The sequence below is a fragment of the Musca autumnalis genome, unplaced genomic scaffold (genome assembly GCF_047663935.1).
Source record: "Musca autumnalis isolate F117 unplaced genomic scaffold, ASM4766393v1 scaffold_4, whole genome shotgun sequence".
Lineage (NCBI taxonomy): Eukaryota > Metazoa > Arthropoda > Insecta > Diptera > Muscidae > Musca > Musca autumnalis.
The window spans coordinates 180,994,717-181,138,895 of NW_027411977.1; the positions used below are offsets into that span (position 1 = coordinate 180,994,717).

The 144,179-nt window shown below is 35.2% G+C and overlaps 2 protein-coding genes across 3 annotated transcripts; both read left to right on the forward strand.

Moving 5' to 3' along the window:
* Window positions 1-16,245: 16,245 nt before the first annotated feature.
* On the forward strand, window positions 16,246-100,899 carry LOC141400711 (uncharacterized). Of its 2 annotated transcripts, none has more exons than XM_073980155.1 (5): window positions 16,246-18,394; window positions 76,721-77,462; window positions 90,063-90,173; window positions 90,249-90,319; window positions 100,746-100,899. In XM_073980155.1, the coding sequence occupies exons 1-5, from the start codon at window positions 18,316-18,318 to the stop codon at window positions 100,766-100,768; spliced, it is 1,026 nt and encodes a 341-aa protein (XP_073836256.1). In that variant the 5' UTR covers window positions 16,246-18,315; the 3' UTR covers window positions 100,769-100,899. The 2 variants fall into 2 exon arrangements, with proteins under 2 accessions (XP_073836256.1, XP_073836257.1); XM_073980156.1 differs by having other exon boundaries at window positions 100,749-100,899.
* Window positions 100,900-136,286: 35,387 nt separating this feature from the next.
* On the forward strand, window positions 136,287-139,668 carry LOC141400879 (aminopeptidase N-like). Its single transcript, XM_073980498.1, has 2 exons — window positions 136,287-136,445; window positions 136,722-139,668. The coding sequence occupies exons 1-2, from the start codon at window positions 136,435-136,437 to the stop codon at window positions 139,555-139,557; spliced, it is 2,847 nt and encodes a 948-aa protein (XP_073836599.1). The 5' UTR covers window positions 136,287-136,434; the 3' UTR covers window positions 139,558-139,668.
* Window positions 139,669-144,179: the final 4,511 nt, after the last annotated feature.

Below are 144,179 nucleotides of genomic sequence, written 5' to 3' on the forward strand. Positions count from 1 at the left end.
AAATGGAATAATTAGGGTCCTTTTACAATTTTATGTGGAACAACTTTTCGACAATGGTTAGACTCCTACTGCCTCCCACTATTGCTTAAATAACTGTGAACAGTTTGTGAAAGTTTTATACGCCTAAAGAAGACTAAATACCAAATTTCAGCCATATCGGTGTGATAATGAGGCTAAAACGTTCAAAATATCGAAAATCGGGAGATATTGTATTATGGGGGCTATATCAACACGTGGACCTATATAAACATTTATGGTAGAAATGTTTCTTAGCCTCTGGAAACACAAAATACAAAGTTACAACCGATTCTTTGGTCAAATGGGTCTAATACATTCAAAATATTTTAAAATGACGCGTACTTTATATGCGGCCTTATATGGGGGCTATACCAAAACGTGGAACTATATAACCCAACTTTGGTAGGAATATTTTTTGGACTCTGGAAACACAAAGTACCAAATTACAACCAATTCGGTGGTAAAATGGGCCAAATATCTTAAAAATTCCTTAAAACGACGACGCGTCACGCGTCATTTTGTATGGGGGCTATACGAAAGCGTGGACCTACATAGCCCGCTTTCAATACCAAAAGTCCTACGTAAATATAACATATTGTCCCAAAATTTCATCAACCTACGTCAATCCGTTCGGACGCTAGAGTGATTTCCACAGACGGACAGACGGACAGACGGACGGACATGGTTATATCGATGTAGAATTGCACGCTGATCAAGAATATATATAATTTGTGGGGTCTACAATGATTATTTCGAGTAGTTACAAACGTAGTGACAAACTTAATATACCCCCATCCTATGGTGGAGGGTATAAAAAATCATACATTAGAAACTTCAACTCTGAAGTGTATTCTTAAACTTCTCCTTTGAGCATTAAGCTCTACATGGCATTGTAAAACCACTAATTGGAAATTAACATAAAAAAATCGTTAGCATAAAAGCTGAGGGTATAAAAATAGGAAGAAATCGTTGAAGGAAACGAGTTTTTTGTGTTAATTTGCTATTAGTGGCTTTATAACACAATATAGAATTAATGCTCAAAGAAGAAGTTAAAGAATACGCCTTATTTATCTAACAGAGTCACGGCAATCTGCGCCCAAAGTCGAAATATTTGTGCGTACATTTTTCTAAAAAATCTGTTTTTTTGATTCAAAATTTGCAAATGCCATTCGATTTCAGTGGAAACCCGCGTAAATTTGGTTTTTTTTACGTTCTGAATCTAACAAGTCATTGCGCGTCGAAATCCATCCACTAGATATGATACCCCTCAAATTTTGAAAAAATGCAAAAAATGTTTTTGAAAATATCGCGTATTTAGACGCATTTTGGATGTGTTATTCCTACTAAGATAAATAGAGCGAACGCCTATTTAAAATACAAAACAGATATTTAAAAACGTTCGCTAATCCGGAGATATAATAGCTTTTTTCTAAAAACTGAGTGCGATGCTACATCCACGGTTCTTGATGGATCGCACTGAAATGGCATAAAATGATGAATTTTTTAATGGTGATCATTGAAATCGGATGCACATAAAATGCAAATGTACTTCGTGGAAATTATGGGCATTTTACTGTTTTTTTGCACCCTAACATGCAACTGATGCTACATCGTGGTCGCTAAATGGAACTTCACAAAATGTATATCAAATAAAAGGGATTGATTCGCCGTCTTGGAAAATCGGAAGCGCATCATGTAATTTCCACTACTACGCGTTTCCATGCGTTTCAAATGTTGTAATATTTACTTTAACTTTACATCTTTGTGTTTATTTCAGCTTGAGTCCATATTTTGTTGTAATTCAATTGTTTGAATAACAACAAAATATTTTAAAGTGGATATGAAATTGATTAGTTGCGGGCGAAGGGTAGGGAATACTATAGTTTCAGTTGTCACCAAACAACTTCATCAGTTCCCTTTTTCGCCGACTCTGTATCGATAAACAGGTCAATAAGGCCATCTAGCAAATTAAATAAAATGAGAAATTTGCTATATGGCCCTAAAGCTGTTTACCCTACAATTTGAGTCGAACTAAAGAATTTCATATCCACCCAGAACGTCCTTGTTGACCAATGCGTAATGCAAAAACAACTTTCTTGTTGTTTTTACCCCCGCTTATTGAAGCAACACTCCTATGTTCGTATTCTTTGCGAAGCAAAGACGACATAAAAACAGTGGTGGATATGAAATTCTTTAGTTCGACTCAAATTGTAGGGTAAACAGCTTTAGGGCCATACAGCAAATTTCTCATTTTATTTAATTTGCTAGATGGCTTTATTGACCTGTTTATCGATACAGAGTCGGCGAAAAAGGGAACTGATGAAGTTGTTTGGTGACAACTGAAACTATAGTATTCCCTACCCTTCGCCCGCAACTAATCAATTTCATATCCACTTTAAAATATTTTGTTGTTATTCAAACAATTGAATTACAACAAAATATGGACTCAAGCTGAAATAAACACAAAGATGTAAAATTCTGCAGTCCAACAATAAAAAACGCCAACTACTTTAACTTTATTTTAATTTTATATCCCAATTGGAAGTCCTTCTGATTTAATATAATAATCTAAAAATGTTTGCTAATAAGAAAACTATAAGCCAACATTTAGTTGCAATGGAATATCTTCACTGTTGGGTTCAATCTTGACGAAGAACTCAAACTTTTTTCCTATAAAACCATAGAAAATTAACAGCCTGTTTCTGTATGTCGAAAGAAGAATGTGTGCGGATGAAACACGCCCGATTTTTCGATTTTTCTCGAATCCGTTGAGACTTTTCATATGCATTGTTCATCATCGCAAAGAGTAACAATATTGTAAACATTAATAGGATATAGCAGCTTTTTATATTAAGTCGCGATTTTTTTAGAATTGTTTCTAATTATTAAAATTAAAACGCGTATATATTTTGCGCGCAACGATCAAAGTTAGTTACAAAAACAGACTTGGAATGAAGATTTTTTTCTTAATCTATGTACCAAAATCAAAGTATCAAAACCTTTTTTAATTTTCTTGAAATGGAAAAGACAATTTTAGAAAATTTTCGTGATATATTTTTGATCAGCATAAAATTCTCGATATAGTCGATATTAAATCAAGATACAGCTCGTAATATTTAAGATAGAGCTTTATAATATATATAAATTTATAATTTGGTACAGAAGTTACCATTACTTTAAGGATATTTGGCATTGAAAATTGGTCCATGTTTCATATAGACCCCATAGAATCGTACCTCCCGATTTTCGGTATTTTAAAGATTTTAGTCTTCTATGAAGCTGCAAAACTTTCTTCCAAAAATATGTTAGTGGAGGACTTTGTTTTGTTATAGCTTCCATGGAACGGTATTTTCAAGATTTTTCTACCGCAGTATCTGAAATTTGGTAATGTAGTATTCAATATGTATAAAAAATTCTTGCGGAGAATTGTAGGTGTACGTTTTAATACTCGTATAACCCATCCGATTTTCTGCATTTTGAAGCTTTGTCATTCCATTTGCAATACCACTAAATATTCGATAACCCATAAAGTATTTATATTCTTGACATGGGTTCGACCGTGGTGTAATGGTATGCACACCCGCCTTGCAAGCGGAAGGTCGTGGGTTCGATTCAGCGGCATTTTCATTCAAAGAGAAGTGAACATTTTGCAACTTTTTTGGTGTACCGGAACGCATTTTGAGGAAAATGTATTAAATGTGTAAAAGCTTTTTAGTTCTGGAACGAAGCTAATATCTACGTGAAATAAATAAATTGATTGGTATTGAAAATGTGTAGACAAAATGGCTCCACTTATAACGGAACCATCGTATTTTATTTATTTAAGTTTTAATGTATTTTAATCGTATTTTCTAACTTAAGTGGCTGTAATTTCACATTTAAGGTTCCTCGTGGTCACAAAATTCCACGAGAAATGTTTGACATAGGTCACTATTTTTTGTATAGCTAACACTAACAGTACATTCCGATTTTTTCAGGATTTTAGCTAATTCTTCACACAACAATAGCTGTTATTTTATATTGAAGGATCTACATTTTGGTATAATCCCCATATTACAGTACCACACGATTTTAGATATTTTGAGGACTTCAGCAATATTTTCCGACCAAAAAGCATAAAATGTGATATTTAAAGTTTGGCATTGCAGGTTCTTAAGGCCAGAACAGAATCAATCGTCGCTTGCTTTGCTTGCTTCCCAAATGTCAAATTATAAAGAAATGCCAGAGCCTCCAAAAGGAGAACGCAGGCGGATTTGCAAAGAGGCTCTGGCATTCCTTTATAATTTGACATTTGGGCAAGCAAGCGACGATTGATTCTGTTCTGGCCTTTAGATTGGAAGATATAACGATACTGCTAGATGTGAATTTTTTTAAAGGATTTTATACTGACGTATCTGGAACTTGGTATTTCGGATTCTCATCCCCATATAAGGTTGTACACACATCCATATCCATAAGTTTATATTGGTGTGTAATGTTTAAAAACCCTAATATATTATGGAGTTTTATATAAATATGTAGATGTAACAATAAAATAGCACCATGTTCTAGGAAAAGTATTGACGCACTCTTATTTGCATTTATAAGATTAGCTATTAACCTACACTATGCAACACGAAAATTATTAACCACATTCTGACACCGCAGCGTGATAGAAGACCAAAGAATAGAAGACACCTGTCTGGCCGTTTTTTTTTCTATCTCATCAACTTTCGCGATTATAGGCCTCCAAAGGTTCGAGGCTTTGATATCAAAAGGGGTTATTTTGTCAGGACCATATCTTACAAATCTTTAGGAAATTTGAATTCATCTCAGGGGACATCTCAAAAAGAATAAAAACTGTGAACTCATAATTTGAACAATAATTTGAAGCAAACAACAAACGACAAAAATGAACTTTATATCTCAATACTCGTACATCTTTTTAGAACATACGAACTCTGTATTAACGGTTCTTAAAGATAGCAAAGTAAATGGGATTTTTATCGTGTTTTATCTGGTTCTGGATATAAACCGTTAAATTTTCAATACAACAATCAACTACCATAATGTGACAAAAATATTTGTAAACAACTTTTTGGAATATACGAACTGTCAGTGAAAGATTCTTAAACGTAAAAATAGCAAAACACTTTAGAAAATATTCGATTTTTATTTTTTTTTTCTCCGAGTCTGATCCATAAATACCAAACCCTTCTAGAGAGTAGTTTACTGAGATCTTAGGTAGATTTATGTAGTTTACTCTTTTCTTAAATTTTGGACGGTTTGGTATCTATGGACCAGAATCGAAGAAAAATGTATAAAAAATCGAATATTCTCTAAAGTGTTTTGCAATGTTGACCTTTAAGAACCTTTCACTGACAGTTTGTATGTTCCAGAAAGTTGTTTATTAATATGTTTGCTACATTATTGTAGATGACTGTTGCCTTGATGATTGAACGGTTTAGTAGAGCAAACTAGATAAAGGTCACATTGGTGTTGCTATTTTGACCTTTATGATTCGTTTCTACAGAGTTCGTATTCTCTAGAAAGTTGTTTATTGAGATCTGTCGTATATTTTAGTAGTTGGTTGTTTGCTTCAATTTTGATCGGTTTGATATCTGTAGACCACAATCCGAGAAAACATTTTAAAAGAAATTTGACCTTGCCGATTTTGACCCTGAAGATGACGTTTGATGGATTTTATGTGTTCACAATTTTGGTTGTTTAAAACAAGGGCTACAACATTGCCTCTGATAGTACATACAATTTCTCAACGGTTTGGAAGATATGATTCTGACAAAATTATACCTTTTGACATCAAAGCCTCAAACCTTTGGAGCCCTATAACCGCGAAAGTTGATGAGATAGGGAAACACGGCGAGACACGTGTCTTCTCTTTTTTGGTCTTCTATCACACTGCAGTATCAGAGTATGGTTAATAAAACATAACTCAAAAAATTACACACAGTGCTATTATTATTGTTTAGTCTATCAACTATTATCCTGACCACACATGTGCTATGTGATAGCAGTGCGATTCTCTAACTAATTTTTGAGTTACCGACAAAAATCGCTAAAATTAAATTGCTTATAATTTCGGTAGATAACGATGTTAAAGAATTAAATGAATTTGTTTTTTTTTTGTGTACGCGATTGACGATTGAAATTTGAAACTCCAAGTTAAAAAGATTATTACACAAAAACTAAAAGAAGCACTTCGACCATATTTTGCACACAGCTAGCCAGGTATCACTGCTAAATTTCTGTGCACGAAATGAAAGAAAGTGTTTTAGTGCTTCGTAATCTCAAAAAAACATTTGTTGTTGAATTATGCCAAACTCTTAGTAAATGAGCTGCAACTTATTGAGTTTAAGAGATATCAACATGAAAATTTGACACAATATAAAATAGAAGTCGTAGAAAAAATAAAAATTGCTAACTCAGAAAATTCATTTTTTGAGTTATGCCACTCTTTGAGTAAATGAGCGATATGTATGAACACCAAGACCAAGATTTGCGTCGTTTCACTTCGCGTTGTTTTAGAAGTTGCGTCGTTGCTTGGTTAATACCAATTTTCACTATGCGTCGTTAAATTTTCGATGTTGCGTTGTTTTAAGTGTCTAATTGGTTTATAGTATGGAAGGTATGTTAAGTTTGTTTTTTCCATCCGTCCGTCCGCCTGTCCGTTTTTATACCCTCAGTATTTATGCTAAGGAGAGTATATACACTTTCATACGGGCAAAATGTGCCTCATCGCAATAATGCTTTTAGACCCCAAGTATGTTTGGACGAAATCCGTTTCAGACAATTTGGAGTTGATTTAACCATGTCCGTCCGTCTGTCTGTTCGTCTGACTGATTGGCTGGAGCGTACCATAACTCACGAACGAATCGACCGGATTCGGTCCAAAATTTGGCTTTCGTAATATTTTGTCCAAACTTAGTTTAAGTTCGAAGACCGGTCCCCAAATACTGCTACTTCCTTCAATATTTGAAAATGTCACTAAAATGGTATGCACGATAGCCCTTGAACGGGGTAACCAATTTGGTCCAAACTTTGGACCACCTAATATTTTGTCCAAATTTAGTTTAACTTCCAAAATCGGACCTCTCCTTAGGGAACCTCTCCCACAAAGGTTCAACCTTTGTGTCTAAGTGAAGTTTAGGGTCCGTTCGAAGATCCTTTGGAAATGTATACCGATGCTGTCCGTTGTGGTCCTTTTTACAGCGATTTTATATTTTCCGTGGACAAATCCAAGTTTCCTGGCATACTGGTCCAAAAGTTATACGATGACCCACAGAAATGACTAGTGGGCGCGATATCTATCGTAAAGATATGACTCTCAAAATAAGATCCACTTCCATAATGGACTATGTCGGTCCATTCCTTCAAGTACCTCCTCCGCAACACTTTTGAACAAACTTTACGATTATCCATAGAAAATCCTAATACGCTTTGCGTTGTATCACATTGAGTTGTGTTTTCTTGGAACGAATCAACGACGCAAAGCTAGGCTTGGTGTATATTAATTTTAAATCAAGGATTTTATGCTAATTCAATCGACGGAGATCAGATATTCAAGAATTATTCGTCATTATTTCAACAAATTTCGGTACACATGTTTCCTTTCCATACAGAACCCGAAATGCCTATTAACTTTCGGTTGGAAAATGTGGCTGAAACCTTCAAAATACGTGAAATATTCAGGTGCCCCATGGCTATACAAAGTTAAGTTAAGGTTCTCAAAAAAAATGATAATCATCCAATAAGAACCGCGAAAAAAAGTGAATTAAATTACACTGTGAATTAAATTATCTTGTGCAAACAATTTGAGCTTAGATTTTTTTGAAAGTACAGACCTAAACGACAAAAGCCCTAGTTGGGTTTTGTTGTGTCAGATCCAGCTTGGATTTTATGGCCCCATCTAAAAATGGTTAAATATTGACTTTTTAAAAAAATTCTGGGCTATATCTCTGAAGCCTATATGAATCTTCATCTGACCTCTGAATCAAATTTGTATATCAAGAATAAAATATTTGGAGAAATAATGAACTCGAAAAACTACATTTATTACCTCAAATTTTATAAAATATCGTAAATTTCCGTAATTTGTATAGATTTTGCGCCATCTCTCCAAAACCGTTAATTTTTTCTTAATGTTTTCTTTTGGAAGAATATTCGCTGAAATGTAATACACAACAAATGACGCAAAATACCGCTGAAACAACATGAAGTAAGTTTCAGAATGTTCTGAAGAATTGCTGAGAACGAATTGGCCGTAGCCTGTGCGTAAGCAAGAATGTTTGAACGTTTGTGGGAGATGTGGGCCGATATACTTTACCTTCGAATTATCAGTTAGTTTGGAAAAAACTCTTACGATGTGCATGGTTTAAATTAAATCGGGTACTCCCTTCGAGAGGTATCATGAGCCTTAGCCACTATGGTGGTAGGATTTTACAGGTGTGGGGAATTACCTTAGGTACTATGAACTTGCGCCCGAAAAAGAACTATCTACTCTAAAATATACGAAATGGTCCGATAATTGGTCTTAAATTATGGACCGATATGCCTCATCTTCGAACTTGGCCAAATCGGTCAAACCATTTGAGAATTATCGTGCTTTTTAGCCAGACAAGCCGACCGAAAAGGCTAAATGGACCCAGAATTGTTGAAACATAATTGGGGTCTAAAATTATTATTTCGGCCTCCAAAATACCAGAAATTGAAAAATGTTGTTGTGCATTATCAACAATTTTTAGTAATGAAATTCAATTCAACTAAGATCCCGACATAGCGGAGTATAGCCAATTTTCGGATATATGTATCATTTTAGTTTCAGTTTTAATACCTCCACCATAGTATGGAGGGAATATTACGTTTGTTTTCCCCTTTGTAACGCATTGAATTAACCGTTTGCGACCCTGTAAAGCATATACATTAGAGCGAAAATGTTTCAACTCCAAAGGTCCAAAGTTGCATTTTCACGAAAATTCTCTAAAGGCCGGCTTTATGGTCCAATCGATCCCTGTGGTTAAAAACTTCGAATTCAGGTATGTTCAAGTTTTTAGCTGACTGGGGTTCCCAGTGTCAAAAAAACTTTTCCTCTTAAAGTTTCTTTCGTAACAGAAAAAACTAATTTTTCCAAATTAGTTCATAATATTTCATGGTAGGAGGTTCAAAAAGTTCGGTCCGACGGAACTTAACGATTTTTTACTTTTTAATTTGTTTTTAACAAAATTCAACAACATAAATTTGGTTATTTGAGTGATGACAAAAATCTTCATAATGGTGCTATTATTTTTTTGCAATTGTACAATGTTTGGTTTTTGTTTTTATTCCATCATAATAAATGTAGGAAAATTGTAAGTGTTTAATACAATCACAATTTTGTATGTGTATACATATGTATGTATGTACATGAAAATATATGCATTTAATTAATTAATAAACGGTTTTTGTTTTCCACTACGTTAACTGTTCCAGTTGAAATATCTGCAAATGTTATTTTGGGACAAAAAACATCGACAACAAAAAAAATTTCAACTATTAATATAACATATTAGGTTTCTAATAGAACTTCATTTTAAAAATAATAATAATTACCAAAAACTCATTATGCAGTTATTGAAAATGTTATTCAAATAAACAAACTGACAAAGGCCTCGTTTATCCCATATGTTTATGTCAGAAAAAAAATATAACTTAAACGAATGTTTATGTAAAATGCTTTATATTAAATGTATATTATGCAAACAAATTTATGTGTTAAAACGAATAAATAATAATATGTATTTAGGAAATTAAAACACAACAAATTCTGCAAATTACAGCTCATTTGATGCATTTGAATTGATTAAAAAAAGCAATATTCAAGTACAGTAAGCATCCAAATAGGAAAATCTCAAGAAATACACACAGTTTATTTTGAAATTTTATTTTCATAGGGAAAAGAACTGCCATAATTTAAAAGGAAGATGTCTTTGGCAGAACTGTTGGAAATTTTAACCCATATAGACAATTTTCTGAGCATCTAGTTTATTATGCCCTTGAAAAGGTTTGGTCCATATTATTACGTTTTTTTTTTTTCTCTAAAATAATGGGACTTCGGTAGACTCCTAATTTTTCAATGTATCTCTAAAGGCCTAACAGCTCAACTCGAAAGAGAATTAATTAAATATTAAAATAATTTTTGTTTTTGGAAATTTCAAGTGAAAACTTATATTTTGTTGGTGATGATCATGAAATATTTAGCGGGTGAAATGGACCAAAAACATAATTTTTATCCGATTTTGTAGCTGCTCTGTAGGTCGCAATAAAAGTCCGATCTTCTCGAAATTTTATATAAGTTAAGAGTATATGGCAAAGAAAAAGCTTGCAATTTAATATGGTTATCAGCTAATATTTTTAATATACAGCTTATATTTTTATTCCTCGAGGACACATTTCGCACACGTGAGTTATATTTGGAAGACGATGTCTCGGCTTTTCCATTGATGCCAATTATCGGGTATGTTCTGAGACACACTTCACCTCTCACTTCACGCCTCAAGCATTTTGTTCACCCCATTTACGCTTATTTTTTGAGTATTATATGGATGGACTAGGGTGTACTATTCTTTTTAAATACCCTAATGAATCTTAGCCCCAACAAATTCGCAAAAGATAGGAGTAAATGGGGTAAACCAAATGCTTGAAGCGTGAAGTGAGAGGTGAAGTGTGTCTCAGAACATACCCGTATGTTGATGTACGAGGTCAGATAAAAGACCGGCAGCCTAATATATACAGTTATTTGTTTGAAGTGTCGTCATAAAGACGCTAAAGGGCGCAGTTATAGCTCAATAGTCACGAAATTTTGCACGATGTAAGAGTTTAGGTCGAAGAAGATGCCTAAAATTTTGGACAATGATCTGATATTATGAAGCGCGTGAAATGGACCATTACTTTTGTATGAAAGATAACAAAATTTTATTTTTGGTCCATATTTTAATTCTTGAAGGGCATATACCGCCAAAGTAGCCCTGATGCAAATTGCGATAATGTGTCTGCTAGATAACGGACCTACTCCTTAATAGATAGTGGGTTTTGTGTATAGAACTACTGTTTCCTCCCATGCTACAAATTGTCTCTATCATGACAGAGAAATTCCCAGTTCTGGCATTATTGCAAATTACGTGGAGCCTCAGCGTATTAATTGTCCAATTTGATTTTTATACATATGTATATTGCAGCATGATGTCGCTTAGCCACTTTTTGCAAAATGTACTCGGAGTCGCTACCGTTAAAGTTTTTTTTGAAAAATTAAATTTGGTGAAGGCGAAGGCGCCGGCCAGGCAACATAAAATTTTTAATGGTTGTAAAATACTCTCCTGAACAGCTTTTTTACAAGTGGAGTCTCAGGACACCCCGTTCGAACGCGGTGATAAATTGTAGGTCTCATGCTATTGAGCCAATATGAATCGGGGTGCGCTCAATAATATGAGGAATTGTTTGTGGATAAATTATTTTATCATTACACTATGCAACACTGAAAAATGCAAACAACTTCTAGTATGAATTTTTTGAAAGTACATATTGAGGCTACAAAAACCCTAGTAGGGTTTTGATCTGTCAGATCCAGTTCGGGTTTTATGGCCTCATATAAACCGGGCTAAAAATACAGTTTTTTGCATTTATCGGGCCTTTATATCAGAAACGATTAGAAACTTGGACTTGCTTGCTGTCTTTGGCAATATTGTAGCCCTAGAACTTATCTTTTGAACAGACCACATAAGAAAAACTCCATCTAGGGCATCAAAATCGATAAAATATAGAAAATTTTACATAATTTCTGAAATTCTGGTCAGTATCAGTTAAATTATTGGGAGTTGAACAAAGTAACCTTTCGCAAAAACCTTCCAAATAAAGTTCTCAGCAATTATTCAGAATATTCTGAAGCTCTAAAAAGCTTACTTGATATTGTTTCAGTGGCATTTTGCATCATATCTTTTACAAAACGTATTTCAAACACAGTTCACACCAACAGTTTATTCTCGCATTTCTGATTTCACCACATTATTGACATATTTATTAAATCGACGTTGAAAAATATACTGAAAACAACGTGATAGAGGTATTTTACAACAATGTCATGTTCTGAAGAGTTGTGTATTACATTCTAGCAAATATTTTTCCAAAAGAAAACATTAAGAAAAAATTAACGGTTTTGGAGATATGGTGCGAAATGTATACAAATTATGGAAATTTTCGATATTTTATAAAACTTGAGGCAATAAATGTTATTTTTCGAGTTCATTATTTCTAAAAATATTTTACTCTTGCCCTTATCCACAAATTTGCTTCAGAGGTCAGATGAAGGTTTAAATAGGTTTCAGAGGTATAGCCCAGCATTTCTTTAAAACGTCAATATTTAACCATGTTAAGATGGGGCCATAAAATCCAAGATGGATCTGATATAACAAAATACTACTAGGGGTTTTGTAGTTTGGGTCTGTACTTTCAAAAAATCCTAAGCTCAAATTGTTTGCACAAGATTACCTTTCAAATGTTGCACAGTGTTATTTATTCTTGATGTAAGAAAGTTTATTTGTTAAATAAACGAATTTGATGTGCTAGTAGCTAATTGCAGGGGTAGTGGTGTAGGGTATCACATGGTCGGCCCCGTCCGACTATAGCATTTGCTTATTTTTCTTTTTTTTTTTTTTTTTGAATACTCTTTTTGAGAGAAACTTCCAAAAAAACTGAATTACGTCTTTATGCCATGTAATTTCATTCTCAAATAATAAAGGGTTTTGGAATTTTGTAATGAATATGGTAAAAACCAAAAATGTTTTACAATCTATGAATCCGAGTTTCACCCTTTCAGAATTCGCGAACTGTTAACAACTGACGGCACACTTTGGCCGCTGAGTGTAACATCGAAATATGCATAGTAGGATTATGATTATTTGACCTTTTTTCTCCAAAATGATTTCCTGTAGTGACAATGAATGAACTTTTGTCTATTAATGACTAAAATAACGTTTATTCCATTTAAATATTGAAGAAGGTCACGCACAAACCACTTTGAAAAAATTTAATTTTTTTAGATTTTATTTGAAATTTTGCCTATTTGGGCGAAGATCATTTTTAATGATTTTTATTAATTTTCTCGTTTAGAGTTAAGCTTGATGATCGGAAATTTTTTGCAAGTGAAAAAAGAAAGCCATGGATTCGAACCCACACAGTTACCAAATTACGTTACCTGGTTTCGCTGTTGGTTAAGCAGCTCTTCAGACGTATCGACTGTCGAATGGCTTCTCTGTCCTAGAACTTTTCGTTTTCCAATGCAAATGTGTTTTTTTTACTTTGTTAAAAAATTATATCTTTGAAAAAAGGCGTTTACGATATTTTAATGATTCTCAGAATTAAAGAAAATTAGTGAGAAACAAATATTGCCAGTTTGGTTATCTCGTGTGACTCTAAAGTTTATTTTCAGTTATATATCTGCTTAAATTGACTTCAAAAAATTGGCCATAATTCTGATAAATTCAAATCATTTAAATCATTTTGTGTGTGAACTTTTTTCACCGAATCACCTTATAATTAAGATTTTATGTAATCCAAAATCGGATGCGTATCAAATGATTTTAACTAATCCGTAAATGACAGGCTTTTTAATTGTCATATTTTATGACTGATTGTAATTTCAATATTACTCTTATTTTCCTATCAGTAAGCAACTATTGGCTATATCACACCATATGCTTTTTCACATGTATGTTTTCACTTTGGGTATACTAACATACAGACCAGGGGCTCAATTCTGTTTCTATGATAATGTGAAATGAAAATTTCATAAAGGAGAAAACTGTCAAATGAAAAAAATTATAAAGAAAATATTTTTCATTTCAAATTTTCATAGAACGAGAATCCAACCCCTGCCTTATAAAATTTTTCATTTGACATTTATTTCCTTTATAAAACTTTTCATTTCAAATTTTCATAGAAAAAGAATTGAGCCCCAGCTGATGTCATACATGTGACAGCAAACATATTTTTTGATGAAGTTTTAGTAGAGTACATTACTTATAGTATTGGATTTTTGCGAAATAGTTGGAGAACTCCCTGATGTCGTTCCTTGGTAATGGCATCAGTTGAGAACGGCTGGACCGATTTGGATAATGTTTTTTTGTGAAATATTCGCCATAACCCGACTTGGGTTTTCAATTTTAATCTTTTCTACAAATACTACTGAACTTATTTTCCTGAAATTGTCATGGAGTGTACAGGGATGACACCCGGTCAAAATAGGCTCCAAATTTAGTTTCGGAGGGAGCGGGGTACTTCCCCTATATCCAATTTTTAAATAATGCTATATTTAAAATAATTACGAATGTATCAGTTTGGAAATTAATTTGCGAGTCAGTTGTGATTGTGCTTACCGCGCCTACTTTTTTCAATTTTCATTTCAATTTTGAATTTTCAATTTAAAGTTTTTTTTTCGCAAAAACTACTGAAGCGATTTTCTGAAATTGTCAGGAAAAACAGGCTACATATTTTGTTAAATTCGAGGTACCTCCCCTAAGCGATATTTTCAAAACACGCTATATTTGTTATATGTATATTTATATTTTATGAATTCGGAGGAGGTTACCTTCCCCACGCATTTCTTTTAAACGCTATATGTATAAGCAAAACTTAAGATTATATCGGTTTCAGCATAAATTTTGGGAGGCAATAGGGTTGTGTGTATCCTAGCTACATATTTGGAGACAAAATGCCGGACCACGTCCACTTTTTAATAGGTTATTACTTGAAAACTGATGACCATGCCCAGTCTTTTCATTTCAGTACATTATTTTTCCAAAATGACTGAACCTAAAATATTCAGAAAATGTTCTGGACATTCCTGAACAAAATGTTCAAATGCTATGTGGTCCAAAAATGCTATATATTTGTAGACGAATTTCGCGGGTCTGTTTTTTTTATAATTGCTATATTTGCTGAACTTATGAGTGCATCGGCTTGCAAATTAATATTCGAGACAACAGTGGTTGCGCCCCTGATCAAGAAAAACGATATACATATTTGCAAATTCCCTTAAATGGTGAGGTTCTACGGTCCATCAGCCGTGCCAAACTAAAACATATACATAGGTAAGTCTCAATAATCGGGAGAATTCGACTTAACCATTTTTTTTTACTTTTATAGTTAAATCGTTTTAGATTAAAGACAGGGGACATGGACGTTAATAAATCCTAAACAGCATCAGTGGGCGAAAAAATCCGACGAAGTCCGCAAGAGAAAAGAAATGTTACAGACAAAATTTAAAATCTACTCGGATTGACATTGGACCAAAGAAGTGAGGTAGAAAATACCTATTTTTGAATTGTCAAGAATAAAGTCCATACAAAATTGGCATTAAAACTCATTACGATGGGCCAGCAACGCGGACCGGGGTCTGCTAGTAATAAATATAAAGTGATTTCCATCAGTTAAGATATTCTACTCCTCCAAGGTTTAAGCCTTGACGTGAATAAAAGCTTAGTACTTTGATAAACGAATGGAAACTAATTGTTCCAATTTACGTCAATACAGTTGGTGGTGGAAGTCATAAAAGATCCGACCGAACTTAACGCCGTTCTTACATGTTTTGGTTTGCGGGAACAACTCCATTATGAGTTGTTGCACTTTTGCCGAAAACAAAGGCAATAGTTGAGCAAATTGTTTAGGAAATGAATAGTGTCCAACTGCAGTTTATCTTAATGGGGTAATTTAATATTACATACATATACATACATATATGTACATACATACATACGTATGTAGTTATTTATCTAGAAAAGAGAGGCCAACTTAAACAGCTGATATAGATTCACTCAAGAGCAGTAGCTTTAATAGTAACAATAAATATTCCTCTGATTAAAGGAAAAACAGCTGATTATTTTATTGGGGTAGCTGAAGAAATGGTAAATCTCACAGATGTTGGAAACATCTGTTTTTCGTTACTTTAGCTCAGAGACCCCCCAAATCCAACAGTAGCTTATAAACAAACAACAACTGATTTTGAGTGGATACTCAGTGTAATGTGAGTGCGAGAGAAAAAAAATGACAGTAAAATTTTCTGCTGGCAAAAACATGCGCTCGCACTATTTTACATGTGATGCCATGCGCTGAGCTGCACACTCTGTAACTGACTACACTCCATTAATGTGCTGAAACCTCAATAAGGAAATGTATAAAAACCCAGCATAGCAACCGGCCGGAATAGTAGCTTTGTAGCACTGCTGGCAAACGCGAGGTGAGCAAACTAAGGGCGAACGTTCACACACGACCAACAATAAAATTAGGGCTCAACTTTTTCGCCTTGACGAAATTAATCCCAAAGAAAAAATTTTTCGTTGCGTATCAATGAAAAAAAGCGAAAAAGGAATATTAGGAAACTTATAAAATTTCGTATCAAAAACCAAATTTTGTTTTGTGTAATTACCGTTATATGTAGAGTGTTTGACGACGCGTTTGACATTTTGTGTAAAGGAAGAGATTCGTTTAGTTTATTGCAATATTTTGTATGTTTTATTTATGTTTATTGTTCGCTGTCATGTCTGTGTTACACATGTTATGCCTTCGAAGAATTTATGAATAAATTGATGAAAGACCCAAGAACTGAAAATTCCCTAATTTAACATTGATTAAATGTACAAATCTGCAATAATGTTGTTTTTGTGTGTTTGAGAAATTTTGCTGCAAAAACTCAATCAAAAAAAAAAAAAAAAAAATTAACATTTGCGACAAACATTCTTCGCTCTTTGCTCCGCTTTCCTTTGAAAATTAACCAGTGAACAAATAAAAGAGGCTGTACTGCAACATTAGTTAAATTGACTGCAGTCCGTCATAGGCTGCCAGCCCCTAGCAACAAAGTAAAAAAGAATTAAATTTCCCATCATTCAAACACACACACGCCAGGCCCCAATCTACAATATTTTCTGCCATAAACGCGAATAAAACAAAAGCCCAAAGAAGTTCTGTGAAAAAAAATTCAACATTACCATAGCAGACAAGCAAGCTTTCCTCTATATTTGTGTGTGTGTGCGCTGTACGAACGTGCGTTTTTCTTGGACTGATTACTAGCAACTTTTATTTTGAAGACTCTTGGGAAAGAAAAACCTCCAACTGTGTTGCTAGCAAAGAAGGCAAGAAATTGCATTTTCACGCGTTTGTGCCTGCAGTTAAAACACGAACGAACAAAACTACTATCATCAACTGTGGAAAAATAAAAAAAAACTGAAATAGTTTCCTGCACTCTTTGTTTTCTCCATCTACTTTCTTTGTATTGGCACAAAGAATAATTGTCAAATAAAACTTACAACGAAATCTGAACAGAAGAAGAATATCAAAGTACAAAGAGGCCTATAATAACAGAATAACTATTGGGGCCCCCATATCTCCAACACTCGTTCGCTCAATCTCATGAGTAAATGAGAAGTGTGAGTGATATCTTATCAATTCGCAGAGTATATGAGCAACTCCATCATAACACAACTGGGTTTTTATTATTGGCGTCTATTCCCAGAACTTCAAACACAAATGTAAAAAATTAAAACATTTCAAAAATATAATATTGGAAAGTCAAAAGAAAATACGCCGCTCCTCTAGGATCCCCAACGGCAAGAAGAAGCTGAAAAATATATGTAATTGTGATAAAATCCCTGAGCAAAATCATTTCTTTTAATTATTAATTACAAGTTTATCTTGTAATCGCATAACACTAACCAACCAACACACACAAACGAATCGAGTATAACTCAAGGTTTCATTTTAACTCCCTCCCTTTTTGCTGTTCGCGTATAATTTAACAATCAACCGCCAATCAGTCAGTCAGCATCGCAACATCATCAGCATCATAATTGGACGTGGTTATTGCAACTGGCCCCCAAATCAATAAACGCCGCCAACACGTTACCGCCAAGTCCCTCAACAGAAACTGCTGTAGAAGCAACCGCAATAGATGATCAATGTTTTTATAGCACAAGCCCCCCCAACAGTGACGCTGCTTTCATTACAAATTCCCGCCGCCACCGTCGTCGACGGCATCATTCCATCCATCACTATCACTATTCATCAGCGACACCGGCATCTTTGTCGCCACAACAGTCTCCACCACGATCATCGTCACCGCCGCCACCACATTTAGCGTCGTCCATCGACAACGGTAACAACAACGACGAGACTGCAACAGAAGCAGCTTGTGCCGCCGCTTCCCATCTATCCACATCAGCTCCACCATCATCGCGTAACGTCCTGATCGGTCTGGATAACTTGTTTTCATCACTTCTTATGAAAATGGAAGTACTTTCAGTACAAAATCATCTACAAAAGCAATTTGGCGTAATCGGTTCAACGAAAGTTAAGAAAGGTGAGTGTAAGATTTATGTACATATGTATGTATTTAATATATATGTACATATTTAAAATGTACATATTATTTATACGTAAATACATATCATCGGTGCCATGCTTAAGTGTTCCATACGGCATTTTTTACTTTTTGAGATATAGGTGGTTTCTAGGGGTTTTCGTATGCTCATTCTGAATATTGCTTGTTCTAGTTTCCGAGATATCCACTATTCGACGCCAAAGCTTAAGTTTTTCTCAGGTGAGGAATTATTATTTTAATAATTACAAGTTTCAAAACACATTTCAATACAGACATTTTGAATTTATTGAACCAAAGAGGGGAACATTTTTGGTCACTTTGTTCCAAGTGATTTACAAAATTTTACATTTGTGTCACAAGACAAAAATTCTATTTAAAAAAAAAAACAAGTAAGAAAAACGTTAAGTTCGTTTTTAAAAAAAATTCTCTATAACTTTTATTTTCCAGTAGATATACTTCTATATTTTTTCAAATATGTTCTATATGCTATTATTAATTATTCAAGTAAAAATTATGAATATTTTGTTCAGTAAGCTTCACGCGGTTATGAAGCAAGCAAACATTAAAATGTGATTATCTCAAAACGGGAAAATGGCATATGGAACACTTAAGCATGACACCGACGACATGTTTGTACCTATTTATTCATGTTAAATCGTACCCCTGGAAATGAAGTACATAGTTATTAGTGATGAAAATGAAATACATAGTTATTAGTGATACTCAGAAGATCTTAAAATAAACATTTTTGTGAAGCAGTGAAATGTCATTGAAATCGGAAATTTTGAGAATTCGTTGAAAATTTATTTTGTGCCAAAATACAATACAATCCCAATAATTTGTAATGGCTCGCCATTATTGCGCATTATCGAGGTTCTCACTGTTTTCAAGGAATACCACTGTTGTGCAATGATGACCTAACATGCCCAAGTCGAACACTGAAGGTCCATAGTTCGAATATCAAACCAGAAAACAATACATTTTTAAGCACACAGTGATTCAAAATTCGATTTTACTGGTCCAAATCCCTATATGTTTTCGTCGCAGATTTCAAAAATATTGCTTAGACTTGATAGTAAACATATTAACACCAGTGTAGCCGTAGCGTGGACAAACAAATAGGCAAACATTTTGTTATTCCCTCCAACATAAGATGGAGAGTATAATAAATTTTGGAGTATAATAACTTTGGAATCCATTTTCCTGGCCAAAACCCCCAATTTTTTGTCGTCACCGATTGTAAATTTCTATATGGGATTCGATAGTAAACATATTGGAACTAAGGAAACAAAAAAATTAAAAATATTGGAAGGCGCGGCACGGTGCTCTCGAATCAAATTTAAATGGAAGGTGCTTACACCTGGGAAGTTTCTGAAACTACAATGTTCATAAATAAGAAAAATCAAAAAACAAAAAAAATCGCCAGAGCGCTTTTTAAATAAATCGCGATTCATGTTGACATTTTTAGGGGTTGTTTAGGTTTTCACGATTTTGTTTAGAAACCGCAAGTCGTAGCTATGAAAATTCTCTACAAGATTTACCTTAACGGTATTTTCGTAGGTTTTACCATTTTTGAGATATTGAAGTTCAAATTGGGACAATGCACTGACTGTATCGCCCCCTTATGTCATGAAGGGTGCGCCTTAACTAACTTTTAATGAAAACCGCTTACAAAGGGAAGTTTTTGTGAATTCTGAAACAATAATGTTCATAGATGAGAAAAATCCAAAAACAAGAAAAAATCTCTGTAGGGATTTTTAAATAAATCGCGGTCAAAATTCACATTTTTAGGTGTTTTTTAGGTTTTCACGATTTTGCTTGGAAACCGCAAGTCCAATCGAAATGGAGCTAAAAAAAATCTAGTAGCTGTGAACATTTTCAACAGGATTGACGTTTTTGATTTGTTCTCAGGCTATACCATTTTTGAGATACAGAAGCTCAGTTTACATTTTTAGGTTTTTTTGTTAGTGTTTCGCGATTTTGCTTGAATACGGCAAGTCTTATCGGCATGGGACCTGAGAAAATATATAGCTGTGACAATTTTCTACAGGACTGGCTTATGTAATTTTTCCTAAGTTGTACCATTTTTTTAGAAATATAAGTTTAAGTTGGGAAATTGCAGTCATGACATTGTTTTATAAGGAGACGATACAGAATTGAATTGAATTTGAATTGTCCCAATTTCAACTTCTATATCTTAAAAGTTGTAAATCCTACGAAAATACTATTAAAATCAATATTGTAGAGAATTTTGATATCTACAACATTTTCTTTATTCCTATTTTAATATGACTTGAGGGTTTCAAGCAAAATCGCAAAAAACTAAACAACCCCTAAAAATGTCAACTTAAATTGCGATTTATTTAAAAAGCGCTCCGGCGCACAGTGTCCCCACCGTGGCCAAAAATGGTAAAAACTACATACTTCGTTGAACAAATTTATTGATGGGGAGTGATAGAAAACATATTAATGGGGAAGAATCTGAATTTTGGTACTGATACGTGAAGTAGCTTTTGCTATATGAGGATTTAAATCCGACAATTTTAGTTAATACGTATTTTTGGGTTTTTTTTTTTTCTAAAATTAATAAATTATATTATGCGTTAATATTTAAAATTTAAAAGTAGCAGTCGCAGCAAAAATGGTTCCTAAGTTCTCTTGGGATGTAATAAACTTGGCTACACTTTTGTTTGCATGTAAATATTAATCATATGGTGTTTACATTTACCCAAACATGTATTACTAAGTTTATTAATTTTCTGAAGCAAATTTTAAATTGAGTGGAGTGGGAAAAAAATTGTATAAAAGTGTATATCGATATTTTCTGCTGTATGAGTAGTAAAAAGTGAGTACTTCAACTATATAGAGGTCCCAGCTGCAGAGGTTTGCAGACGAATGTGTCATTTCTCTTTTTCAGCGACCACCTCACTGAGAGAATACCCCCTTTTTTAACAAATCGTTTTGCGGTGTTGGCTATAGCGCGAAAACGAATGAACCGATCATCATATATTTTTGTGGACTTATTAAGTACCTAATAATATTGCTTTAAAACGAGAGAATTTTAGAAATATAAATTTTTAAAAAAATTGTGAACAGCGAAAATCATAATTCGATTTTTTGCAAAAAAATTGACAGCATTTTGACCACTAATCGGTCAAAAAAAAATTTTAAAGGAAATTTCTCATATATAAAGACAAGAGTTTGATATAATCAATATGCTCACAAACAATTTGTAGACTAAACACCAAATTTCAATCATATCGGGTGGATATTGAGGCCACAACACTCAAAATACCGAAAATGAGGAGGCACGGTTCTAAGGGAGCTATAGGAAGACGAGGACCTATACCGACATATTTCTGTTGGAAGGTTATAAGTCCCCCAACGGAGACTTAATACCAATTTTCAGCCATTTCGGTGTGATAATCATGCTAAAACCTCCAAAATACCGAAAATCGGGAGGTACCGTCCTATGGGGGCTATATGAAGGCGTGGACCTATGCTGACAAATTTCACGGTGAAGGTATAATGCCCCTTACGAAGACTAAATACCAAATTTCAGCAATTTCGGTGTAATAATGAGGCTAAAATCTTCAAAATACCGATAATCGGGAGTTACCGTTGTATGGGGGCTATATCAAAACGTGGACCTAACCCTACAATTCTCAGTTGGAATGTTTGGTACCTCTGCCGAAGACTAACCACAAAATTTGAATACTTTCGGTTGGTCATTGTGCCTAAAACATTCAAATTACCGAAAATTGGGAGGTACAGTTCTATGGGGGCTATATCAAATCGTAAACCGACCAACCCAATTTTTTGTCTTAAAGATTGCAGGTCAATAATAGGTACGTGTACCAAAATTGATGCACCTACGACAACTCCTTCTATTTTTGGCCACAGTTATTATGAACTCGCGACATTGTGCGGCGTTTTTTTGTTTTTTGATTTTTCTCATGAACATTGTAGTTTCAGAATCCAGGTGTAAGCACCTTCCATTTAAATTTGATTCAAGAGCACCGTGGTGGGCGTGGCGTGCTCATAAAAACGACAATTGTTTTCCCAATAGCTATTTCTCAGAAACTATAACAGGCATTGTGTTCATTGTTTTTTGTTAGGTAGGTAGAATTGTTGCCTTTAATAAAGTACCGTATCGTTTACACGACGTGAGCTTTTTTATTTATCCACTTGTACAAAATTTTAGTGAAATTACATTTTAGTGGAGTAGAACTTTTACGGAACAAATGGACCAAGGTTTGGTATTCAGTGAATACTATTCACAGGAAGATGCTCGAGAGTATCCTCTTACCCGTCAATCTACGTCCGTTTAACATTTTTTAAAATTTATTTAATTTAAATTTGTTGTAAAAATTAATTTCAGTTGTTAATTAATAATTACTGTTTTTTACCCAGATCGACAGTTTTTAAGTTTAAGAATTTTAAGAAATCCCAAGATGTAGTTTTTTCTTAATCTTTTGAACAAATTTTAATTTTTTATGAAAAAAAAAATTATTTTTTTATTTTTTTTTTTTTTTTGGTTTTTTATACCTCCCCCACAAAAGCTCAACATTTTTGTTAATGTGCAGTTTTGGATCTGTTCGAAGATCGTTTGGAAACTTACATTAAACTAGTCCTTGTGGTCCTGTTTGCATGCTTCCTGACGTAGTGGTCCAAAAGCTCTAAGTTATACGGTGAGCAATATTTAGCGCGATATCTATTGATTCGATATTATCAATGGATGAATGTTTTAATTCACACAGCAAAGCCGACTTATAGTTTTTTACTTGTTTTACGGGTGCCACCGTGGTGCAATGGTATGCACACCCGCCTTGCACACATAAGGACGTTGGTTCGATTCCCAGGCCAGGGCACCATCAAAACACTTTTCAACGGTGGCAAAATACCCCTCTGTAATGTTGGTGACATTTCCTGAGTATTTCAGCCATGTAAAACTTCTCTACAAAAGTGGTGTCTTAGACACGCCTTTCGGACTCGGCGATAAACTGTAGGTCCCATATCATTGAGCTAATATGAATCGGGGTGCACTCATTGATATGAGAGAAGTCTCCCTTGTTCCTTATGGGATGTTTGTAAAACAATTATTATTATTATATATTGAGCTTTTGGACCACTACTTCAGGAAGCATGCAAACAGGACTAGTTTAATATAAGTTTCCAAACGATCTTCGAACAGATCGAAAACTGTACATTAACAAAAATGTTGAGCTTTTGTGGGGGAGGTATCCTAACGTGAAGACCGATATGTACCCTTTTCGAAGTTTAACTACATTTGGACAAAATATTAGGAGATCCAAAGTTTGGACCAATCAGTTTAAGAGATTCGCACGAACCATTTTATAAAATAATAATTTTGGAATTTTTGTTGTGGAGGAGGTGCCAAAAGGTGCAGAAATATTACGATATCCAAATAGAACTATGCTTTTTAGCTTCTTTTCGACTGCCGGTATGTGGTTAAGTATGTACTTAAAAACATATTTAAGGAAGTAGTTCCTTCCTATGACATCCCCATGTAAAAATAATGACTTTTACGGTATATTTGTAAGTAGTTACTACTGCCAACTTTTACTGAATAAAGTCATTACTTAGTAATGACTTTTTTTGCTGGGTAGGCATATGTCCGTATTTACTAACTTGATAAAATTTATTAAATTTAGTGTTTTTCGACGTTTTTTGACAAATAAGGATTGTTTGTGTGATTGATGATTAGGATCCTTTAAACATATTCTACAACTTTTTATACGAAAATGTTAATTAAGTTTACTAAGAAATATAAATAATTGTATGGGTCTGGTCAGACTCATGTGTTACGAATGTGACAAATAATATGGGTGTCCAATGAAGGGTTAGCCCATTTCGTCCCGAAGCATTTTTTTATTTATTTTTTAAGAAAAAAAAAAATACTTTTTAGGGTAAATATGTCCCACTGATGTCAAAAATCTACTCGATTTTTCGTTTTTCCGGAAAATGGTGTTCGAAATGTCGAACACTGGCGCTTTACCATATACATATATGTAGAAGTAAATAATTTTGATTTATTTTATAGATTTATTTTTATCATTTTTGAATGAAAAACAAGCAAGAACGGCGTTAAATTCGGCGGTTATACCCTCCACCACTTGTTGTATTGAAGTAAACCCTCCACCACAAGTTGTATTGAAGTAAAATTTAATAATTAGTTTCCTTTCGTGTATGAAGAAGACTTAATACTAAATTTCTGCAATTTCGGTAAAACAATGTGGGGCACCGTTCTATGGGGGCTATTTCAAAACGTCGATCTATACCTACAAATTTCTGACGGAAAGTTTTTAGACTCAAAGAAGACTAAATACCAAATTTCCTATACTTCGGTAAGAGAATGTGGCTAAAACTTAAAAACTACCGAAAATCAAGAAGTACGCTTCTATGGGGATATAGGAAGATGTGGACCTGAGTACCCCCAACGAAGTCAATACCAAATTTCAGCCATTTCGGTGGAATATTACGGCCACAACGTTAAAAATACCGAAAATCGGGAGGTACCGTTCTATGGGGGCTATATGAAGGCATGGACCGATACCAACGAAGTTCTGGGGGAAGGTTTTATACCCCTAAAGAAGACTACGTACCAAATTTCAGACATTTTGGTAGGATAATGAAGCTAAAACATTAAATATATCGAAAATCGGTAGGTACCGTTCTATGGGGGCTATATCAAAACGTGGACCGATATATCCCATTCTGCAAGTAATAAAAACTTCTGTGCCAAATATTGACTCTCTATCTTTTAAATTGCGTGCTGTATCTTGATTTCAACAGACAGACGGACATGGTTGAATCGACATAGAATTTTATGCTGATCAATAATATATATACTTTATTGGGTCCCTGACAAATATTTTAATGTGTTACAAACGGATTGACAAATTTAATTATACCCTCTATATGGTGGAGGGTATAAAAAAGTGTTTTAATTCATCCTGGCTGAGGGTGTATCTCTGTCGGCAAAGCCGTCTGACACTTTTTAACTTATGATTATTTCATTATTTGTATTATGTGTTGTATTCGGATATGTGGCGTACCTCATATAAATTCTTATATTTCCTAAAAATTATCCTCCCAAAACAATGAAGGGCATTCGTTTGATATTCCAACTGCCTTAAATCACACAATTTAATTTAAATGTTTCGTTTATTATAATTTTTTTGCAATTTTGAATAAATTCTTTTGAATAAATACGCAACAATATATAGTAAATACATATGTATGAATGTATGTATGTATGTATGTATATACGCATAATTTGATCCATAAAATGTTATATCAGATTGCCAATCAAAACATGTTTACATGCCCTGGGCTATGTATGTACGTACTTAAAATATCAGTCTGTCTGTTTGTCTTTTTGCAAAAATGATAAAAAGGTCAATGTATGTTTTTCTTTAACTGAAGTCTTTGCTTTTCACTCCAATTGCATAGAAAATTTGTATTTAAAATTCTGACTTGAGATTTGCATATTTTTTGCTGTTTTTGTTATGGTTCTTGTTGTCGTCATCGTCTTCATTGTCAACGACGTCTTCACCACAACCACCCCTAATGTATTCCTAATTGATGCTCTGTTTTATTGTAGTTTATGTTATTGTTGTTGTGCAAATCTTCAACTCAATTCATTTTCTTTCATTTCGGTTTTTTCTTGTTCTTCAAAAGGTCATAAATTTACATGTCATCTGAATTCAAATGAACAACATTTGAAGATTTCTAAGTTTTCTGTTCTATTTTGTAGAAGAGGAATGTTTGTTTCTGTGAATATGTGAGAGTTATTTGTTAAGTTTTTTTATTATGAACAAATTCTACTTGATTTAAAAAGGTCAGGAAGCTCAAATTCATCGTTACACACTTGAGTCGCAAATGAAAAACAAACACTAAACCGACAGGGACTTGTTAAACCAAATAGCACCCAGCAGCAGACAGCCAGCCAGCAGCGATAGACCTGCTACCAATTTATTCACAATTGCTTGGTCATTGGTTGGGAAATTTGGTTAGTCTTTAGAGGTGATGGTGTTAAAGAAAACAAGAAGGAAAGGCCTTAAGTTCGACGGGCCGAATTTGTTATACCCTCCACCACGAGTTGTATTGAAGTAAAATAGAACAATAGAACTTCCGATATTTCGGTACGATAATGTGGCTAAACCCCTCATAATTATGAAATCGGAAGATACCGTTCTAGGGGGGCTATATCGAAACGTGGACCTATACCGACGAATTTCAGTCAGAAAGGTTTTTACCTCAAACGTAGATTAAATATCAAATTTCAGCCATTTCGGTGGCTGATTTTTGGTATTTTGAATCGGGATGTACCATTCTATAAGGGCAATATGAAGGCGTGGACCTATATTTAAAAATATCAGGTGGAAAGTTTTGTACCCCCAACGAAAACTAAATACCAAATTCCAACCATTTCGGTGGATTATTGAGGCCACAACCTTCAAAATATCGAAAATTGGGATGTGCCAATCTATCGGGAGGTATTGTTCAATGGGGGCTTTATGAACAAATTTGCGACAAATTTCATATGGAGAGTTTTGTACCCCAACTGAAGACTAATTACCAAATTTCAACAATTTCGGTGGAATATTGATGCCACAAATTTTGAAATACCGAAAATCGAACTAAGTAACAAATTTCAACAATTTCGGTGGAAAATTGATGTCACAAACTTCAAATACTGAAAATCCGGAGGTACCGTTCTATGGGGGCTATATAAAGGCGTGGACCTATACCGACAAATTTCATATGGAAAGTTTTATACCCCAAATGAAGACTAAATACGAAATTTCAGCCATTTCGGTGGATCATTGTGGCAACAACCTTTAAAATACCGAAAATCGGGAGGGCTATATGAAGGCGTGGACCTATAACGACAAGTTATAGGAGGAAAGTTTTATACCTCCAACGAAGACTAAATACCAAATTTCAGCCATTTCTGTTTGATAATGATGCTAAAACGTTTAAAATATTGAAGATCGGGAGGTAACGTTATATGGGGGCTATATCAAAACGTGGACCGATATAGCCCATTTTCAATACCAAACATCCTAGGAGTAATAGAAACTTCTATACCAAATTACAAAGCTCTATCTGAAAATTGCGAGATGTATCTTGATTTCAACGACCTGGTTATATTGACTTTGAATTTTACGCTGATAAATAATATATATTTCTATGTGTTACAAACGGAATGACAAATATAATTATACCCTCCATATTATGGTGGAGGGTATAAAAAGGCTATGGAAAAAAGGTTGTTATTTTTTGTGAGTAATTTACGACGATTTCCGATTTATCTTTTAAGATATGTATGTCCATATTTACATTAGGCAACTTTTGTTGCGGCAATTGTCAGCTTGATGGAGAGAGAGGCGAGGCATATGGTAACCCTTTGCCTCTCAACACCCTCTCTCACCAACGATCTGACAATTACTGCAAGTAAACTCGCCTAATGTAAATTGGGACTATATTTACGTACATTAGGGTTATTATTATAGCTTACAACCCATAATGCCGCTTTATTATACCCTCAACCTTAAGGATAAGAGCTTATATAGAATACGATAAAAAACCCAATGTATGTTCGGACAATTTTGATGCGATTTTGCCGCGTCCGCACAACTGTCTGTTTGGCTGGAGCGCACGATAACTCTCAGACGGATGCAAATTTTGCACCTCGTAATATGTTGTCCAAACTTGGACAAAATTCGAATATGGACAATATGAGTCCACATTTTCAAGTACTTCCCACACAAAGTTTTAGTTTAGTGCGGACTGTTTTGAAATTTTTATAGCGGTAATATTTTTTCGGGGTAAGGCTATACTTCCTGAGATAATTGCCCTAAAGCTTTAGAAACCCTACGCAGAGGTGAACAAAGGGAGCACTCGCCTTTACGTTTTAGTGCGATTCAACATACAAATGCTCTCAAGGTGTTCATCTATGCCCTACGGCCACCAACTGTAATGGCTAGAGCACAATAGGTATAACTCTAATTGAAATAATGAGCAAATCCGTTTCAGACATTTCTCTATGAACTAGACGTTTTCGTCACATCCTAATATTTGTAAATGTACCTACTACCTACAGACTACGGACAAACAAACCTTCATAAGTCATTTCAATTACATCTTTTCATTCCAATTCATTTAATATTTATGCAAATTTATCCATACGGATCGGACCGCAACGAACCCCGAAATACAATAACAGCAAACGATAAGAACCACTAAGTCACAATTGTTTTCAGTTGATTTTGCTGTTATGTTTTTTGTTTTTCTGATTCCAACTGATTGATGTTATTCTTTGATGGTGTTTTGTTCACTAGCATAGACACTGTTGTTGCTGTTTTTCTGTTATTTGTTTTATAAGTTCAAGCAGAGAGATAGTCATTCATTCATCCATTGCGTCCATCCAGTCATCCGTATGTCCCTCCGTATAACATTCTATTGGCTTGATGTACTTCTCTTTTCGATTTTGTTTTTCTTATTTTTATTCGAAAAACAAAAACAGAAATGTACATACATACATGTATGAATATAAGTAAAAAATGCAAATAACACTGTGACGTGTTAGAGGCAGAGACGATGACGTCTAGATGGTCAAACAGTGAGGTAGGTATCAACCATTTTGAGTCTTCTTTGGATAGTACTTAGATGGTGTTGTTTAAGCACAATAAACCCAATTACAAAAAAGAGCACAACAACAAGTAGTACTGTCACGTTAACTTTACAACGTTGTTTTTTCATGTTAGATTTACTGCAAAAGTAAACGAAGGTAGATTAAAATGTCGGGAAATGTCTTACGGATCCCGTCTATTCTATAGAGGCCTCATACGGAGCCCCTTTATTCTGTAGAAGGCTCACACGGAGCCCGTCTATTCCATAAAAGTCTCATACGAATCTCTTCTATCATATATAAGCCGCCTATACCGCACTTGTATTCGGTAGAAGCGCGCCTACGGAGCGCTTTTATTCCATCGAAGCCTCCTACGGAACATTAATATTCTATAAACGCATCCTACGGAGCCCTTCTATTCTACAGAAGCCTCCTATGGGGGCCATCTATTCTATATTCTATAGAGGCCTTCCCTTCTACGGAGCCCATATATTCTAAAGAAGCCTTTTATGGAGGCCTACTCTATAGAAGCCTCCTATGGAGGCCTTCTACTCTATAGAAGCCTCCGACGGAGGCCATCTTTTCCATAGAAGTCTCCTATTGAAGCCTTCTATTCTATAGAAGCCTTCTACGGAGCCCTTCTATTCTATAGAAGCCTCCTACGGAGTCTTTAAATTCTATAGAAGCCTCCTGCGGAGTCCTTCTATTCTGTAGAAGCATCCTACGTTGTCCTTCTATTCTTTAGAAGCCTCCTATGTTGTGCTTCTTTTCTATGGAAGCCTTCTACGGAGTCCTTTTATGCTATAGAAGCCTCCTATGGAGGCCTTTTATTCTATAAAAGCCTCCTATAGAGGCCTCCTATTCTATAGAAGCCTCCTATGTAGGCCTTCTATTCTATAGAAGCCTCCTATGGAGGCCTTCTGTTCTATGGAAGCCTCCCATGGAGGCCTTCTTTTCTATAGAAGCCTCCTATGGAGGCCTTCTATTCTATGGAAGCCTTCCATGGAGGCCTTCTATTCTACGGAAGCCTCAAATGGAGGCCTTCTTTTCTATAGAAGCTTCCTATGGAGGCCTTCTATTCTATGGAAGCCTGCCATGGAGGCCTTCTATTCTATGGAAGCCTCCCATGGAGGCCTTCTTTTCTATAGAAGCCTCCTATGGAGGCCTTCTATTCTATAGAAGCCTCCTATCGAGGCCTTCTATTCTATAGAAGCCTCCTATGGAGGCCTTCTATTCTATAGAAGCCTCCTATGGTGGCCTTCTATTCTATAAAAGCCTGCTATGGATGTCATCTATTCTATAGAAGCCTTCTACGGAGATCTTCTATTTTATAGGAACCTCCTATGGAGGCTTTCTATTCTATAGAAACCTCCTATGGTGCCCTTCTATTCTATAAAAGCCTCCTATGGAGGCCTACGGAGATCTTATATTTTATAGAAACCTCTTATGGAAGCCTTCTACACTATAGAAGCCTCCCATCTTCTATAGAAGCCTCCTACGAGGGCCTTCTGTTATATAGAAGCCTCCTTTTTTTATGGACGTAATGATAGCGCACTATCAATAGTGGTCCTACATGGGAACCACCACCCCGTGACTGCTTTATAGAAGCCTCCTATGGAGGCTTTCTTTTCTATAGAAGCCTCCTATGAAGGCTTTCTATTCTATAGAAGCCTCTTATGGAGGCTTTCTGTTCTATAGAAGCCTCTTAAGTAGGATTTCTATTCTATAGAACTTCTATTCTATAGAAGCCTCCTATGGAGGCCTTCTACTCAACAGAAGCATCCTACGAAACCCTCCTCCTAACCCAAGCGCAAACGAACTGCGTAGATTTGATATGATCGCCCAATAACACGGAGTTGCACTGACGATCTTCAAAGTCTGGGACCATTGATTGTATTTCATTGTTGCTGATTGTTTGCTACTGCTACCTATTGGAAGAGATCCGGAACATACTTTGTGGCTTTGGTTAGCTTGTGGGATTACATTGATATTAGTATCTTTTCGGGTGTTAAACTTTTGATAGCAGACAGTGAAGGTAGAGGGTTTGGGTTACTGACTCGGTTTGGGTCTCTAGGTCTTCGGGTATTATTCCCCCGTTAACCTACCTCTCATCACTTTATTCTTTGTGGAGAATGTTTTATTTTATTTGATACCACAGACCCAGGTATAAAGACCGGTGCTGAGTCGGTCTTCCCAGCCTTCTGTATCTTTAATATGTTTTGGTGCTTATTCATCTCCTTTCACTTTACATCCACGAACTTTGAGGGGCGTCCTATCGGAGTGGTTGCAGAAACTACATTTGAAGAAGGTTTTGAGGGATTGATCCAAATCAACATCGACCCCAATGTGATTTCCAGGGGCTATTGGGATTAATGTTGACTTTGAACTGACTGCGGACATTGTTGAGATTAGGAGTTTTCTTGGGCAAGTGAGAATGTCTTATTCGTCACCTTCAGATTGAACCTGATCAACCCGCACTCTCTCATCGAGCTGGACGAGGGTTCCCTGCCGATAAACTTTCTACGGCAGCGTCGCCCAACAGAATACCATCAAACTGAAGCAGGTGTTTATGTTTAGGTGAAAAAACAACAACCACATGATGTTTATCAGTCGTGTTTTGCTCACGTACACTGTTAATGAGGAAGAATGGCAAAAGCAAAACAACTCAGTGTGTGCCCGCAGTATACAGTCTTTAGTCAACCTATTTAGGATAATTGGACAATAGTCGGCCAATTCCAGAGTCGAGTGTCTTCTATCGGATGGCAAGTTCTCCTATATTTATGACTGTCCTGGCGCTTTCTACTGGGTACGAAGTCGACCGGAGTCTCAAGTTCGTCCTCGGATAAACTATACTCTACCTCAGCAGAACCACTACCCTGATTGAGACTCAGGACCACCATTTTCTCCAGGAGGCCTAGAAGTAGTCTGCTTTACTAAGTTAGGCTATCCTTCACATTCTATGTACATATTGAAGACATCGACCGCAGACTGCATTTCTCCGGTTTTGGTTTTATAATTTCCCGTGGGTATAGATAATTTGTTGTCATCATTGCCTTTGTTGGAAGTTTTTGTTTTTAATTCTAGTTCAAATCCGCGAGCCATTAATTGATGGGGGTATAATAGGCCACCATCATATAGGTGGCCTTGACAACTAAGTCTTTACTACGTTAAGGCGCCAGATATTAACGAAGCTCCTTTCTAATACAGTTGGTACCCTACAAGTTGGAACACCGATAGGCACACATTTGTCAGACATCGCGGCATTAGGAGTATCTGATTATTAGGAGATCACTATGTGGATAACCTATGGTTGGCCAAAAAGTGCCTTAAACCTCGTTTTCCTATTTCCACATGGGGTTGTCTAAAGCTTTGTTCGCTACCAAACTATACTCAGATATAGCATGGAACACCATTGACCATATAGGAATGTCGAAAGCAGGCTTGCAGTCGACAAAACTATTGATCTACTTCTCTCAACTGTCCTCCAGCATGTAACGTAATGCAAAGCTTTGTCTGATCTATGATGAAATTGACAGAACTAAGTCGATTTCATATGGCCAATTATTTCATTAATCATTTTCCATCAATTGTTTACACAGTTGTTTACACTATATTGGATTTTTTCGATTCTTTCCAATCTCTCTGACTATACCTCACACGTACATATGTCAAAAGTCATACATACATGTAAATGTTGTATGGAGAATGTTGCAGGCATACAAACATCTGTACATACCATCCATTCGTTGTAGACACTATAAATGATTGAACAAGTAATTGGAGTGTTTGCTAATATGTCGGTGCAATCGTAAATAATAGCTCTCGTATGACTTTATTCCCTTCAATTCTGTACTCTTCTAATAATCGTCATCATCATCATTATGGAATGGTCGTGGTGCTGGTAATTTGAAGCAATTATGCGATGGAGAATAAAAAACAAAGAGTTGTAACAAACCTTAATTTGTTTTAACGACGCTTACAAATGCAAATGGTCTCAGTAAATTGACATTTGTCAATAAATGTACATGCACAACACCGACAGCAACAATACTAATGTATTCCACAAGGAGCAATATAAAAGTCTGCAAAAATAAAATGAACAAATATATTACATTTAAGTAATAGGAATATATGTATAAGTACCTAAAAACCAGCTGAAATTTTACATTTGAGGTTCCCAATGGCCGCGAAATTGCTCCACTAAAAATTGTCAAGATAGGTCCACGGTTCGGTATAGTCACCATATAACGATACCTCCCGATTTAAGGTATTTTATGGATCTTAGCCACATTTTTTGCCCAAACTAGCTGAAATTTTACATTTGAGGTTCTCAATGGCCGCGAAATTGCTCCACTAAAAATTGTGAAGATAGGTCCACGGTTCGTTATAGTCCCCATATAACGATACCTCCCGATTTAAGGTATTTTAGGGATCTTATCCACATTTTTTGCTTGAACTAGCTGAAATTTTACATATGTGGTTCCCAGTGGCCACGAAATTTCGCCACTTAAATTGAGACAAATTATATATATGTTCGCCCGATTTGACGTATTTGCTGCACCAAACACGCTATATACGTCCGATTTTGATGAAATTTGGAATGTTTGATTGAATTCGGTCTAGAAATAAGTGTGCCGAATTATATCGAGATCGGTTCCGATTTGGATATAGCTCCCATATATATTTTCGGCCGATTTCACGTATTTTCTGTACCAAACACGCTATATATTTCCGATTTCGATGAAATTTGGAATGTGTGACCGAATTCAGTCTAGAAATAAATGTGCCAAATTATATCGAAATCGGTTCAGATTTGGATATAGCACCCATATATATTTTCGGCCGATTTCGTGTATTTTCAGCTCCAAACACGATATATAAGTCCGATTTCAATGATATTTGGAATGTGTGACTGAATTCGGTCTAGAAATAAATGTGCCAAATTATATCAAAATCGGTTAAGATCTGGATATAGCTCCAATTTATATTTTACATATTCACAGTGGTGTAGGGTATTATATAGTCGGCCCCGCCCGACTTTGATCCTTTCCTTACTGGTTTTTATTTATCAAAAAGAATTTTTATTTTATTTTTATATGGTAGAGAGATTAACATTAATACATTTTGGGAATCTTTTATTCGTTTTATAAGAAAGCTATGAGAAAACATGTAAGCAAAGTTATCCAAATTATCTTTTGGATCAATTACTTTATTTTTGCAAACAAATGTAAAGCTCCATGACAATATATGTAATTATAATTGTACCTTTTGTGTGAGTGTTCAGACTGAATCGATTTTTTAACATACATTTACATTTATGGCAACACTTACGAGTATATAGACTTTGGAACACTGGTTTTAGATCCCACTTATTAACACCCTACACTATGCTGTGGAAAATGTATAACAAATTTGTTTTGACCAAAATTCAAGTAACACTGCGAATTAGTCCTCCTAGACCCCCGTTTGGTATACCAATCTTCATATATCGATAAAATGAAACGATCAGGCTATGTTTGCCAGCCATTCCGTCCATTAATATTTTAATCAAACTCCCGGCAAAATCAAACATCTATCGTCACGAAATTTTGTAATGAAACCTTAAGTTTGTTACTATTGAACATTACATAGGACGACGTTTGGTTAGAAAACTTGAGTTTTATTCATGTGGGATCGATTTTAAGAGATATGTTGAATATTAGAAGTGACAGGGTGCCAATGTTCTTGCTATAGTTGTTAATTGCTTTTATTGAAAGAAGAAAACACTATCGGCCTAGTTTTTGGATCTTTACTAAAGTTAGGTGCTTGAAAACTTTACATAATATTTTAGCCACATGACTGAGAAATCCAGATAGATAAAGTCAACTATGTAAGTAGTAATTTTGTCACATATATATATCCTGACTGCAGGAAATGCTGCAAATGGTTCAAAGATGACGATCCAGTCATTACCCTAATATGTATTTCCCTTATTATGTGTTGACTATGGATGGGTTTGAAGGATATAGATCAGCGTCGCCGAACAGAATACCATCAAACTGAAGCACGTGTTTATGTATAGGTGAAAAACAACAACCACATGATGTCCCTGTAGGGACGGAAACTGATTTAAAGTTAACTTAAAACTAGTTTTTTTGTAAACATAACTGACTTTTTATCGATTATTTTCCCATAAGGTCAGTATTGTACATCGCTAGATTAATTTTCCACTGTTTAAGAAAAAGCAAATGTGAATTATTTATACATTTGTGCCTTATTTTTCGACAAACACAAATACTTTGCAGGAGGTACATGTTTTTGTTTTCAGAGTGGTTGATCTCTAGATGACTTTTCAACCAATTTGAAGTTAGTTGAAAAGTAGTGCGGAAATAGACTATTGTTGAAATTTCTGTTCAAAGTGGTTGATCTCTAGATGACTTTTCAACCAGTTTATAGTCAGGTTAAAAAAAATCGATTTATTAGTAACTATTTTATAAACTGGTTGATAAAAGTCCGACAGGGGTTTATCAGTCGTGTTTTGCTCACGTACACTGTGAATGAGGGAGAATGGCAAAAGCAAAACAACTCAGTGGGCGCCCGCAGTATACAGATGAGCGACCCTGATATAGATGGTGCAAAACAATCAAAAACCTTCTAAAATTTATATATACAACATATAGTTTTTAATTGCGAATTTAAATCATTTTGACCAAAACTTTATTGTATTTTGAGGAAACTGAAAAACTCAGATATCCAGCCTTAAGGCCTCAGGTCTAGTATGAAACACCGCTGTAATAATGTCTTCTATGGTTTTATGGACGGAAACTTAGCGGCAAATTAGCAAGAATGATAAAAATTTCTGCCGCCAGGTTATGAAACGCAACGCCCTGATACTTCATAAATAGTTAACTTGTCAGCAATGCTAGGGTATGTGCTTAAACTGTTATGTAAAGCTCTAACGCACCTTACTGAAGTTCCAAAAATGAAGCGGATAATATATTATTCTTTCAATAAGGACCTATGACATGCAGTCGCCTCTAATATGCAACATATCTTTTGGAAACGATATCAAATGGATCATACCCAAACATTCTAACCTGTCAAATGATTAATAGTTCCAAATTTGAGATATTATTAACATGGTTCATTTTGTCCTTTATTAGATTTCGTTATCTTCCCATACAATAATGACTCTCTTTCGGGTACAATTCCACAAAAGTTCAAACTTATGTTAAGTACTATAAACTTTTGGATTGGATCCAGTCTTGAATTGCTAACCCCATGTAGTACTTATGATCCAGATTTCACTTACATAAACTTACAAGTTTTGTTCCCATATCTAGTATTCCCGAGCAAAGCGTGCCTACTTTAGAACCTCTTATACAAGCGTTAAAATTTTGATGAAATATATATGCGTAAAAAGCAAAGTTTTTTTAACATCAGTCTCATCTGCGCCCTTGTTCCGACCGAAGATAGATGGAAGACACTCGTCTAGTGCGTTAGATGCCCGATCGATTCGAGGTGAGAACATCGATTCGGACCATTTACTTGTAGCAGCCAAGGTACGCACTCGTCTTAATGTTGCGGCAAAAGTGCGATGTCGAGAAGCTGCAAACACAACAGACAGCAAAAGCCTACTCCGCTCAACTAACACGCATGCTGGAAGACAGCACTCCTTTTCCCGATAGTGTAGAAGCGCAGTGGCAAAGAATAGCCCACTCTATCTAAAAATTTATGGTACGATCAAAAGTGTCGTAAAGCTACAGAAGAGAAGAACGCGCAATACAGAGCAACAATGCATTCAGTAGCAATACGATGAGCGAAAGAAACTTATCGTGAGAAGAGGAGAGAGGATAAGCGTATTTTCAGGAGAAAAAAGAAGGAGCAAGAAAAACGTGAGAGTGAGAAACTCAATATGTTCAGGTGTCGGAATGAAGTCCGAAAATTTTAACAGAGTGTAAAACACCAGACTGAAGGATAGGGTGCAGGTACATTCTCCTGCAAAGATGACGAAGGGAATCTGGTAACTGATACAGATAGCGTACTGAGGATTTGGAGGGAGCACTATATGATTGAATGAAATGCTACTTCGTGTAGTAGCTCTACTATTCAATACTTCTAGCCATCCATTCGACATTATCTATGTTTGTCAAAATTGGCGTCATCCATACAACTCTCAATTTGTGCGTTCATACCTGCAAATGTTATTTGCACATGACATAACCTACAAATTCAAATGCCAGCTGTTTTTGGATTGTTTACATTTATTGTTGAGTTGCAAATTTTAGTTTTGGCTCAAGAAAAATGAGTTTAACAATTGCTGATAAAGAAATAGCTGTGTCCACTACTATTCAAATGAAAAGAGGAAACAAGAAAATAAATTGGAATTAAATAAATTGAATTTAATAACAACCATTTAATTACTTCTTTGAATGTCTAAATATACATACCTTTTAATTTTCATTATTCATTTTCTTGTTTTTTCATTTATTTATTTGCGTTTGCCAAACACAACAACAGGTTTACGTACGAGAATGCTGTATCAAATAGGGCGCTCCTAAATGAAAAATTTACATATAAGTTGCCCCATCATTTTGATAGATGCAATTTTTCATAGCGGTCACACTATGTGTACAGCATTCACACGTAGCAAATTTGACATCTCATATGACATTGATGGCTAGTGTAAACTCCCCTTAAGAACTTTCGTTACTGAAGGGAATCGAATTATAAAAGACCGCCTTTGATTATTTCCTTACTGGTTTTATAATACGCCCAAAATTTGTAACATTCATGCATTTTGTGCAGAAGTTTATTTATTCCTAGGATGTTTCATTTGGTTGAAAATGGGTTAAATCGGATCACGTTTTATTGTAGCCCCCACACAATGGTATCATGCGATTTTCGGTATTTTGGAGGCTTCTTTTATTATCCCACCAAAATGGCTGACATTTAGTATTTAGTCTTCGTTAGGGCTACAATACTTTCCCCCATAAATTTGTGGGTACAGATTCGGGTTTTGATACGGCCCCCATAGAACGGTGCCAGTGGTTCAGAAATTGATATTCCTGGACAAAACCCCAATTTTTTATCATCGACTGTTATTTCTATATGGGTTTGGATAGTAAATATATTGAAACTAAGCAAACCAAAAAATTAGTTCAAAATATTGTAAGGTGTGGGTGGGGGCGACGTGCTCCGTTCAAAGGTTGCAGAGATTTGGCCAGGAAAAAACGATTCTGAAGGCATTAGATACACTATTAATTACTTCTCCTGAAATGATAAAAAAGGGAAATTTCTCTCATAAGATTGAGAAAAGTTTGTCATAGAAGAAAAAACGTAGAAAATGTGTGTAGGACTACAATACGGTGTATCCACATTCTGTCTTCTGCTTCATTAACAGTGTTCAGTGTTATGACCTTTGACGACTTTATGTCATCTTTTGTTTTGGTTAACAACAAAACTTTAACGAAACATTCGATTCACCCAAGGCTTTGTTATGTTACATTTACACCAACCCAGCAATATATTATATTACTGTGTCGTGATTAACAACACCTGAAACCTAACCGCAAAAACCATCAACGTTTGTCGCCGTCAATTTATCGGACATTTGTGGTTTATCTAACTCGAAAGCTGAGACTTTGCGTGAAAATTGAGTTGAACTAATTAAACGCTTGTAGTGTTGTTGTACAAATAAATCATTAATGAAATTATTATGTACAATGTTGAACAACTGTGTATTTGCAATTTACTAAGCAAATACAAATTTCGTATTCCTCCTCCTGTGTGTAAGGTGATGTAGTTGTTGTTGCTACTACTACTTTTGTATATAAAGTAAATTTCTTGCAATTAAATTCAATTCAGTTTAACTTTGAAAACTTTCAGCATACACATTTTAATTTTGTTAGCCTACACGACAAGTTGTATGGCTTTCTGTCTGTCTTTCTAATGAACGATCCGGGCATAGGAACGAACGAACGAAGGAACCAGGCAAGGATTATGCAACTTCCGGCATTATTTTTGTCCTCTCCAGTATTCTTCTCCGGTTTATGTCAACGAAGCAACTACTTTTAGCATACAATCGGGGGTGGTATACAGTGTTGACTTCGTACATATGTAACTACGTGGATGTTGTATGTATGAACTGAACACACAAAACGTATTAAAACATTTCGAACAAAAATTAAAACTTTGTATCGGAAAACGGAAAGAACCTCCTATCTTGTTGTTGCTGCTATTGTTATTTGGTTTGTTACTAGGGATTGTTCTAGTTCAGGAGAGTAGTTTCTTTCTTTTGGTTTTCATTTAGTTTTTCCTTACAGTTTTTGCATAATGTTTGCAACAGTAGTTACAATGTTGAGTTTTTGTTCGGTTACGGCAAATTGCAGTCAATTTAAATTTACAATTGAATTCATTATTTTAGAAAAAAAAGAACATACAATACAGTAAAAAATAATCCTTCATCCAAAAGATATTAAAATGGTCGACTACAAATAATCCTAGATTCCTGTCACATGAGGTATGTTGGATTAGTTTTTTACTTAGGTGGTCCGATACAGAAAATGTATCCAATAAATCGAACTTGGGGTAGATTGAAACCCCCTCCTGTCCTTTACTTTGTCCTTCCAGTTTTATAAAGTACGTCATTTTATAGTGTTTATTCCGTTGCATTCAGACTTCAATTTTACTGGCTAAACCCCCATTCGATTTAGCTCGGCAAATCAACCAATTAGGTCCTCGTATTATTTTTTTCAGACTTAGATCAAGTTCGAAGATGGGTCATATCAGTCCACTTCTTCCGTTACCTCCCCTACAAAATTTAAAATTTTAGTTTTTTGCGGGTAGACCCGGAACCACACAACACCCTTGTACCGGCAGTGTACACTAGGGTGTACACTAGGGTGGTTTTTAAAATCGATGTCGGATTTTTTTATGCGGCATCCGGCTGAAGTGTTTAGTTTTGCTAGATTTTAAGATAGCCAAAATTTGAGGACAATCGGAATAGCCGATTTTCACAATTTTTTATAGGATTACTTTTTTAGCCGCAACAATGAACTGGACAATTTTTTCATCGATTAGACCATACATGTGGCCTGTAGAGCGATTTTGTGAAAATTCGCCTTTAGCCCCGTACATGTTACTAAGGAAATAATGTTGGGTCTGGTCACATGGGTTACCTATAACCGATCATCATAAATCTTTGTAGAATTCGTTTTCTAGCCACAGCAATGAAGTGGTAAAATTCTCATCGATTGAACAAAAACCGACATCGATGTTTTCCCTTTGAGTTAAACCCAGCCTAGTCACATCCGCAACCTTGAGTCCGCTTTTGGAAGGTTATAAAGCTCATCATGAGGACTTTAATGATCATCATTAGTTATGGCATTCGGTCTTCGGAAACGACCAGAGGGGTAGTGCTGTCTGAGCAGGTTGTTACCTCTACGATTTGAACGGTCAATGGGGACGCCCTTACCAGAATTAGCGGAGCTTAGGTTGGCCAGACATAACCTGGCAACCCGTCGTTTCTCTTGGGTCAGACCATCTCCACATAATTGTCTTCATCACCGCACTTTCATCAAAAATAGCAAAGCTAATTGGCCGAGTTTCAGAGAGTTCACTAATCACCGCTTCATAGATCTGTCCAACCCTTCTGATGTTCGGGTAGCAAAAAGGGCGTTCCAAGACATAATCAATGCTGCAGCCGATCGACATATACCTGCTGGTCGAATACCCGAAGTGAGACCAACCCCAGTGACCCCAGAGTCAGGGAGCTGACACTGGAAGTTAACAGGTTGGTCAGTGAGAATAAGTGGAACAAGTGTCAAATCATCTGAAGAGTTGCAACATGAGAGTCGAAATTTACAATGGATGAAGTTGCGAATGCCATTAGGAACGCTAAATCATCCAAAAGAGTTGGGCCCTGATTGAATCTTTATTGTAATGCTGAAACAGCTGGATGAGCTCCAAGTCGAGTGTCTCACTAAAGTACTCATCATCATAGACATCCACATTGCAGGGTAGTCCAGCTACTGAAGTCAGGCAATGATGCGGGCAATGATGAATAAATAGTACAAACTGATTTCGTTTTTGTCGCCCATAGCAAAGAGCCTTGAGAATGTAGTCCTCCTAAGCGTCAGAAATAGCTATCCAGTTGCCGATCATCAGCAACAGCGCTGTACACCATATTTATACATACTATCAAGCACTGCACGCTGTTTGAACACATCGAACAGGCTACCCTCCGGCCAAGTTTGAAACGTTGGTCGTACGTCGGTTTCAGGAATACAAAGTCGAAGCCCCGTATTGTAAAACAGGGGATTCCCCAAGGTGGGCTGGTATCTCCGCTACTTCTCCTGTATTCCCCTCCCCCTCAAGACGGCATTGAGATCGCAACGTATGCGGATGATTGTACGATCTTGGCGTCAGGTACCTTCCCTGATATCATACTGTACTCCAGGGACGTACGCAGGATGTCATTTCGGGGGGGGGGGGGGGGCGAACTTGACCAAAAATCATGAAAATTAAAAATGTTGTGTATCGTTACGTAAAGCTATTTTAAAGGGCTTATAGTTGATTTTATGTATATTCAGTATTGCCACAAAGTATATACATTCAACAGAGAGAGAGAGAGATCACAATATTTTAGATACAAGATTGAAATTTGGAACTGATTATAATATATTAGTCCTTGGATGTTTATAATTGAAAATAAACCATATCACACCACGTTCGGTGTAGTCTCCATACAAAAGTTTTTAACCAAGTTCTCCAACAGAATTGAAGTAATAACTAAAAATATTTTGAAATGAATATTACCCATATAGATGCACGTTTTGGTGTATCCCAGAATTTTCAACCACATTACCTCTTATTTGGAATTTTGCGTTCTAAATCCCGCAGCGAATATCTTTCGAAAGATTCTCTATAATTCGAGCATAGGTTTTAAAAATATCGTCTGTAATATGGATTTTGGAAATCCTTTTGGTGGGAGAACTTCCAAGCAAAAAGTGGTGTAAAATGATCCACGTTCGAACACAGGGATTGCATTCGCGAATATGTCGAATAGATATGTGCAGTGTTTGGAGGATATAAACAGTTCGTTCCGAACATAACGCCGATTTTTCTTTAAAGTACATATATTACACACTAACATCAGTGCCATTAAAAAAGTTTTGTATTATTGTAAGAAAATAATATTCTTTAAGTGCAAAAAAACTGCAAAACTTCACTATTTTACCAGAAGTGATAAAGTCCGTGAAAGCCAACTAAAAATTCAGAAAACTACATTAAAAAATGAAAAAACCATCAGGAGCCAGGCGATGCATTCTTCGACTTATAGACTCCGAATACAACTCGCAGTACTGTTTGAGACTATGAAAAACATGGTCGAAAAAATACCTCTAAAAAACTCGGCAACATTTTAGCTAAATTCTCAAAAAATAGGTTAAATCGAAAAACTCCATCTGATACATCAATGGCTGTTGTTCCCGCTTACTTCTATCTTAATTGTATGACTATATGTTTATGGACTCGATGACCTTAAAAACTTTCCAACGACCAATCACTTCTGTCGGCACAGCGGAGACAAACTTATGTAAATTCATAACTTTCGTTTTCTTGAAAGCAAGTAAAAAGTAAGAGTCGGGTTTGCCTACAGGGATATACCCTCAGCCTGGGTGAGTTGAGACTTTAAATATACAGGCATGTTCTGGCATTCACCTCTGCATCTCACGTGTATCGAACACACCTAAAGCTGTTCTGCAACACACTTTACACCTAATTGGGGTGTATTCCTCACACTGTAATTTTGATGGCGAGAACTGAGTGAATCCTTATTTTGTAAAGAAACTAATTGCAGATTCCTACAAAAAACTGCATAGGACTAAAAATTAATGTGTTTTCTATGAGTATTTAAAAAAATATTTAATTTTCTTAACACAATATGATTTAAAAATGTATTTTTTCTTAAAGTACCAAATTCAACATGACGCGCTCTTGTAGAAGTTCGTTTCTTTGAAATATGAAAGCTCTTTTCACGTGAAATACAGAACAGCAATTGCTTTCACAGGTGAAGTGCATGTGTGGTGTGAAATGGATGCACGGTGAATTTCAGAACATGCCCGATAGCCAATTTTTTCTATAAATTGTATAGCCAAGAAGTTTCAGAATTTCGTCTCCTTTTTTGGACGTATAAACTTTCCGACAATAATTTCGCAACATTTGGGGTGTACAACTTAACGATTGTTGGCATTACGAATAAATGCTTATGTTGTGCTCAAAAATGTGACTTCGATGAAAGTTGTGCACTTTTGTACAGACCGATAACCGAAAGAATCGACTGATTTAGTCCATTTTGGAAGTGGACCTAGTTTTGGAATTCAATTTAGTTGGTCGACGTATGATTTAGAGACTAAAAATAAAATATCGCTGTAAACAAGACCGCAAGAAGTACCATTGGTCAACATGTGCAATGGCTCCTCGAACATCCCTTAAACTACATTGATGTTGAACTTTTGTGAGGGATATATCCGAAGATGTTGTCCCAAATAGACCCTCATGGTACATGATATATGTACGTAATTGTAGGATGTTTATAGTTTCGGTCAAATCAGATAATTGAAATTTTGTGCTGGAGGCACCTGAAGGAGTGAACCGATATAATCCATATTTGAAACTACTTTAGGTCTCAAAAAATCGAATTAGACTTTGCTCAAGATTTTAGGGAAGCATTTTGAAGTCTGGTGTCCAAAGGAAGTTTGTACAAAATATTGCGAGATCCAAAATTTGGACCAACTCTGTTCGAGAGTTATAATAGGCACGAGCCAGACAGACGGACAAACTGGGATAAATCGACTCCAAATTGTTTGACGCGGGTTTCGTCAAAATACATGATTAGTCTAAGAACATTATTTCGACGAGGTACATTTTTATCGTTAGCTTAACGGCTGAGGGTTCAATACCACGGTGCTCTTGAACCAACGTTAAATGAAAGGAGCTTACAACTGGGAAGTTGATGAGATGAGAAAAATCCAAAAACAAGAAAAAACGCTGTAGGGAATTTTAAATAAGTTCAATTTTTTTAGGTTTTCGCGATTTTGCTGGGAAGCCGCAACTCCTATCGGGACTAAAGATAATGTTGTAACTTTGAAAATTAGTTTGATTTGTTCCTAGGTTTTACCATTTTGGAGATATAGAAGTTCAGGTCACATTTTTAAGATTTTTTGTTAGGTTTTCACGATTTGCTTCAAAACAGTAAGTCTTATCGAAATGGGACTACAGAAAATCGTTTAGCTGTGAAAATTCTCTACAAGATTAGGGTTCGTAATTTTTTTACTCGGTTGCACCATTTTTATGTTATATAAGTTTAAGTTGGGAAATTGTAGTCATGACATTGTTTTATAAAATGGTAAAACCTACGAAAATATCATATACAAACAATATTGTAGAGAATTTTCACTCCTACAACATTTCTTTTGGTTCCATTTTGATAGGGCTTGTGTTTTCCCAGCAAAACCGTCAAAACCTAAAAACCCTATAAATTCGATTTTATTTGTTTTTTGATTTTCTCATCTAAGCTTCTTTCATTTAAAGATGGTTCAAGAGCACCGTGATATATAATACAAATAAGGCCATGTTTATATTATAGCCTTTTGCAGGGTTAACCTTCTTAATGAGGATTTATTTGACTTATACACAAAGGAATTGACATTTGAAACCCAGTTACCGGTTATATATAAACGTACTACAGCAGATTTTAATACAATACCATATAACCAAAGTTTGAGCATTAATTTCGTTTACGGTTGTTTTCAGCTACAAATTTGTTACTGATATGGAAAAATTCAGGGGGCCGGGCCCACATATACCGGCAAGCTATGTGCAACGCGATTGAAAAATATTCAAACCTGTCAGAATAACGCCATAAGAACTGCAACAGGGTGACTCCTCATGTCTTCAGTGGGCCATCTACATGAGGAGACAAAGATTCTTCCAGTACAGTCATCCTAATCACCACATCGTGTATAGGACTCCCACCCAGGCATGTCAGCAGGAATCTTCTTTTTTTAGTCTGAATTCATTTAGGGCAAGGATTGATGAATCCGTGTAAAACAACTGCCCAGGATGCGGCACAGGCCAGCACGACACACTTAGCCTTTTCAACTGCCCTGCTAAACCCACTCAACTACCTCCAGTGGATCCAATCGAAGCAGCCACATTCCTAGAGCCAGATTAAGCTGAAAATGAACAGACAAACATGTCAAATACTGTTACAACAACGACGGATTAGCATGATGACTTATTGGGTATCCGATTTGGTCAAAAGAGTAAAATTTGTTTTTGCCTGATATAGCCAATACTTCCTGAGAAATGCCTTATCATAGTCATCACATCATAACTCTAGAGCAGAGTTGGGCATACAAAAACAAAAATTAGAACAAATATTGTTGTTAGTTATTGTTGTATGCCTAACACTGCTCTAAAGTTATGGGGTGATGACTTTAATGAGGCATTTCGAGAGCACAACCCCGTGGGCCTTCTTTCGCCCCACACTGCTCTATAGCTGTTTTGTTACATATTTTCCTTCAGGTTTCTTTATTTTTTTCTCCAAATACTGAATTTAATATTCTTTCACAATTTAAATTGTGAGGGTTCTCCTAAAATAAATGCATTTAGCCAATAGCCCTTGGAACCCACTGTGTGTACAAGTTTTCCCATGTTCGTCTTTTCACATTATGTGGTTGGTATGATCAAAGTTTGTTGCACATTACAAAACTATTTCAGTGCCTTTCGGATAAAAGAATGTGAAGGATATTTGCTGTTATTTGCTTGTTTTTGTCTCACTACACTCAATCGTTCATTTGCCTTCTTGTTGTCGTTTGTTGGCCCCTAGATTCATTTATTCGATATTTCTCTTTCGCCCTAGCCACGTTGCCATCACCGCCCTCCATCCATCCGCAGTCGGTGACCATAGATTCCTTAATGTGAATGTTTGTTTGGTTGGATGGTTGGTTGTTGATGACGGTTAACTTCCTTCTTTGGCAGTTACTTTAATTACCGTTAGCAACAAGAAGACGACACAACAATTGTGGCTTGATTACATGAGCGACGAACAAATTGTAAATGAATAACTGCAACACATTTCATATTTTCTTGGCTACCAAAACACACAGCGACAATCCTCCATTCACATAGAATGAATGATAAATACGATGAGAGCAGGAAGAATGTTGTATAAAAATATGGGAGGGAGAATAGTTGAATGTCTGTCGATTTGTAGTAGAAGGTCGTTCGTTTCAAGTCCTCTTTCATCGGTCTTTAGCCATTTCATCTCTATCACACTGAACGTCATTGAATGTTCACAGACCTACAGACAGACAGTCCTAATAACAGGATGAGCGTTAGTCTAAAAGAGACAAACATTAAGAAGAAGAAGAATAAAATAACGACCGGTTATTATAGTTTAATGTAGACTCAAAGTAATATTAAAACAGTTAAATTGTATAGACTTCTATATTCTTTAACGGTAGAAGTCAATATTCTGCAGAGAACTCTAAACAATGCACTATAGGTAATTTGCCCAGTTTTTGAGGCAAAAAGTCGATTTTGCAACTTTTAATAATAATAATTTTTCAGTTGGCATTGAAAAAAGAACATGTCAAAATTTATTAATATGAATGATATTTTTCAAAATAGCGTCATTATCGCGGTTTAAATTGCAGTCAAAGGGAGAATTTCGAAGAAGAACTAAAAAAATATATATTGTAAGGCATATTTCAATGTATTTAAAACCGCGAAAAAATAAACCAAATATAAATATATGTAAAATGGAATAGATTGGCAATTGCGAGAGGAATTTATTTAATATAAAATATAGCTTAAACATTTTGGGTAGCGACCAAAAAACACAAAAAGTCAGAAATAAATATTTTATTTTTCTTAAACTCACTTCATATAGACTTATACTAAATTGGCCGTGTTTGGCCGTGATTTTGCCACTTAGAACACATTACTGAAAGTCTTCTGCATTGGAATTACTAGGTTTCAAGACCCGATTTTGCCCGTTTTTTGATATTTATGAGATTTTATTAGGTTACTTCTCAATAAAAAGTCTTAAAATTGTGGAAGTTTGGTTTGAAGAAATAAATAATAAATGTAAAAAATATTGTTGTTTACAATTTCATTGCAAGTAAAATAAGTAATGGCGACAAATTGTTCGGTATATCCGTGTTTTTCTATAAACGGTGCGGCAGTATAAAGCTTTATTTTATCTCTCTTTTACATATTAATCATTGATGCGGTTTAAAGGAGTACTAAACTTGTCTTTATTAACGTTTATTCAAAAAATATACAAAACTGTAGTAACAATTCGTTGGAAAATGTACTCGCGGGGCAAAATTTTTTTTACTAGCTATCCTGATCGTTTTCAGCGGTTTATTGTTTATAAAAAAACTTATGAAAATTCGATTTTAAGAAATTGCTTTGTTACTTATATGCGTAGTTGCTTATAACCGTTGTTCGTTATATCCGAATTTCACTGTAGAAATCTTCGTTTTAGCTCAGTTTTACATATAAATAATTTAAAAAGTTACAAAATTGTTTAATTCCGCCGTTATTAATTTTTGACTCAAAAACAGGGCAAATTACCTATAGTGCAATGTTACAAACACAATTATGTAGGTATGTTTAACAGATTTTCAGCAGTTCAGTATTTACATACAAATATTCATTTGTATATGTTCTGTTAGTCAGGAAGAAGATTTTGGATCTGAAATCCAAATAATATCGTTATTTCTCATTGGACGATAGGTCTAATACAACATTATTTATGAAATGATACGGCTTCTAAAATATCAGTCCACCTTAAACGCTTTTAATACCCCGTTTATATATAACCGGATTTAACAAACCGACTGGGTTTTAAATGTCAATTCCATTGCTTATATTTCAAACAAATCCTTATAAAGAAGGTTAACCCTGCAAAAAGCTCTGATATAAACAGCATATTAGACTATACACTTATACGATGATAAAGTGGATCATCTCGATTTATTTGACATATATTGTATGAAGATCCAAGTTTATTATCATTTGCGTCCAAATATTCCTTGAATTCTTCACACAGACCTATTTATGAATCATGATCACGTGAACCAAAGGCGATTTCAGGTCTTCATTTGCTGTCAAAACATATTTTTTAATTAAAAATAAATACGAGGGGCACTAAAAAGCCTTCTGGCCTAGGCATCACGCAGTGTCGCCAGGCGTCATTTGACATTTTTTTGGAAAGTTTGGCAGTTTTTAGCCTAAGCGTACACAGGACAGTTTGATATACGACTATGTGTTGTGTTGTTTATAAAAATCACTTTGCAAAAAATAGAATTTACTTGTGAACATTTTCGTCCGATAATTTTTCACAACATTCGACGTCACGGCAAGAGTGCATCGATCAAATTAAATCGTTGTATGTCGATAAAGGACAATCCTATAGCACTATGAAAAATTGGCTTAATGACTTCAATCGTGGTCGACAAGAAGTTCGTGAGGGTCGTCCAAAAACGGCTGTTGTGCTAGTAAAAATTATGCCATGTGTGAACGGATAATGCAGATCGCCATTTTATATACCATGAGATAGAGGCATCCTTCGGCATTTATTCCATCAACTAACATTTGATATTGCATGAACACCTGCCCGCAAAAATGGATTTTTCTCTTGGTCAATCGCTCAAAAAAGGCTCTTGTGGATTGGTGCAAAGAAATTGTGAATAAAAACAATCGCGGTGCTTCAAACGACATGTATAAGATCGTCACAGACGACGAATCTTGGATCTATACTTACGACCTCCAAACAAGACAGGAATCGACCGTTTGAGTCTTCGAAAGCGAGCCAAATCCATCGAAAGCTCTTCATGGAAGAATACCTTCGAAGCAAATGGTCGCCTGATTCTTCGGCAAAACTGACCGTGTGGCGACTATACGGCTTGGGAAATGTAGTACGGTTAATTTTGATTGTTACACTACAAATTGTTTGCCTAAAGTCTCCTGAGAAATTCGAAAAACGAACAAGGGAAGACGAATCGTTCTGCATTATAACAATGCGAGTTCTCAAACATCGATTCAAACCAGCGCACAGTGGTCGAAACCACTGATCTAGCGGCGCGAATTTAATAACTTGGAAACGAATGAAGATATCTTTCTGAAATTTTGCACAAACTCAATCTGTGTCTGTGGGTAATTATGGACTAAATATGAACAACATAGGCAAATATTTTGGTATAGCCCCCATATAACGGTACCTCCTGATATTCGATATTTTGCGGATTTAAGCCACCTTTTCCTTCCAAATTAGTTGTAATTTGGTACTTAGGGTTCCTAGTGATCACTAAACCTTTCCACCAAAAATTGTGGACATAGGTCCACGTTTGGGTATAGGCCCCTTTTAAGGTACCTCCCGACTTTCAGTAGTTTGGGGATTTAAAGCTACATTTTCCGACCAAATTAGGTGTAATTTGGTATTTGGGGTTCCCAGTGGACACAAAAATTCTACCCCAAAAATTGCGAACATAGGTCTACATTTTGATATAGCCCCCATATAACCGTACCGACAGATTTTGGGTATTTTGAGGATTTGAGCTATTTTCAAGACCATTTATCAGCAAGATTTGCAGCTATTTGCAGCTAAATTTTGGTTATTCGGAATCTAGGGAGTCCAATTTAATTATTAAAAAAATAACTGGACCGAACCTCGGTGGACCTTTGTAGTTACGCTCCATCCAACAAAAGTATATTGCACTACAAACATACAAAAAATAATAATTTTTGAAAATTTAGTGCTTTATAACTAAGTAACTTCAGGCCCCAAACATTTTATTTTAATTTAACTTAAACCCTCCCCTATCAATAAAAAATAAACTTTGTTTAGTTTTATTACGAATTTATTTAACAATTAAACAAATATGAGATCAGGTTTTTAGCAACAATTTTATTAAAATCTGATCCGTAAAAATTTCTTGCACTTGACACTGAATAACTGAGTGAATATTTACAACAACAAAAAAGTAAAAACAAAATCTTAGTCAGCATAGTGTCTGTAATCGATATAATGGAAAACATTTCGCAATTTTATACTTTGATTTTTTGACTTTCGCGCCGCTAGATTATTGATTTCGTCCTCTGTGCAGCGCCTCTTTGACCGACAAAACGTGGAATTGATGGGTTATGCGCTGCACAGTCCTGACTGGGGATCCAATGGCATCATTTGCCAGAAGATTCTGTTGATGCGTTCAAAAACCATGGTTTGGAGGTGTCTTAATCAAGCCAATGTAAACAACCCAACACATGGTCGTATGTCAAACTGTCCTGAGTACGCTTAGTTTAAAAACTGGGGGCTATACCAAAATCTCTGAATTTTTGCAAGAAATGTTTTGTAACTGTTATAATGTGTTGTACCCCTAGCGAATACTAAATACCAAATTTCAGTAATTCCGGTTGAATAATGTGACTAAAGCATTCAATATATCGAATATCGGAAGTGTCATTTTATGTCGGCTGCATCAAAACGTCGACCTGTATCGAGACAATTCTGGAGGAAAGTTTCGCAACTCCAACGAAGACTAAATAAAAAATTTCATCAATTTCGTTTTGATAATGACGCTGAAACCTTCATACTACAGAATTTCTGGAGTTATCGTTCTATGGGGCTATATGAAAACGTGTACCTATTCCAACAAATTTTAGGTGGAAAGTTTTTTAGCTTTATAGAAAGACTAAATACGGTCCGTCCGTCTGTTCACGTCTTTTTGTAATTAAAGTACAGTTCGAATTTATTATCCTATCCGAGTGAAAAATGTGGATGGTCCTTTTTATACCATAATATGGAGGGTACATTTAAATTTGTGATTCCGTTTGTACCATATCGAAATATTCATCGGAGACCCTATAAAATATATATTTTGATTGGGGTCAGATTCCAAGTCGATATAAAAATGTGTGTCTGTTCATGCGTCTGTTGAAATCAAGATACAGCTCGCAATTTTTAAAATAGAGCTTTGTAATTTAGTATAGAAGTTTCTATTACTCCTAGGATGTTTGGTATTAAAATGGGCTATATCGGTCCACGTTGCAAGGTCTGCAATTGGTACTTAATCTTCATAGGTGGTATAAAATTTTTCCTCAGAAATTTGTGGATACAGGTCGACGCTTTCAATAGCCCCCTTAGAACGGTAACTCCCGATTTTCGGTAGTTTTGAAGGTTGTGTCCACAATAATACACCGAAATGGCTGAAATTTTGTATTTAGTCTTCATTTGGGGTATAAAACTTTATATATGAAATATGTCAGTATAGGTCCCCAGCAAAATGTTCGATGCCAAAGATGCCATTCAATCATGGGTGCAAGTGATCTGACATGTCATCTTTTTAGCATCTTCATCGATGAATTTTATATGAGCGTGGACCCCAAAAGATGCTATTCATTTCTGGATCTAAAGCATGTCATTTACACCAATGCTTAGACATGTAATTTTCACCAATGCTTTGGCATGTCATTTGTGTCATTTGGTTGTGATTTCGAGTCTCCGACAACATCAAGCCTGTTTTAAATAATTAATCTATATATTTAGAAAAATGTGTATAAATAAAAACACAAATGGGTTCAAATGCTGATGAAAAGATCGGATCTTTCACGAGTTCCTTTGCATGGGTTCAAATGCTGATGAAAAGATCGGATCTTTCACGACTTCCTTTGCATTGGTTCAAATGCTAATGAAAAGATCGGATCTTTCACGACTTCGTTTAAACCAATGCGAAAGATGCCATGAAATGGGTTCAAGTGATCTGGCATGTCATCTTTTTAGCATCTTCATCGATGAATTTTATATGAGCGTGGACCCCAAAAGATGCTATTCATTTTTGGATCCAAAGCATGTCATTTTCACCAACCCTTTGCAATGACATTATCATTACAACAATAGTTTTAACAACGTTGGTTGTGATTTCGAGTCTCCGACAACATCAAGCCTATTGTAAATAATTATTTTTATATATTTATATATATAACCACAATCTATATATATAAAATAGAAAAATGTTTGTATGTTTGTTTGTTTGTGTGTTTGTTTGTTTGAAATTTATAGACTCAAAAACCGCTGAACCGATCTTGCTGAAATTTTCAGGGTATATTACTACATCGCCTGAAAGTAACATAGGCTATAAAAAGTTTCGAAATTCCGCTCTGATCCGGAGATATAGCATCAGAATCGGAGGTACCTCCAAAAAATTTAAACTTTGTATACAAGTATCTATAGAACGGTTACAGATACAGACTCCAAATTTGAAACGTGTGATGGATATTTGCCTAAAAATAAATGTGCCAAAATATATCGAAATCGGTCCAGATTTGGATATAGCTCCCATATAAATTTTCGTCCGATTTCAAGTATTTGATATACCAAACACGCTACATATGTCCGATTTCAATGAAATTTGGAATGTGAGACTAAAATTGTCGTAGAAATGAGTATGCCAAATTATGTTGAAATCGGTTCAGATTTGGATATAGCTCCTATATATATTTTCGGCCTATTTCAAGTATTTAATATACCAAACACGCTACATATGTCCAATTTCAATGAAATTTGGAATGTGTGACTAAATTTGTTGTAGAAATGAGTATGCCAAATTATGTTGAAATCGGTTCAGATTTGGATATAGCTCCTATATATATTTTCGGCCTATTTCAAGTATTTAATATACCAAACACGCTACATATGTCCAATTTCAATGAAATTTGGAATGTGTGACTAAATTTGTTGTAGAAATGAGTATGCCAAATTATGTTGAAATCGGTTCAGATTTGGATATAGCTCCTATATATATTTTCGGCCTATTTCAAATATTTAATATACCAAACACGCTACATATGTCCAATTTCAATGAAATTTGGAATGTGTGACTAAATTTGTTGTAGAAATGAGTATGCCAAATTATGTTGAAATCGGTTCAGATTTGGATATAGCTCCTATATATATTTTCGTCCGATTTCAAGTATTTGATATACCAAACACGCTACATATGTCCGATTTCAATGAAATTTGGAATGTGTGACTAAAATTGTCGTAGAAATGAGTATGCCAAATTATGTTGAAATCGGTTCAGATTTGGATATAGCTCCTATATATATTTTCGGCCTATTTCAAATATTTAATATACCAAACACGCTACATATGTCCAATTTCAATGAAATTTGGAATGTGTGACTAAATTTGTTGTAGAAATGAGTATGCCAAATTATGTTGAAATCGGTTCAGATTTGGATATAGCTCCTATATATATTTTCGGCCGATTTCATGTATTTGATGCACCCAACCCACTATGTATGTCCAATTTCAATGAAATTTGGAATGTGTGACTAAATTTGTTGTAGAAATGAGTATGCAGAATTATATTGAAATCGTTTCAGATTTGGATATAGCTCCTATATATATTTTCGGCCGATTTCATGTATTTGATGCACCCAACCCACTATGTATGTCCAATTTTAATGAAATTTGGAATGTGTGACTAAATTTGTTGTAGAAATGAGTATGCAAAATTATATTGAAATCGGTTCATAATTGGATATAGCTCCTATATATATTTTCGGCCGATTTCATGTATTTGATGCCCCAAACACGCTATGTATGTCCAATGTGTATCTAATTTGGTGTAGAAATAAGTATTGAAATCGGTGTTGATTTGGCTATAGCTCCCATATTTATTTCAATGAAATTTGTGCGGTATTCTATATCTATAAACGAGGAAAATGTTTGTACGTTTGTTTGTTTGTTTGAAGTTTATGGACTCAAAAACCGCTGAACCGATCTTCCTGAAACTTTCAGAGTATATTACCACATGGCCTGAAAGTCTCACAGGCTATATTAATCTTAAAAATTCCGCCCCGATCTGGAGATATAGCCTCAGGATCGGAGGTACCACCAAAAAATGTAGACTTTGTATGCTGATATCTAACGAACGATTATCGATACAGTCTTCAAATTTGGAATGTGTGACGGAATTTAGTCTAAAAATAAATTTGCCAAGGTAATTTGAAATCGGCTCAGATTTGGATATATATTTTCGGCAGATTTAATGCATTTGATGCATAAAACACGTTTTGTATGCCCAATTCCAATGAAATTTTGAATGTGTGACGGAATTTATTGCAGAAATAAATGTTCCAAACTATTTTGAAATCGGTTCAGATATGGATAAAACTAACATATATATTTTTTTGGCGATTTCATGTATTTTCTACACCAAACACGCCATGTATGTTTAATTTTGACGAAATTTGGAATCTTTGACGGAATTGATCCTAGAAATTAGTTTGCCAAATTGTATTGAAATCGGATCAGATTTGTCCGATTTCATGTATTTTATGCAATAAATACCTTATGTATGTCCAATTTCAATGAAATTTGAAATATGTGGCGGAAATTGATCTACAAAAAAAATTTTCAAATTATATTAAAATCGGTTCAGATTTACATATAGCTCCCACATATATTTTCGGTCGATTTCATGTATTTGACGCAGCAAACACGCTATGTAAGCCCAATTTCAATGAAATTTGGAATATGTTACGAAAATTGGTCTACAAAACAAATTGGTAAATTATATTGAAAGAATTTCAGTCAATAGAATTTCAGGAAATGCACGAACGTACAAATCCATTGATACTGTGGCAACTGAAGACGACGCGGTTAACTATCCAGTTGAATTACTAAATTCGTTGGATCTTCCAGGCTTTCCACCACATAATTTAGTGCTAAAAGTTGGTGTTCCTATTATTTTATAAAGAAACATAGACCCACCTCGCCTTTGCAATGGTACAAGGTTAACAGAAAAAAAACTACATAACTATTTAATTGAGGCAACGATTATTACTGGGAAGTATATAGGTTCAGATGTACTGCTACCTCGAATCCCTCTAATAGCAACAGAAACGCCCTTCAATTTTAAAAGATTGCAGTTTCCTGTACGTTTAGCATTTGCAATGACTATAAATAAATCCCAAGGGGCCTAAATTTAGCATGTTCTTGCTTTTCTCATGGTCAGCTCTACGTTGCATGTTCACGTGTTGGTAGACCGGCCGATTTGTTTGTTTACGCTCCTGAAGGAAAAACAAAAAACATTGTATATCCTAAAGCATTACAATAAATACTTTACTTTAAATTTTTTAATTTGATTTCTTTCTGATTTCAAAAAATCCGTAAAATTTCAAATGCATATCAATCTAAAGGGGTAGCGAAGCGCACCGGGTTCAGCTAGTGTTATATATAAAACCACAAAATTCATCTCTATTGGATCGACGGAATGGATTTAAATGCTAATGAAATGATCGGATCTTTCACGACTTCCTTTGCATTGGTTCAAATGCTAATGAAAAGATCGGATCTTTCACGACTTCGTTTGAACCAATGTAAAAGATGCCATGAAATCACGTCATCTTATGGAACCCCTTCCTTCAAATTTTGCTGGGTTCATATAGCCCCCATAGAACGGTACCTCCCGATTTTCGGTAATTTGAAGGTTTTAGCCTCAACATCCCTCCTGAAATGGCTGATATTTGATATTTAGTCTTCGTTGGGGGTATAAAACTTTCCACTGGAAATTGGTAGGGGTAGGTTCACGTCTTCATATAGCTCCCATTGAACGGTACCTCCCGATTTTTGGTATTTTGAAGGTTTTAGCATCATTATACCACCGAAATGGCTGAAATTTGGTATATAGTATTCGTTGGGGGTATAAAACTTTCCCCGAAAATTTTTCGGTATTGGCCCACGTCTTCATTTAACCCCCATTAAAGTGGTTTTAACTCAAAAGGAAAAATCGATGTGTGGTTTTTAGGCAGCACAGCACTAAATAGTTGAGTTTTGTTGAATTTTGAGATTTGATTACTTTGATTACAATCGAAATACTGAGGCCTCGAAGTTTCCATAGTAATTTGTATGAGGCCATAGGAGGAAGGGGGGATGTGCGGCCTAAAATAGTCCGACATCGATTTTTTAAAACCACCCTAAGCCCCCATAAAATGTTTCGTTCTTTTTAAGATTTTGGCCCAAATTGAATGGTTGAAATTTGGTATTTAGTCTTCGTTGGGGGTATAAAACTTTCCATCAGAAATTTGTCGGTATAAGCTCATGTTTTCATATTGGCCCCATAGGGTGGTACCGCCCGATGTTCTGTCTTTTGAAAGTTTTAGCCATAATATGGCAATCGCAATAACTGAAATTTCTATTTAGTCTTTGCTAAAGGTACAACATATTTTTACAGGTATAAAAACCCCTTGCAAATATTCAGACAGTTTAAGTCCATATAAGAATAAGCCACATTAAAGATTTTTTGAAGATCTTAGTCGTATTTTTCTACGGAAGTAGTTGTTAATTGGAATTTTGCTTTCAAAGAAGATAGAAAACTTACTCGCAAAAAAAAAAACTATCAATATAAATGCAGGGTTAAGTCTAACCGGTATTGTCCAATTTTATGTATTTAGAGGACTTTTTATCAAATTTTCGAACCGTTGTTGCTGTAATTTGGTATTTTGTGTTTTCAGAGGATACAAAAACTCAATTCGGAAAATTGTAAATATTGGTCCATGTTTTAGAAAGAACAACGATAACGCCCATATGAGCTTTTTTAAAGGGATTACTATCAGTTAGGATATTCTGCTTCTGCAAGGAATAAAAGAAAGAGCTTAGTAATTTCAAAAACGAACGGAAACTAATTGTTCCTATTTACTTCAATACAGTTCGTAATGGAGGGTATAAAAACTTTCTCACTTGCTTACAAATAATTTCTTAGGTACTACATACCTCTATTATTTTGCTTTATTTACTCATTCGAATTTTCCAAGACTTTCATTATTGAAATTCATTTCGAAATATCTGATATAACTTTACTGTTATTAAAACCCACCCGATATGATCTCCCAAGTGTGCTCAGTCATTTATGTACGTCACTAAAACCAAAAACACGCACACACACACCCACATACAAATTGATTTAACTAGAACACACATTTATACTACTATAAGTTTATAGAGCAAAATCCTTAATTTGCAAGACTTCGATAGGTGTTGCTGGGCAAGGGAAGGTGGATTCGCAATAAACCATCTGCTTTGTATTGCAACTTTAAAGCTTCTAATTTAGAAAGACCCTCGGTAACAGAAAATTGTTAAGAATAAAAATATAGTACATTTTTAGATTCTAGTGCCATACATCTCAGCAACCAACTACCACCCACCCAGCCATCAATCCGTTTATTCATTCATACAATTTGTTCGTCCTTCTTCATTCTGTTGTGTGTGTGTTAGTGTTAGTTCTTTATAAGCATTCATTTATTCATGCCAATACACGACAACACTCAAGTGCGAGTATCCATCCTTTAATCTTCCACTCATACCACACCTAGTTTTTCTTCTTATTCTTCACTATGGCCGGGTGAGTACCACCCATTCCTCCCACCAATTCATAGGAGCTTGACTACAACAAAATAAATCGTCCTTTTCTCCTAGGCTAAACTAGACGGCCGCATCAACGAATTTGCTTTAGTTTTTTTATGCATTGAAATTCTCTTTGACTCATTCGCTGTTTGTTTTTCTGCATTTGTTTGTTTCTCTTTGCATTTGCTCTGAATATACATTCCAGCATACAGTGAGCATTATTAGTGGGCCAGCACCAGGAATTATAATTTAGATTCCGATTTCGTAGTCCCATGTTATGGGACTATGGCTATCGGTAGTAACGATATTTTTATTTGAAAGTCATCGACCTATTGATATTATCTGACAAAATATCAGCTTGAGGATAAATCGAGCGATATAATTCGTTAACATTCCAAAATTTGTGACACGGGTTTCAGAATAAGATGAATAACCATATATATAACCAGTAGGGAAAGGATAAAAGTCGGGCGAGGCCGACTCTATGATACCCTACGCCACTATGAGTATGTAAAATATATGTATATGGGGGCTATATCCAAATCTGAACTGATTTCAATATAATTTGGCACTTTTATTTCTAGACCCAATTAAGTCACACATTCCAAATTGCATCGAAATCGGAAGTATAAAGCGTGTTTGGTGCAGCAAATACTGAAATCGGCCAAATATACATATATATGGGAGCAATATTCAAATATAAACCGATTTCACCAAAAGAAATAGCGTTCTTCCTAAGGCTCAAAAAATTATATTCGCCAATTTTCAGCTGAATCGGACAATAAATGCGACCTGTATGTTGCGACGGACATGAACAAATCGACTTAGAAAGTGATTCTATGTATATTCCCAAAAGGAACTATGGGTCTATCTCGTTTCCTTATACATGTTACATAGAAATACGCAAAGACATAATATCTCTTACCACAGTGTGGTGTAGGGTATAACAAGTAAAAAAGTGTTAAGTTCGGCCGGGTCGAACTTTTTATACCCTCCACCATAAAATATTCTGAAGAAAAACGCAATAATTATTTTCTTTCCTGTCCACAATTTTAGGCGGAGATATTTTGTGACCACTAACACCTAAATAAGGGAAATAATAATAAAAAATGTATTCAATCGGTCGGGAACCTTATATGAGGCTAAATCAAAGTGTGGACCTATGTTTTTGGTGGAGTAATTTTGTGACCACTGGGAAACTCAAATGTCGAATTGCAGATGCCTGGGTCAAAAATTGTAGGCAAAATCCAAAAAAACCGAAAATTGGGAGATACCTTTATATGGGGGCTCTACCAACACATTGACCTTTGTGGACAGTTTTTCGAATTACATATAGTTCGGTCAAAAATACCGAAAATGGGGAGGGCTATACCAAAACATGGACCTATGTTGACAATTTATGTAGGGTGTGCTATACAAAAACATGGACCTATGCTGACTGTTTTTGGTGGAGATGTTTTGTGACCACTGGGAACCTCAAATGTCGACTTACAAATAGTTTTTTTTTTTAGCTAAAATCTTCAAAATACCGAAAATCGGGAGGTACTTTTACATGGTGGCTATACCAAAACATGGACCTATATTAATAGTTTTTTGTTGAGATGTTTTGTGACCACTGGGAACCTCAAACGTCAAATTGCAGGTAGTTCGGTCGCAAAATGTAGCTACAATCCTCAAAGTACCGAACATCGGGAGGTAACGTTATATGGGGGCTGTTCAAAAAAGTGGACCTCTGTTTACAGGTAGTTCGGTCAAAAATTTTAGCTAAAATCCTAAAAATACCAAAAATCGGGAGGAACCGTTATATGGGGGATATATCAAAACATGGACCTCTGATGACAGTGTTTAGCTGAGATGTTTTGTGATTACTAGGAACCTCAACTGTGAAAGTACAAGGAGTTCGGTGAAAAATTTTTGGTAAAATCCTCAAAATACTGAAAATCAGGAGGTACCGTTATATGGGGGCTATACAAAAACATGGACCTATGTTGACGGTTTTTAGTGGAGATATTTTGTGACCACTGGGAACCCCAAAAGTTAGTTCGGTGAAAAAATTTACCTAAAATCCTCAAAATATCAAAAATCGGGAGGTACCGTTATATGGGGGCTATACCTAAACATGGACCTATGTTGACAGTTTTAGATGTAGATGTTTTGTGATTACTAGGAAACTCAACTGTCAAATTACAGGTAGTTCGGTCAAAAATTTTAGCTAAAATCCTCAAAATATCGAAAATCGGGAGGTATCGTTATATGGGGGCTATACCAAAACATGGACCTATGTTAACGGTTTTTAGTGGAGATATTTTGTGACCACTGGAAACCCCAAAAGTGAAATTAAAGTTAGTTCGGTGAGAAATTTTACCTAAAATATTCAAAATATCAAAAATCGGGAGGTACCGTTATATGGGGGCTATACCTAAACGTGGACCTACTCAACTGTCATATTACAGGTAGTTCGGTTAAAAATCCTCAAAATACCGAAAATCGGGAGGTACCGTTATATTGGGGCTATACCAAAAAGTGGTCCGATATAGCCCATCTTCGAACTTGACCTGCCTATGGAAAAAGACACTCGGGTGCCAAAATATAGCGCTCTATCCCAATTATTGCAAACGCTAGAGTGAGTACAACAGACGGACAGACGGACATGGCTAGATCGTGTTAGAATTTTATCCTGATCAAGAATATATATACTTTATATGGTCACTAATAATTAGTTCGATGTGTTACAAACAGAAAAACAAACTTATAACAACTTATAACAAACTGGAGAGTATAAAATAAAAACCAAATAAAAGAGTTTGAATATGTTTAGTCTTAGCAGGAAGAAGTCATAATTCATTGTGGTTACTAGCAAAGAAAACATAATTGTTCTCTGTGAATATGAGTCTAAGTCGGATTGTAAACAACGCACTATTCAACTATTCAAGTTTTTCATGATGAAGGGGTTCAGGAGATTGTGAAAAGTTTCAACCTCTCTATGTGTCATGCTATGCGGTTATCATGACCGCCAAGCATACTGAGGTTGTTGGTTTTGAAATGCAGTAAGACAAATTGTTCAGTGGTTGTTATACCCCAAGTCTCATTCGGACTTATCGATAAGAATGAGGTCCCATATCATTGAGCTAACTATAAAATCGGCCGTTATCATTTGACGCTAGGGAAGTCATCTCTTGTTTCTACTGGAATGTTTGGGGGAAACACTTTCGATACTCACTGTATATACATACATATGCATGTATGTAGATTTATATGTTGATGTTTGTCGAAATATGTGTATGCAGTCTCTATTTGAATTGGAATAATTGTTGCTCGCATGGACAAAAAATACAACTAGGACAAGAAAGACAACGGAGTAAACTAACATTTCTCCTATCATTCATCCACGCACTATAAAATGCTGTACATGTACACTAGGGTTATGACGTTTTTACAACCTCGTATCCCTGTATCATACTTTGAAGAGCTTTTACCTAAGATTAGATAAAAACTTAATTATAAGGTGATTCGATAAAAAAAAGTTTACACACAAAAAGCTTTTATAAATGAGCTTTTTGTAAAAGAAATTGGAGTAACTTTAGGCACATGTATAACTCAAAACTAGTTTTAAAGACACACGACATAACCAAAATGACATAAGCTTTTGTTTCTTACCAATTTTATCACCATATCATTACATACATACATATATAAATCATTTTATATCATATATAACTTAATTTCATATATAAAAAAATTAAAAGTGGTTTCTGCGGGACCTTCTTGAATATTTAAATGGTATAAAAGTTATTTTTGGGTGCCACCGTGGTGCAATGGTATGCACACCCGTCTTGCACGCTGAAGGTCGCGGGTTCGATTCCCCGGCCAGTCAACATCAAAATTTTCAACGGTGGCAAAATACCCCTCAGTAATGTTGGCGACATTTCCTGAGTATTTCAGCCATGTAAAACTTCTCTACAAAGTGGTGTCTTAAGACACGCCGTTCGGACTCGGCGATAAACAGTAGGTCCCATATCATTGAGCTAATATGAATCGGGGTGCACTCATTGATATGAGAGAAGTCTCCCTTGTCCCCTATGGGATGTTTGTGGAACAATTATATATAAAAGTTATTTTAGTTATTAATAGGCAAAAAGTCATTCATTCGTGCAACAGGAAATATTTTTTTTGAGAATTTTTTGTTTAATTTCAAAGAATTTTTTCAAAAAAAAAAAACAAAAAAAAAAACATTTCAAAGTGGGTTGTACGTGACCTTTTTAATAATTAAATGAACTGAACGTTATTTATTGACATTAATAGGCAAAAATTCATTCATTCTCGCTACAGGAAATCATTTTTGAGAAAAAAAAAACGTCAAACATTTATAACCCTAATGTACACAGGGCTTCAAGTGGCTTATGATATGAAAACCAGTAGGGAAATTTTCAAAGGCACCAGTTCCTGCCAACTAAATAAATATTTGGATCATAAAAGTTCTAAGGAGTGCCCGCCACTTGTAAATTTCAGAAGATCGAAAAAATAATATTGACTTATTTTAAAGTATAACAAAAAAACATTGTTCCACAACATCCCATACGGTAATACATATGTGGTAAAATTCGGAACAAAATTGAGTGAGATATGAGCGTTGGAAGGAAAGTTCACTGTGATTTGTATGTAGCATAGAAACTTAAAACGTGTTTCTGTCGAAATGATATTTTGAAAACGGTGCCAAATCTAGCTCAAACACTAATAAACCGATTGTCATATAATTTTGTGGGCTTATCAAGAACATCAAAAACAAAAAACCTTCAACCATCGACTTTATTATACCCTCAGCATTTATGTTAACGAGTGTATATACATACACTTTTATACGGGCGAAATGTGTTTCATCGAAATAATGGTTTAAGACCCCAAGTATGATTGCACGAAATCCGTTTCAGACAATTTGGAGTCGATTTAGCAATGTCTGGCTGGCTGGTGCACACGATAAGTCTCGAACGGATGAACCCAGGGTTTAAAAGTCATCATCTAAAAACATTAGCATTAGCTGTACACTTCAACTACTAGGCAATATTGACACACACGACTAAATAAACAACCGAACGCATATTTATTTATTTTTTGTGCATTTTTGCTTATTTAGTTTTCTACGCCTAATCTTTTTTTCGTTAGGCATAATCGACAACCACGCTACATATTTAGCAGTCGGCTGACCATTCGTCGCAGGGAAATAGCAACAGAGGGTGTTTTTGGATTAGAGTTGCCAACGCAGTAATAAAAAAGGTGTCATCTAATGTCAAAATGCCTCCATCATATGGTAGAACCTAAAGAATACTAATTATTATTGTTTAAAAATAAAAAATATATTAAGCGGCTTCACCAAAAATTCACATGTCCTTTAAACGAAAAAATTATTATCGCCGCTTCTGTGGGTCACTACCATAAATAGTCTACTAAGGTCCTTAACCAAGGAAGGAGTTGAACCAGTCTGTTATGCAGACGACGTTATAATACTTCTAAGGGGAAAATCCAAATCTACTTTGCAGGAGAGCCGAAGAGGCTCTAAATATAGCTTACAACTGGGCTAGACCAAGAGGTCTTAATGTTAACCCGGAAAAAAAGAGTTATGTCTTTTCACTAGGAAAACGAAATTGGGCTCCGTCGAGGAACCAGTTTTCCTGAATAAGACATTAACTATATCTCCAACAGTTAAATATCTGGGGGTAATTTTAGATAGGAAACTCAAATGGAAAGGCCATATTCAGGAAAGGGCTGCCAAAGCACACAGATGTTGGTCAAATTGTAGAAGGGCTATAGGCTCAAAATGGGGTTTTAATCCTAGAATGATACACTGGCTATACAGAAGCGTAATAAGACCGATTCTTACTTACGCATCTGTTGTATGGTGGACAGCTATGGACAAAAAGTAGAATGTGGAAACATTGCAAGGAGTCCAAAGAATGTGCTGCCTAGGCATTAGCTAGGGCTTTAGAGACAATTCTATTTGTCCACCCGATAGAAATACAGGAAAGGTATGAAGCAGCCATCGCGGCTATAAGACTGAAAGCGATGAGCGAGTGGATCGAAAGAGACCACCAAACATACCACCAATGCATATTACGGTTCACAACGGGTGAATCTATAAATCAAATAGTATCGGACCGGATACCAGAATCAAGTGAAGTAGCTCTATGTGAAGTTCTAATACCGGATGTGGATCGATGGAACCCTTGCACAGATTCCCGCTGGAAGCTGCGGGTTTACGGACGGGGCTGTGTTAGGGGGGGGAGAACGGGACTGGGTCTTTATATCGTAGACACGGAAACGAGGATCTCCCTTCGTCTGCCGGATCATAACACGATCCTCCAGGCCGAAATCCGAGCGATCACAGAATGTCTGAACTGGTTTAAAACAAATACAAGGCCACTCACAGTTAACATCCTTACGGATAGTAAAGCAGCAATTAGAGCTATAACAAGTAAGGCAACAATATCGAAAACTGTCTTAGAGTGTAAAAATTCAATTAACGACTATTCCCATTATGGCCCGGTAAGCATTATATGGGTACCAGGACACATAGGGATTACGGGAAACGAAGTAGCAAACTCCTTAGCAAAACAAGCCAGGGAGCTACCTACAGTAAGTCTAGACAATGCCAAACCTTTAAATGCGGCGCGTATAGAACTAAAAGCTTGGGCAAAGAATGCTCATGTATCCCTATGGAATAACCAGGAAAAGGGAAAAACTACAAAAATCCTAAGGGGAAACCCAGACCAGGACAAAACAAGTGACCTCCTAGTAAAAAGGATATCAGTAGACTGATCGGTGTCCTCACAGGGCATCTAGGACTACAAGCGCATCTGCACAGGATAGGCTGTGCAGAGAATAGTGAATGCAGGGCATGTGGCGAGGACAACGAAACGTTGGAACACTATCTCTGCCACTGCCAGGCTTTCACAAACTTGAGAACTCAACTAATGGGAAACGACATAATTACAGGACTCGACCATATCAAGGACATCGGGTTCAAAAACTTGAGGGACTACGGAACGGAACTCCTAAACTAACAACAACAACTTCCAGGACACATAAAATTAGAGCGCACAACAGGCCTCTTCTGGCTTAAGTGTATGCCCTTTCTTTTTAAGGACATGTGGTGATCTTGAATCACCCCTCTTCTCAACCTAACCTAATCGAAAAAATTGGAAATAACTATATCGTGATTTTAATGCATTACACTGGTAACACTGATCTCAAAAACAATTGTTTTCTGAAAACCTGGCTAAGCCGTTGAAACTTTGTTGCTTATTCTCTTTTCTGATATGTGTTGATCACGTGTGCTGCAAAATATGAGTATGCGTGTCTGTTGCTATTTTATTATAGCGACGATATCAAATAGCATCAGCATCGCTAGCAATATTTTTGTGAAATTTGTTGCTACATGTTTCCGTTGTTCATTGTTGCTAAACATATTTCCAAGAAATTTTAGCAAGCAAAGCTGTAAAAATTCGGTGCTTTTGCTAATATGGCGTTAGCATTTTAAACCCTGGATGAACCGATTTGGTCCTAAATTTGGACTTCGTAATATTTTGTAAAAACTTAGTTTAAGTTCGAAGATGGGCCATATCGGTACACTCCTTCAGGTAACTCCCCCACATAAGTTCGAAAATGTTCGGAAAAATTGTAAGAACGATAACTCTAAAATCTAGTATCCGATCTGGCCCATACTTTACACATTGTGAAATTTCTACCATACATAGATGAGGTTCCAATATGGACTCAATCGGTCCACTCCTTCGGGTACCTCCCTCACAAAATTTCAGACCTGCTCTCGAATCGCTTTGATTTTTGTTGTGACAACTTATATTTGCTGCCCCCTTCACGACTGTACATTTTTTTCAGGGGCAAGTCCATACTTGCTGAGAAAATAGCCCGAAAGCTGTAAAACCCGTCTATGGCACCATGTGCAGTGGATGCATGGGGCGATAACTCTCCAACGAATACACCAATTCGATCCAAAATTTTGAAATAATTTCGTAATATTTTGTGCAGACTTAAATCATGTTCTATAATGGGCCATATCGGTCCACTCTTTTGGGTACCTCCCCCACAAAAGTTCAAGATTTTTTGCACGATAATTCTCGAAGGCGGTAAGCGACTTGGTCCATTCTTTGCACACCGTGATATATCTATGAGAAATAGATCTGGCTATAATATGGACAATATATGTCAACTTCTTCAGGTACCTGCCACACAAAATTTCAGAAGAGTGCAGTTTAGGAACTCCTCTCGAATCGTACTGATTTTTCTTTCAACAGGCTGCACTTATGACCCCTGTTACGATGGTTCAAGTTATTTGAGTGGCAAGTCGACACTTCTGAGAAAATGACCCGAAAGCTGTAAAAACCCCTAGTGCCCGCAAGTGTAGTGGCTGGATCTCGAAATATTGTGACCAAACTTATATGTTTTTCGTGGGTATAAAGAGGAATGACTCTCAAAATAAGACCCACTTCCAAAATGGACTATGTCGGTCCATTCCTTTAGGTACCTCACCCGCAAAACTTTTGAGCTTTAATCCAAATCCATATTTTTGTCTGTAAGATCCTTTTCACTATCAAGTTCTCTCCTTGGAATATGTCCAACAGAAGCAGAAAGTTGTGAAAGAAAGTTGTATACGCCTGACGGATGTTATGCTGATCAAGAATACATATACTTTATAGAGTCTCCGATGTGTTACAAACGGAATGACAAATTTAATTATACCCTCCATATTATGGTGGAGGGTATAAAATGGGGAAGTAAGATGTACGCCAACCTATTTTGCATCATAATAACGGTGATATTTTTCTCATCCATTGGCGGGCTTTCCTTTTGGAATACCACTCCTAAAAGCGGGATATTCGCATAAGAATAAAACTTTGAATTTTTGTCCACACAAGTTTTTTTGCCAATTCCGACTCTTGAATATGATCCGACCATCACCAAACTCCATATGCTTCTTCCTCTCTGGGAGCCATATTAACCACCAACATTTCGTAATTATCCTATCAAAATTGCGACCTGTAGCGTTATTACAAAAAATGGAAAAGTGGGATGCATTACCGACTTTTGCAAGATCTCCGTTGTGTGATCACCTACGCACAGTGGGAAAAAATACCGATCTAGCGTGCAGAAAATCAAAAAATGGACTTGAAGGAAACTATGGAACGCTAGTGCAGTATTGAACTAGAGTGTTGACTGTACTCAATGGCATATGTAATAATTAGAAATAGTTAGTCTGAACGGAATAGCGGTACATTTAAAATTGATATTTTTACAATGTTAACGATGACCTTTTTTAGCTGCAAAAATTGCGATAGACGTGTGAATTCTGTGAATATATTATTGCGGAATCTTTTATATTGTTGATATAACGTAATGGTATTCAAATAAATTAAATAGTTTTGTAACCCTTAAGTTATTTTAATTTAGATGTTTCGGTTTAAATAAATGTAAGGTCCATTTTTTTAATTCTTCAATTAAAATAGGGGTTTAGTATGGAAATTAGTCGAGTTTAGCTTTAATTTTTTCTTTACCTTTTTACGTATCTTGTCTAGAATAATATCTTAATTTTTTACCTGCGACTTTCTGCGACTTTTGGTGTTATAGCTATTTTTAGAATTTATGTCAATTCAGGAAGGAAGATTTTTTAGGTTTGGTTCAAATAAAACTGCGATTATGAAAACATTTCGATAAATAAGATTAGATATCACTTCGAATTGATTACGGCATAGCATATAAGAAATTAAAAAATTAAAAAGTCCGTCCTAAGGTTCCTACGAAATGGATGGAAGTACTAAAATTAATGCAGTGATGCGTCTCCAAACAAACTGTTAAATACAAGTTTTATTACTAAAAATTGCAGAATGAGGTGATTTTGAACTCTTATTATACTCTCCACCATAAATTATGTGCATTCAAATCAGATTTCAGCCATTTCGGTTGGATGATGCGGGTGACATTTTAAAATAACGAAAATCGGGAGGTACCGTTCTATGGGGGCTATATCAAAAAGTGGACCTGTACAGACAATTCTCTGTCGAAATATTTTATACCACCAACGAAGACTAAATGCCAAATTTCAGCCATTTCAGTTGGATAATTCGGCTAAAATCATCAAAACTACATAAATCGGGAGGTACCGCCCTATGGCGGTTCCAAGTCTTCCGCATATAATTTGCGCATTGGAATGCTGAGGAATCTATTAACTTCATAGAAATCGTACATTTAGCGACGCTCAGGAGGATATATTAGCCAAAAAGGACAACTTTAACGCTCTCTAGGATCTTAAAATCGTCAGCCCCAGTGTATTTTTGGGGGTTTTATAACATAGTACTACGAGTATACTAAAAAACTCAAAGAAATCTGCTAGGGCCAGCATTAACGAGCTATCAGCGAATTGTGACCTTAAATATCGGGAATTAACCCACAAATATGTTTTTTACTTTGCCTAAACGATATCATAGACAACCATAAACATCCACTAAAACAATAAAATGTAAAAATTGTATTGCTTTTTCTATAATTTTTAAGGAAATATCCATATTTCCTTGAGGTGTATGTACACTTTATTCCCTAACATTTTTCAATTTTTATAGAATTTACAGTTATTTATATTATGCAATAGACGTTTGTTGTATGTAATATTATTTATTAGGGGTATTAAATAGAACTATGTACTTGGATTTGGAAAAAAATATCTCCTTATCCTTAAAATTCGAGATTTATAGGGTGTATATAGACTTTATTTTTTGACTGTATATTGAAGCGGAATAAAAAAAAAACAAAGAATACTGCTTTTACCACCACAATAAAATCTTTAATACAGAAAGCGGTCGAATATTTGTTCTTCCTCCTGAAAAATTTCTAAAAATGGACTTAAGACTTTTTCGTGCGTGGCAGGCAATATATGAGATTTGGCGCTTCAAATCAAAACAAGACAGACTTTTTCTATGAAAATCCCGATCATAGGATTTCATTTTAAGGAAATGAATAATTTTCGATTGCTTGAGTGGAGTATTCCCCCATTGGCTCAACTTCATTTATTACCCTCTATTACAGAGAGTAATGTTTTTCAAAACGAACTGACAGTGTTGCAAACTTTTACTGATCGCTACCAATATCATGATTTCATCCCGGCGAAGGGAATTATCAATTGGCTTCTCAGTTTTTGAAATGATGCCTTTTTAGTGAAAAACCGAACTCTTTAAGTGTCTAGTATTCCCAAATGAATGAGAATCTCACTCACTTTTCGGCTTTTCCAAAGAAACACCAAAATCAAAATATTCTGCAACATGTCAGCACGTATCAACTAAGAATTCGTCGAATTCTGTGAGTTGAAAATAACATTACCACAGTTGCCTGTGAGGTTGTTATTGGAATTTAGTTATTAACAAAGCTCCATTCGCCCGTGCCTCGGCTGTTTTTTGTTTGTTTTGTTTATTGTTGAAGATTCAATCTCATTTTCGATTGCTTGAGTGGAGTATTCCCCCCCCCCCCCCATTGGCTCAACTTCATTTATTACCCTCTATTACAGAGAGTAATGTTTTTCAAAACGAACTGACAGTTGAGCCAATGGGGGAATACTCCACTCAAGCAATCGAAAATGAGATTGAATCTTCAACAATAAACAAAACAAACAGGAAATGAATAATAATATTATTAAAGCGAGGTCAATTTGTTGTGATATACATACAACTAATTAAATTAATAAAAATATTCGTCCTTCCAATTAACTCCTTGGGGAGCATAGGGCCTTTACAAAGTTTTTCCAAGCTTGCAATCTGTTTAGTTTCATACCAGTATAGGAATTCTGTAACTTTTATCGATTCAAAAGTTGTTAAAAAAAAAACTACAAAACAAACAAATTAAATTGTTGTAAAATAAACAATGAGTAAAGTTGTTAAGAAGTTACAGAATTGGCCCCCTGTAGTGCAATTCTCTAAACCATTCTTTAAATTACCAAAAAACTCAGTAACCTTAAAACGAAAATTATGAATAAAAATTTCAAGTTGACAGCACTCTTGCTATCGGTAGAACTTTAAGCGGGGTACACACGATCAGTTTTGACTGTCGATTTTTCGCAATTACCAAAGGTGCATTTCACGAAAATTCTCTAAAGGCCGCATTTATGGACCAATCCATGAAAAAAAATATAAGTTCATTGTTGTGGTTAAAATACAACTCGATCAATAGTTTCCAAATTTTTCGTTTTTTCTGCCATTTTAGTAATCAGAATGGTGGAACAATTGGTCCCCTATTTTCCAAAAAATTACTATGCAAAATCATTAAAAGCCTGTTTCACTAAGACAATTTGAATTCAAATTCGTTCGCACTACAGCCAAACTTCTGTTTTTTGAAAAATATTTTATTCATTTTTGTTTTCGATCAAACAAAAGTTGTCTACAAAAACATGAGTTTGGTAGTAATTCTAACGAATTTGAATTCTAATCGTCTTAGAGAAATGGGTCATAAGGGTTATGTCTAGAGTACGTACACACAATCTAATGATATATGGAAAGTCCTATATTAGCCAGGCTTGCCCTATATTATACAAGTATTTAACGGCGTTGCCCTGATAGAGGAAAAATGGGCATGAATGACAAAAAAGGGAGTTGAATTTTTTTTTATAAAAGCAAATATGACGACATTGCTAACAATGCAATTCATATTACAAGGCAATTCAAGGCTACCTGTATGTAATTAGCTACAAGAATTCCGCCGAATATATTAACTTCCTGAGAAATCTCAGAAAAAATGTGCATTTATCGACACCCAGGAAGGTATACTATGCACAAGGATAACTTCAAAGCTTTCTAGGATCTCAAGATCTGCAATCTGATACTGATATTGTAGTTTTTATAAAGTAAAAGACCTAAAATAGGAAAGAAATCGGCTAAGGTCCGCTTTAACGAGCTATACAAGAAGTCTGGCATTACATAACGGCATTTAACATCCAAATATAGTTTTATTTTTTTCTAAAACCTATCTCAAATACCCGGAAACATTCTCCAAAACAATAAAATGTATAAATTTGGTACTAATTCCATAAATTTTACGATAATTCTCATATTTCCTTGGGGCGTACGTAAACATTTGTAGTTATCATTTTTTGGTTTTTGAAAAATTTACCATTATTTATATTATGGAATATACTTTTGTTTTTTAAGTATTGTTTATTAGTGAGAAGAAATTAAATTGCGTACAAGGAATTTCATAAATACCATTACTTGTCCTAAAGGCCTAGATTTATCGGGCGTATGTATACTTGTGTAAGACTGTGTACATATTAAACAAAAAACTCCTTATTTTCTTAATTTAACTTTAAGCTTTCGCACTTCCACTGACGCTATTAGACTTATTTTCACAAAAATTGCGATTTAACCGAAATTCTTATTAAGTTAATGGCAGTGCATGTATCGCCTAAATTTACATGAACGAAGATACAATACATTCCTACCTACATTGATACGTTTTGAAAGTTTCGAAAATCCAATTTTCTCACACTTCTCCAAAAATAAGTAGGTATATTAAGTATATTAGTATAACATTTCTGCCCTTCACTGTTCTCATTTGACAAATGAGAAATTGTCAACGTCATTTGGCTGACACAGCTAAAAAGTATGCAAAAAAAAATGTAGCACAATAAAAAATTGCAACCGGCTCAGCGACATAGAACACCATGAGAAAAGGAAAAATCAAAATGAAATGAACAACAAAAATAATCATATTTAATTTGTTGGTGTTGGTATACGTGACCATCAGCAGAATACCAGAAATAACGGCTGATTCTACAGATGTTGTCAGCTGATTGCTTGAGTCGAATTTGCAGTGTGTAAAAATTGGTACAGATAAGCCTTAATTAATGCAGTTTTGTTGTCCATGACAATGTACTAAGTGCTGGGATAGTAACACGAGACCATTGAAGTAAATCCTTTTATTATTATCTTTATTGAAATTATGTCGTTAGTTTCATTGCTTTTACAATTTATTATTAAACAAATAAGCCAATGCTATAGTCGGGACGAGCCAAATATGTGATACCCAATACCAATAGCCTTATGCATAAGTTTTCACGGATCAAAATTCCGTTGAGAATATAAAAAATGTATGCTGTTTTCGGGAGATACTAAAGTTAATATACCAGATGACTCAAGGCTAACTGAAATAAAATAATTACAGTGCCACTATCAACATCAATTCATTATAGTGGAATTGAAGACTTTTATAAAGGAAATAAATGCCAAATGACAAATTTTATAAAGAAAATATATTCTTTTCGAATTTTCATAAAATAAACAATACTGTTAAATTACAATTGTATGTATATATATCACCCACAGACAAGCTATACATAGCTTCGCGGGTTGTAATTTAGAATGAATTGTAATAAAACGATAATAAATAAATGAAACAATTCGAAAAAAAAAACAAGAACCCAGCCCCTGGATTCCGGATAAAAATGTTTGTAGATGTTGACCTAATTGTAGAAATGTTATTGGTCTTGGTCTAGGTTGATACACTGGCTATTCAAAAGGGTAATTGGACCTACTCTAACAGCTATGGATAAAAATAAAACATTAAAATAAATTCCAACGAATGTGTTGCTTAAGCGTCTGCGGAGCAATGAGGAGGACTACCCAAACTAGGGTCTTCGATATAATTATATTCCCAATAAAAATTGAGAAAAAGTATGAAGCTGCTGTTGCTATAATACTCAAAAAATTAAGAATAACAACGGGAGGGTCAATGGATATCGGACCGAATACCTAAAACAATTGAAGTTGCCTTATGTGTAACATTTATTCCTGACAGATACTCGGGTATCGACGAAACTCTAGCATGAGAGACCGCCAGTGTTTATTCTTTGGAAAGTTTTTAATGTCATCAATTTTAAATGCTCTCTACATTACATGAATATGCCCTCTCTTCTACAGTATTGCCATATTTAAATACACTTTGATTTGGTGCATACGGATAATGCACGAATTAATTTGAATTAAGGCACTTAATGCAAATTAACGATGGCGTCTGTCTAGGGTATTAACCTACTTGTTCAGGACTTAGCTAAAATGTTGACGTCCTTTTTTTTAGAGATATTTTTGCGACCATGTTATTACGTAGTCCCAAACAGTACTGCGAGTTGGATTCGGAGTCTATGAGTCGTAGATTGTATAGCCCAACTCATGATAAAAATGTTATCTTTTTTTAATGTAATTTTCTGAATTTTTATTTGGCTTTCACTCTATGACCTTTGATAAAATAGTAAAGTTTGGTGTTTTTATGACATTAAAGAATATTATCTTCTTACAATAATACAAAAATTTTTAATGGGACTGAAGTTAGTGTTTGATATCTGGATACTTTAAAGAAGAAAAGGCGATATGTTCGGGCCGAACTGTTCATATCCTCTAAACACTGTATATCTCTATTCGACATATTCGCGAATGCAATCCCTGTATTCGAACGTGGATCTATTTTCACGACTTTCTGCATGGAGATTTTCCCACCAAAAGGATTTCCAAAATCCATATTACTGACGATATTTTTAAAAATTATGCTAATAGCTTTCTTTCGAAAGCAATTCTCTGCGGGATTTAGAACCCAAAATGCCAAATAAGGTGTAATGTGGTTGAAAATTCTGGGATACACCAAAACGTAAACCTATATGGGTAATATTCATTTGAAAGATTTTTTAGTTATTGCCTCAATTCTGATCCAAATTTCAAGCTTGTATCTTAGACATTGTGATCTCTCTATTGAATGTACATACTCTGTGGCAATATTGCATATTAAATCCCTTATAATATTTTGCAATACGTATTAATTTCGCGATATTTTGAATATACATACATATGTATGTATTTATGTACTTGCACGTAAATTGTTAGTTGTACTCAATACAAATAATATTAATTAAATCTTCCGACTTTTGGGGCTATTCTTAAGAGGAACGCGTTCGAATTAAACAAAATCTAATATGTTTATGTATGTATGTTGAAAAAGGTCCATGTCATAGCTATTAAAGCTGCCAGATGTCGTACAAAAAATTTGACATTCAGTTTTTTATTTTTGGCCAATGGCTGGATCCACTGCGCAATCCTCGGATTTGAATCCTATAGAAAATTTGTGCAGTATTTTGGAGACAAAAATAAGAAGTCATAACATTTCAAGTATAGGAACCCTGAAAAATGCCTTGAAAGAAGAATGGGGAAAATCAAAATTTCTTGGACCGAAAATTTAGTTAAATCTACGCCAAATATAAAAAAGAATACAATACCAACCCAAAAAAAAGTTTGCCTCCACAGAGGCAGTTAAATCATATATACAAGTGATCTGGAAGTGCATCAAATTATGCATTTTCACTCATGATTTTTACAAAAGCGTGACTACTGAAAGAGGCACTCCATTGCACTGCATTTTAACTGATCATTTGTTACTGCATTTTAACTGACCCTCTGGCACTGCATTTTAACTGACCCTTTGGCACTGCATTTTAACTGACCCTTTGGCATTGCATTTTAACCTTTGGGGTAGAATAGGATGCAGTCCAAAGCACGTGGTGTTTTGATACAGGCATTCTGCGGAATGTGTGCAAGCCATTACAAAATATCCCAGGACAAATAAAATGCATTTATTTGTGTATAACAAAAATATTAAGAACTTATTAACACAAATTATGAAAATTCTCCGTTGAATTCAATCTCCATTTAATCCAAGCTGAACTGTTTTTGCTTCATCTGCTAAATGGGTTTGATATTGTCTTCCCATCACCAGTTAAGATTTCAACATTTACACCAACAGCACTCCATTGGGAAATTTTCAGAAATTAATGGCCTGTTCCCGTACTTTATAAAGTGGTAAAAGTAGTAAAAGTTGTAAAAGTCGTAAACGATTTTCATATAAATTTTGTGTGCGGGAACGCAAAATGTGTAAAAGTGGTAAAAATAGTAAAAACTTTTTAGTTCTGGAACAGAGCTTAAATATTTTTTATTTTATATTAACAAATTTTTGGAAATGTTAACACGCTCATCTGTAGAGATGGACAAACTGATTTATGTACTTGTAGGGATCTCTAACAACTGCTAATAAAAGTAGCGAACGGAGTGCCTTTTTCACGACTCCGTTTGGACTGCATCCGGATGTTGTTAAATGTGACAAGTGGATGTGGTTCTTTGGATTGCATCCAAATGCAGGTAAAATGTGAGGAATGGAGTGCCTTTTTCACGACTCCGTTTGAATTGCATCAAAACATGCCGTGAAAGAACTAGTCCACATTGCACTACTTCCAATTTATTTTGCTGGGAAGTACTAAACGCCTAAGAAATACTTTTTTTACAAAACTTTTAGCGTGGATACTTTACACTGTGAGGTAGAAATCAATGTTGTTTAACAATTTTTATTTTTTATCTAAATTTACCTGAATTTTGCTAATTTGATTTTATTAGTTTTAGGTTAAGATGGTAATGTAAAAATATAATAAAAAGGAATGAAATCACTTTCATAAATTAACACTTAGTCCCGGTCCACACTAGAGTGATTTCATTGAAAAAATTGCATGAAATTATGCGTCTCTAGATCGACTTTCATAGTAGAGTAAAATCATAAAATTGCTGCAGTGGGGAATTCGATTAAAGAACGCCTAATTTCATGAAATTTTTAAATGAAATTCACGCTAGTGTGGACCGGGACTTAGCAATCGCAGTTTTAATTAAAGAAACTCAAGTGGATACTTTTGACTGTGACTCACTGTATGCATGTATGAAAGTTATCATATAGCCCGACTTTAGTCCTTTCCTTACTGGTTCATAATTCATTTTGTATGGGAGACCCCCACGCTTCTTTCTAAATATACAGTGGCACAGATACATACATAAGTATACGTACACCTTACAAAAATGAAGTTTAGACTAAATCGTTAGGTTTTTTATAACAACAACTGCATTGTGTGGTTCCTTGGGGATAAAATTTATTTTAATGTAATACGTACACTTATTAAAGTTGAAGAAATTTAATTTTCACAACACAGAAAAGTATACCTTAAAACTATTTCCATTTTAGTTAAACTAACTTAAGCAAGTATACATACATACATACATATGTCGAAAATAACCGATATTAGTCCTTTAAATGTGAGCTTTCCTTGAAGATCTATAGTTAGTAGCCTTGAAAAATAGAACATCGATTTCAAAGGGGCCTGAGCGGGGAAATGTCATCCCCTGCCATGTAAAATACGTATGAACTTGTCTATTCGGTGAAAATTTATTAAATGGACCTAAAACAAATGAACATATTCCAATGTGTTTCCTTAAGTTAGTTTAACTAAAATGCAAATAGTTTTAAGGTATACGTATATTTTTCTGTGTTGTGAAAATTAAATTCCTTTAATTGTAATAAATATACGTATTATATTAAAATAAGTTTGTGTAATTATGGTTATTTTGTCCCCAAGGAACTACACAGTGCAGTTGTTGCTATAAAAAACCCAACGATTTAGCCTAAACTTCATTTTTTCATATCTTCACTTCAAAAAATCCCGTTTTAGAGGGTTAACTGTACTCATCTGATTACAGAGAGATATAGAATTGTGAGTTCTTGCGTTGAATTCTTCTCGGTTATTGTTTTTGAACAAAAGAACTCAGCAGAGCACATGTGTGTTGTGATACATACTCAAATGATTTTACTCTCAGCTTTCTCAATGAGTGGGTTTTAACGAGTACCACTCAAGTGAAATTCATCACAGTTAGGAATATGAGAAGGCAACTCGAAAAATAAAGGAAACGAATGAACCACGTATGAGTTTCTTTCTCTCTCCATGGAATTTTTTTCCTATGGCAACAAAATACTCCATAATATGTATTAGAGTATAGCTCATATATTATTGAGTTAGTAAATGAAAAAACTCTTCCAAGATTTTTTTTTTACTTTATTGCGATATCAGCTGTTTCCGTCTCCGGGTCGTTTAGTTGCCAGCTGATGTTCAGTGCTAAACTTTTAAAAAAGACTGCATAATGGGATAAATTCCGTAGCTAAAAGGAAAGGAGTTAAGTTTCTTCTATTCAAATTTAAAAGCACATGTGCAAATTTTTGTTGCTGTTTTTATTTCAATTTGCATTGTAATGCCAATCTTTTTTATTGTTTTTGTTTATTTTTTCAGACTGGACTAGTTCACTTACACCTCCATCAACGAACAACACCCCAACCACCGACACATTCAGTCATCACCATCAATTTTGTCGTAGCCCCATTGAAGAACACTTTGATGTGGTTGATGGTATTAAACCACAACAGAATTCTCATTTCTTTGCCCACTCCCCGGACGGCAGCACGGGCACCTCCACACACTTTGGCCACCACCACCAGCAGCAGTCAGATTCATTTGCAATGGAAACGGCTACTGCGACTTCACCACCAAAAAGCGGCATTGAGACGTACAACAATAATCTTCTTTATTGTGCATCGAGTAGCAGTGCGTCCGCTGCAGCAGCAGTAGGTGCAATGCCATCAGCTGTATCCAGAGGAGCTACATCAGCGTCATATCACCACCACCACTATCCCACCATTACCACTACAGGCAACAACAGCAACGTTTTTGCGGGTGGATTTTCACCATCACCAGCCTCATCAAATCTCTCCACACCCACCGAGGCCACCGAACATTATGGCATTGGAGGACATGACGATATTGATGCAGCTGCTGTTAATGAACTTTCACAACGTTTGCAGTCGGAATTACGTGCGGCAAAAAGTCGTCATTTGTCATGCACTGAAGTCTCATTGCCATGGGATCTAACGCCACGTATAGCCGCTGATATGATAAAAACCTCCGAGAGGGAACCTTGCGGGGTGCGAGGTTGCGCTATTTTCATCGATTTTGAAGACGAGACCGGCAATGCCAGGTGGGTATGATGATGTGCATGGTTTTTGTTTGTTTTTGTTTTCGTAAGTGTCACATATTCATCTGTCCATTCATTTGCTTCGGTCGTTTGGTTTGTCTTTAGTGGACAGCGAGCGTTAGTTGGAAATGAGTTTTTGATGTTTTCTGACATAGTGTTTTGCCTTTTTTATGGGGATTTTTGATAAGGGCTGGTTGGAAATCATGTGTTTGCTCAACGAGCTGTTATAATCAATTTGTTCAGAACTAACTAAGGATGCTAGTGGGGATTAAGCTCAAGGTGTATTTTTTATTTTCGAAGTCGACAACTGGCATAGCGATGAGCAAGATAAACCATTGATGTCAGTGGGGATTATTAAAATAAAATTAATGGAAACATAAAACGGGAGTTTTTAAGTAAGGACTGCAAGCCATTGCTGTGATGTACCACCTCAGGTGTTGGTAATGCGTTTAAATTGCATTTTGATGTTATTTTAAGTGATATGAAATTTACAAAACAAGTCAACACTTACATATCTACCTATAGTAAGCGTCAAAATAAACTTTACAGTTAGCGTAAATTTTTAAAATAAAAATGAAAAACATACAAACCTACAGTCCGCATACTCAAAAAGTTTCACATCTCAAAAAATTCAGTTTCGAGAAAAATTCGTTTTAAGTTGCCGATTAAAATTTGACTTCCCAACTTATTACAGAAAAAGTAAGAACGGCGTTAAGTTTCGCCGGCCACCACGATTTGTACTGAAGTAAAATGAAAAAAATAGTTTCCTTTCGTTTATGAAGAAGACTAAGTACCAAATTTCAGCAATTTCAAAATACCGAAATTCGGGAGGTACCGTTCTATGGGGGCTATATCAAAACTCCGATCTATACCGACAAATTTCAGGCGGAAAGTTTTTAAACTCAAAGAAGACTAAATACCAAACTTCCGATATTTCGGTAAGATAATGTGGCTAAAACCTTCAAAATACCGAAAATCAAGTGGTACGACGAGGCACTATACTGATATTTCTCTTCTGTAATTTTATAACCCCATGGAAGACTAAATACCAAATTTCAGTCATTTCGGCGGGATATTGACATCGCAACTTTCAGAATTAAAAAAAATCAGAAGGTCCCGTTCCATGGGGTCTTTATCGAAACGTGGACATATACCGACGAATTTCAGTCGGAAAGGTTTTTACCTCCAACGTAGACTAAATACCAAATTTCAGCCATTTCGGTGGCTGATTTTCGGTATTTTGAAGGTTGCGGCCACAATATTTAAAATACCGAAAATCGGGATATACCGTTCTATAACGGCATTATGAAGCCGTGGGCCTATAACTAAAAATTTTAGGTTGAAGGTTTTGTACCCCCAACGAAGACTAAACACCAAATTTCAGCCATTTCAATGGATTTTTGTGGTCACAACCGTCAAAATACTGAAAATCGGGAGGTACCGTTCTATGGGGCTATATTAAGGCATGAACCGGTACCGTAAAATTTCTGGGGGAAAAATTGTTACACCCCCAACGAAGACTAAATACCAAGTTTCAGCCATTTCGGTGGAATATTGAGGTCACAACCTGCAAAATACCGAAAATTGGGAGGTATTGTTCTATGAGGGCTATATGAAGGCGTGGGCCTATATCGACAAATTTCATATGGAAAGTTTTGTACCAAATTTCAACAATTTCGGTGGAATATTGATGCCACAAACTTCAAAATACCGAAAATTGGGAGGTATTGTTCAATGGGGGGCTATATAAAGGCGTGGACCTATACCGACAAATTTCATATGGAAAGTTTTATACCCCAAATGACGACTACATACCAAATTTCAACAATTTCTGTGGAATATTGATGCCACGAACTTCAAAATACCGAAAATCGGAAGGTACCGTTCTATGGGGGCTATATGAAGGCGTGACCCTATACCGACAAAATTCTGGGGCAGTTTTATACCCACAACGAAGACTAAACACCAAATTTCAGCCATTTCAATGGATTTTTGTGGTCACAACCGTCAAAATACTGAAAATCGGGAGGTACCGTTCTATGGGGCTATATTAAGGCATGAACCGGTACCGTAAAATTTCTGGGGGAAAAATTGTTACACCCCCAACGAAGACTAAATACCAAGTTTCAGCCATTTCGATGGAATATTTAAAATTTAGGAAAAGTTCAGTTTAGGACCTGCTCTCGAATCGCTTTTTTGATGCCCCCATTACGACAGTACACGTTTTTCAGGGGCAAGTCCATTCTTCCTGAGAAAATAGCCCGAACGCTGAAAAAACCCCTATGGCACCATGTGTAGTGGCTCTCCTTAGGGTAACTGTCCCACAAAAGTTCAACATTTTTGTTTTAGTGCAGTTTAGTGGCTGTTCGAAGATCCTTTGAAAAATTATACCGATGCTACTCCAGTGGCCCTGTTTAAGCGAAACTATGTTTTTCGTGAGCAAGCCCATCCTTCACGACATAGAGGTCCAAAAGCTCTATGTTATTATCAGCTGATATGACTGGTGGGCACAAAATATATCGAATAGAATTGATTCCAAAATAAGATCCACTTGATCCAAATGAACTATGTCGGTCCATTTCTTCAAGTTCATCCGCAAACCAAATAACGAGACATAGATGAGGTTCCAATATAGACTGTATCGGTCCACTCCTTCGGGAACCTCACACACAACATTTCGGGTAAGTTTAGTTTGAGATCTGCTTTCGAATTGGTTTGATTTTTGTTGCAACAACTTGTACTCGCTGCCCACATTACAACGGTACAAGTTTTTAGGGGTAAGTCCATTCTTCCTGAGAAAATAGCTCGAAAGTTGTAAAAACTCCCTATGGCACCGTGTGTATTGGCTTGAGCGTACTATAACTCTCGAACTGATCAACTCGACTTGGCGTTTGACCCAAACTTAGTTTAAGTTCGAAGGTGGGCACAATCGGTCCAGAACTTCCGATACCTTGCCACCAAAAATTGCAAATGTCGCTAAAATGGTCCAAACTTTGGATCTTCTAATATTTTGTCCATATATCCTCCTTAGGGTACCTCAGAAAAGATATGACTGTCGATCAATTCCTTTAAGTACCCCCTCCGCAACATTTTTGAGCATTAATCCTATTGCACATTTTTGTCGGTAAGGTCAAAACTCCAAAAAAGGGCCACAAAATACTGATACTTTCGTTAATACCTAATTTTGGGGAAAAGGATTTTGGTTCTGTAGCCGTTATTCGATCTATCCGTAGATGAAAGTTTCAATTCACGTAGGCTGAGGGTATATCTCTGTCGACAAAGCCGACTGATAATTTTTTACTTGTTTAGTGCTTCATAAACTCAAAAGAAACTTTTTAGTTTATTTATTCCAAACTCCTGTAACTCGTTGAGTTTTAGAGACATCAACTTGAAAGATAAATTAGAAGTGGAGGAAAAAAAATTTAAACTTCTAACTCAGAAAACTAATTTTTTAGTTATGAGCGATATAAAACGTACTTGAATTTTTATACCCTACACCACAATGTGGAAAGGGTGTTATAAGTTTGTTTCGACCAAAATCCCTGTAACACAGCCAAATATTCGTCTCAGAACCCCTTGTGGTATACCATTTTTCATATCACGACGAGATAAAGCGGCTCAGGGATGTGTGTCCGTCCGTTCATTAAAATTTTTAATTAAACTCCAGGCCTCAATTATGGGCACATCGTTACGAAATATTATATGTATATGTACATACAGAAAATTGGATAAAATCGTTATTAGTTATATATTTTGTGTGGAAATATGAAACAATTGATGGGAATTACTATAACGAAGAAAGGTTTAAGAATAACAAAACAAATTTTTAGTTTATTCCGTTATTTAGGTATTGATGGCGCCTGTGTGGGTGGCAAAGTTCGTATTCGTACACCTATAAGCACTATATATTTGGGGTTTTTAAGGATTTTTAAAGCAAAATACCATTTTTCGTCATTTTCTTCTTTTGGAATGCCTCTGCTATAGAAATATGAAAAATAACGATAATGTTTTTTTACGGGCGTCATCTATACCTAAATGACGGAATAAATTAAAAATTTGTTTTGTTATTCATAAATCTTTCTTCGTTATTGTAATTCCCATCATTTGTTTCATATTTGCACATAACATATGGAATTAATAACGATTTTATTTATTTTTAGGGGTGTACGGATATGAACTTTGCATACTGTATATATTATTGTTATTATAACTCTGTTCCTTTACGCGTAAGAATCTTCAAGTTTTCCCACTTTTTACTCGAAAAGCGTTCCTTTACTTCAAACACTATACAATTCATATGGGAGTCGTTTATAACTTTTACTACTTTTGCCGCTTTTACCATTTTCAAAAGTAAAGGAACAGACCATATGTGTGTTCATTTACTCAAAATTTGTACATATTCACGGTGCTCTTGAAACAATTTTAAATGGAAGGTGCTTACACCTAAAAGTTTTTGCGGATTCTGAAACTGCAATGTTCGTAGATGAGAACAATCAAAAAACCAAAAAAAATCTCCGGAGCGCTTTTTAAATAAATCGCAATTTAAATTGACATTTTTAGGGGTTGTTTAGGTTTTCACGATTTTGCTTAGAAACCGCAACTCCTATCAAAATAACACTAAAGAAAATGTTGTAGCTATGAAAATTCTCTACAAGATCGACCTTTATGGTATTTTCGTAGTTTTTGCCATTTTTGAGATATAGAAGTTCAAATTGGGAGAATGCACTGACTGTGTCGCCCCCTTATAAAACAATGTCATGAAGGGTGCGTCTTAACCAACTATTGATGAAAACCGCTTGCACAGGGAAAGTTTTTGTGAATTCTGAAACAGCAGTGTTCATAGATGAGAAAAATCCAAAAACAAGAAAAAATCGCTGTAGGGATTTTTAAATAAATCGCGGTTAAAATTCACATTTTTAGGTGTTTTTTAGGTTTTCACGAGTTTGCTTGGAAACCGCAAGTCCAATCGAAATGGAGCTAAAGAAAATGTTGTAGCTGTGAAAATTCTCTAGAGGATCGAAGTTTATCATTTGTTCCGAGCCTGTACCATTTTTGAGATAAAGAAGCTCAGTTTACATTTTTAGGTTTTTTTGTTAGGTTTTTGCTTGAATACGGTAAGTCTTATCGATATGGGATCTGAGAAAATCTTAAAGCTGTGAAAATTCTCTACAAGACTGGCTTAAGCAACTTATCCTAAGTTGTAAATTTTTTTAGATATATAAGTTTAAGTTGGGAATTTTCAGTCATGACATTATTTTATAAGGGTGCGATACAGAATTGAATTGAATTTGAATCGTCCCAATTTGAACTTCTATATCTCAGAAACGGCAAAACCGTCGAGTATACCATAAAGGTCAATGTTGTAGAGAATTTTCATTTCATTTGTTTTAGTGCATTTTGATAGGACTTGCGGTTTCTAAGCAAAATCGCGAAAACCTAAACAACCCCTAAAAATGTCAACTTTAATCGCGATTTATTTAAAAAGCGCTCCGGCGATTTTTTTGTTTATTGATTTTTCTCATCTGTAAACATTGTAGTTTCAGAATCCGCAAAAACTTCCGAGGTGTAAGCACCTTCCATTTAAAATTGTTTCAAGAGCACCGTGTATTGTTACTGGATGTTATTCGTTTACTCTACAGTACAATGTAAAATCCCTTAGTCGTTTACAAAAAGTTATATGTATATTGAGTAAACGAACACACCTATTGTTGATGATCTTAAAGTACGTAAAACGTGATGGATTTTAAATGGACCAAAAACAAAATGGTAAACATTTTTGTAGCTGCTCTGTAGCTCGCACAAATAGTCCGATCGGTGCGAAATTTTAAAAAAAATATTTGAGTTTATGACAAAGATGTAGCTTACAAATGATGATCATAAGATAATATTTAGCGGGTAGTAAGGACTACAACTTTTGTGTGAAAATTTTTAATATAATGACCTTATCTTTATACACTGTGCAACACAAAAAATAATTACAGGTAAAATCGGCAAGATTACGAATGAGGGCCGAAAAATAGAAAACACGTGTAATGGCGTTTAGAAAGTTTACGTCGGGAGGTACCCTAAACACGTGGGTGAAGTTCTCCCCATTTTCTACATTTTTAGAAATATTCAAGTTAGGATTCCTTGGAATCCTTGCAATTTAGGCATGTAGTATCATTGGCAATATTGCTGCAAACAATGCGAGTCATTAAAGGTACCTTTTTGGTCACTTTTTCCAAAAGCTTTTTAAAACCCCTTTAAAATATAAATACACGCAGAGAAAAAATATGATTCATGCCACCATATTTTGAAAGAAAAATATATATTTTAGATACATATATGGTAAACTCTATCATATTCTAATAATACAATTTTTGATATATTTTAAAATGGCGTGGTAGCCGCCGAAAACATGTAATAAGTAGTATTTTTATTGCAATTATACTGTATTACTAATGCACTGACTGATATCGTCGACAGAACTGCTCATTTATATCTGAACATCATCAGCGTACATGTCTATTCGACTGTGCACTAGTTGTAGGGGTAGGTCATCTGCATATAGAGAGAATAAGAGCGGACCAACAATAGACCCTTGAGGGACTCCTTTCTTAACTGTCAGAGGCATTGATTTGATTAACGGTGTGATATCACATTATCTTGGTGGCCAATCGACCTGCCCAAAACGTTAAATTGTCTGCTCACCGAATTATTCTCTTAATAAATCCGTTGATTGGTGCGATGTGGGGGAAGTGGCTCCGCCTTATTCAAACCAAATGTGTCCGAGATCACGAGGTTCATTTTCCGCTATCAAATAGTCGGCTATCATGGCACGCCTTCGCCATATAAGGAAGGACTGAACCAGCGGACAAACCACACGAAACAGTTGTTTTTTCTTGGTTCTCTTTAGGTTGTTCTAAGCCCAAATTCGGCTACTTTCATTGTTCCATTAAGGCAGAAATGGGCCTCATCGCTGAACAAAATATTTCTCGAAACACATTCCTCAAAGAAACGTGAGTTTTCGTAATGAAGTTGAACGATTTGTAAATGCTGTTCTGCCAAAAAAAAGCTATTAAAAAAAGTACCTCTACTTGGATCACCCGTTCGTTAACCACCCGTATGTATGACTTCGGTAGACTCCTAATAATATTAGGATATAACAGCTCAACTCGAAAGAGAATTAATTAATTAAATATCACTTCAATGACCTTTTCATTAATAAAACAAAAATAAAATTTTTACTTTCGTCACTTTTTTGTGAGAAAAATATAAAAAAAACAAATTGAAACCCCATAAACGATCTTTGACCGATGGGCGCTTTTAGGATATTATTTCTTATAGCAACCCCAACCAATCTACCAAAATTCAGGTCTGTGGGAATTTGTTACTTTTGATATGCATTTTATAATTATAAATTATAAGGGGAATTTAGAAAGCCTGAAAAAAACTTTTATTTGAGCACCCGACAAATATTTTTAGCTGGGAAACAAGTTCGAATGACGTTTTTCTTTGCGTAGCGATGTTTGTGAAACCGATAACAAAAACCAATTCAGATGCGAGGCCGGGATTATGCAAGAATTATTTGGCCCATGAATTTTTGAATGAAACAACATTATTTTTATACCCTCCACCATAATATGGAGAAATTTGTCAGTACAAATCTACGTTTTGATATAGCATATTTCCACCGAAATGGAACTAATTTTTGTTCGTTCGTCTATATTCGTAATAATTTAGACATCCATAGCTCTGCCCAAAGATGACACACATACCTAATTTTTCGTGGACGCGTTCCATATTTAGTAAAGAATTCCTCATATAAAAATCGGCGCTCTACATTTGCACGTAGGCGAGTAAATCGATCTACAAAATTTGACAATTCATGTGAGAAGAACAATTTTTTTACAGAAACAGGGGGTTAGTCTTCCTTGTGTCTACAAAATTTTCTCTAAGGTTTTGGACCAAATCACACCGAAATGTCTAAAATGCGGTGTTTAGTTTTCTTTGGGGCTACAAAACATTTTAAAGGTTTTAGCCTCATTAACACAACGCAATGGCTAAAATCTGGAATTTAGTCTTTTTTGGTGCTACAAAACTTTCTCTCAGAAATTTGTCGGTACAGATCCACGTTTTGACATAGCCCCTATAGATCGGTACCGCCTGATTTTCGGTATTTTCAGAGTTTTAGCCAAATTATCCTACAGAACTTGGTAAAATTCCGTATATAGTCTTCGTTGTGAATTGAAAACATTCCCGATGAGAACGAGCGGTACAGATCCACGTTTTGATATAGTCCCCATAGAACATTCCTCCCTATTTTCGGTATTTTGAAGGTTTTAGCCACATTATCCAACCGAAATGGCTCAAAATTTGTGAAGTCTTTTAAAGAATGTTTCTCCTGAAGTGGATTTCGGATTCTTAATGAGAAGAAAACCTTGATGTCTCATTGATATTAAACCTTATGATATTCTTCGGTTAGCATATTCCACTGGCTTGGCGGAAGAGCTTAGTACTTTTATAAACAAAACGAAACTATTTTTTCGATTTTACTTTAACCCTTTGTGGCTCGACGTTGCCTGTGGGCAATTTTGCATGGTTGAGTATGCGTATTTCCCACACCGTTTGAGATATTTTTATATACTAAGGGCCATTATTACATGTGTTCTTTTACTATCTGATGGATTTGAAAATGCAAAATAAACTAACTTGGAGGCATTAAACATATAATTTTTACATTGAAAGTTAATGACAAGAAGCTCCTCCCTGAAATTCCATCATCACTTTTAACTTTAAGTTAACTGGAACGCTATAAATCTGTTCGGTAAATCCAAACTATAACAAAAGAAGACTTATAATAATGGGGATTAGTGGGTGTCGGTAGGTTGATTTCAGAAGAATAAGAAAATGGAAAGAACATTTAAAAAATAGCTAAATCAGCGAAGTTATGCTTGTTTAAGTATAAACAGTCGTCTAAAAATTTGAACATGAAATATTTTAGTGATTTTATAAAATGCCGTTAAATGTCAAATGAATGGAAAAATTGCAGCCAAAATTTTTTGAAAACTCTTACTGAGATGTCGATCAAATAAAATGAAAAATAAAACATACAATTTACAGTTCCAATCAGTAGTTATAATTTTTTGAAATTTGAAAGTTGCCTGTGGGTAACATTGGGCCATTGTAGTAATAAAATGGTTTCATTAGTGGAAGATGAAAATGCTGGTTAGTGGTATTCAATGAAGAAAAAAGGGACATTGTGACATTCGAGTTTGTGAAAATATTGTATTTATATTATTATTCGAAGATTGGACTTGAATTAACAGGATATTGACACATGTTTTGCTACAATATCCATATTACATATTAAGGATTTGTAAGAATACATGCTGATATCTGTTCGAATATCGATGACGATAATTTTATGTATTGGATGAATGACAATATTATCAGGCTTAGAGTCCGCATACACAATAGAAACTAATTTTCAAACACTTCTACTCTGAAAAACGTCAATGTAAGCATTTAAAATTTTATGAACACCGCCATATATGTACGTCAAAATTGGCTAATTTGTGATCTATATATGATAAATATAGAAAAAATGTCCATTCCATGTCCATCAATTTTCTTCCAGAATTAAACAAACGCATCAGTTTATGCTTTTCCACATCATGAATAATCAAAAATACAATGATAATACGAAGACTTTAGAAACAAACTTTGTTGATTTTTATAACCACAATGGCCCAATGTTGCTCACAGGCAACATTTGGTACCTCCCTAAACGTGATGAGCTGATAAGAATTTTTTCGCAGAGGACTTATTTTTGAGGCTACTAATCATAATAAATACGAAAAATATTTTTATCTCTACGGAAAAATGGGTTAATACAACTCGTGGTGGAGTATATAAAAATTCTGACCGGGCAAACTTAACGCTGTTCTTACCCTTAGCATTTATGCTAACGAGGGAATATACATTCATACAGGCAAAATGTGTCTCATCCAAGTAATGGTTTTAGACCCCAAGTATTTTTTACGACATCCGTTTCAGACAATTTGGAGTCGATTTAACAATGTCCGTCCGATTGTCTGTCTGGCTGGCGCGCGCGATAACTCTCGAACGGATTAACCGATTTGGTCCAAAATTTGGCCTTCGTAATATTTTGTCCAAACTTAGTTTAAGTTCGAAGATGGGCCATATCGGTCCACTCCTTCAGGAACCTTCCCCTCAAAAGTTCGAAAATGTTCAGAAAAATTGTGCAAACGATAACTCTTAAAGGTAGTAACCGATTTAGTCCATACTTACCACATCGTGAAATTTCTGCCAGACATACATGAGGTTCCAATATGGACCCTATCGGTCCACTCCTTCGGGTACCTCCCAAACAAAATTTCGAAAAAGTTTAGGACCTGCTTTCGAATCGTTTTGATTTTTGTTGTTAGAACATGTAATCACTGCCCACCATACGAGAGCACAAGTTTCATCAGGGGCAAGTCCATACTTCCTTAGAAAATAGTCTGAAAGTTGCAAAAAATCCCTATGATACCGTGTGTAGTGGTTGGAGAGCAAGATAACTCTCGAACGGATCTGCCGATTCGGTCCAAAATTTAGCCTTCGTAATATTTTGACTTTTTCTACAACAACTTGCATTCGCTGCCTCAATTACGACGGTAAGAGTTTTTTCAGGGGGCAAGTTCATACTTTTTGAGAAAACAGCCCAGAAGGGTTAGCTCAACATCTAAAATGGCCCATATCTGTCCTCTACTTAGGGTACCTCCCCCACAAAAGTTTAAAATTAGTTTCTAAGAGCAGTTTAGCGTCTGTTCGAATACCCTTTGGACATGTAAATATACCGATGCTGTTCGTTGTGGTCCTGTTTACAGCGATCTTACGTTTTCCGTGGACAAGTCCATGCTTCCTAGCATAGTGGTCCAAAAGTTATACGATGACCCACTAAAGTGACTAGTGGGCGCGATATCTATCGAAAAGATATGACAAAATAAGTTCCACTTCCATAATGTACTATGTCGGTCCATTCCTTTAGGTACCTCTTCCGCAACACTTTTGAACTTTAGCCTATCAATGAAAGAGAATAGTTAGTTTTTCAAAAATATTTTTATTTTTCAATATAATCTCCTGAAACTTCAATACACTTAGTCCAACGCTTTTCTAGCAATTCTATCCCTTGATTAAAATAGTTTTCCTCAAGGTCTTCAAAATAGTGGTTTACAACTGTAATTGCATCTTCATTTGAGGTAAAACGCTTGCCAGCAAGGAATTTTTTTTAGATTTGGGAACAAGTAAAAGTCACTGGGAGCTAAATCAGGAGAATAAGGTGGGTGGTCAAGCAACTCGTACTTTAATTCGTCGATTTTTTATTTCGCTTAAAACGATCCAAACAAGCTTGTGAAATGTTCATTCTTATGCGTTTTTGATCGACTGTTAACAAATGCGGCACCCATCTTACAGAAAGCTTTTTCATCTGTAGTTCTTCATGCAAAATTAAATGGACTCGATCATTTGAGATGCCCATGATATTAGCAATTTCAAGCACTTTTATTCGTCGATCATTTAATACCATATCATGTACTTTGGCTACAATTTCTGTTGTTGTTGCTGTTTTTGGACGTCCACTACGTGGTTCATCTTCAATGCTTGTACGACCACGTTTAAATTCAGCAACCCAATTTTTTACTGTTGCATATGAAGGAGCACTTTCACCTAACACATTCACCATATCATTATGAATTTCTTGTCCCGATAAACCTTTTTTATGTAAATATTTAATGACAGCAGGCATTTCTAATTTTTCCATTGTAAAAAAATTGCGGATGCGTCTTTTTTGAACACCTGCTTCTATATGAAGGAGTTGCCAGATCGAAACAAAATTTAACATGTGTTCATAACAGAGATGGAAGTTTCCAAAACACTTAACTTTTTGTGCTAGGCTAAGAAGTTTCCGAACCTCCCTCGTAATCCACATTTTTGTCAGCAAGTTCAAATATCCAAAAACAAAATTCTGAAAAGACCCTAAATACATTCGACCTGTCCGTGGATGAAAGTTTTAATTCACATAAGTTGAGTGTATATCTCTGTCGGCAAAGCCGACTGATACTTGTTTACTTGTTTTTTATATTACCTCATACAACGGCTTTTAAGTTATGGTTAAGAATTGCTCTGGTGGTAAATCCTGTATAGACCTACTGACAGTAATGATTGCATCCAATATGACTAAGAAATGAAAGCGGAAACTGTTGGTTATTCGAAATCGAAATTTTCTAGATATTTTGAAAATGTTCATTCATATCGAGCTCATCATTATGCGGAATAGCTTTCACATGTTCGTGCGTGACGGGTTGTAACAATAGAGAAATTTTCTTTAGAAATTTTTATAGGGAAATTTTCTTATAAAGAGACCATTTTGTGTGAAAATTCAAATTTTGGGATTCGTTATAGAGAACTATTCTTTATAGGGACGTTTTTTTATTGAACAGTAGTCGAACAGTCTTTGCTCTGAAGATGTTACAAACTGTTAAATCTATGTCTAGCATTGGACAATGTAAATACAAATGTGTATGTTTTTAATTAATTTCTTTTATTTGTTATTACTTTTAGGCGCATTGCATCCTTCAAAATTGATCCTAATACCGTATCAACATTCGAATTGTTTTTAACACTAAAACAAGACAAGGGCGGCTGGACTTCATTATTGCCACAATTTCTCAAGTGAGTAGTAATGCATTAAAATTTTCTCAAAACCAAAAATAAAACTAATTTGTAACTCTCTCTCTCTTCTAACAGGAATTTAACACGCAGCAGTACTATACTCATAAGTCCACATTTTACATTAAATAAACATAAGCTTTATGCCTGTGAGTAGGAATTTCATTCTTTTATTTTTTTAAGAAAATAATATAAAGAACAAAAATCCACCTAAAACGTACAAACAAAAAATCATAAAAAATTTGAAGTATATAATATACATATATAAAAAAAAAAACAAGGAATAAAAGAAGAATGTGTTTAACAAAACAAACTAGAACAAACAAATAAGAAAAACCAAAACATATTAAATGTATGAAATGTGATTTCAAAATAGGACAAACAAAATCTTAGAAAGTAAAGTCATTTTGAGGTGTGTCAGTCAATTGTGTTAGTTAGAATAGCATAAGTAATGAAATGATAAAATAATAAGAAGAAATAGTTATTCCCTCCGATTAAGAGAAAATTTAATAATGATGGGTATTGTTACGTTGTTTTTTAAGTTTCTTTTCTTCTTCTTCTTCCTATTGTTATAAATTTACAATTTAGTTTTTATTTTCTATCGAATTGGAGTAAAGTTTGTGACAAAGTCAATGAAAGAGAAAACAAAACCAAAAAATAACTCAAAACTTAGTAATGAGTTTAACAAATACTTATCCTTAAATACAAAACTATATAAATTTTGGGGAACAGAAATAACTTACATAGATACATACTTTAATACACAGATACTCTTATGTACTCTTATTGTAGTAGTGTACTATATTCTAGAAATATTTTTACAAACATAGTTGAAATGCTATGATATAAAATAACTTTGGACCATACATGCATACATACACACAATTCACCAATTTCCCCCTTTTTTAAATGAACGAACATCATTTCTAAATATTATATCAACCATAAATTACCGAAAAGAATAGTACTAACCAAGCATCAACTCGACAATTTTACATTTGTAAACATGTAATCTCCCCTACATACATATATATGCAAAACAAAAACTTTTTCCCTTATCTGTAGCATAAAAAAATAACAAACTATACAAATTAAAACAATGTAAAAATAACAAAACACCAAATTTAAAACAAATAACAAACAATTCAAATGAAATTGACTGACTTTATGTTTTTGTCTCGAAATAATTAAAAATAAAACAACAACAATTGACAGGAAATTAAAATGAATTTTTTAGAAAATATTCACCCTCTTTAGGTAAAACTTTATATTCATAAACTAAATAAAATTATAACCAAAAACAATATTAAAACTATAAATAATTGCAATAGTCCATCTGAAGTTAAGTTATAGTAATACCCTCCCCACAACATGGTGTAGTATATAAAATAGCACTGACCCTGTGAAATACAACAACTATAACTTTTGTTAAATAATTGCTGTTCGCTTCCGCTACCCATAGAATCAATAGCAATTAAAAAATACACACACAATGTAGTGTTATCCAAGCAATAGTCAAAGGAAATTAAAATATTCAATATTAGGAACCGATCAAATCATATAACCTATACCACTTTCTCTGAATAGGATGAACAAGCAAAAAATGATCTGTTGGTTTACCGACTTATGACAGGGAAAAGAAGAAATAGGATACAAATCCATGACAGGGAATAGAAGAAATAGTGTACAAATCCATGAGTTAGAGAACATTGAGTTCAAGGTAATGGACTGACAATTTTCCCCAAAATAACACAATATTGCCCCAACAAAAAATATGAAAAATATAACATCTTCTTCTTCGGAAAGATCTTCTTCCTCGTCTGAATTTTCTCCAAAAACATTTTCTGTGGACATTTTTTCGCCTACAAATATGTTGTGATTTTGCCCTCAGTTAATAGTTTTGTGGTTTCCACTATCATGGCGTCCCTTATCGCACAATTTTTTCCGGTATTTTTGTAGGTACCTTCACTTTTTGTAGAATAGAGATATCTCGGCTCTTGAAATATTCTTCACGCCGCACAGTGGTTCAGAATGGGGTTTTCCTGGTCAAAATTCTGTAACTTTTGAACAGAATACAGACAGATAACATAATCAGCTTTCAGGCGAATTATAGGCGGTCAAATTCGGTCTGGTAGTTGCAGAGCACGGTGCTCTTGAAACAATTTTAAATGGAAGGTGCTTACACCTCGGAAGTTTTTACGGCTTCTGAAACTACAATGTTCATATATGAGAAAATTCAAAAAACAAAAAAATCTCCGGAGCGCTTTTTAAATAAACCGCAATTTAAGTTGAAATTTTTAGGGGTTGTTCAGGTTTTCACGGTTTTGCTTAGAAACCGCAAGTCCTATCAAAATAAGACTAAATAAAATGTTGTAGCTATGAAAATTCTCTACAAGATTGACCTTTATGGTATTCTCGTCGGTTTTACCGTTTTTGAGATATAGAAGTTCAAATTGGGACAATTCAAATTCAATTCAATTCTGTATCGCCCCCTTATAAAACAATGTCATGACTGCAAATTGCCAACTTAAACTTATATATCTAAAAAAATGTTACAACTTAGGATAAGTTACTTATGCCAGTCTTGTAGACAATTTTCACAGCTATAAGATTTTCTCAGGTCCCATGCCGATAAGACTTACCGTATTCAAGCAAAATCGCGAAACCCTAACAAAAAAACCTAAAAATTTAAACTGAGCTTCTTTATCTCAAAAATGGTACAGGCTGGGAACCAATGGTAACGCCAATCCTCTAGAGAATTTTCATAGCGTCAAAATTTTCTTTAGCTCCATTTCGATTGGACTTGCGGTTTCCACGCAAAATCATGAAAACCTAAAAAACACCCAAAAATGTGAATTTTGACCGCGATTTATTTAAAAATCCCTACAGCGATTTTTTTCTTGTTTTTGGATTTTTCTCATCTATGAACACTGCTGTTTCAGAATTCACAAAAACTTTCCCTGTGTAAGCGGTTTTCATCAAAAGTTAGTTAAGGCACACCCTTCATGACATTGTTTTATAAGGGGGCGATACAGTCAGTGCATTGTCCCAATTTGAACTTCTATATCTTTAAAATGGTAAAAACTACGAAAATACCGTAAAGGTCGATCTTGTAGAGAATGTTCATAGCTACAACATTTTTTAGCAGACAAAGCTCTGCGAGATACTGGATGTGCCGGGAGCAAGCACATTTTCTAATTAACTTTGTGATCATTTTCTCACACCGACATTATCACAATTTGTTAACATAAACATATTATGGAAATTAAAATAATACCTTATAGTTTTAAGTTTCTTTTTTAATGTATTTGTTTCCCAATACCATTTTTAATGTTTTTATATGAGTCTCAATAAACTTTAACTACAACATTTTCGCTAGTTCCATTTTGATAGGACTTGCGGTTTTTAAGTAAAATCGTGAAAACCTAAACAACCCCTAAAATGTCAACTAAAATCGCGATTTATTTAAAAAGCGCTCCGGCGATTTTTTTTTTTTTTTTTTGATTTTTCTCATCTATAAACATTGTAGTTTCAGAATCCGCATAAACTTCCGAGGTGTAAGCACCTTCCATTTAAAATTGTTTCAAGAGCACCGTGGTTTACGATGATACAAATTCCAGTTGGCGCCCCCTGGCAAAATCGTTCGTTTATATGGGAGCTATACCTAAACGTTGGCCTATATTGAACATTTTTTGCAATATGGTATTTGGTCACTAAAAACTCAAAATGCTAAATTACAGCCAAATCGGTTGCAAAACATTTTCAAAATACCAAAAAGTGATCGGTATATTTATATGGGGGCCATGTCTAAACATGGACCTATATTGAACATTTTTTGTTCACTCAGAACCAAAAATACAAAATTTCAACCAAATCGGTTTGAAAATTTGGCTAAATTCGTCAAAATACCTAAAATCGGTCGGTACATTTATATGGGGGCTATACCGAAATGTGGAGCTACATCCACTGAAATTTGTTTTCTATCTTTCTGCCTCGTTATAAACCTATATTTAAAATTTTGAGGCTGTAGCTCGATTAGAACTGTATCCCTTCTATGGAAGTGGGACCACTGTGCGCCGTAAGGTTTTTACAAATTTAAGCAAGTTTGGCCGGCCCGAACTTTTTATACCCTTCACCACGAACATTATTGAAGTGAATAAGAAAAAACACTTCCTCTTATTGCAGGAGTAGTATATCCCAACTGAAAATACTCCCTTCAAAAGAGCTTGTATGTGGTGTCATCGTAGTTCTTTCTAAATATTTACACTTTTCGAAATTGAGCTTTTGAACTCCTGGCAACACGTAATATTAAATTACAGCAATCCCGGCTCGAAAATTTGACAAATAAATTCTCGAAATACATAAAATTGGGTAATACCAGCTAGACTAAACCTAGATGTATGTATATGGACAGTTTGTTTGCGAGTAAGTTTTCTATATTCTGGGAACACAAAAATCCAATTAAAGACCAAATCTTCAAAAAACCCTAAATTGAGGCTACGCTTATATGGGGGTAATACCAAAAGTTGAACCTATACTGTCTGATTTTTTTGTAAGGCATGTGTTGTACCTGTATAAATGTCTTGTGTCATTAGCGGAGACTAAATACCAAATTTCAGTTCTTCGGCGTCTATATAGACAAATTTCAGGTGGAATGTTATATACCCCCAACGAAGATTAACCCCCAGTTTATGTATTTCGAAACGAAAATGTGTGCGCATTAAAGACACCCAAACTTTAGTTTTTGAAATATTATTTAATTTGCTTTTGCTTCAAAACAAAAAAAACAAATTTGAAATACACACTCAAATTTGGTAGTTTTTCTTCCGCATTCGTTTTCTTATCGACATACTTAAACAGGCCCTAAATTCCAAATGTTAGACATTTCGGTCGAATGAGGCCACAACCTTCAAAATATCGAAAATCGGGAGGTTCTGTTCTATGGAGGCTATATAAAAACGTGGTCCTATACCAAAAAATTTTAGGTGGAAAGTTCTACATCCCTAACGAAGACTAAATACTAAATTTCATTCATTTCGGAGGAATATTTTGTTAATTTTCGGTGTGTTAATGAGGCTAGAGCCTTCAAAATACCGAAAATCGGGAGGTACAGTTCTATGGGCGCTATACGAATACATAGACCTATACCAACAAATTTCAGGTGGAAAGTTTTATACTCTCAACGAAGGCTAAGTACCAACTTTCGGCCATTTCGGTGGGATGTTGAAGCCATAACCTCCAAAATATAGAAAATCAGGTGGTACTATGGGTTGATTATGAAGGCGTGGACCTATACCGACAAATTTCAGGTGTAACGTTTTATATCCCCAACAAAGACTAAATACTAAATTTCAGTCATTTCGGTATGATATTGAGGACACGTGAACCTATACCGACAAATTTCGGAAAAGCTTTTCATCCCCAACGAAGACTTACCAACAAATTTCATTCATTTCGGTGGGATATTGAGGACATACCCTTCAAAATACCGAAAATCTGTTGGCTATATCAAAACGTAGACCAATATAGCCCATTTTCCAAAACAATCATCCTAGGAGTAATCGAAACTCATATGCCGTATAAAAAAGTGTTAGGTTCGGCCGCGCCGAACTTTTCTTACCCTCCATCCACTATCAAATATGACTAAAAATTAAATAATTGGGAATCCTAATTACCAATTACAGCAAATTAGGGACGAAAATGTAGATGAAAGCTTCAAAATACCTGAAATCGGGTGGTGAGTTTATATGTTGGCTATATTCTATGTCCACAATTTTAGGTAGAGAAGTTTTTTGGCCAATGCAAACCCCAAATACCAAGTAATAGCTACTTCGGTCTGAAAACTTCAACATACATGAAATCGGGAAGTGTCGTTATATGTGGGACTATTTCAACAATTTTTGGTGCAGAAACAGTCAAATTACAGCTAATCTAGACAGAATATATAGACATAACTTTATAATACTTAAATACCAAAACGTGAACCTATGTCCACACTGGGAAACCCAATTGCAGCCAATGAAGGAGGTAGATAATAACTTCAAAATACCTGAAGTCCGATGGCACCGTTATATGAGGCCATTCCTATGTCCACAATTTCTGGTGGCGAAGTGTTCTGTCCCCTTGGAAACCCAAATGCCAAATTACTGCTATTTCGGTCTTAGCATTTAGCTAAAAACTTCAAAATATCTGAAAAATATTCCAAAAATATTCCAATTTTTGGCAAAAAAGCTTAAATGACACATTACAGCTAATTCGGTATGCAAATTTATATTGAAAATTTTTAGTGAAGATTGTTAAATTACAGGTAATTCTGTCAAAAATGTAGCTAAATTTCTTAAAATACTGAAAATCGCGAGTTAGCCTTATAAAGGGGCCTATACCAAAACATGAACCTATAGACAATTTTTTGGTGGAGAAGTGTTGTGACCACTAAGAAACTCAAATGTGAAATTACAGCTAGTTCAGTTAAAAATGTAGCTAAAATCCGATGTTGACAATTTTTGATGGAGAAGATTTGTGAGTACTGAGAACCTCAAATATCAAACAACAGGTAGTTTGGCCTAAAAATATAGTTAAAATCCTAAAATGCCTAACATCGGGATTTACCATTATATGGGGTCAACAACAAAACATGGACATATGTAGACACATTTTTGGGGAAAATTGTCGTGATTGCGGGGAACTTCAAATGTCAAATTACCGAAAAATGCGGAGGTACCTATATATGGGGACTATACCAATACATGCACCTGTGCTAAGAATTCTTGATGGAGAAGTTTTATGGCCACAAAGTTTTATGGTCAAACAAGTAGCTAAAATTCTCAAATTACCTATAATCGGAGGTACCGTCATATGGGGCTACACCAAAATATAGACCAATATTGAAAATTTTTAGTGAAGAAGTTTCTTGACCTCAGGGATCCTCAATTGTCAAATTACGGGTAGTTCAGTCAAAAAAATTAGTTAAAATCCTCAAAATACCGAAAACCGGAGGGTACCGTCATATGGGAGCTATACCAAAACATGGACCTACATATATTGAAAATTTTTAGTGAAGAAGTTTCGTGACCTCAGGTACCCCAATTGTAAAATTACGGGTAGTTCAGTCCATAAAGTGAAAGTGTCGTTATATGGGAGCTATACCTAAACGTGAAACGATATAGCCCATCTCCGAACTTGACCTGCTTATGGGTCCAAAAATAAAGTGTTCTGCTCAATTATTGTAAACACTAGAGTGATTACAACAGACGCAAATGGCTATATCGAATTATTATTTTATCCTGAAAAAGAGTGACCCAAGGAAAAAAAAACAAGTAATAAAAGCGTTAAGTTCCGCCGGGCCGAACTTTTTATACCCTCCACCACGAACTGTATTGAAGTGAATACCAAAAATACCGAAAATTGGGAGATATCTTATGGGGACTATATGAGGGCGTGGACCTATACCGACAAATTTCAGGCGGAAAGTTGTGTATCCTTGACGAAGACTAATTAACAAATTTCAGTCATTTCGGTGGGATATTAAGGTCACAACATTCCAAATACCGAAAATCGGCAGATACCGTTCTATCGGGGCTATATGAAGACGTGGACCTATACCGACACATTTCCTATGCGTTTAATACCCCAAATGAAGACCAAATACCAAATTACAGCCATAAAGGTGTGGACCTATACCTACAAATTTCTGGGGGCGAAGTTTTATACCCCAAATGAAGAGTAAATACCAAATTTCAGCCATTTCGTTTTGATCATGAGGCTAAAACCTTCAAAATACCGAAAATCGGGAGATATCGTCCTATATATGGGGCGTTATATGGGGGCTACACCAAAACCTGGACATATATAAACAAACTTTGGTAGAAATGTTTTTTAGCCTCTGGAAACACAAAATACCAAATTACAACCGATTCGGTGGTAAAATGGGACAAATATTTTAAAAACTTCCTTAAAATGACGTCACGCGTCACTTTGTATGGGGGCTATACGAAAACGTGGACCTACGTAGCCCGCTTTCAATACCAAAAGTCCTTCGTACATATAATAGATTTTCCCAAAATTTAATCCACCTACGTCAACCCGTTCGGACGCTAGAGTGATTTCCACAGACGGACGGACATGGCAATATCGATGTAGAATTGCACGCTGATCAAGAATATATATAGTTTGTGGGGTCTACTATGATTATTTCGAGTAGTTACAAACGGAATGACAAACTTAATATACCCCCATCCTATGGTGGAGGGTATAAAAAACAAAAGATTTAATTTCTGGAACTAGACCTCGCATTTTTTTCCATTTGTTATTCAGTCCCCATAAGGCTAAAATTTGTCGCTGCAGGTCAACATTTTGATATAGTCCCCACTGAAGGATACTTACCAAATTTGGAATTTTTTATGATTTTTACCACACTATACAACTAAAACATAAAATCCAACACTTGCAAAAATCATCGGTCACTAAGCTCGACTCCATCGAGAGATTAATTAAAATTAATATTAAAAATGATCTTCGCCCTAATCGGCAATATTTTCAAATAAATAAAAATCAGTTTGAGCCAGACTAGGTTTTGAATCCACGTCCTTGAAAAACACATGGAAAAATATGTTGTCACAGCGTGTTAGCGTTCAGAGTCAAACTCACAACTTCTATCATAGTAAAAAACAAATTGCCTTTGAAAGGGGAAAAGTTAGATGATAGCGAAGCCGCTCCACAGCCGATATGACTGATGAGCCTCTACCAAAGGCGAAACATGTCGCATAGTGGTGGTTGTGTGGGTTCGAATCTTCGGTTTTCCTTTTTTTCTTGCACAAATCATCTGTCATTAGGCTCGACACCAGCGTGAAATTAATTAAAATAGCTGAAATTTCGTATTTAGTCTTCGTCGGATCATACAAGAAACAGGCCATTTGTCTTCGTTGCGGGTAAAGAAAATTTTTTGGAGAATATTGTAGGTGTAGGCCCACGTTTTGATATCGTTTTGATTAAAAAGAAATAATTAGTTTCCTTTCGTTTTAAATTTTAGGTGGAAACTTATTTCGACCATGGATACCCCAAATGACTAAATTATCTAATCTAATCTAAAAAAATTGTCCAGCCAGGTGAAAGGTACCGCCTATGGGGCTATATTAAAGTGTCTACCTATCTTTACAATTTTTGGTGGAAAAATTTTTTAACTGCAGGGATCCTTAAAAATCAAATTACGGCTAGTTCCGTCAAACAATGTAGCTAAGACCCTCAAAAAAAGCGAAAATCGGGAGGTATCGTTATATGGGAGATATACCAAATCATGGACCTATGTTGACGATTTTTAGTGAAAAAGTTTCGTGACCACTGGGAACCTCAAATGTCAAATTACAGGTAGTTCGGTTACAAACCACTTTCAATTGATATGATATATGGAATAACGTGATATATGATATAAAATGTTATATATAATGATGATGCGATAAAAATGGTGAGAAACAAAAGCTTTTGTAATTTTGGTTATGTCGTGTGGCTTTAAAGCTTTATTTTTATGATGGTAGGCTAAAGATTTATAGACTGTCGAAGTCAACAAAGCCGACGGAGGAGGTTGTTCGGAGGTTCAGAGGAGGTTGTTCTGAAGGTCGAACAAGTTTGTTTAGAATAGGAAAATCTATTTACTAAAAGATTAGAAATAAAACAAACCAATGGTACAGAAACTTCCCCACCAAACACAGTGAACATATATAGGTCCAGGTTTTGGTATAGCCCCCATATAGCGGCACCACCAGATTTTAAGTATTTTGAAGTTTTTATCTAAACTTTGCTGTAATTTGATTTTGGGGATCCGTTGAAGGTGGAAATGGCATGTTGAGAGGGGGAAGTTCGGAGGAGCTTGTTCGGAAGTTCGGTGGAGGTTGTTCGGAGATTCGGAGAAAGGTTGTTCGGATGTTCGGAGATTCTGGTTTGGAATAGTAAAATTTATTTACTAAAAATTTTAAAAATAAAACAATAATTGAAAAAAAAAAATTATGTTACAGTGTTTTATTTATAAATGCACTCAAAACTGGAAAATAATTTTTTTGGTCAAGTATATTCTTCATATGGGATCTCTCAAATAAAACGCTTGCATTTAAATTAAAAAATGGTTACATAACTAAATGGCAATAAACGGCAAACGTTTTATTTGAGAGATCTCATCATGAAGAAGAATATACTTATTGAGGCTAAGAGAAAAATTATTTTCCTGTTTTGAGTGCATTTATAAATAAAACACTGTCACACATATATTTTTTCAATTATTGTTTTATTAAGTTCTATTATTTTCCTTAAATTTAATTGAAGCAAGATGTGAACATCTTTGAAGGTTGAATAGGTTATATGGTTTGGCGTATAAAGTATCTGTTAGAAAAATCCAACCAATAACAAAAAAAATTGTTAGATATCACACAGAAAAAACTACTCAAAACAATAGAAGTAAATTTCCAAGAAATAGTCAAAATTACAATTTTTTTATTTATACTTTTAATTTCCAAATTTAATTTACATATACACACACTCAACATAATGATATTTAAAAATTATTATTTTTATTTTTAATTTTTATAGTAGACGCAGACGAAGAAGAATGATGATGAATATACAAATTGACAATGATGATGTTTTTTGTGAAAATGTGGATAAGGATCAGGATCCTGAAGAATTTACACACATTCATTCAATTCATATGGAAACATAAAAACCAAAAACTAAATCCCAAAAACTGAATATTAAAGGAAAGAAAATAAAACAAAGTTGATGTGATATTAAAATATAATAATAAATTTAGTAATAAGTAATTTAAATATATAAAATTAAAACAAGTCAAAAATAGAATATATAATTAATGTTAAAGCAAGCAAAAAACACACAATAGATAAAGTATTGTTTTTAAGTATTTATAATAATTTTCTTTACTTAAATCCCTATCTTTTCCATTATTTTTAGTATTGTTCAAAATGCGTGCGAATATTCAAAAAAACAAAATGTAAGCACAACGAATTTGAAAAACAAAATAATCTTTTTTGTATGTCTTCTTAATTATTATAGTTTCCTTTTTTTAATTTAAATATTGTTTTTTTTTTTAATATAAACTGAAAATGAAATATGAATTTCATCAGAAATGATATTTGTTTTATTTATTGGGATTTTTATTAATTATTTTTCACAAAGTAATAAAAAATGCTATTTTTAAAGGCGCAAACTTCTCAAGCACAAAATGTCAACATCATAATTTCGGAATTTCCCACAACTTTTTTCTACAAATTAAATATTTCTGGAAAACGTTCCATTCGTTCTCAGTGATATCCATAAAGGATATACACTTATCATAACATAATTTAAAATGATAAACCTAAATAATCGTAACTATTTGCTTAGTAGATTCACTGCCTTTTTCTTGGCATAGATTTTGCTCTGGTATCTTGGAAATTGTACAGTACATTTACTCATATTAACGCGGGGTGACGTTTCCACATTGTAACCGTACTCTATGTTAAGTCCTTTGATTGACTTGTAATTCAATATTGGTATCGTTTTTTTTTTTTTTAAATCTTTCTTTATTCTCCTTTATTTTTCAACACACAATCTTTATTTTGCCTGCAGAAAACTTATCAGCAAACGTCACAAAAGTCTTATGTAAAATGATAACACGACGAGAAAAACAAAAATGATAGAAAACAATAAATAATTCTAATTAAAAAGCAAGCTAACAAAAAAAGTCATCTGTGTTATAATTATAATAATTAAAAATAAATTATATATAGATTAAGTAAAACAAAATGAATTGGACATTGATCTTTCTAAATTACAAAAAGTGACATAAATAAAATCTCAAAAAACAAAGAAAAGAAAAACTCAATTAAACAATCAAAACGAAGTTAAAGTAAACACAACTACTGCAATATATAAAACTTCACAAATTCTTATATATGTATATTGTTTGTATAAAAAAAATTGTTACAAAATTATAGTTATGTTATACATATTATATAGTAGATATGAATATATTTGAAAATCAATTTGAATTTATATGTAGATATTGATGTGTCTATGTACAATAAAAATTTACGCATTGTAGTGAAGATAATACAAAACAAATTGGACTTTTTATCATACGATAATTGCATAAATTATATACAAATGAATTTTAATATATTTGGTTTTGGTTTTTAATTTTTATGGGAAATGAACGTTAATCGTCGAATTTAGTTTTATTTTTTTTTTTCAAAATAGTGTTAACTATCATTTGAATTATGCATCAGTTTAATGAAGGCAGATGGGATGTACCTATATTATTTTAATTTCAGATGAATATATACCATGCCAACTCTGCGTTTCCTTCCACGACAAAGAATGGCTTGCAAGTATACCATACGAAGGCACATGTCCAATATAAAGGGAACAGGTGGAGAATGTCTATGGCCACAGGAATCATATGGTATAACATTTAGACACTACTTTTTTAATTTGGATCCTAATAACCATATAATGGGCGAAACTGTTATATGGAGGCTATATCGCATGGACTAACATACATCACCGACGTAGCCACCCGAAATGATTTTCGTTCCCATATGATATCAGCTTATGTTACACATTTTTTTTAATTTTTGAGTAAAAGTTTAAAATGTTTTAGATTTTTAAAGAAATGTGTAAAGTATTTGGGTCAACTGCATTGGTTTACTAATTGAAAGTATGAAATAATGAAGAAGTTAGCTTTTTGAGCAATTTTCTGCATAGCTGTTGGTAAGTTTTAAGGTGTTGTTTAAGCGTTTAATAGTAATTTTTGGCTGACTCTAAGTGTTGTTGAGTTCAGAACAAGATGTTTACTGGCTTGTAAACAATATCTAGAAAAAAACATTCTTGTGGTCCTTATTCTATATTATGTTTCAAATTTGCAAAAAAAGAACTATACCAACCATTTTTATGATAAAACTTCTGTTCCACCGCAGTCTCGTTCGTTGAGATTATTGGAAACTGGTCTCTTGTTACAAATTAGTAAATGTCTATTGTGCAAAAAAGGATTTTTCTGTCGTACTTTTATGTTTTGTTCTACCTTTCGAATGTTAATAAAACCAAGATTAATGAACTTGAGGTCAATATTTATATTTTATTTATTGCATATTATTTCCAATATTTCGAAATTACATTCAACTTCAGGGATTTTTTTTCTGTCGATTACACTATGCAACATTTTTAATGTGATCTTGTGCAAACAATTCGAACTGATGATTTTTTGAAAGTACAGACCCAAACGACAAGAAACCTTAGTTGGGTTTTGTTGTGCGAGATCCAGCTCGGATTTTATGGTCCCATCTAAACATGGTTAAATATTGAGTTTTTGAAGAAATTCGGCGCTATATCTATGAAACCAATGCGAATCTTCTTCTGACCTCTGAAGCAAATTTGTAGATAAGGACAAGAATAAGATAATTGGGGAAATAATGAACTCGAAAAACTGCATTTATTGCCTCAAATTTCAAAATATATGCAAAAATTCCACAATTTTTATACATTTCGCACCGTATCTCCACAACCGTTAATTTTTTTCTGAATATTTTCAAAAATATTCCCTAGAGTGTAATACACAACTCTTCAGAACATGTCTTACTTACTTACTTACTTACTTAGCTGGCCCATTACAGAACATTTGTTCTATAGGCCGAACTAAGAAGAGATCTCCATTCCTCTCTATTTGTTGCTTTGCTCTCTGGAATACCGCGCCTTTTCATCTCAACATCCACTTGTTTGCGCCATCTATTCCTTGGCCTGCCAATTCTGCGTGCACCGCCATGTGGCATGTATTCATACGCCTTTTTAGCGGGTTCATCATCGCTCATTCTTATGATATGGCCTAGCCAACGCAATCGCTGCATCTCGATACGTTTAACAATATTCATGTCGTTGTATAGCAGATACAGCTCGTGGTTCATGCGACGTCGATATTCACCGTCAACGCAGATTGGTCCGTAGATCTTTCGAAGAATTTTTCTCTCAAACACACCAAGCACTGCCATGTCTGCTTGCGCAAGTACCCAGGCTTCGGAGCCATACATCAGCACGGGTAGTATCAGTGTTTTGTAGAGCGTTATTTTTGTTTGACGAGATGTGGCTTTGTTTTTAAACTGCTTACTTAATCCAAAGTAGCATCTGTTGGCCAATACAATTCTTCTTTTTATTTCACAACTGATGTCGTTTGTTGTGTTGACGGAGGTGCCGAGGTAGACGAAGTCTTTTACTACCTCAATATTATAGGAACCAACTTCCACAGTCGGTCCGAGCTCAATGGACGCATTGCGCGTCGACACCATCAACTTGGTCTTCTCACCGTTTACCGCCAGACCCACTTTAGCAGATTCTCCTTCGACCTTTATAAAGGTATCAGTTACTTCTTTTACTGATCGACCCATGATGTCTATATCATCAGCATAAGCAAGTAACATGTGACTATTGGTGTAGATTGTGCCACTTCTTTTGACGTTTGCCTCTCGTATAACCTTTTCTAGCAGGATGTTGAAGAGGTCACACGAAAGGCTGTCTCCTTGTCTGAAACCTCTTTTGGTACCAAACTCTTCGGAGAGGTTCTTTCCTATTTTAACTGAGGACCTCGTGTCAGTTAAAGTCATTTTACAAAGCCGGATGAGCTTTGCGGGAATACCAAATTCAGACATGGCTTGGAATACCTTTGAGCGCAGCGGACTGTCGAAGGCTGCTTTATAATCGACAAAAAGGTGGTAGGTGTCGATCTGCATCTCTTGGGTCTTCTCCAGGATTTGCCGCAGGGTAAATATCTGGTCAATGGTGGACTTGCCAGGTCTAAAGCCGCATTGGTATGGTCCAATAATCTCGTTGACCATTGGCTTTAGTCGTTCGCACAATATCCCTGACACGATCTTGTAGGCAATAGGGAGTAGACTTATGCCCCTATAGTTAGAGCATACAGTCTTATCTCCCTTCTTGTGGACGGGGCACAGGATACTCAGGTTCCAATCGTCGGGTACTCGTTCTTCCTGCCAGATGGTGCTAACTAGCTGATGAATACACCTTATCAGCGTGTCGCCTCCGGTTTTGAACAGCTCGGCTGGTAAGCCATCGGCCCCTGCTGCCTTATTATTCTTCAGCCGATTTATTGCTGTCTTTACCTCATCTTGGCTGGGCAGTATACATTCAATACCATCTTCTGGGATTGGGACTGTGGTATCTTCGTCTTCTTCGCTGCTATTGGATACCAACAGATTTGAAAAATGTTCTTTCCATATCCTGAGTATACTATCTGTATCAGTTACCAAATTACCTTGCTGGTCTCTACAGGAGGATGTGCCTGTACCAAAGCCATCAGTTTGATGCTTGACTCTTTGGTAGAATTTTCGGACTTCATTCTGGCTCCTGTACATCTCGATTTTTTCACACTCCCGCTTTTCCATCTCTCTCTTTTTCCTGCGGAAAAGACGTTTCTCCTCTCTCCTTTTCTCCCTGTATCTCTCTCGTGCGCTACGCGTTGCTACGGATTGTAAAGTAGCCTTATATGCCGCATTTTTCTCTTCGGTGGCAGCACGACACTCCTCATCATACCATGGATTCCTTGGTGGAGGTCTCTGGTATCCAAGTATGGATTTTGCGGCTGTTTGCATGGAGTGGGCAATGCTTTGCCATTGCGCTGATATGTTATCGGGATGAGGAGGGCTTTGATTAAGCAATTGGGCTAGTTGAGTGGAATATGCTGTGGCTATCTGTTGTGATTGCAGCTTACCGATGTCTAACTTTCGTGTTGTGTCTGCTCGTACTTTGTTTGCTACGTTTAAGCGGGTGCGTACCTTTGCTGCAACAAGGTAGTGGTCCGAATCAATGTTTGCGCCTCGGAACGATCGTACATCCAACACGCTCGATGAATGTCTTCCATCTATCACAACATGATCAATTTGGTTTCTTGTTTTCTGATCTGGAGACAGCCAGGTGCCCTTATGAATATCGAGATGATTAAATCTGGTACTGCTAACTACCATGTTTTTTGCAGCTGCAAAGTCTATCAGTCTCATACCATTGTCAGATGTTTCACTGTGGAGACTGAATTTCCCGACTGTTGGGCCAAAGATATTCTCCTTTCCAATTTTGGCATTAAAATCGCCTAGAATGATTTTAATGTCATGGGCAGGGCAACGGTCATATGTTTCTTCTAAGCACTCGTAAAATATATCTTTGGTCTGTTCGTCCTTTTCTTCAGTGGGAGCATGAGCGCAAATAAAGCTGATGTTGAAGAATTTAGCTTTTATTCGAATTGCAGCAAGTCTTTCATTCACTGGGGTGAAGCTGGATACCAGATGTTTTAGTCTCCGACTAACTACGAATCCACAACCAAACTCATGCTTTACGTCATGGCAGCTATAATACAGTGCGTCACCTTTAGGTGTTGTTGTGACGCCTTTCCCAATCCATCGTATTTCCTGTATGGCAGTAATATCGGTCTTGTACTTTTCAAGTACGTCTGCCAATGCGAAGACTGCACCTTCTCTATAAAGAGTGCGAACATTCCAGGTGCAGATTCGCAGATCATGGTCCTTAAAACGTTTGCGGGGTTCGTCAACTTTAGAGGGGTTTGTTTTTCTTTTCTTTCGTTTTTTCATAGTAGGCTGTTTTTTCTAGGGGAGGGTTACTAACCCGACGCCCAAACCCAAGTTTTTAACGTTCTTATGGGTGAACGCGCGGCACATGTTAGCTCACTACCTTTAACGGGTGTTAAAGGCAGTTCCCCAGGTGACACCACGGGGAGGTCAGTGTCCACTTGGGATGAAAGAGGGACCAAGATAAATCCTGGGCTTTGCCATGTTAAAACCGGTCAGGACCGTTCCTTGGTATCTTCCATCCCCTACGTCACCCCTTCAGAACATGTCATTGTTATAAAATGCCTCTATGCTTTGGTTTTCAATACATTTTTCAACGACGATTTAATAAAAATATCAATAATGTAGAGAAATCCGAAATGCGAGAATAAACTGTTGGTGTGAAATGTGTTTGAAATACGTGTTGTAAAAGATATGATGCAAAATACTGCTGAAACAACATGAAGTAAGCATTTTAGAGTTTCAGAATGTTCTAAAGAGTTGTTGAGAACTTTATTTGGAAGATTTTTGCAAAAGGTAACTTGGTTCAACTCCCAATAGTTTAGCCGATACAGATCAGAATTCAGCAATTATGTAAAATTTTCTATATTTTATAGATTTTGATGTCCTAGATGGAGTTTTTCTTATGTGGTTTCTTCAAAAGATAAGTTCTACTAGTTTAGGGCTACAATATTGCTCAAGACAGCAAGGCCAAATTCCTATTCGTTTCTGAGATAAAGGCCTGATAAATGCAAAAAAGTGTAGATTTAGCCCGGTTTAGATGAGGCCATAAAATCCGAACTGGCCATAAAATCCGAACTTTCAAAAAATCCATACTAGAAGTTGTTTGCATTTTCAGTGTTGCATAGTGTAAGTAAGAACGGCGTTATGTTCCACGAACTGTATTGAAGTAAATAGGAACAACTAGTTTAATTTCGTTTATGAAAGTACTAAACTCTTCCTTTTATTGAAGGAGTAAGTACATACATACATATATCCCAACTGACAATACTCCCTTCAAAACAGTTCATATGGGACAGTTCATATCGTTGTTCTTTCCAAAACATGGACCAATATTTACAATTTTCCGAATTGAGAGAAGTACATAAAATTGGGCAATACTGACTAGACCTAAACCTAGATATTCTTAATTTGGATAGTTAACAGCATCTGGATCGCCGTTTTATGGATGCTGTATAAAACGATAAATTTCTCGAGGAAAGTTTCGTAACTCCATCGAAGACTAAATGCCAAATTTCAGTTATTTCCTTTCAATAATGTGGCTAAACCTTTCAAAATACCAAAAATTTGGAGGGACCTTTCTATGGGGGCTATATAAAAACATGAAACAATACCGCAAAATTTCAGGTGGAAAGTTTTATACTACCAACGTAGACTTAATATTAAATTTCATCCATTTCGATGGGATAATGATGGCACATGGGGAAGTACGCTTCTATGGGGGCTAAGACGTTGACCTATACTGACCAATTTCAGGTGGAAAGTTTTATACCCTCAACGAAGACTAAGTACCAAATTTCAGCCATTTCGGCGATATAATGAGGCTAAACGCTTCAAAATACTGAACATTGGGATGTGCCATTCTATGGGGTGTACATCAAAACGTGGACGGATGCCTATAAATTTCTGAGAGAAAGTTTTGTATCCCAAAGGAGGACTAAATATCAAATTTCAGCCATTTTGGTAGGATAATTCACTAAAACCTTCACAATACCGAAAATCGGGAGATATCGTCCCAGCAAAAAAAGTCCTCCCAAAATCATGGGTTTTGTAAGGGATTTTTGGCAGCCGTAACCACTCGCAAACCCCCTTTCTTCCCCATTATTTTTATACAAGGGCATGTCGCACTCAGTTTGTACTTATTTTATGACCACTAGAATAACTAGTTCTGTGGCCACTAGAAATTGAAAAGTAAGTTGAAAAAAATTCTATTTTTAGAACAATTGATGTAGATATTTTTTTTTAATTTCATCACACTTCTTACTTTTATTTTACTTTATTTTATTTCGCTCGCTGTGCGAGTTGAACACACGAACCCTCTGATTTCTAGCCAAAGGCACTACATACTATGCCACGCACACGAACATTAAGGGTTGCTTAAGAACTTAAATGTGCAGTGCACATGTGCACCACGAACTGTTATTTTTTAATTAAAAAAACTCGCGTGCCGACAGTGAGCGTTGAACACACAACCCTAGGATTTATAGTCGGACACACACTCACTGTGCCACCGTCCTCATTACTTAGTGAGGAGCAAAGTAAGTAGGTTTGCCTTGTAATTTTTTTAAGAAGTATCCCATTACTTTTCAGATTACTTGTAATGGGAAAAGAAGCTTGTTTACATTACTTTGTAATGGGTTACGTAATGACTAATGGATCCGAATTTTTGCTGGGGTCCTATGGGGGCTATGTCAAAACGTGGACCTGTATAAACATTTTTGGTAGAAATGTTTCTTAGCATCTGGAAACACAAAATACAACTACCGATTCTGTGGTCAAATGGGACTAATACATTCAAAATATCTTAAAGTGATGCGTGATATACATATGTATATGGGGCGTTAAATGTGGGCTATACCAAAATGTGTTTTTTAGCCACTGGTAAGCAATTCGGTGCTCAAATAGGACAAATATACATAACCCATTTTCAATACCAAAAGTCCTACGTACATAGATTTTAACAAAATTTCATCCACCTATTTTCAATTCGTTCGGACGCTAGAGTAAGTTCGACAGACGGACGGACATGGCTATATCGATATAGAATTGCACGTTGATCAAGAATATATATGTAGTTTGTAGGGTCTAAAATTATTATTTCGAGTAGTTACAAACGGAATGACGAACTTAATATACCCCCCATAGTATGGTGGATGGTATAAAAAGACTATATGTATTTGATCGGTTGATAATTGTAGGTAATATCCTGAAAGGCTAGCTTGTTATACACTCAGCCTTTCGGCTAACGAGGGTATATACCAGCAATGAACACCACCACAGCTGAAGGCTAAACATTTTGCTTGCATTGTGTTAAACAGCAACAAGCGAACGAGAGCACACGATGTTGCTTATAGTGTACATGTGCTTCTGTTGTTGTTGTAACAGTGTTTATTATTGTATGTTTGTGTGTTCGTTCTTCTGCTCAATCTGGCTCTGGGTCTATCTCCATTTGTAGGAAAATGGCGGCTTCGATGGGATGTAACCACAGATCCACTGGAGTTAGATGAGTAGGTTTGGCGAGGCAATTGAAAAAGGTGTTTTGTGTCGTGCGGGCCCATGCCGCACGCTGGACAGATGCTTTGCACGGTGCGATCGATCTTTGCCCTATAAGATCTTTGTCGTGGCAGCTGACGCTTCTCAGCTGCGATAGATGAAGGAGGTACTCCGAAAACGTTATTCACACCATTTTTGCTTATGGCCTTAGCAACTGCGTCCGTGTGTGTGCTTGATATACCTGTTGTTCTAGGGGTTCTCTCCTGTATCGTTGGCCCTAGACCTTCCTCCAGTTCGTGGATATGCTCCTTGATGTGCCTGGGTGTGTCGGACCTACCCACCAGATGGTGATTGGGATGGCTCTCACGGTAACATTGTGTTGCTGTACTAGAAGAATTTTTGCCTCCTCATACAGATGGTCCACTGAAGGCATTAGGAGGCACCCTGTTACTGTTCTCAGTGCGTCATTCTGACAAGTGTGAATCTTCTTCCGTTGCGTACCACATAAATTCGGGGAACAAACTGGCACCGCATAGCTTACAACAGACCGACCTATCGCGTTATATGTGTGGTCAAGGAACCTGAGGACCTTGTCCTAACATTTCAGTTTGTCGCAGGTAGCTGCGGCTTGCGCGGACGACGTGAACGTAGTGACTCCTAGAATTTTGGGGCAGTTTGTGGTCGGAATTCTACTAGCGTAGACCACGACAATCAACTCTCTTCTCACCTGCGCCGTCCATGTGGTGAACAGAGTGGCCGTAGATTTAGTGGCGGATATCTGCATATTCCTCGCGTGGGTAAGATCATTTAAATAGGAGTTCAGTCTTTTACAGATGTCAACAGGGTAGGTACCTGCTGTCAGGATCGTACAATCATCCGTATACGTTACGATCTCAATACCGTCCGGAGGGGGCGGAATACAGGAGAGGTAGAAGTTAAACATTACCGGAGATAACACTCCACCTTAGGGAACTCCCTTTTTTACTCTACGGGGTTTGGATTTCTTGTTCCTGAATTCCGGAAGGTTGCCTGCTCAATGTCCTCAAACAGGAGTGCCTGAGAGTATCAAAGTCTTTTGATAAGTCAAGCGCTATCATCACTGTTCTATCACACGGCAATCTCAGATTAAGTCCTCGATAAATAGAGATGACATGTAGCGCTGTTGTCGTGCTGCGCTGTTTACGGAATCCATGCTGATGATCGGCAACTGGACAGCTATTTCTGACGCAAGACTATGTCCTCAAGGGTATTTGCTACGGGCGACAGAAGCGAAAAAAGTTATAACCCTAATAAGTATATGCATGTATCTACGGTGGTGTTGTCACCTTCTTCTAGTTTTTCATTTAGTTCTACGGCTAGCACTTTGTCCACTTAGTATTCCGTCTAGTTCTTCACAACTTCCAAACAATCAAAACTGATTTGTTCGCATCCATCAACTTCTCTACAAGAATTACCGTCAGTCCATCGCACTTTCCTTATTTATGGTGCCTATATCTAACTGTTGACAATTTTTGGTGGGCTAGAAATTGGGAGGTACTGTTATATAGGGGTTATAATAAAACATGGGCCTATGTTGACAGTTTTTGATGGGGGCCTTTAATGTCAAATAACTCCTAATTAGGTTAAAAAATTTAGCTAGAATCCTCAAAATATCGAAAATCGGTACATAACGTGGGAACTTCAAATTTCATTAACAGCTAGTTCGGAGGTATGAACTTAAATGAACAGTATTTGTTGCAGAATTTTTGTTGACTTTTAAATTTCAAATTACAGAAAGTTCCTCCAAAAAATAAAGATAATGTACGGAAAATCGGGAGGTTTGTTTTGGGGCTATACAAAAACATGGACCTACGTTCGGTTAAACATTTTAAGTAAAATCCTCAAAGTACCGAAAATCGGGAAGTATCGTTATATTGGGGCTATGTTGAAAATTGTTGATGCAGATGTGTGGTGACCACTACAACCTTCAAATGTCAAATTACAGTTAGTTCTGTTAAACATTGTAGCTAAAATTGCCAAATTACTGAAAATTGGGAGGTACCGTTACATGGGAGCTATATCCGAACATGGACCTATGTTGACAATTTTTGATGGAGAGGTGTTGCGACCACTAAGAACTTCAAATGTCAAATTACTGCTAGTTCGGTTTAATATTGTAGCTAAAATCATCAAATTACTGAAAATCGGGAGGTACCGTTATATGGGGGCTTTCTTGACAATTTTTGGTGGAGAGGTGTGGTGACCACTAAGAATTTCAAATGTCAAATGTTCAAATTACAGATAATTCGGTTAAAACTTGTTGGTAAAATTCTCAGAATACCTGAAATCGGGCGGTAACGTTATATGGGGGCTATTCCAAAACATGGACCTATGTCCACTAGTTATATAAGTTTATTGACATTTAAGAACCCTAAATGTCAATTGATAGCTAAATCGGTCTGAAAATGTAGATAAAAACATCAAAATGCCGTAAATCGGGGGTACCCTTATATGGGGGCTATACCAAAACGTGGACCTAGGTCCACAACTTTTGTTATATAAGTTTATTGACATTTAAGAACTTCAAATGTCAAATTATAGCTAAATCGGTCTGAAAATTTAGCTAAAACCATCAAAATACCGTAAATCGGGTGGTACCGTTATATGGGGGCTATACCAAAACGTGGAAAATGCAGCTAAAAACGTCAAAATACCGTAAATCGGGGGTTACCGTTATTTGGGGCTATACCAAAACGTGGACCTATGTCCACAAATTTTGTTATATAAGTTTATTGACACTTAAGAACCCTAAATGTCAAATTATAGCTAAATCGGTCTGAAAATGTAGCTACAAACGTCAAAATACCGCAAATCGGGGAGTACCGTTATATGGGGGCTATACCAAAACGTGGACCTATGTCCACAAGTTTTGTTAAATAAGTTTAATGACACTTAAGAACCCTAAATGTCAAAATATAGCTAAGTCGGTCTGAAAATTTAGCTAAAACCATCAAAATACCGTAAATCGGGGGTACCGTTATATGGGGGCTATACCAAAACGTGGACCTATGTCCACAACTTTTGTTATATAAGTTTATTGACATTTAAGAACCTTAAATGTCAAATTATACCTACATCGGTCTGAAAATGTAGCTAAAAACGTCAAAATACCGCAAATCGGGGGGTACCGTTATATGGGGGCTATACCAAAACGTGGACCTATGTCAACAACTTCTAATATATAAGTTTATTAACACTTAAGAACCCTAAATGTCAAATTATAGCTACATCGGTCTGAAAATGTAGCTAAAAACGTCAAAATAGCGCAAATCGGGGGGTACCGTTATATGGGGGCTATACCAAAACGTGGACCTATGTCCACAACTTCTAATATATAAGTTTATCAACACTTAAGAACCCTAAATGTCAAATTATAGCTACATCGGTCTGATAATGTAGCTAAAAACGTCAAAATACCGTATATGGGGGGGTACCGTTATATGGGGGCTATACCAAAACGTGGACCTATGTCCACAACGTTTGTTATATAAGTTAACTGATATTTAGGAACCCTAAATGTCAAATTATAGCTAAATCGGTCTAAAAATGTAGCTAAAAACGTCAAAATACCGCAAATCGGGGGGTACCGTTATATGGGGGCTATACCAAAACGTGGACCTATGTCCACAAGTTTTGTTATATATGTTTATTGACACTTAAGAACCCTAAATGTCAAATTATAGCCAAATCGGTCTGAAAATGTAGCTAAAAACGTCAAAATACCGTAAATCGGGGGGTACCGTTATATGGGGGCTATACCAAAACGTGGACCGATATAGCCCATCATCGAACTTGACTTGCCTGCAAACAAAAGACGCATTTTCCCAAAATTTCAGCGTCCTATCTCCATTTTTGTGGATGCTAGAGTGATTACCACAGACGGACGGACGGACGGACGTGCTCAGATCGACTTAGAATTTTACCCTGATCAAGAATATATATACTTTATAGGGTCGCAAATGAGTATTTCAATGCGTTACAAACGGAAAAACAAACTTAATATACCCTCCATACTATGGTGGAGGGTATAAAAATTGCGCATATGTGCGCCATTCCGAAAAAATCTTTTTTTCTCAACATAGCCTCAAAATATGAAAAATTTAAGGCAAGATATTTTTTCAAAGAAAATTGCGGCTTAGTACGGGGAATTGTCAAAATATATTTTTGCAGATTTCCCTACTTTCATTAGATTCGTCGCGTAAAAAAGAACTTAATTCACGCGGGGTTCAAAGGAAATTGAATGATACTTGTAATTTTTACACGCAGAAAAAAGGGTTTTTTAAGAAAATTCGCCCATAAAATGTTGGCCTTGGAAAATACCCGAAATTCCGGCAGTGGATATATCGAAAAATCATACACTAGTTCATGTTGCCCATGGATTACAAAGTAATGTAAACAGGCTTCTTTTCGCATTACAAGTAATCTGAAAAGTAATGGGTTACTTCTTAAAAAATTTACAAGGTAAACCTACTTACTTTACTCCTCACCAAGTAATGACGACGGTGGCACAGTGAGTGTGTGTCCGACTATAAATCCTAGGGTTGTGTGTTCAACGCTCACCGTCGGCACGCGAGTTTTTTTTTTAATTAAAAAATAACAGTTCGTGGTGCACACGTGCACTGCACATTTAAGTTCTTAAGCAACCCTTAATATTCGTGTGCGTGGCATAGTCTGTAGTGTATTTGGCTAGAAATCTGAGGTTCGTGGGTTCAATTCGGGCAGACAGCGAAATAAAATCAACTGTTCTAAAAATAGAATTTTTTTCACCTTACTTTTCAACTTCTAGTGGCCACAGAATAACTAGTTATTCTAGTGGTCATAAAATAACTACAAACTGAGTGCAACATGCCCTTGTAAAAATAATGGGGAATAAAGGGGGTTTGAGAGTAGTTACGGCTGCCAAAAATCCCTTACGAAACCCATGATTTTGGGAGGACTTTTTTTGCTGGGGACTGATACTTTTTTACTTGTTTACTAGTATTCCAATTGATGTATTGGAATATTCAACTGTGCAAGGTTGTGAGAAGTTAGTTACTCCGTTCGAGAGCTGTCGTCCAAACTAACCAGCCAGACATACAGGCATATCTATATCGATTCCACTGGTCTGAACCGGATTCGGTCTAAACGTATTGGCCCACGTTCTGGTATAGCCCCCAAATAACGGTATCGCCCAGTTGGACGTTTTAGCTACATTTTCTGGTCGAATTAGCTAAAATTTTGCCCCGTTTTGCCCCGTGAACTTGTGGGCAGAAAGAAAACTAATTATTCCATATTACTTACTTACTTAGTTGGCTTATTACAGAACATTTGTCCTATAAGGCGAACTAAGAAAAGATTTCCATTCCTCTCTGTTTGTTGCTTTGCTTTTTGAAATACCGTCTTTCCATCTATTCTTCCACTTGTTTGCTCCATCTAGGCCTTGGCTTGCCAGTTCTGCGTGTACCGCCATGTGGCCCGTATTTACACGCCTTTCTAGCGGGTTCATCATTGCTCATACTTATTACATGACCTGGCCAACGCAATCGTTGCATCTCGATATGTTTAACCAGGGTTTCGGAGTCGGAGCCGGAGTCTACGAGTCGGAGTCGAGCAATTTTGCTGGAGTCGGAGTCTGAGTCGAAAAATATAACTCGACTCCGACTCCGGAAAAAATTTTGTTCCAACATATGTGGTTTATTTTATTCTTATATTAAACATATTTAAGATATGCGAAAAAATATTTTTTTGGCTCGTTTATTCATATTATAAGAAAACTATGAAAATATGTAGGCAGAAACTATATTGTATTCAGTTAGAGGATGAGGGGATATTTACTACCATTTGAGCAACACCATAATCAATATCTATGTCTATTTTGCCATGTCAGTATGTCTGTTGAATTCAGTACAGAGTTTTAAGTTATATATTTTAAATTCATCTCAGATTTCTTATCAAGCCGAATTGTTTTAATTTCACATACTGTTTCCTATATAGTCCAACATTTGTATAGCCCCTTCAAGCTGACAATGTTCAAAGCTTAAAGATTTTATCATTTCAATGAGATTTCAGGATTTATATGCAAATTTTGCAGTTGAGTATTATATTAGAACCAATGTTCTCTCTAGGAATATCTTATGAAGAAGTTAACATATAGGAAAATATTGGAAACTTGTACAATTTTAATCTTTTTGAGTGGTATTGAAAATTACCCTCGGAGTCGACTCCGGAGTCTGGAGTCGTGAAAGAAGTCGACTCCAGAGTCGGAGTCGGAGTCGAGCTAAAAATGACTCGACTCCGAAACCCTGTGTTTAACTATACTGATGTCTTTGCACAGCTGATACTAGGGACAAGTAATTGAAGTCAAAAGTCGACTTTTCGATTATTCGATTTTAACCGTTAACAAAAAAGTCGACTTTCGACTATGATCAGAGTCGATTAAAATCGATTTTTGATCGATTTTAGCGCTATTTTGATACATATAAGTTGTGTCTTTTTACTTTTTCATTAAGATTTACTCAGTAACTTGTTTTCAGAGGGTAAGAACAATTATACGGAAAAAGAGAGAAAAGTAAAAAGACAGCATTTAGTAAAATTTAGCAAGATAACAGTCGATTACCGAAACAAAAACATTGGCGCCAATGTATGAATGAAAAACTAAAACTAAAGCAATAAAAACTTCTTCAATTTTAAGTAAAATAAATAAGAAATAGTTAATAGATTAATAAAATAATCAATAAATATAGCTGAATCGCATTATTTGCAGTATTTTTCCACAAATATCACATAAACATTGAACATCTGACTATTAACAGGTGATTGAAAATCAGCTGATCGACCTTGCTAAATGTTGCTGGGAAAAAATCTTCAAGAAACCTTTAGCAAGTTCTCAGCGAACAAATGTCAAATCTTGGCACTCATTTTGCTCTCTTTTTCTTTTCGTAATAATTATAACAAATTATCGCGTAAAAAGACAAAACTAGTCAACAGAGGGTGTCATTTCAAAACTTGTCATATAAAAATTGTGGGTAAGAAAAATCGAAAGTCGACAATGAAAAGTCGACTACTCGATTTTCTCTATAACCAAAAGTCGACTTTGATTTTTATACTGTTCCAACCTAAAAGTCGACTAATCGACTAATCGAAATTCGATTTTTATATCCCTAGCATATACCTCTCGTGATTCATATTACGTCGATATTCACCGTCAACGTAGGTTGGCCCCTATATCTTTCGAAGAATTTTTCTCTCACCAAGCACTGCCTTATCTGCTTGCGCAAGTACCCCGGCTTCTGAACCATACATTAGCACGGGTAGTATCAGTATTTTGTAATGCGTTGTTTTCGTTTGACGAGATGTGGCTTGGTTTTTAAACTCCTTATTTAAGCCAAAGTAGCATCTGTTGGCCAATACAATTCTTCTTATTTCACAGCCGATGTTTTTTGTCGTGTTTATTGAGGTGCCGATGCCCTCAAAATTATAGGAACCGAATTCCACTGCTGGATGCATTGCGCGTCGACAACATCTACTTGGGTATCAGGTTACTTATTTCACTGATCGGCCCATGATGCCTATATCGTGAGCATAAGCAAGTAACATGTGGCTATTGGTTTAAATTGTGCCATTTATTTTAACATCTACATCTCATATAAGCTTTTCCAGCAGAATGTTGAACAAGTCACACGAAAGCCTGTCTCCTTGTCTGAAACCTCTTTTGGTACTAAACTCTTCGAAGAGATTCTTTCCTATTTTAAATGAGGACAGAGTATCACTTAATTTTGTTCTAAATAGCCGAATGAGCTTGAATAAAAACGTTTGAACGTAGGGGGTTGTCGAAGGCTGCCACCACCTATAGGTGGTAGGTGTCGATCTGCATCTCTTAGGTCTTCTCCAGGATTTGCCGCGGATTAACTATCTGGTCAATGATGGATTTGCCAGGTCTACAGCCGCATTGGTATGGCCCAATTATTTCGTTGACCATAGGCTTTAGTCGTTCGTCTGACACTATCTTGTAGGCAATATGGAGAAGACTTATGCCGCTATAGTTAGAGCATACAGTCTTATCTGCTTTCTTGTGGACGGGTCGCAGGATGCTCAAGTTCCAATCGTCGGGTACGCGTTCTTTCTGCCAGATGGTGCTAACTAGCTGATGAATACACTTTATCAGCGTGCCGCCTCCATTTTTGAAAAGCTCGGCTGGTAAGCCATCGGCTCCTGCTGCCTTATTATTCTTCAGCCGGTTTATTGCTGTCTTTACCTCATATTGGCTGGGCGGTATACATTCAATACCACCTGTGGATCTGTGGTATCTTCGTCGTCTTCGCTACTATTGGATACCAACAGTTTGTAAAAATGCTCTTATCATATTCTTATTCTTATTAAATAACCTTGCTGGTCTCTACAGGAGGATGTGCTTGTATGAAAGCCATCAGTTTTATGTTTCACTCTATGGTAGAAATTTCGGACTTCAATCTGGATTCTGTACATCTCGATTTGTTCACACTCCCGCTTTTCCATTTATCATGGAGTGGGCACTAGGGTTATGCATTTTTTACAACCTCGTATCCGTGTATCATATTTTGATGAGCTTTTACCTAAGATTAGATGAAAGCTTTTAAAGTTTTTATATATGAGCTTTAAAAAATTGGAGTAACTACCCAGCAAACCAATCGTACCGACATCGTAACGAAATCGGGACAAAATTCGGACGCTCCGATGTCGGATCCGAAATTGTAACGATATTTTAACGAAAATTGTATGAAGTAATCGCTTCTACATTTCGTTCCGAAATTATTTCAACCAATTTCGGAACGAAATGTAGAAGCGATATCGGATCGATTTCGGTCAGAATTCGGAACGAAATCGGAAGAAAATCTTTTTTCCTCCGAATTTCCGTACAAATTTCTGAACGATTTCTGAAGAATGTCGAATGAAAATCTGAGGTACATTCCGAATCTTCGTAAAGATTTCTGAACGAAGGAAAAAATGTTCCTCTGATGCCTCTTTTTTATTGACTAATTTTTCTTTGTTATGTTTTTAATTGGAAGACTGTAATTTCAAACGTATCTAATGATTTTCACTGTTGTTATCATTTTGTAGTTATAATAGAACAATGTAAACTTTGTGTACGAATGTGTTTAGTCTATCAGCACTAGCTTGAATTATTATAAGTTGCATTTAATTTTAAAATATTTAAAAATTATGTATGCGAATTTTAATACCAACTATTTTGTTTTTCGACAACAAACTAAAATGTTGCTTCTTAGATATATACAAAAGATGGTTGTTGTGCGAAGGGAAATTTGTTTCCGACATATCGATCGGAATTCGTACCGAAATCGGAAGAAAAACATTAGCATATTGTAGGACATCCGACATTTGGTTTGCTGGGTATAAGCACATGTAAAACTCAAAACAATTTTTAAAGCGACCAAAATGACATAAGATTTTGTTTCTCACCAATTTTATCGCCATATCATTTTATATCATATATAAATTTATTCCATATATCATAAAAATTAAAAGTGGTTTGTGCGGAACCTTTTGCAATATTTAAATGGCATAAAAGTTATTTTAGTTATTAATAGGCAAAAAGTCATTCATTCGTGCAACAGGAAATAATTTTTTTGAAAAAAAAAATCATTTCTTAGAATTTGTTAAAAAAAAAAACAAAATTGTCTTTAAAGTGGTTTGTGCGTGACCTTTTTTAATAATTAAATGAATGAACGTTATTTGTGGCATTAATAGGCAAAAGTTCATTCATTCTGCTGATATGTTATCGGTACGAGGAGGGCTTTGATTAAGCAATTCGGCCAGTTGAGAGGAATATGCTGTGGCTACCTGTTGTGATTGCAGCTTACTTTCAACACGAACGATAAATGTCTTCCATCTATCACAATGTGATCAATTTGGTTTCTTGTTTTCTGATCTGGAGTAAGCCTGGTACCTTTATGAATGACGAGATGCTTAAATCTGGTGCTGCTAAAAGCCATGTTTTTTGCCGCTGCAAAGTCTATCAGCCTCATACCATTGTCAGAGGTTTCACTGTGGTGATTGAATTTCCCGACTGTTGTATCAAAAATATTCTCCTTTCCAAGTTTAGCGTTAGAATCGCCTTGAATAATTTGAATGTCATGGACAGAGCAACGGTTATATGTTTCTTCTAAGCGCTCGTAAAATATATCTTTGGTCTGTTCTTCATGATCTGTTCATGATTCATGTAGGAAGTCTTTCATTCACTGGGGTGAAGCTGGAGACCAGCTGTTTTAACCTCCGACCAGCTACATATCCGCAACCAAACGCATGCTTTGTGTCATGGCAGCTATAATACAGTGCGTCACATTTAGGTGTTGTTGTGACGCCTTTCCCATTCCATCGTATTTCCTGTATGGCAGTAATGTCCGGATTGTACTTTACAAGTACATCTGCTAATGCGTAAACTGCACCTTCTCTATAAAGGGTTAAAGGCAGCTGCCCAGGTGACACCACGGGGAGGTCTGTGTCCACTTGGAATTAAAAGAGAAACCAAGATAAGTCCTGGGCTTTGCCATGTTAAAGCCGGTCAGGACAGTTGCTTGGTATCTTTCATCCCATACGTCACCCAATTATTCCATATTAATTCCGATTATTCCATTAGAATTTTTAATGGTGGAGGGTGTGAAAAGTTCGGCCTGGCCGAACTTAGCGCTTTTTAGTTGTTTAAGTGTACGATTACAAAATTACATAGTCTTTTGTAAATATTTCGAACACACCCTAATCATTTTAAATTTTAATAGCTTTGTACTTTTTATTCAGTTTTTCTAAATTGATTATTTTATTTTTTAATAAATGTTATATGCAAATGTAATGAACAAATTTAGAACAATAAATGTGATCTAAAATAATTAAAATTTTAATACAAATACTTAGGTGTATAAAAAGATAAATCTGAACTTTACAAAATACTCAAAGAAAAACACACAATATATGATTCTTTCAAATGAAGGATATAATTGTGATTTAGATAAGAAAACATAGGTATTTAAAAATAAATATATTAAAGATAATTAAAGTTAAAAAATTGACAACTCATAAACAAACAACAATTATCTACACCATCAAAACAATAACCTACAAAAAAAGGAACTAACTCAACACAATAGTAAGTGCGCTTTCTCTATAATATTATGTTGCATACAACAAAATAACATACATATGTTTTTCTTTTCAATAGTACTACAAAAAAGTCATATATAAAATATATAAATTATTTAAAAAAATATTGCAATAAATTCACAATAAAAAATAATATGAAATCGCATACACGTCCAGTGGCTCCTCAAATTTTACTGTAAGCAACAAAAAATATTGAAAGGACTATTACCAAAACATACATACATATTCAATAAAAAGCTAAAGAAAAAAACTAACAAAAATTAGAAAAATCAAGAACTTCTAAAACAGGAAAAATAGTAGCATACAAAAATATAATTCTTTGTACCAAAAATAAGCTTTGACCATGCAAAAATAATAAAACAATAGTAAAACAACAATATATGTTTATGTCAAATATAGCAACAACAATTACCAAAAAAAAACAATATCATCAACAAGAATAACCATAAAATAGAAATATTTTTTTCTTTTCAAATACTCGTTACTACATTTTGAACATGGGCTGAAAAGGTTGGACCATAACAAAGAATTATTTTTTGCCATGAACGTACATACATATATCCAGATCAAAAATTTTCGTTTCACTTATATTTCAGTATCAACAATTGAAGAAAGAGGGCATTGGGAGGTAGCTGTAACTGTTCTGCTATTGTCGTTGCTAAATGTTACAGGAAAAAAAGTTCACCAGTAACCTCGGGCAGGTTTTCAATTATAGAACTGTCACAATTTGAGTACAAAGACAGCATCCAGTAACATTTTTTAACAATTGTTTACAAAATAGTTATGTCTTTTTACTTTTTAGTACGATTTACTCAGTAACTTGTTTTCAGAGGATAAGAACAATTATACGGAAATAGAGAAAAAGTAAAAGGACAGCATTTGGTAAACTTTAGAAAGATAACAGCTGTTTACCAAAACAAAAACATTAAAGCCAGTGTATGAAAGAAAAGCTTAATTCAAAGCAGTCAAAAACTTAAATTTGAAGTAAAATAAGCAGGAAATAATAAATGTATTAATAAAATAATCAATAAATATAGCTGCATCGCAGTATTTGCAGTATTTTTCCACAAAATCACATACACATTGAACAGCTGACCATTAACAGATGATTGAAAATCAGCTGACCGACCTTGCTAAATGTTATAGGGAATATTGTTTTCATGGCACAATAATACAGGTACAACGGCAAAAACAGCTGATTATCACATTAGTTGTCAAAATGCATTATTGTGAATAAAATTGCATACAAAAGGTAAACAAGCAACTCACAGTAGTGCGATATTTTGACGTTTGGTGTGGTAAATTGACCGATTATTGTTATCGATGCAACACCTTCTTATTCCGCCATGATTGTTTTCTAGCAACCTTTAGCAAGTCCTCAGCAAACAACTATCAAAATTGTTGTTTTGCTGGGAAGATCTGTCCCTTAAAAATTTGTAAGTTGGGTCAGCTGACTTTTAATCAGCTGTTCAATATAAACAACTTGAAATGTTAACATTTTTGACCAAGAAAATTTAACAATTTAATTTTTTTTAGATTTTAAAGCTTTGTAGATAGAAGTACTGTTTTAAGTAAGTCAAATGCAATTTTTAATTTTATGTTTTTGTTCCACTTGGTTTAAAATATCAAAAGAAACAAAAACAATTGTTATACATTTTCGGAAACAGCTGACTTTCTTGCAAGTTTTTGCAAAATGTTGTTCGAAAACTTTCTGCAATTTTTCTTGCTTGAGAGAGTAAAATTCACTGATAGAGGTTGCTGAAACTTGCTGAGTAATTGTAATTGTTGCTGGGAAAGTTATCGTACACACCTAACGTTTCGGAATAATTATTACAAATTATCACGAAAAAGACACAGCTTATATCGAATATGCAGACACTATTAGTCCCAATTTACATTAGGCGAGTTTACTTGCGGCAATTGTCAGTTTGTAGGTGAGAGAGGGTGCTGAGAGGCAAAGGGTTACCATATGCCTCACCTCTCTCTCCTACAAAATGACAGTTGCCGCAAGTAAACTCGCCAAATGTAAATTGGGACTTATTGTATTTGGTTTACAATGTTTCATATCAACCCAAATACTCAAAGAGAAGTAGCTAATCTATAGTCAAATAAAAAAATACATATTCTTTGGAAAAGTGGTATACATATATAAACATCAATGATATATTTAATACTATGTACTATGAAAGAAAATAACTTATCATTTTTATATGAAATACACAAATAAATATAACTCATTTTGTGAATGAATAACAATTTTGTAACCATGGAGAGATTTTTATATAAACAATATGAAATAAAACAAACTTAAAAATAACAGTAAGTAATCTATTTAAATAAAAAAAAACAAATTGACACTACAAATGATATTGACTTATGGTTTTGAGAACAACGCAATGAAAAACAAGAAAAGAAAAAACACAAAATAAATATTAATTACTCCTAAAAAACAAAATTTTTTCTATGTAGTTTATCAAATTAAAAACAAAATATATATATAAACAAAATTTAACAAATTCAATTATGTGTCTAACCCACCATGTGATTACAAAACAAATAAATAAACATAAAAAAATCATTTTATATCTTGAGTTGTTTATTAGAGCTGTGTATTAAAGGTCAAATTCACTATAGAGCAGGGCTATGCTTTATGCAGCACTGAGGTCGACAAACCAATTTTTCTGGTCAAGATTTTAGCGTTTGTTTTTTTTTAATATTTCTTTTTATAATCAGTATCACAAAGTATCAAATCCGAGATATTTTTTCTATTATTCAAATTTTGCCGACTACGAAGAAAGGTAATGTAAAGATCTCTAGTTTGTTCTTTATGATCGTTCTAATTGAGCTTTTAAATGCAGAAGTAAGAAACCAGAGATACCACACACCAACCAATCTATGCGACCAGCTTCGATGTTTGCTTGAAAAAATTATGGTAATATACTAATTCCTAAATTATCTAATCTAAAAAAATATATTCAACCAGCACGGTGCACCGTCTTAACTAACTTTAAATGAAAGGTGCTTACACCTGGGAAGTTTTTACTGATTCTAAAACTACAATGTTCACAGATGAGAAAAATCAAAAAAATATACACCGGAGGGATTTTCAAATAAATCGCTGGCAAAGTTGGAAACCGCAAGTCCTACTGTGATGGGACTAAGAAAATTGTTGTAGCCGTGAAAATTCTCTACAAGATTGACCTTTGTGACTTTTTCCTGGGTTTTACCATTTTTGAGATATAGAAGCTCAAATTGGGACAATGCACTGACTGTATCGCCTCCTTATGAAACAATGTCGTGTGCAGTGCCCTTAACTAACTTTAAATGAAAACCGTTTACACCTGGAAAATTTTTGCGGATTCTAAAACAGCAATGTTCATAGATGAGAAAAATCAAAAAACAAGAAAAAATCGGTGAAGGGATTTTTTGATAAATCGCGGTCAAGGTCACTTTTTAGTTTTATTTTAGGTTTTCAGGATTTTGCTTGAAAACGGCAAGCCCTATCGAAATGGGAATAAAGATATTGTTGTAGGGGATTTTCACTGCTACAACATTTTCTATAGTCCCATCATGATAGGACGTGCGGTTTCCAAGCAAATCGTGAAAACTTAAAAACCCCTAAAAATGTGAACTTTGACCGCGATTTATTTGGAAATCCTTCCGGCGATTTTTTTATGACTTTTTTCGTCTCTGAACATTGTAGTTTCAGAATCCGCAAAAACTTCCCACGTGTACGTGATTGTATACATGCTATTATGTTTTTAAGGAGGTTTTCCAAATTTGGTGACCTTGTTTGGACGTATGAACTGTCCACCTTTAAAAGTGGATCTTATTTTGGGTTCATTCATTTGGTCATTCAGTTGTTATTTATAGCGCCCACCAGCAATTTAGTTGGTCACGGTAGGATTAAGAGCTATTGGATATGTTATGTTTCGTATCAGGGTTTCGGAGTCGAGTTATTTTTAGCTCGACTCCGACTCCAGACCATATTTTTTTCACGACTCCGGCTCCGACTCCGGGCCGACTCCGAGGGTAAATTCCAATACAACTAAAAATTAATAAAATGTACACAAATTTTTAACTTTTTCCTATATTTGGGCCCATATAGGCTAATCTGTTGGTTTTTTCCTAAAATATTCTTTAGAAAAGCATTCGTTGGAATATAATATATTTTTTTGTGGGCTTATCAAGGACAACAAAGATTAGTCCTTCATCGACCGATTATGTAAAAATATTAGATTTTACGGAAATAATGGATAGAAAAATTAAAATTTTAAATTTTTGGCTTAGAACTGAAGTTTTTGGTCATAAACGGACAAACACAATTTGAAGAATTAAATCGTTCGATAAATTACTAGATTTTGCTGTACATATTTACTAGATTTTTATCGAATCACCTAATAATTAAGATAACTAATACGAAATGTACCGAAATACATTAACTTAACGTTTTTTTTATTATTTTGTTTGAGAATGGAGCGGCTAAAACTAAGAAAGGACAACAAAAACGTGACAATATCGATATCTTGGATGAGGAGAACCTACATAAAATTTTCGGAGGAACATTTTTGTAGAATTTTTTGCATGTAGTAAATCTGATCTTTGTTACATTTTCAATTCAAGGACAAACAGGACATGGAATGAACTGAGCTAGTAGGAAAATATATTCCTTCATTATATTTAACTGAAAACATGTTATATCAAAATGATGCAACAATAACGACAAATAATGATATAAAAATATCATTACGCCATAACTCAGAAACTTCAGCTAAGGGATCCGTTGGGGTTCTTAATATGCTCAATATGGACCTTCATTCCCAAAGGGAATTTTATGCCCCACACGTTGAATTCCATTTTGTGTCACAGTGTTATCAGTAGGAATAAACATAGAGACCACAATGTCTTTCATAAGAGTCCAGCAGGTCCTTTAATAGAAGACAAGGATGACTTCTCACAAAAGACAATATGTGAAGACCAGAAGAACTTTATGAGAAGACCAGTGGGTCTTCCGGCAGAAGACTTGTAGGACTTATATAGGAGACGTTCAATGTCCAATTAATTCGATCGTCATAGAACATGATTTTTGCTTGCAAAAATATAAAGGACAAATTGGACCAAAAAGATATTCTCGACATGCATTTTGAAAAGACTAGACTTCAAATGATAGTAAATATCCTCTAATTTAGTATAATACTGTTTGCTTATATGTTTTCTTATAGCTTTCTTTTAAAATAAGTAATGATTGGTGTCCCGAATTTGATGTTATATTTATATAATGTAGAAAAATTTTGCCCGGAGTCGAAGTCGAGTTATTTTTTTCGACTCCGACTCCAGCAAAATTGCTCGACTCCGACTCGTAGACTCCGACTCCGAAACCCTGGATTAAATTATACATTTGAAATTATAAAATGAATTGGGCATTTAATTTACTAAACAGCACCATTTTTTTAAGAAAACACAAAACACTGATATATTCACTCACTTTAGCGTCTTTACTCAACGATTGTATTTAGAACATGGAAGAAAAAGGAACAACATACCATTTTTCTCTTTTCCTCTTCGCTTTCTACGTTGGTTAACAAAAACAAAGCAAGAAACACACATGTTTTAACGCATACACACCACCAAAAACCAAACTTTTTACACTCCTGTCTTCGCTTCTGCGCCCTCTTTCACGCCATACACACAGCTCTTTATTATAAAACAGGATTCCGCAGTCGCGAAAGCCCTCTTGTTACTCTCTTTGACAAAAATCATCTCTCCACCCATAAAAAATATGTTTTAACACAAAACAAATAAAACTGAGATATGTTACAAAATGTTGCAAACATATATTTGTTTGGACACAAACAAATTATGTTTGGATCCAAATATATATTTGTTTGCATTCAGTCCCAAACAAATATTTGTTTGGATCCAAACATATTTCTACATATATTTTTCTGCGTGTATGCACCAGTGCACGGCAACTTATATTACGTATCAGATATTTGTTTAGACCACGGTAACATTTAAGACTCTGAAATTCCGTTTTCAAAATGCCAGCATCCATTTAGGGGCAGTACAAATATCCAAAAACAAACAAAAAAACAATTCATTGCATATTTTCCAATCCTTACTTTGAAAACTGACTGATATGCGCTTATGAACTTTCTCTTATTTTCAAATTTCGTACTTCTTTAAATTTAGTGAGAAATCTTATGGCGTAAAATTTCAAATTATTTGAATGACACTGGGTGCAGTACAGGTTGTCATGAGGAGAAAAAGGTTACCATATTAGAAGTAACTAATGCGATTTCTTTTGTTGTTCTACCGCTGATCTATCCGTAGATTACACTGTGCAACACTGAAAATGCAAACAACTTCTAGTACGAATTTTTTGAAAGTACATATTGAAACTACAAAAACCCTAGTTGGGTTTTGTCCTGTCAGATCCAGTTCGGATTTTATGGCCTTATCTAAACCGGGCTAAAATTAAATTTTTTTGCATTTATCGGGTGTTTATCTCAGAAACGAATAGGAATTTGGCCTTAATGTCTTTAGCAATATTGTACCTCTAAAGAAGTAGAAGTTATCTGGTTAACAGACAGTACAAGAAAAAATCCATCTAGGGCATCAAAATCGATAAAATATAGAACATTTTACATAATTTCTGGAGTTCTGGTCAGTAGTTGCTAAACTATTAGAAGTTGAACCAAGTAAACTGTTGCAAAAATCTTCAAAACAATGTTCTCTACAATTCTTCAGAACATTACTAAAATACTTATTTCATGTTGTTTCAGCGGTATTTTGCATCATATCTTTTACAACACGTTTTTTAAACACAGTTCACACCAAAAGTTTATTCTCGCATTCGGGTTTCACCACAATATTGACATATTTACTAAATCGTCGTAGCAAAATATACTAAAAATAACGTGATAAAGGCATTTTACAGCAATGGAATGTTCTGAAGAGTTATGTATTACATTCCAGCGAATATTTTTCTCAAAGATAAGAATACGAAAAAACTATCAGTTTTGGAGATATAGTGCTAAATGTATACAAATTATGGAATTTTTAGATATATTATAAAATTTGAGGCATAAACGTAGTTTTTTCGAGTTCATTATTTCTCCAATCATTTTATTTTTGCCCATATCTACAAATTTGCTTCAGAGTTCAGAATTGCTTTATAATGTGAATATTTAACCATGTTTAGATGGGGCCTAAAATCCAAGCTGGATCCGACACAACTAAACCCAACTAGGGTTTTTGCGGTTTGGGTCTGTACTTTCAAAAAATCCTCAGTTCAAATTGTTTGCACAAGATTACCTTGAAAATGTTGCACAGTGTAATTCATTAAAGTAGTAATTCGAGTCCTCGAATCGATCATGAGTCCAACACACTCGAGGAGTGCCTTCCAGCTATTACAACATGAACGATTTGGTTTCTTGCGAATCGATCTTTTATGTGTATTGAGCTGACAAAGGTTTTGTTGTTTTGGTGCCGCGAATCCTATTCATTCGTCATGCCCCACATATGTATATCCTCATTTAAAATTTTTGCATTATATTCGCCTAGAATGATTTGTTCTTGCCTTCAGTCATGTTAGAGACATAGATTTTTTTTTAAAAAACTCATGTTGAAGCATATATTTTTTTAGAATTTCCGGTAATCTTTCTTCCACAGGAGTGTATCTGGAGACAACCAAACTCAAGCCTTGTTTTATGAGAGCTACAAATAATGTATAAAATTTTCGGTAAGACCATATTATCAGTTTTGTACTTTTTACAGCAGCTACGCAGGGCGTTTCCAGCAGCCCACAGCTATTCTTTCCTGAAGTTATTAGGATCGGCTAACCAAATTTTATAGACAAATTCAGTTTGTGTAATAAAGTCGATTTTCTCGTGGTAGGTTCGGTTAATTCAATACCTAATATAAAATAGTAGAATTTTCTTTAAAATTTAAAATTAAAAGCCGATATGTACTTTACATTTTTCCGTTGTTTATTATTATTTAATATCATTTAGTTTTTATAGTAAAAGTACAGCACTATGTAGAAATAAGTAAGTTTAGCGATTTTTTTAAGTTTTTAATACATATTTGAGTGTCTATTTAAACCAGTAACCAAAAACAAAACAAACCACAACAATAAAAAACAAAAAAGAGAATTTTCAGATATTATAAAAAAGCGAGAAATACAACAGCAGTACTTTATATATTATATCTTTATAAATTAATCAGTGTTCGAAAATAAACACTATGGTATCGTACCGTACCGTTCTGTACCGTACCAAGGTGGATAGGTACACTATGATAGTGTACCGCTCCGGAACACAAACACTAAAAAATATTTTAGTGATACTGTACCGGAACCCAACGATAATCGTAGTGTACCGCATGCCGGAGCACTAAAATTCGTAGTGCTCCGACTGCGGAGGACTAAAAATCGTAGTGTTCCGACTGCGGAGCACTAAAAATTTTATTGTTCCGACTGCCGGAGCACTAAAAATCGTAGTGCTCCGACTGCGGAGCACTAAAAATTTTAGTGCTCCGACTGCGGAGGACTAGAAATTTTAGTGTTCCGACTGCCGGATCACTAAAAATCATAGTGCACCACGTGTTGGAACACTAAAAAATAATAAAGGTATTATGTTTTCTTAGGAAAATTAAATATTTGGTTAAATTTGATTAAATAAAAATTAAGATAAACTGTTACATCCATGTATGTTTAAATTAGTTAATCACATTGCGAAATTTGGTCAAAATTATGAAAAAACAATATTTAGTTTTTGTGGAATGAAGCACAAAGATCGTCGTGCCGGAGCACTAAAAATCGTTTTGTACCACGTTTTGAAACTATAAGGTAATGAACCATACATTAATTTATTATGATTTCTGTGGAAATTAACCCCCAGTTTATGTATTTCGAAACGAAAATGTGTGCGCATGAAACACACCCAAACTTTAGTTTTTGAAATATTATTTCCTTTGCTTTTGCTTCAAAACAAAAAACAAATTTGAAAAGCACACTCAAATTTGGTAGTTTTTCTTGCGTATTAATTTTCTTATCGACATACATAAACAGGCCCTAAATCTTTATATATAAAACTCAATTGTCGTTTGTTGGTAATTGAATCAGTTGAAAACGGCTGGAGCGATTTGGATAATTTTTTGTGGAAATGTTAGTCATAGTCCAGTTTAGGTTTTTATGCAAAGAAAAATTGGCCACGTCCTCTTTTCCGCCCACTTTTATAAATATGTTATATCTACGAAACTACTCAATAGATTTTCCTGAAATTTTCAGGGAACGTAGAGTGATGGCCCCCGGTTGAAATAGGCTTTTTGGTTGAATTTCGGATCGGGCGGGGTACCTCCCCTATGCCCTATTTTTGTAAAAATGCAATATTTGCAACAATTACAAATGTATCGCTTTGAAAATTAATTTCCGAGTCAATGGCGATTGTGTTTCCGACCTTACGTGCTTATTTGGGGCATTAAGACTGGACAACGCCCACTTTTTTAAATATGTTATATCTACGAAACTACTGAATCGATTTTCCTGAAACTTTCAGCGAATGTACAGGGTTGGTCCCCGAAAAAAAGTAGGCTTCTTTTTTTTTGATATTCGGATCGGGCGGGTACCTCCCCTATGCTCTATTTTTGTAAAAATGCAATATTTGCAACAAATACGAATGTATCGGTTTGGGAATTTATTTGCGAGTCAATGGCGATCGTGTCTCAAACCTTACGTACTTATTTTGGGATTAAGATCCGACCACGCTCACTTTCTAATTAGGTTATATCTACAAAACTACTGAAGGGATTTTCACGAAAATCGCGATTTGTCTAAACTTTTAAGTCTTTATAAATAAAAATCAACTATCGTTCGTTGGTAATGGCATCAGTTGAGAATGGCTGGACCTATTTTCGACTTGGGTTTTTATGCAAAGAAAATTTGACCATGCCCACTTTTTTCAATTTTAAATTTTCATCATTTCTACAAGAACTGAAATTGCCAGGGAATGTACAGAGATGACCCCCGCTTAAAATAGGCTACAAATTCAGTTGAATTTCGGAAATGGCGGGGTACTTCCCCTATACCCTACTTTTTTAAAAATGTAATATTTACAATAATTACTAATGTTTCTATGTGGAAGTTAATTTGCGAGACAATTGTGGTTGTGTCTCCGACCTTACCTACTTTTTTAGGAACCAAAGACTTGACCATACCCACTTTTTAAAATATGTTACATCTACAAAACTACTGAACCGATTTTCCTGAAAATGTCAGGGAATCTACAGGCATATTTTCTTGAACTTTGAAGAGGCATATTTAAAAAAACGCCTTACCTTTATGAATAAAAATCAAATGCTATCATAACCCAACTTAGATCTTTTGGAAAGAAAAGTTTACCACGCCCCCGAAAACAGGTTACATATTTTATTGAATTCCCTAGGGAGCGGGGTACCTCCCTTATGCGATATTTAAAACAACGTTATATTTGCAAAAATTATGTATGTATCGGAATAAAAATTTACGGATTAATCTACAATCTAGGTACTTCTTTGGGGCCTATAGGCCCAACAACGCCTGTTTTTTAATATGTAATAACTCCAATACTACTGAAGGGATTTCCATAAAATTTGTAGCAAAAGCTCAATGTTTGCCGTTGTTATGTATATTTTATGAATTTCGGAAGAGGTGGGGTACCTTCCCCATGCCTTTCTGTTAAACGCTATATGTATAAGCCACACTCATGATTATATCGGTTTCAGCATACATTTTGGTAGGCAATGAAGTTGTGTGCACCCTAGGTACATACATACAAAGTTATGAGTGCATCAGGTTGCAAATTAGTTTTCGAGACAACGGTGGTTGCGCCCCCGATCAAGAAAAATTATATATGTACTTAAATGGTGTACTTAAATGGTGAGGTTCAACGGTCCATCAGCCATGAAAAGCTAAAACATATAAGTCTAAATAAGCGGGAGAATTCGATTTAACCATTTTTTTAACTTTTATAATTGGATCGCTTTAGGATAAAGACAGGGACATGGACGATATTAAATCCTAAAAGGCACAAATTGGCGAAAAATCCGACAATGTCCGTAACAGAAAAGAAAGGTTACAGAAAAAATCTGTTGATAAATTTAAAATCCTTCTCGGTTTGACAATGGACCGAAAAAGTGAGGTAGATAATACCTATTTTTGAATTGTCAAGCATAAAGTCGATAAAAAGTTGTCATTAAAACTCATTACGACGGGCCAGCAACGCGGACCGAGGTCTGCTAGTATTATATATATATATTTTTTTTTAATAAAAATTAAAAGAAAATGTGAAAAACATCTGATTTGGTTTTTGGACAATGGAACACTAAAAATCGTAGCGTACCACTAGCCGAAACGCTAATAATAATGTTAAGATAATCGTCTGTTTATTATGTGTTTATTAAATATTTTATGTTTTTAGAATAAATAAATATGTATTTATTTATTATTTAATAAATTATTTATTAAATTATTTAATAACTAAAAATTAGAAGAAAATGTGTAAAACATCTGATTTTAGACAATGGAGCACCAAAAATCGTAGTGTTCGACTGTGGAGCACTAAAAATTATAGTGTTCCGAGTGCCGGATATCTAAAAATCGAAACAATGGAACAATAAAAATCGTGGTGTTCTGTTGTGGAGCACTAAAAATCGTAGTGTTCCTACTGCCGGATCACTAAAAATCGTAGTGTGCCGACTACCGGATAACTAAAAATCGTGCAATACAATAAGGTAATGTACCACACATGAGTTTATTATGATTCGTGAGGAAAATTTAATATTTTATTTTTTTTTAATAAATACAAATTAAGAAATAAAAATTAGTAGGAAATGTGAAAAACATCTGTCTGGTTTTTGGACAATGGAGCAGTAAAAATTTTACTGTTAGACGTTTAGGTAATCATCTGTTTCTTATGATTTATGAGGAAAATTAAATATTTGATGGCTTTTGGGTCAAGTAAAAATTAATAAATACTTAAAATTAGTTACAAAATTTTAGAACGTTAGTAGAAAATATGACTTTAAATTAAATTTTTTGTTACATATAATCTAAAATATTACACGTTACTGTGGTTGCACATTTAGACGCTCAGTATATACGTATCAGAATAACAATACTTAGTACATATTCGTAGAAAAATTGTCTTCTTGATCTTCATGAATTACTTAATTTTTTAATGTGAACAAAAGAAATAAGGATAACAACGCAATGTTTGCGGAAATTGCACCTGTAGCTTTTTGTATCAAAAGCAAAATTCCTCAGTGAATGCAGTTGAAGAAAGTATGTGGATTTTCCCAAGTAGACTTGTACATTTAAAGTCAACTTTATGATTTCGGGATAAATACAACCACACACTTACTATTTTGGGGAAATTGTACCTGTTGCCATTTGTACAAGAAACAATATTCATCAATTAATAATGATGTTTTTTTTCTTGTAACTAATTTAAAACACGTGCATTTTATTTATTAATTTTTAATTTTTACTCGTCCCACAACCCACAAAATATTTAATTTTCCTCAGAAATTATAATTAACAGCGTTTCGATTTTTAGAGATCCGGCAGTCGGAACACTACAATTTTTAGTGATCCGGCAGTCGGAAAACTACGATTTTTAGTGCTCCGCAGCCGAACACTACGATTTTTATTGTTCCATTGTTTCGATTTTTAAAGGTCCGGCAGTCGGAACACTACAATTTTTAGTGATTCGGCAGTCGGAACACTACGATTTTTAGTGCTCCGCAGCCGAACACTACGATTTTTATTGTTCCATTGTTTCCATTTTTAGAGATCCGGCAGTCGGAACACTAAAATTTTTAGTGATCCGGCAGTCGATTTTCAGAGATCCGGCAGTCGGAACACTACGATTTTTAGTGATCCGGCTGTCTGAACACTACGATTTTTAGTGTTCCGCAACCGAACACTACGATTTTTATTGATCCATTGTCCAAAAATCAAATCAGGCGTTTTTCACGTGTTCTATTAAATTTTATTTTTTAATTTGTATTAATTAAAAAAAATTATAAAATATTTAATTTTCCTCACAAATCATAATAAACTCATGTATCCACAGTCAGAACACTACAATTTGTAGTGCGTCATTGTACAACAACCGAATCAATGTTTTTCATATTTTCTACTTAAGGTCCCAACGTTATTAATTAATATGTATACATACATGGATTTAAGAGGTGTATCTGAGTTTTTATGTCTTAATTTGTACTTATCTCAAAAATTATAAATATTTAATTTTCCTCGCAAATCATAATAAACTCGTGTGTGGTACATTATCATTACGTTATTTTTTAGTGTTTCGACATGTGGTACACAACGATTTTTTAGTGCTCCGACTGCGGAACACTACGATTTTTAGTGTTCCGACAGCGGTACCCAACGTTTTTAGTGTACCAAATTGTGGTACACTACGTTTATCGTTGTGCTTCGGAACAGTATCACTAAAATATTTTTTAGTGTTTGTGTTCTGGAACACTAACGCTAAAAATATTTTAGTGATACTGTTCTCGGAGCGGTACACTATGTTAGTGCACTGTTTATTTTCGAACTCTGGTTTATTTGCGACTATTGTGATATCATCGTTGTTTGATCAGTTAAGAGAACCTGCTTAACATCATCAGAAAGGTGATATTTTCTACTTTCATTGCCAGGTTCTGCTTTTGGTATACCCATTATAGATGCTGAGATATTCGCTTTGGAAAAAAACGTTGTCTTTTTATCCAAATAAGTTTTTTGCCCATTCCGGCCTTAAATGTTATCCGACCATCACCAAAATCAATAGGCTTCTTCCTCTGTGGGACCCCCATTAACCCTCATAATTTCGTGACTATCCGATCAAAATTGCGGCCTGTAGCGTGATTTCCAAAAAATTGATAAATGGGATGTATTACCGACTATTGCGATATCTCCGTTATTTGGTTGCCTACGCCGACCTAGTTTGCATCACTGTAAAGATGGAATCTTCTACTTTCATGGGCATCGCAAAACTGAAAATTTGGGTTTTATTTGCGACTATTGTCATATCTTCGTTGTTTGATCACCTACGAAAACCTACTTTACACCATTAGAAAGGTGATATTTTCTTCTTTCATAGCCCATACAGAAGCTGAGATATTCGCTTTGGAAGAAAACGTTGTCTTTGTATCCTAAATATTATCCGACCATGACCAAAATCAATAGGCTTCTTCCCCTCCGGGACCCCCATCAAAATCCGAAATTTCGTGACGATCCGATCAAAATTGCTACCTGTAGCGTGATTACAAGGTTTAGATGGACAGCCCATACAGAAGCTGAGATATTCGCTTTGGAAGAAAACGTTGTCTTTGTATCCTAAATATTATCCGACCATGACCAAAATCAATAGGCTTCTTCCCCTCCGGGACCCCCCATCAAAATCCGAAATTTCGTGACGATCCGATCAAAATTGCTACCTGTAGCGTGATTACAAGGTTTAGATGGACAGACGGACGGACGCATATAGCCAGATCGACTCAGCTCGTCGAGACATTCATTTTGGTATATATAAGTATGGGTCTACGACCATTATTTCGATGCGTTACAAACTTTTTGGCCAAAACCGACTTATAATACCCTCCCCACATAGTGGTTTAGGGTATAATGATTTTTGTTGTGATTTCTCCAACAACATAAAGAACATTTTGAAAATTTTACGATACCACTACCTGGGTAATTGTGCCATGTTCTTAACTAATAGAAGGATATTTTATAACTTATATACACCTGCAGTGTAATTTTAAGATTTTTTTTTTTGAAGTTTGTTGTGTAGGCTTTCAATTAAAAATAAATACATAAGTAGATCAAAATGTGCAAGTTTTAAGTGGACAGATGGACAAACACTCTCCTCCCATAGTTGTGTAGGGTATAATTAAAGAGAATTTTGTTATTTTAAAAATATTAAAACAAAAAACCGAAAGAGAAAAAAATCAACAAAACTGATAATTATTGACCCCAAAATAAATGTTACAGATGGCTTATCATGTTTTTTTTTCGTCACAACTAACAAACAAATTCAGAAATAAATTTCACTTTTTTAGTTTGAAATATACAATCATAGAATAGCTACGTACAAAACATAGTCTGGGTTTTTTTCAATCAAATTCGTTATTTATACAAAACATTTTTTTTAAGAAAATATTTTGGTTTATGTTGCCTAACACCAATTTTTGTAAAGTGCAATGAAATGGATATAAAGTGAGTTCAAACATACAGTGGATAAATAAAGATAACAAAGTTATAGTTATGAAGATTGAGTTGAAAGCTTATTAAACTCTCTTTCAAAGTTGAATTTCTTTTTACACGAATTTCAATGCTAAATTATTAAAATTCCAACATTTGCGATTTTAAAACATTTCGTAATAAATAACGTAATGAATAAAAAATATTGCCGGCTTATTTTATTTATTTAGTATGTTTCTGTTACACTCAACCTAATCTCATAACTAATTTCTAAAATTTTACAATTTATAGGTCACTCACATTTTTATCAATTGTCCGCAACATCTGGCTGTGTCTAATAGTTTGTTTTCTATTCAAATCAGCATCGGCATATACACACTATCGCCTACCTACCTCAATAAAACCAAATCATTACCATCTAAAGATTATAACTTATTTGGAGGAGAGTAAAAATTTTAGCTTCGATGGCCTAGTTTCGATACAATTTCAAGTTCTGGAAGATACCACAAATATAACATTGCATGTTGGAAATTTGACAGTAGATGAAAAACGAATTGAACTTTATAATGTTGATAAAGAAGATGGTGGTGATGATAATATTACGTTCTGCCTTGAAAACATAGAAAAGATTCCGGAACATGACTATTTTATAATACAGCTGTGTCAAACATTATCTCAAGGTCAGAGTTACAATTTGACACTACATTTTCGGGGAATTTTAAACGATGATCTTCATGGTTATTATCGCAGTTCATATGTGGATGAAAATAATGCCACCAAATGGTTATCGGTAACACAATTTGAACCCACCTACGCCCGATGGGGGTTTCCCTGTTTCGACGAGCCCGAGTACAAAGCCAATTTTTCCATATGGCTAGGACATCATAAGTCTTTAAATGCCCTGAGCAATATGCCGCTAGAACAACAGATTGCCTTAGATGATATTGAAGATTTTGTGTGGAGCATATTTGAGGAATCGGTGGCCATGTCAACGTATTTAGTGGCATATAGCCTAAATGAGTACAAGTGCAGGGAAACCAAACGTGACGATTCCCATGTGGTATTTCGTACATGGTGTAGACCAGAATATTATGAACGTTGTATGTATGCTGCCGAAATTGCTCCAGATATTTTGAAATTCTATGAAGAAATGTTTGGAATACCGTTTCCCCTAACTAAAGTAGATCAAATTGCAATACCTAACTTTTCGGCAAATGCTATGGAGAATTGGGGCCTCATAACATACAATGAAGATATTATGGTGACTGAAGCCAACGATGATAACAGCATTAGCCATGAGTACAAACAAATGATAGCCACTGTCATAGCCCACGAATTGGCCCATCAATGGTTTGGCAACTTGGTTACCATGAAATGGTGGACAGATGTTTGGTTAAATGAGGGCTTTGCCACATATATTTCAACATTGGGAGTGGCTAGTCTATATCCCGAACTACCTTGGTACACATTTGATACCTATGACAATTTTAAAGAATTTTTTATAGCTGATGCCGAACCCGACAGCCATCCCATATCAAAGATGAACTGTAATTCAAGTGAAATTATGAAAAGCTTTGATGCAATATCATACAGGAAGGGTGCAGCGGTATTACGCATGACCCACATGTCTATGGATCCGGACTGGTTCTTCCATGGTATATGTGGTTACTTGAACAAACATAAATATGCAAATGCCGAACAAGACGATTTGTGGCAGTCATTCACAGAGGCCTTTCAAAAATCCACCAACGAACTAAAACCTCCAACCAGCATAAAAACCATTATGGATTCTTGGACACTGCAGGCCGGATATCCTTTACTTCAGGTCTCGCGAAACTATGAAACTGGATCTTTGGAAATATCCCAAAAGAGATTTTTGACAGAAGCTTTAAATATCACCGACACAGAGGAAAATGAAGTCCACAAATGTTGGTGGGTGCCCCTTAGTTATACAACAGCAACGGAATTAGATTTTAATTCCACCATTGCCAAGGTGTGGCTAGAATGTGATTTAGATTCGGGCAACAGTAAAAATCTAACCTTAGAAAACGTAGTGGCTCCCAACGACTGGATTTTGTTCAACATTCAAATGGTTGGGGTCTACCGGGTAACATATGACAAAGAAAATTGGCGGCTTCTTGCAGCCGCCCTAAATAGTGACCACTTCGAGAAAATTCATGTTATGAATCGTATGCAAATTGTAGAGGACATAAAAACCATGTCTTGGGCAGGAGATCAAAGCTACGACATCTATTTTGAAATTATGGAATATTTACACAGGGAACGTGAACATTGGCCATGGCAATCAGCTTTAACTAGTCTAAGAGAAATTTCCAATATTTTTGCCTCATTTCCAGTGCTGAGTAAATATCTACATACATTTATGCGTTACATTATCGAACCTTACTATCATCATTTGGGTGGTCTAAATGACACCCTCGAAACTTCTGAGATTCACCATCAAATAGTTATGGTTGCATGTTTCCTACAACTTGAAGATTGTGTCCAAACAGCTCTACATTATTTTGAAGAATGGAAACAGAACCCCAGCGAAATAAAACCCACCACATCAAGCGAATGGAAAACCGTTGTCTACTGCTCTGCTGTACGATATGGCCCATCAGATAATTGGGATTTTCTTTGGCAACGTTATGTAGAATCTAAAGAAGATGAAATAATGTTTGCCTTAGGTTGTTCTCAAAACGAAACCGTTCTAAGAAAGTTTGTTCAACTCCATAGAGATTTAACAATCAATCAAAATGAAGATGAGGACTTCGGTGTAGACGTTTTCTATTATATTTTTAAGAGTGTAAGCGGTGTAAAAATTATACGTGAACATTTTGTAGAGGCAATTACAAATTCAACGCATACGTCGCATGTCGAGAGTCTATTGTTATGTAGTTTTGAAATTGTACTTCCAGACGACTTGAATACTTTACAGAATTTAATAAATATAAATCCTGATTATTTCAAAGACCATGAAGAAATGGTTGAATATACCCGCAGTACGATTTCACGCAAATTACAGTGGATCGAACACAATGGAGATGATATTAAGTCGTATTTGCATAATCGTCTCACACAAATGGGAATACTGGAGAACAATGCCATAGATAATATAAGCTGATCCTGATAATTATGTAGTTGATAATATTATTGGTATAATAGGTATTGGAAATAAAATTTTATTACTATATTGAAAGATCGTAATAAACTATTGCTACACAATAATAAAAAATACTGCCAGCTGATTAATATTTACGCTTATAAACAATAAATATTTCATTAACACTGCCTAGTTACCTCTTGTTATCGATCGGTTGGGTTTATCGGAAAGATTCACCGCCCTTCAGAATATGTTAAAGCTAAAAGTTATCTTTAAAATAAAGTTTAAATTTAACCCATCCAAAATCCAACAAATCACAACAGTTGACTTGTAATTGTACCGCTCTTATTTTTTATTCATTAAAATCATCCATTGTTTGTTTTTTTAGGCCACAATGGTTATACAGGTTATGCAGTGTCGCCAGGCGTCATTTGACATTTTTTTTTGGAAAGTTCGACAATTTTGCAGAAAAAAAATGGAATTTTTGTCCGATAATTTTGTTAAAACTTTCGACGTGTATAATCACGCAAAGGGTACATCGATCAAATTAAATCTTTGTACGTCGATAAAGGGACATCCTATATCACTATGAAAAACTGGTTTAATGAATTCAATCGCTTAAAAAGGCTCTTGTCGATTTGCGCAAAGAAATTGTGAATAAAAACAATCGTTTGCTTCAAACGACATTTACAAGATCGTCACAGACGACGAATCTTGAAAACAAGATTTGAATCGACCCTTTGGGTCTTCGAAAGCGAGCCTAATCCAGCGAAAGTTGTTCATGGAAGTAGACCTTCAATACAAGTGATCGCCTGTTCCTTCGGCAAAACTGGCCGTGTGGCGACTATACGGCTTGGGAAATGTACGGGTTAACTCTGAGTGTTACACTACAATTTGTTTGCTGAGGAATTCGAAAAACGAACAAGAGAAGACGAATCGTTCTGCATCATGACAATACGAGCTCTCACACATCGATTCAAACCCGCGCCTGTTTGACCGGACAAAACGTGGAATCGATGGGTCATGCGCCTTACAGCCCTTACCGGGGATTCAATGACTTCATTTCATTCCAGAACAGCAAGAAAATAAGACGTGATCAACGATTTTCGTCGCCTGGAGATGCTGTAAAAGCGTTCAAAAACCAGGTTTTGGAGGTCTCTCAATCAAGCCCCTGTAAACAACCCAACACATGGTCGTATGTCAAACTGTCCTGAGTACGCTTAGGCTAAAAACTGTCAAACTTACCAAAAAAAAATTCAAATGACTCCTGGCGACACTGCGTGTTGCCTAGGCCAGAAGGTGCCCCTCGTATATGTACAATTTAATGCGATCAAAATTGTGCCTCATTTTGTCCAAACATTATTTCGTTTGGACAAAATCCTTTCAGACAATTTGGAGTTTGAAGATAGGCCATATCGGTCTACTCCTTCCGGTACATTCCCCACAAAAGTTGAAAAATTTTCGCTAATATGGTGCGCACGATAATTCTCAAAGGGAGTAACCGAATAAGTCATAACTTTGCATATGGTAATATTACTTTCGTTTCTTTTTTCGTCATGTGTATAATTTTTACTAACAAACTTTTTAAACATTTGCAACAAAATTTCACGCTTTTGATTTTTTTTTTTAATAGTGAGTCGGACTTTCGCCTTATGGCGTGATCAATATTTAGTTGGATACCCTAAAAACCGTCTGGAATCTGTTTTAAAATATTATATGAAAGTAAAATTTGGTATTTTTTGCAATTATTTATACGTTATTGCTTCAGAAATAAGGAGATGAAAAGTATGGAACTTTCTTCACATTTCAATTCTCGATTTAATAAAATTCTGAGTTCTGAGTGTTGATATATCGTTTATTAGCCAAAGACAGAAATTTGTTATCGTCTGTACCGTTTCTAGAAATATATATCGCCAATATTCTTGAAAATTTAACATAGCAGAAGCCAAGGTTTATCGTTTTTTCTTCTAATTTCATTCCGCAAACAGGTTCAAAGATATATAGGATTGTAGAACTCGCGATTCTGAGTTATTTGATATATGTGCCGTGAATGTAGTCTACACAGCTCCATAGAAATCTGGATCCAAATGCGGAAATTTTCTGCGAACATTTTTCAAAAAATCATGTTTTTCGGGTCAAATATTTGCAATTGTCATTGGAATACCTCGTACTCCATTGCACATTTTGGTTTTTTACGTTCCCGATTCAATAAATCATTCTCCGTGAAAATCCATCCATTAAAACGCGATTACGACAAATTCCAAAGTAGAAAAATCACCTAAAAATTGTTTTTGAAAATATCGCGTATTTTATCGCGTTTTCTGCAGGTCGTTTCCACAGCAATGAAAAACTAGTGCAACATCTTCGTTTTAGCAGAAACAGAGATTTGAAAACTTCACTGAAAAGGGAGCTGCATTCATTTTATCCCAACAAATAGTGTGTGATGCTACATCTACCGTTCTCGATTGATCGCCTCCGCAACCCAATTATCTTCCTACATGGGAAAGCTTTAAAATGAATGTCTATAAAGCAAAATCCGTATATTTTATTGGGAGATTTAAGCAAGATGAAGAAATATTTTTCCAATATTTTCTATACAAAAATATTTTTTCATACAAAAAATTATTTTTTGACCAAAATGTGTGTTTATTTTGGCTGTAACATCGAAACTATAATACCAATCTGTATGATTTTAGTCTCATTTGATTAGCCGCGAAGTTTTGATCCAACATACACTTTTATGTAATTTTATGACCGGTAAATGGACCTTTATTTTGAAAAAAGTCGACTTATATTTAATAATTTATCAATTTTATGTACATTCCGCGAAATCTGATTAAAATTGTTCATGTATTATTCAATCTACTCACTGATATCACTTCGAGAGGACTTTTTAGTAACAATTGTGCCTGATTCGTACTGGCAATTTTTTTCTTAACCTATGTACAAAAACCTTTGATGTTGCGCTAAAAAAATATCCTTTTTCTGAAATGGAAAACGAAATAATTGACAATATTCGTGATATATCTAAATTTCTACGAATGCGCAGTGGTTCCAGCTATTGGCCCAAAATAAAAAATTGAATGTCAAATTTTGTGTACAACATCTGGCAAATCTGATAGCTATAGCATGGGCCTTTTTCAAATATATTAGTTTTTGTTTCATTCGAACGCGTTCTTCTTAAGAATTGTTCCAAAATCGGACATTTGATTACTTTTTTTGTAGTGAACACAATTTGCAATTTATGTATGTATAAGTAAATATGTATAGGGTGTTTTTTAAGCTAGATAGAACTTTAAATTGTAAAAAGTAATACAAAAAATTAAATTTTGATGAAACTTTTTTTTATTTGTTTCAGTATACTCTGACAAATCACGCTTGAACAACGCTACGAAATTATCCAAATTTACTTTGAAAATCAGTCGTCGATTCGCGCAACTTATAGACGACTTCGTCATTTGTATGGCGTTCAGCGATGAGGCGCATTTTTGGCTTAACGGGTTTGTTAATAAGCAAAATTGCCGCATATGGAGTGAGACCAATCCACAAGAGACCTTACAGACTCCATTACATCCAGAAAAATGCACCGTATGGTGCGGTTTTTACGCTGGTGGCATCGTCGGACCTTATTTCTTCAAAAATGAGGCCGGAGCTCGCGTTACGGTCAATGGAGATCGTTACCGCACAATGATCAATGATTTTTTGTTTGAAAATATGGATGACATTGATCCGGAGGAGATGTGGTTTCAAAAGGATGGCGCTACGTGCCATACGGCGAACGCAACCATCGACTTATTCAAATCAAAATTTGGCGATAAGTTGATTTCGAGAAGTGGACCTGTCAATCGGCCTCCTAGGTCGTGCGATTTGACACCTCTCGATTATTTCCTGTGGGGCCAGCAACAATTGATGCCTTGGAGGCCAGCATTGTTCGTGTTATTCGTGACATACGGCCAGCAGTGCTCGAAAAAGTGGCCAAAAATTGGACTCCAGAATTTGCATTAACTGTCTTAATTCAAATTAATTCGTCACATTCTTAATGCACAAAATCAAAGGGAATTTAAATGAATTTAGGTATTTCAATATGGCAGTGCTGTAAACGAGAGCTCATATTCATGTAGGAGAGAGATCATATTCATGCTCTGAGACCATGGTACAATTACCAGGTAGATGCATCAGCCAACAACTACAACAAAAGCAAGTTCAGTGAAATGTCAAAAATGTTTTCCAAAATAAAGCGATTCACATAATTTGTCAACAACATTTTGTTAGGCAGGTTAACGCATTATTACAAGAATCCATCAAAAATTCACAATTTTTCTTTAATTTTTTTTTTATTTTGTTTTTTTTTTTTTTTTTTTTTTCAAAATAGTCTAGCTTAATCCCATTGTTGTTGTTTGAAACAACTATTTTATTAGTGGAAAAGATTTGGCATTGAGGTTGCCAAGGAAAAACTTCTCATTGAAGTTTTTTCTTTGCTTACCTTTATACTTCGAGCTGACGATTGATATTTGGGTATAAAAAGTTTCTTGTTGAAGACGTTATTGAGGCGTGGATCGAAACTATAGTATTCCCTGCCTGACCCCTAGGCGAACAATGCCAAATCTTTTCAACTAATAAAATAGTTTCAAACAACGACAATG

Coding starts and splice junctions, on each gene's coding strand:
- LOC141400711 (XM_073980155.1), top strand. CDS start 18,316: ATGAAAATGGAAGTACTTTCAGTACAAAATCATCTACAAAAGCAATTT. Junction 90,174..90,248: donor TTATTGCCACAATTTCTCAA/GTGAGTAGTAAT, acceptor CTCTTCTAACAG/GAATTTAACACGCAGCAGTA. Junction 90,320..100,745: donor TAAACATAAGCTTTATGCCT/GTGAGTAGGAAT, acceptor TAATTTTTATAG/TAGACGCAGACGAAGAAGAA.